This window comes from Callorhinus ursinus, unplaced genomic scaffold (assembly GCF_003265705.2).
Source record: "Callorhinus ursinus isolate GAN/ISIS: 27379988/994484 unplaced genomic scaffold, GSC_fseal_2.0 scaffold6, whole genome shotgun sequence".
NCBI lineage: Eukaryota > Metazoa > Chordata > Mammalia > Carnivora > Otariidae > Callorhinus > Callorhinus ursinus.
This window is the reverse complement of record NW_027397068.1, coordinates 36,029,156-36,135,587: the sequence shown is the minus strand read 5'-3', so window position 1 is coordinate 36,135,587 and position 106,432 is coordinate 36,029,156. Positions and strand designations below refer to the sequence as shown.

At 38.9% G+C, this 106,432-nt stretch overlaps 3 protein-coding genes across 5 annotated transcripts in view; 1 reads left to right on the top strand and 2 right to left on the bottom strand.

The window, feature by feature from the left end:
- NUS1 (NUS1 dehydrodolichyl diphosphate synthase subunit) overlaps positions 1-15,206 on the bottom strand; it is a 34,770-nt gene extending 19,564 nt beyond the window's left edge. Inside the window, exons 1-3 of the mRNA XM_025864803.2 lie at positions 14,664-15,206; positions 1,682-1,807; positions 632-781 (exon numbers count right to left, since the gene is read on the bottom strand). Of these exons, the coding sequence (XP_025720588.1) occupies positions 632-781; positions 1,682-1,807; positions 14,664-15,078 (691 nt within the window). The 5' untranslated portion in view covers positions 15,079-15,206. The remainder of the gene's footprint in view (positions 1-631; positions 782-1,681; positions 1,808-14,663) is intronic.
- An 11,161-nt stretch (positions 15,207-26,367) lies between these two features.
- Positions 26,368-53,475, bottom strand: LOC112815616 (nephrocan-like). The gene is made up of 6 exons (XM_025861660.2): positions 53,380-53,475; positions 49,713-49,748; positions 45,027-45,169; positions 44,182-44,329; positions 34,596-35,497; positions 26,368-26,825 (listed from the first exon to the last, which is right to left on the bottom strand). Exons 4-6 carry the CDS (start codon positions 44,281-44,283, stop codon positions 26,384-26,386), a joined length of 1,446 nt encoding a protein of 481 aa, XP_025717445.2. The 5' UTR covers positions 44,284-44,329; positions 45,027-45,169; positions 49,713-49,748; positions 53,380-53,475; the 3' UTR covers positions 26,368-26,383.
- Positions 53,476-53,870: 395 nt separating this feature from the next.
- Positions 53,871-97,401, top strand: GOPC (golgi associated PDZ and coiled-coil motif containing). 3 transcript variants are annotated; one of them, XR_012378544.1, is made up of 10 exons: positions 53,871-54,399; positions 76,086-76,250; positions 77,788-77,811; positions 80,940-81,115; positions 82,325-82,490; positions 85,014-85,109; positions 86,530-86,694; positions 89,113-89,293; positions 92,758-93,002; positions 97,044-97,401. XR_012378544.1 is itself a non-coding variant. In XM_025864780.2 (9 exons), exons 1-9 carry the CDS (start codon positions 54,112-54,114, stop codon positions 92,886-92,888), a joined length of 1,392 nt encoding a protein of 463 aa, XP_025720565.1. In that variant the 5' UTR covers positions 53,871-54,111; the 3' UTR covers positions 92,889-95,828. The 3 variants fall into 3 exon arrangements, 2 of the variants coding, with proteins under 2 accessions (XP_025720565.1, XP_025720576.1); XM_025864780.2 differs by lacking the exon at positions 97,044-97,401 and having other exon boundaries at positions 92,758-95,828; XM_025864791.2 differs by lacking the exons at positions 77,788-77,811; positions 97,044-97,401 and having other exon boundaries at positions 53,872-54,399; positions 92,758-95,828.
- The last annotated feature ends 9,031 nt before the right edge of the window (positions 97,402-106,432 follow it).

The window sequence follows — 106,432 nt, the reverse complement described above, 5'->3', positions numbered from 1 at the left end:
TAGCAGGAGGGGAAGAATGAAGGGGGGGAAATCAGAGGGGGAGATGAACCATGAGAGACGATGGACTCTGAAGAACAAACTGAGGGTTCTAGAGGGGAGGGGGGTGGGGGGATGGGTTAGCCTGGTGATGGGTATTAAAGAGGGCACGTTCTGCGTGGAGCACTGGTGTTATGCACAAACAATGAATCATGGAACACTACATCCAAAACTAATGATGTAATGTATGGTGATTAACATAACAATAAAATTTCTTTAAAAATTAAGTGAATTGAATTGCTGGACACCCATATGGTGTCTGGATAACTGCAGAACTCACCTTTGGTATAGGAAAATATCCCAGAAGAAGGCTGACAGCAATATATTCAAGAATATTCATCACTGCCCCCCAAATATCCTCTCCTTTACCAGTAAGTTCATACCCTCTCCTTTACCAGTAAGTTCTCATGCGAGTTGACTACAAATTTCATTATCTCAAAACCATTTTCACATGTGGGTCTTTAAGATTTCAGAAACATTACAAGTGTAACAACAAAATCAGGCTTTATCATGCAAACGGAACCTAGATCCTAGGTTCTCCTTAATACCGTACCCTTGTGGGACAAAAGTAAAAACATATATATATAAAACTTACTAAGTAAACTGTCGAACATGTCTAAATCCAAATCTGTGGATCTCTTTTGCTGCTGAGCTACTAATTGGCAAAAGTCCTGAGCAGCTCTCACAATATCTGCTTTTCCATCTTCTGGGGAGAGCACCTTCACTGCCGATTGGCAATTTAAAACTGGAGGAAAAAATAAACAAGTTATTACGTAAAACATCCTGTTCCAGACATATTTCAAAATCCATTTCAAGAAATATTAAGTTCAGACTAAAATAAAAGTATAGTTCTTATAGTAAACAAGAATCATTTAAGTCCCTCAAATTCAATATCAAAACATACCTATCTACACTCCTCTAGAAGGACTCACACATCACAGTTGTGTATATATATTTATATACTGCCTTCCTCTTAGGGAGCTCAGAGACCTTGTATCTCTGAATGAAACCTCTAGAAAATAGGAATTAGAGGCTAGTTTACAATTTTCACTCATCTAAAATGTCATCTACAATCATAGTACAGTTAGCAATAACGAGAGATCTAAATGAAGACTGTAGGAAAAAAAATGTGTTTCAACGGAATAGGTATTGTCCACCTTATCAGATTCTGCTTCTATGGGACCTATCTTATAATTGATAGGATTCTAGGTAACTGACAGCAATGCCAAATTCTTATCTATCGACATGCAAATTCTTTCTTGTCTGGTATAGGTTCAATTATCTTCTCTGTAACCCCATTAAAAACAGCCTCCATTTACATATTCATTTCAATATTCCTGATCTGTGTGTCCATTCTCTGGACTCTCTTTTGAACTGGTTACAAAATCTGCCTGGTTCCTGGTTGTTTATGAGTTAAATAAAATCTTTAATATGTGTTTATTTTTTAATATCTATGAAATTCATAATTTTATCTTTTTCCAAAAATTATCTTTGAACAAGAAGAAAGAAAAGTCTAAATCTGATGATTAAAGAGGGTGACAGTAAAGACCTAGAGGGCAAAATGAATGAATGAGTGACAGAATTTGCCCTGAAACACAAAACACATCTGCATAAGTTAGATAATGAATTTTACACTCATGCTTACCTTGATCATCTTTGTCATTACTATTTGCAAACTCTGGTGAGTATTTCGAACAATCTAAGCCCAAAAGTTCCTGCTGTTGTTTTAAAATTTCATCCATCAATCTGGAATTATTTCTTTTGAAAATACCTTAAAAAGAAAAAAAGCAAGTAAATCCCGACTAGGTTAATTTATCCTCTTCAACAATTAATGGATGTTTGTTGTGAAAACAACACTGCTCCCAGAACTGAACAAATTCCAAATGAAGTAGGGGCTGATTCAATCTAAACTAGAATATAAAAGAAAAACAACAAAACTTTGTTAACACAACAGTCTGGAATCAAGCTAATGTAAAAAAAAAAAAAAGGACAGAGTGACTACTTAAGAGTCAGTATGAATATGATAAAATTAGACCAAGAAAGACATTTTAAGACATCATTTACTTGAAACCTTTATTTACAGATTAAGAAACTGAGACCCAAAGTCCTGAAGAGACTTATCCAAGAATTTAAAAACTGCAGCAGCGATCTAGAGCCCTTATCTTCCTGACTCCCAGTCCAATGAACTTTCCTTGCAGATTCACTTCGTGCATTCAATACTATTACCTTAATTTGATTAGTTTTTTTTTTAAAGATTTTTATTTATTTATTTGAGAGAGAGAGCCTGAGTGCATGTAGGGGGAGGGGCAGAGGGAGAGGGAGAGTCTCAAGCAGACTCTGGGCCTAGCATGGAACCCAATGGGGGCTTGATCCCACAACCCCGAGATCACAACCTGAGCTGAAACGAAGAGTTGGACACCCAACCAACTGCACCACCCAGGTGCCCCTTGATATTTTTTTTTAAGATTTTATTTATTTGACAGAGAGAGAGAGAGAGGGCACAGCAGGGGGAGCAGCAGAGGCAGAGGGAGAAGCAGGCTCCCCACCGAGCAGGGAGCCCAATGTGGGGCTCGATCCCAGGTCCCTGAGATCATGACCTGAGCCGAAGGCAGCTGCTTAACCAACTGAGCCACCCAGGAGCCCCTTGATTCTTTTTAATAAGAGGAACTACTATGAATTATGTAAAAAGTAGAGAGAATATACAAAAGTAACAAAACCAAAATTTAGTAAATTCAAACAAAGCATGGAAAATATGCTACATAAAACTGTGTCTGATCCTTTAACCCTGCACAGAAGAGTTAAAATTTTCAATTGCTATTAGCTCATTGAGAAAGATGAAGAAACTATGTTTAATATAAAACTAATAAAAAGAGCTTTAAAAATAAGTGACAAGTTTTTAGCTGTTTTCAGAGGGGCAGCTTTCTAGTGGCAGCTTTTTTACTTCTATCAAGTGTTCCTACTCTATATACTGTCAGATTTGACTTTAAAGCACTTCAAGGATTAAATGGGAGAGAGAACACAGTAAAGATAAATACAAAATAACACAGAATCTGCTGTATATACATGTCAACTTGGTGGTATTATGTGTAACAGCAGTTCAAAGATAAAAAAAGCAGTCTCCTTTATTTTGTAGGGAAAGGCTTTGTAAAATAAGCAAGACCTGAGCTGAGCTGACTTGAGAAACTTAAAAGAAAATGGAGAGGATACTGTTTTTAAGAAAAAACACTGAATACCCAAAAGACAGACAAATGTTGCTGGTGCAAAGGATTTGAGAAAAGGGGATACACCTAATTTTCATTTCATGTTGTCTACCAAACAGGTAACCAACAATTTCTAAGCAATGTGGGAATGGTGGAAATTTATAACTTTGGGAAAATTAACCTTACAACACTATAGAGAAAGTCAGGCAGGAGAGTACTGTAATAGTCCACTCATAACTTGATGAAGCAATGGAAAGAGTTCATTATAAAAGAACTGAGAGAATGAAGAGCATGACTTAATTGGAGGTGAACACAGAAAATTCCATGGCTTTAATCCTAGCTAACAGAAAATGACTTTTTTTTAAAGTGGGGAAATTCTAGAAGAGACCTGGTTTGAAGGAAAATAAGCTTAGTTTTAGACAGCTGATGACAGAATATTTAGGCAGGGGGTACTGAAAAAGTGATTAAGACACATGCGGGAATGACATTCAAAAGAGGTCATATAAATACCACATGGGTAGAGATCTTAACTATTTTGCTTACCAAGGACCAGCACAGTGCCTGGCATAGAACAGACACTCAACACATAAATGTCTGCTGAAAGAAGACAACAGGTCAGACACTGGCTGCGGGACTTCAAAAGACCTCTTTAGGGTAAATGACATTTCAGCTGGCCAATGAAGAAGTAGGAGAATTCTACAGGGGCGGGGCTGGGAAGGTAACATAACACAAGATAGAGGATGGAGACATAAACATACATTTGGGAGTCATCCTCCTCGAGGTGAAAGCCAAACATACACACAAGAAATGAGAAATAAGATCTCCAAAGGTAAGGAAGCATACATGGGGGAGAGTAGGGGGCTAAGGCTGTGGCTCCTTTATGAAAGCCCACAATCATAAGATCAAAAGCCAGGAAATATAAAAGCGAACATTGTATAGTACCCATATCCAGAGTGAAATTAAACAAAAAAATAGTCCCAAATACAATTTTTAAAGAAAGGTGATTAATATCAGAAGCTATTTGAAAAACAATGTTTAGTATAGTAACACTTGTGCAATAATACAGATATGTAGGATATAAACATCTTCAAGTCAATCATAAAATTCACATGTATGACAAAAGCATATACTACAAAACAACTATATAATACAGACTTGGTAATGTTACAAGATTTCCAATTACTTATACAAATAAAAGATAATTTAGACCACACTTTGATCTATGGAAGGCATATGAATTTTAAAAATAATGCAAAATCTCCACAACACTACTGCCAGGACATATGGAACTTATTAAAATGTTAAACAAATCAATTTCTCATATGAGCTAAGGTTATTCATTTCAATAGTAACCTACCAGTAGGAGCCCTTGCTTTTGTCTATTTACACCGCACTGATCCCTTCCTTTGATACTCTAAAGACCTATGCTTCAGTTCTCACCAATGCACTCATCTTTGCCTTAGCTTCCAGATTCAAGTGGTTACACGTTACAGGAACTCTTGCTCTCTCCAAATCAATGGGTGATATTCTTTATCACCAAAACGGTTACCGCCTCTTCTCAATCTATATCCTTTCCTTTTCAATCTTTCTGAAGTGTTACCATTAATGACGACCCTGCTTCCTTTTCAAAATTCTATCCTTACCCCAGCTTGTCTGAATGCCCTTTCTTGGTTCCACTCCCAACATGCTCCTTGAATGGCCCCTTCTCGCTCTGCACTGAACCCTTCCCCTCTTCCCACCTGCAACTGGAGCTTACTCCTAGAGTTCCTATCTCTGCCCTCTCATTCTGTCCACGTGCTCCTTTCTCTAAGTCTAGTCACCCACAGGATTTTACGACCACTTGGGGCGGGCCAGGACAAGGGTAAGATGAGTGAGACAAAACTTAACGGGGCACCAAAAAAACCCGTAATTAAGATAAACAATAATTTAATGCAATATCTTTAACAACTTAATGCAAAAACATCCAAGATGAACAAAACATTAAAATTTTAAGTAAAAACAGGACCAGCATTTGATGAACAATTCTAGTTCATTCAAATACCTAATTCTACCCAGAAGTTCTGTAAGCATCTGAAAATGAACCAACCTAAAACTTAGCAGCTTATCTTTTAAAGCTAGTTCTCAAACACTTACATCAAGTTTGTTTGTTTTTTTTTTTAATGGAGCAGTACTATACGTGTAAAACTTACATGCACTTAGTGACAAGGCCTGGAAAGGAATAGGTAACATGAGAACCGTGAATGTAAAAGGATGATGGGACAGTAGGTGATTTGAAATCATAACTGCTATTAAACTACCTATATAATTAAAAGAAAAAAAAAGGCATAGCCTTTCTGTTGTTCTATTTTTAATAAAGACATCACTATCTGCCCAGTCACCCAGGCATCTTCTCTACTCTCCAGTATTTTCACTACCACCTCCAATGCCCTATTAATATGCTAAACCCATATACTCGCCTACAGCAATATTTCCCATATCCATTTCCATTTGTTCCTTGCCCCCAACTGGTTTCAAGCGATACTCTTCTTTAAAATATTACAATCACCTTCCAATGGGTTTTCTTGCCCCTTCTAGCATGTATTACTAGACTGGCAACCAGATTAATCTTTGGGTTCATCTTCAATCCTGACATATTCCAATTTTAGTATCTCCAATGGCCCCCCAAATGCTTAATGTATTAAGAACATACTGCTCAGATCAGCATTAAGATTGTGCCTAGGGACGCCTGGGTGGCTCAGTCGGTTAAGCGTCTGCCTTCAGCTCAGGTCATGGCCCCAGGGTCCTGGGATTGAGTCCCGCATCATGCTCCTTGCTCAGAGGGGAGCCTGCTTCTCCCTCTGCCTGTCACTTGCCCTGCTTGTGTGCTTGATCTCTCTCTGACAAATAAATAAAATCTCAAAAAAAAAAAAAAAAGGTTGCAGCCAATTGTTTCCACATTTGGTGGGTGGAAATAATTTATATTTATGGAAAAAAATGAATCTATTTCGCTGTAGTACTCTATTCCCAGCAAATCAGAACTGCCTTATGTTCCCCCCCAAAACATATGATGTGAGTCCAACCTCCATCCTTTATATTACCTTCCCAGCCCCATGCCTAATAAAACTCTTCAGAGGCCAGCCAAAATGTCACTTACCCTCAAGAAGCCCTTCCAAAATCCCCCCAGCCAGATATGCCCCATTCCTCCTCAGACTCACCCTCACTCCCTCCAAACTCCATAATAAACAATATTCTACTTATTATAATTGTAGCTTAATCCCCCTACTGAACTGTAGTCTTACTTATGAACTTGTGTCTTACTCATCTCTTTTTCCCTAAGCCACCTTCCACAGAGCAGGAGTTCAATGTTTATTTAATAAACTGAATTATCAGTGCACAAAGTACCACCTAACAACAAAACCTAAATGGACATGTCACTGAATGGAATTTTTAAGAAGTTTCCAGGAAGCTCTCACAATAAAAGCAGGCACTTCCTTAATGCACACAGGCAGAAATTCTGTTAAAATGGAAGAATACAGAGGCACAGTTACAAGGTATTTTTTATAAAGATGTTCATAAGGTTATTTTAAACACAACCTTTATCTTGGCTGATTTGGATGGAGAAATTAAATATACAAGTATAGCTTGTGAGAAGTGCTAAATACACAAAGCACAGTATCAGCAAAATGATTCCTGATACCTCATAGCTTGCCCCGTCCAGAAATCTTGATTATACACCATACCTATCCTACTTACCTATAAGTGATACTATCCACTTAAAATTTTCTTCAGGATTCAAAGTGTACTCACACATATTTCACAATATACACAAGAAATGCAACAAGATGTAAGATCGCCTTTGACTAAGAAAGGCAATTCCTCTACTAATATCATAGTATGATATTACCAAGTATTTATACTTATGGAGTTCTTTTTTTCATATCATAATTCATCTTGTTTGCCTTCACAGAATCTCAACAAAAGCCAAAATGTTGTAATAAAAGAAACTATCACAAAAGTCATTTTATGTAAAAGGAAGCTGGGACCACATTCATTCAGAAATAACTGACCTAAGGGAAAAACAATTGCAAATACATTTTTGAGAAAATCATACTTTACAGAATCATACAGTAATAAGCTGAAATAATTATTTTATCCCATCTTTGTACAGATGAGGAAACAGACCCAAAAAGGTCAAGCTACTGTCCTTGGTCAAGAGTTTTTAAGACTTTGGCCTGAAATCCAGGTCTCTTGGATTCTACTTGCTCAGTTCAGTAACTATTTCTAACACTGATAAATACACAATGCTAAACCCACTTTACTAACAGACCCATTACATTTTGAATTCCCCGCCCCCAAAGTTGAACTCTATTAAATATATACAACTACCCTTTTTACAAATAAGCAGCATCTTTTGAAAAACTAGGACTAGAGCTCTTTTTTAAAAGACTTTTAAGAAGGTTTCATAGGGCTAACAGTTATTTAAATTCTTTAAGAATGATTTAGGAATCTAAAATAAGTTTTTGCAATAATAATTTAAAGAATTCTGTATTATGTTTTGTTGCTCTACAAGTATAGTTCATGTACTCTTAATTTCCTAAGTATGAACCAAATGTAAATATAGAGAAAAGATATATGAAAGAACTATTTTTAAAAACACACACATGCACATGCCCACACACCCAGGAACAGCTATAATTTCCATAAAAAAATAAAAGATTATGCCAGGAAAACTGGACTTCAGAAAGGTTACTATGTGTTTGGTATTTCTTGATAAACATTAGCTGTGCACTTTGGGGGCCAAATGTAAACTTTTTATAGTCTTAAGAAAGAACTATTTTAAATTCTAGTATTCAAATCTACATACAATGCTCAATGTTTAATCAACAAGCTAAGGTAACGTCCCCTAACCATTCATCCTAAACCGAATGTCCCCAACCTCCTATCATAACACTTCCAGTTTTTAGTATTTCCTAGACTTTGTTTTCCTGAATGTGTAATCCTGGCTTAAATGATCATGCAATTTTTGTATCGTTTTTTTCACTTTTGTAACATGTATCCTTCCTTAGCGCTAATCTCCTGATTATTATAACAATTGCATTATTTAACAAAAAAGTCTTTGCTGATTTTGTTCAGCTCTCAAAATACAAAAATCAATACTTTCAGAACTGAGATTATTACTACTATAGCTATTGCATATTCTCTCAGCATTTAGGTTTTCATCATATTCAAGGAAAAGAAAAATGCCAGTACAACTGGTGAACATAGAAAGTGGAATGAAGAGCATTATATGAGGTCAGACAGAGATGGAGGCAAAAGGGTAATACAAAGGGGTCTGTGGGCCTTAGTAATGAGAAATGAGAAAACATTCCAAGTACTATAGGAAGCTGTTGGAAGGTTTTATTCAGAGTTCGAATGACGTTAACAAAAAAGATCACCTTACTGGTGAGTAAAGAATGGATTATACAGGGGCCAGAATACAAATGAAGACCAATCAGGTGGTTAGAGCAACAATCCAGGTGAAAGATAATAACTCAAACTGGGGGCGCCTGGGTGGCTCAGTTGGTTGAGCGACTGTCTTCGGCTCAGGTCATGATCCTGGAGTCCTGGGATCGAGTCCCGCATCGGGCTCCTTGCTCAGCAGGGAGTCTGCTTCTCCCTCTGACCCTCCCCCCTCTCATGTGCTCTCTCTCTCTCAAATAAATAAAATCGAAAGAAAGAAAGAAAGAACGAAGGAACTCAAACTGGGGTGGCTGCAATGGACAACCAAAACAAGGGTCGAATTTGAAACATATTCTAGAGGAAAGGCCAAGGATGCCTGTTGACACATTACAGGTGGAATATGATGTAAGAGACTCAAAGAGGACATCTAAGTTTTTATTCGAGCAACTGGTTGGAAGGTACTAGTATTTTTTAAGGTAAGAAAAAGAGAGACAGAGGTCTGGGGTGGGGGTAAATTCAAGAGTACTGTTTTGGACATGTTAAGTATCTGAGATGTCGAATAAAAGTGAACCCTGTTAGGCAGTGAGTTAGATATAGAAGTCTGGAATTATGGGAGAGATCAGGACTGGAGATACAAATCTGGGTACGAGCATTTAAAGGATATCTAAAGTGATCAGACTGGAGAAAGGGATCTGGGACAGGGGTCAGCAAACTGCTGCTATGGGAATGCAGCCACACCCACTCATTTATGACTGCTCTTTGGTCTCAATGGCAGAATTGAGTAGTTGTAACAAGGACTTCTAACCCACTAGGCCTAAAATATTTACTAGCTGGCCCTTTAAGAAAAAGTTTGATGACCCTTGACATAGAATGAACAAGAGAATGACAAGGGCATATATATATATATAAGCGGCACAAAACTCTAGGACACTCCAATATTTAGAAATGGAACAAATGAAGAGAAGCCAGAAGGCTCAGAAGGAACAGAGAGCAAGACAGAAAGAAATCCAAGCATACACGATGTCACGGAAGCCAGGAGAGAAGTATTTCAAAGAGAGTGGAATTAAGTATGCTCTATCCACCTATTAGATTATATACTGTATTCAGGACCCTTACTGTAGTCTTTTTGAGATCTCTATTAATTAAAATGACATTTTAGAATTATAGGTTCAATATTTAGTCTACCCTTTCAAGCATGCATACATTAACTGGGTAATACAACCATGACATACATACTTTTTTCAAATTAAGGGAACCAAGTAAGAAGGAGTTTAATTAGACAAGTATTCAATCAGCAAATCTTATCTGCATTCCTTAAACACTGCTTCTTTTAAAATTTATGTGAAATGAATAATGAATTCCATAAAATGAGACTTCTAAAGCACATATTTAATATATCTTCTTTCAAATCTGAAATTAGAATTTTTACCATGGTTATCCCCTCCTTTCTACAGAAACAGACTTCAAGAAACACCTAACAACAAGTATTTTTAAGGACAAGGAATGGGGCATGTGGGGGCTCAGTTGGTTAAGCATCTGCCTTCAGCTCAGGTCAGGATTGGGATCGAGTCCCGCATGGGGCTCCCTGCTCAGCTCCCTCTGCTGCTCCCCCTGCTTGTGCTCTGTCAAATAAATAAAATCTTAAAAAAAAAAAAAAGATAAGGGAAGAGAGAAAAGTGGAATAAACACTAAAACAATCTCTCCTAATTATAAAACATCTAACCAGCTATAGAATGTAATACTTCTTTATAAATGCCCATCCTTCAAAATGGCCTACCTTTTATCCTTTTAAACTAGACACTTCAGTAAGTTACCTAGTGGTTACCCCCTCATTTAATTTCTCTAACAATCCAATTACACTATCAGAGGCAATCTTCAGAGAAGATAACATATACTAATGAAGCAATTATTTAAAATTTAAAAAAACTACCATTAAAATTTTACATGACTAAAACAGTCATAACAAAATAAATCTTACAGGCCACTAAACAATTTTATCTTAAGGGGGAGCCCCAGGATACTTCACAGAACACCAATTACACTGAGCCGAGCGTGCTGTGGCAAGGGAAGACATAGGAGTGAGGGCGGCACTGCATAATGCAACAAGCGGTTGCAGGAGAGAGGTATGAGATGAACAAACCCCATGGGCTTTCGTAGCCTCTGGGTGCACATTTTAAAAATGAGAAGAGTGTATTCACAGACTCTGCTTACCTGACAAAGAAATAGTTCAACACAGAGCAGGAGTTCCACAAAATTAAATCTAGTTGATTAAAAAAGTATGTCCTATGATTCACAGGATTAGCCTTTGTAATAGTGGTATGAAGAAAATTCTACTTGCCTTCAAATATGTTATAAATCATTTCCATTACCTGTAGATAAGTACCACTTTAATCAAGGCTTTAAGATGACCCACCATAATTAGGAATAGTACTAAAAGTGACATTATAGTCACATTCTCTTACCAGTGGAAGTCAGTGTAGCAAAAACGGTTAAGTAGAAAACCTTTGCAATAGTATCTAGTTCAAATTCTAGATCTGCTCCTTACTAGATATGGGTGCTTGGCTTTCAGTGTCTTGATGTGCAAAACTGCTAAGGATTTAATGCACTTCTTTGCCTAGTATCTGGAACATAGTAAGAATTCAACAAAGGCTAACTATTCCTATTAAGTAAAGGTTTATTTTCATACACAGGTCCAGTACTATAGTTAAACAGAAGGGTACTCAAGAAAATGTTGACTTTTGAAATGTCAAAAGTCAACAAAAGCAGAACAAAGCTTTTCAAAGTCAGCAAAACTGGGGATGGAACAGTCAAGAAGGCTACCTAGAGGTTACAGAGCGGACGTTATAAGGATTGATGATAGCCTTTTGCCAGATAACTAACTCTGTGGCACAAAATCAAGAGGACATTCCAGGATGCTAAGGTACATGTGGAATTCTGTACAAGACATGAAGTACACAAAGGTGAAGATTAGGAACAGATCCTCCCTTACAGGAGTTTCCACATGAAGGAAGACAAGCACCCGTTTGTATTGCTCACTGTATCAAGATGCAATCACAATACAACTGGACTTTAACATTTCTTCCAACTCTGTATTTCAATATGAGGAAAACAATAAGTACTTAGTAAAACCATACTTCCCAACAGCATCTGTGTCACTGTGCCAAATACATAACTCAGGCAAACTATGTTCATTTCCTTCATTTCCCTCCATTATTTTAAGGTTCCTGGGTATTCAGGTTGGGAAACAAATAACATGTATAACACCAAACTACACACTGTAGGAGAAGCAAAAAATGAAAAGGATAGATAGCATCTGTGGAGCTTACAACCTAGTAAGATGATTCAGGCCCATATACATGACTACTACTTTAGAAAAGAGAAATACCTTTACAGATGTACAAAGTTCTGAGGCGATCCCAGGACAGAGCAAGATAAGAATGGAAGAGACAAGACAGACTACCTAAGAGGTGATAGTGAGTGAGGATGGACTTACAAGGATTAATGACAGCCTTCTGACTAGTAGACAGCCATTTGTCAGGAAAAGGAGAAGAGACATTCCGATGGGAGGGAACATCAGGTAACCTAAACATGGATACAGCAAAAGGTATATAAAATAGTGAGAAGTAGGTTGAGGAGGCTGGGAGTACACTGGGCAGGCATTTTTAATGTCAGTGTGAGAAATCTGTACCCAAAAAGTAACACTGCAGGATTTCCTAAGCTCGGTCAAAGAAGCCTTGTAAGCCCTGGACTTTGGCTACGTCTTCGGGAACACCCTTGGAGGGAAGTCAGCTACCATCTTACTACCCTGAGGTCACTATTAAATAAGGAAGTCCAAGCCAGCCATATAGAAAGACTATGTGAAGACATGACCAACTTGCCTTCATCCACTCCAGCCATCACAAACCAGGCGTCAGACTTATGCTCAGACTTATGCTCATTGGGGAGTCAGCTTCTCCCTCTCCCTTTGCTCCTCCCCCTGCAAATGCACGCACGCATGCTCTCTCTCTCTCTCTCATTCACTCTCTGCCCCAAATAAATAAAATCTAAAAACCAAACCAAACCTCCATTCTGTTTTCTGTCAATACGTGGTTAGCTTGACTTCTTCCTTTTCATTAACAACCATTTTTCTTGTAGCAAATGTGACACAAGATATTTCTGAACCACATCAGCAACTCACTAACAGGAATTGCTGGAACAAGGAAGTGTGGCAATATTACAATCTGTGTTAGCAGGCACAGTCACCAAGTTAAACTGTTTAGCTATACATCTGCCTTCCCTTCTGGAATGTAAAGGTATTTGCTTGAAAAGAATCACCTGTACATAAGGGATTCACTTATAAGTCAATTCACCACATTGTTTAACGGCTTCAACTAATTTCCATTTCTGTTTCACTTCTTTCTTTCCACAGGCAATATTTCTGTTGCACTGGTTTAAGCAAAGATGGTGTCCCTTCCTAACATTCTCATGATTTTTTTTTTTAAGATTTTATTTATTTCACAGAGAGAGCGAGAGAGGGAACACAAGCAGGGGGAGAGGGAGAGGGAGAAGCAGGCTTCCTGCCAAGCAGGGAGCCTAATGTGGGACTCGATCCCAGGACCCTGGGATCATGACCTGAGCCGAAGGCAGACACTTAATGACTGAGCCACCCAGGCACCCCACAGTCTCATGACTTCTATTGGTCTGCAGACTTCTTTGGGAAGTTCGAGAAAATGTCAGCCCCTATAAACTTTACCCTACAGGTTAAATAGCATTTGATGATGACAGGCTCCTGAGTCACCATATTCCTTGCTAACTGCAAGGAAGGTGACAGGTCAAAGATTAATACCCTCTAAGAGTTACTGTCTGACCTTGACCTACTCTTTCTGACAAATCCCCAGTTAACACCCACCTATTTGACAAAGATTTTTAAGGGAAAAAAATCAAACCATAGCTTCTGTGGAGCATACCAGTAATTTACATTACTGAACAGAGAATAAAACATTAGTTTCCTTTCCTTCATACCAGTACATCTAAATCACTGTTACCACATCTTTGTCTCTAAGAAAATTCCACTGCTTTCAAGATCTGACTGAACCCAAGCCTGACATTTAGAGCCTTTCTCAACCTTACCGCCGATTCCTTATAATTCGACGTCCAGCTGAAAGCACACTCCCTCTGCCTGAACATCTCAGGTTCCTCCATTCGGGATTTCCTTCCCCCATTCTCACAGTGGTTACTTACTCTCAACACTTCTTGTTACTAACCACGTCACTTAGGTATGTGTCTACTCCCCATAAGCCTCAGAATCCATGGAGTTAAATGCAAAATTACAAGGAATGTGCTTAGCACAGTGCTTAAGGTTTGTAGCCACCCAATAAGCGCTGAATTCTTGTACTTAACAAAATTCCCCACGGTGCAATTCATTCCCTCAATCAGCACTTAAAGGAGGGAATTACTCTATCAAGTACTGCGTTAGCCACTAAGGATCAACGACTGCACACTATCCCAGACCTCTGAAGACTAGGTGACTAGTTTCATTTTTGCCTATCCAGTCTCTCACTTACTTTTCGTAGGCCCAGTTCAAATGCTAATTGGCCCCGACCCCTCAGCTTCTGCCTAAATCCTTCACAGCCTGACAAGGACTTAAGAGCAGTTCCTTGAATCTCTCTTAAGAAACACCGTGGTGTAACAAAAGGGCAAATATGTGAAAAAGCACAGATGCTGGCGATCCTCAGGTCCCTTTTCTGTGAAACAAGGGTATACAAATACCATCTGCCTTACTGAGGCACTATAAAGAATAAGACATATTTTTTAGATGCAGACACAGCAAGGACTTAGTAGGTGTTCACTAAATCTTATCTCCCTTCCTTGAAAGCGCTGGCACTGCAATCTGCACTTAAGGGCCTCGGGACCCGGCAATTGGAAGAGCCGGGAACGCCGCGGTGAGCCGCACGCCCGGGATACATCTGCCGGATGTGCGGTCCCCGCGGTCGAAGACGCCCCGGTACCCCTACCCGTGCCGGACCTCACCTTGGTGGTCGTAGACGCTAATGTAGGAGATGCCCACAGCCATACACCACACCACGAGACTCGCGATGTCCGAGAAGCTGGGCTCCTGCTCCTCTTCGGTGACCACCAAGCCCATATGCACTGGCAGCTTCTCCAGGGAACGGCCGTCCGCGCGCCAGCGCAGCCGGGGGTGGGCGGCGGCCCGGCCCGGCCTCCCGCGTGGGTGCCGGTAGTGACGGCGGTTCCCGCCGACAGCCGGGGGCTTGCGGAGCGTGAAGCCGAGCGGCGCTAGGACCGCGGCGGAGGCGGCGCGACAGCAGCGCCGCCAGATCCAGTTCCAGGTGCCGAACCGAACGCGGAGCCAGGAGGTGAGCGTGCGATGCAGACAGAGCAGAGCGTGCAGCACCCGCCACACCAACTCGTACAGCCCCGTCATACTCTCGTGGCGCCCGGGCGCCCTCTCCTCCCTCCCTCCCACACCCGCGGCGCGACGGCTTTTTATCCAGCCCTGCGGCCGGCGCGGGCCATCATCGCTCCATATTCCCCCGCCCCCCACGCCCGAACCCCTTTCTACTGCCAACACCTCACCTCGCCCCCGCCGCCATCTTCCTCCTGCCTCGGCAGCCCCGCCCCCACTAGTACATGGACAGTTCTGATTGGCCGGTGCGGAACTCTGACGCGGCCTCTGGGTCCGAGGATGTGGCCTAACCCGGCGCGGCAAGGGAGGGCGAGCACCTGCGAACTAAGCGGGCCGGAGAACGAGCGCGCCCCCTTGTAGTGTGGAGGGCGAGGTGCAGTCGCCAGCAACCCTTGCCCGCAGGACCTCAGAAAGGTACACGTCTTGGAGGTTGGAATGGGCGATTTCAGGGACTCCGCGTCCCTCGGGGCCCTAGGCGTCTTATACTGTGTCCTTTCATGGCCCCGCCAGAAACGGTTTCTAAGGAGTAGAAGTGGCCCAGATGGATTGGAAATTACAAATGCCAGAAAGAACCTAGGAATAGAAGGTAGCCCGCAGCAAGTGTTGATGCTGAGGATCAACGAGGGTCCCAAAAAGAAGTGTGCAGAGACAGGAGCGTGCCCCTTAGAGAGCTTCTTTGGTCAAGGCTTGTACCTGAGGTCAATTCCTCCCAAAGTGTGAATGAGGATCTCTAGTAATGTTCTAGAGACACAATTTTGCTTGTGTCATTCCCCTCTAAATGGAATCCTTACTGCCTGTCCATTGCTTAATACATAAAAGGGGGTTCCGAGGCCTGGCAATCCAGTCAGTTTATTCTTTTCTTCATTCAGCAAGAGATCACTAACTACCAGTATGTCGGACCCGAGTAACCATCATTTGGTGGAAATTGCCCATGTAGCCACATCATCCCCTTCACACATCCTAATGTTCCAGCCAGTCTGGGCTACAAAGTGTTCCTCCAGGCCAGTTCTGGATTTCACTGCAGCAGTCCTGCCCCATTTCTGCCCATTTTGTTCTCTTCCCTTCTCAATTTCTATTTCCCAAGTAAGTATTCCCCAAGCCCCAACCCATTTCCCAAGCATCATCTCACTTGCCAGATCCTCAAGGAAAATTCCCTTGATCCCCTAGCCAGAAGTTATTTCTTCCTCCTTGTAAATCGCACCACTCCTTGTAAATTTCACAGTCTATTTATAGCACTTTCCATTTTCATATACAGTTTACCCTTGAAAAATGTAGGGGTTTAGGGGTGCCAAAACTCCCATCCCCCAGTCAAAAATCCTAGTATAACTTCTGACTCCCCAAAAACTTAACTACTAACATCCTACTGTTGACCAGAAGTCTTACCAGTAACAAAAACACCTGATTAACACATATTTTGTATTTTATATGTATTATAATTTGTATTCTCCAAAAAGTAAAGTAAGCTAGAAAAAGAAAATGTTATTAAGAAAACCATAAGGAAGAGAAGTACATTTACAGCACTGTACTGTATCAAAAAAAAAAAAATCTATGTAAGAGTGGAACTGCACAGTTCAAACACTGGGGTTGTTCAAGGATTAAATGTACATGCAGGTTGGGGCACCTGGGTGGCTCAGTCGGTTAAGCATCTGCCTTCAGCTCAGTTCACGATCCTTGGATGGAGCCCCATGTCAGACTCCCTGCTCAGCGGGGAGTCTGCTCCTCCTTCTCCCTGTGCCCCTCCCCCCTGCTCATGCTCTCTCTCTAATAAATAAATAAAATCCTAAAAAAATGTACAGGTGGGTGTATATATATATATAATATTATTGCATGTTATATATAATATATATAAAACAATTACATTTGTGTAATGCCTACCTACTCTTTGTTCTCTCAAGCCCCCTTTCCCCCTGGAAAACTTCTGTTAACACCTTGGCTACATACCTTCATGTTTCAATCCTTGTCACTTTTTGGACCAGTCTCATTTTCTAAGACTCACTTTACTTTATTTTAAAACTGGAATCTCACGTCCATCTCAAAGTTCTCCTGCCTTTGGCAGTTCAGCCTGAGGAACCGAAGGCTAAGCGGCAGGCATACCCTTCACACACTTCTACCTCTCTCCGTGTCCTCTGCACTTGCTTCTCTGGTGATGGACATAGAAGAGGGAGATGGGAAAGGCAGTGACCAGGAAAGGCTGCAGCCTTCTTTCTCCCCAGCCATTGCTGTTTATGTGATTCCAGGATGCTCTGTTAAGGAAGCTCCCAGGCACAAGCGTCCTTCTGAAATGCAGCTATGTATTCTGAAGGACATCCCCTTACACACACACACACACACACACACACACACACACACACACACACACTGCTACATTTCTCTGATGTACTCTATGCCCCGGTGTTTGCCACTTCTGACAAGATTAAAGCCATCAATCTCATCTCCCCATGGCCAATTCCCAGGTCTGCAGGCACATGTGGGCTACAAGGTTTGTACTTCCTTGAGTTGCAAACTTAAGCAAAGGGGTTCTGGCCCCATCTCTCTCTGACAGTACCCACCACTGCCCCCAACATGCAGATCCTGGCTCCTCTCCTCAACTGTTGGGTTTTTTCCTCCAAGAGTAACCAGAGGTAGGTTAACAGGACTCCTAGCTTAAAAATGTCCAGCCTCCTGGGCGCCTAGGTGGCTCAGTCAGTTAAGCATCTGACTCTTGATTTCAGCTCAGGTCATGATCTCAGGGTCATAGGATCAAGCCCCGCATCGAGCCCTGCATCGAGCCCCGTACTCTCTCTCAAAAAAAATAAATAAATATTCAACCTCTACAAGGGGGTAGGGAAGGGGCCCCTACTTTTCTGCTTTGGCTTCTTTCAGTGGGCTAGGGATGGGAGTGTCTGGTGGTTGCTCTCAAATTCTGGCTACTTCTCTGTGCTTAGAAGGAGGTAGGTTTCCTGCACTCCAATGTTTATAGCAGCAATGTCCACAATAGCCAAACTGTAGAAAGAGCCCATGCCCATTGACAGATGAATGGATAAAGAAGATGTGGTATATATAATATACAATGGAATATTACTCAGCCATCAAAAATGAAATAAGAGACTCTTAACTACAGGAAACAAACTGAGGCTTGCTGGAGGAGAGGTGGGTGGGGGATGGGGTAACTGGGTGATAAGCCTTAAGGAGGGTATGTAATGTAACGAGCACTGGGTGTTATTACGTAACTGATGAATCCCTGAACTCTACCTCTGAAACTAATAATGCACTATATGTTAATTAATTGAATTTAAATAAAATAAAATTTTTTAAAAAGAAGGTAGGTTTGATGCCTTTTGTTTTCTGCTAGAATTCTGGGATAACAGGAAAACATAATAATATCCTGTTATGTATATCCATTCAATCCAAAGTTTATGCACTTCTCTCTTTTCTAAAGGATTTCTTATTTTGTCATTTTCAAAAAAATGTAGCAAATGTGACACTTCTAGGAATGTTAGGGGTTCATATAAATATCATATAAATTTTGGACTTCTTAAGCATAATTCCCAACACCCAAGTTCTGCCAGGGGCAGAAAAATGCAGAAAGAATTCCACAGCCTCAGAAAGTAAGTCTCCAGCATTATGGGAACATACATACTGTGTGATTCCAGGTGTATGACGTTCTTGATATGTCATATATCAACATCCCTGATATATCTCAGTCTGGTTCTGATGCTTGCTCTCTCTCTTCAAAGCGGTTTTGTTTTGTTCTTTGTTTTTGCCTTTTAGGATGCATTGTAATTTTTACTTGAGGCTTGGACATGATGTACTGGGGGAAGAACTGCTGTGAAGAGTCCTTTAGCAATGTGGTGGTGAGATGCAGAGAATGGGAAGGCTTCTGTAATCCTATGGTCAGGTCTCAGTCCTTCAGTGAGCCTGTGCCTCTGATCTGTGAACTCACAAGTGTTTTCAGTTCCCTAACCCACCCCTCTCTGGCCAGGATGGCTAGACAGGGCTGGGGTCGGGTATTTCTCTTCCCCTGGACCAGATAAAACCCCAGTAATTTAGACTCTGGTGAAATAGTTTCTCTTGAGAGCACACCTTGTTAGGAATAGAATGCTCTGGTCTATTTCAAAGGTTCCTTTCCGCCTTCTGCTGCCAGAAGCATGGGGTGATTTTTGTCTGTAATATTCACTTGAGGAACCTGGTTGATTTCCTGAAGGTAAAACGCACATAAGTGTGGGAGACTTCCCGTGCCTGTCCTCCCCAACTCACCCAGCGTTTTTAATTCTCAGACTTGTCCACTCTGAGCCTCCAGCAATTTATCAATTACAGTTCAGGTTCTTCTGCCATAGCACTGGTTCCTGCTGACGTCTCTGCTCAGGGCTTTCTGCTCCAGTAAACTGTGATTCTCTGCGTTCACCCATCTCTCTGATTTGGGGAACAGCAGTCTGCCTTGTGACCTCACTTCTCTTACAGATCAAAAAAGAGTTGTTGATTTTTGAATTTGTTCAGCTTTTTTATTTGCTGTTACAACAGATAGACAACTTCCAAGCTCCTTATGTGATGGACCATAAACCATTCGTCTACTGCCAGTTTTTTTTTAAAGTTTATTAGAACACAGCCACCCCCATTTATTTATGAATTTTCTATGGCAGAGTTGAGTAGTTGCCACAGAGATTGCAAGACCCATGGAGTCACAAATATGTACTCTCAGGTCATTTACATTAGAAGTTAGCCAATCCAGGTGCGCCTGGGTGGCTCAGTCGGTTAAGCAGCTGCCTTCGGCTCAGGTCATGATCCCAGGGTCCTGGGATGGAGCCCCTCATCGGGCTCCCTGCTCAGCAGAGAGCCTGCTTCTCCTTTTCCCTCTGCCTGCCACTCTGCCTACTTGTACTATCTCTCTGTCAAATAAATAAATTTAAAAAAAAAAGTTAGCCAATCTGGCTTAGATTACAAAATTACTTAAGCAAAAGGAACCTTATTCTGATTGGTTTCTAGAGGCTATAAAGTACTTACATAAGTCAAATCTTCCTAAATTCCCAGGAAAAACAAAAACAAAAAATTATGTACTAGCTTCTTAAAGGAAAAAAAAGCCCCTTTCTCACAGAAATTGCTAGGTCCAAAATCCAAAAAAAGCATCCAAAATCTTTGTAAGAGATCAATCACACTTGTCTGATAGTTTGGGTTTTTGGAAAAGTCTGTAAAATTATTCCCTAGACTTGTCTTCTCATAAAGAGACTAGTTAATCTGAACTTCCTGAGTTCTTGCACTGTGTTATTGATCAGATACATTTACTCCTACATAATGTTTAAAATTAGGAAAAATGTAAAATTATATGTTCAACAATTTAGCACTATATAAATTCTGATGAGCTTTGTATGTCAACATTAATTATGATCTGTAGTATGTCATTTTAAGGAGAATTTCCAAGATCCTTAGTTGACTTTAACAGTTGGAAATAATATTTGATCAGGTTAATTGAGTAATTGGTTTGAGTTACATGGAAAACTTCTAAGGAGCACAGAATATTGAAACATATGTCACCAGGTTATATATCTATCCAGAGAGTAGATATATATCTTATGTGTACAATATATATATATATATATGCACATATACACATATTGTACACACACATATATACACTAAAGTGTATCTTAGTGTATATACATAAATGTGCATAACTTGTACTTCATATATAAAAGATTGACCAGGAGTGCCTGGGTGGCTCAGTCGGTTAAGCGTCTGCCTTCAGCTCAGGTCATGATCTCAGGGTCTTGGGATCAAGCCCCAGGTAGGAATCCCTGCTCAGCAGTGAGTCTGCTTCTCCCTCTGCCCCTCCTCCCGGTCGTGCTCTCTCTCTCTCTTTCAAATAAATAAATAAAATCTTTAAAAAAAAAAAGAAAGATTGACCAATTCGATTATCTAAAGGTTAAATTTTTTTATAAGACAAAAGACATCATAAACCAAGTCAAAAGAAAAATGATCTTGGAGAAAATGTAATATATCTGACAAAATAGAGGTGATATCCCTACTACTTGAAGAAATCTTACAAATTGTTTTTAGAAAAGACAAAGACCTGAATTTTTTAAAATGGGCAAAGTGGATGAATAGGTCATTAACAGAGGAGGAAACAGAAAGGCTAACAAACATATAAAAACGTGCTCGACCTTACAAGCAGTAAAGTGAAAATCAAAACAATGAGATACTGTTTTTTCACTCAGCGGACTGGCAAAAAGTAAAGACCGAGGGTAAATGCTGATGACCATGTAGAAACAGGTACCTACAAACATTGCTGCTGACTTGATACATTTGGAGGAGGTAATTTTTGTAAAATGATCTGGTAGAATAGGTGATAATTAACAATACAGGGTGCCTGGGTAGCTCAGATGGTTAGGCATCTGCCTTCATCTCAGGTCATGATCCCAGCATCCTGGGATCGAGCACTGCATCAGGCTCCTGGCTCAGCGGGGAGCCTGCTTCTCCCTCTCCCTCTGCCTCTCCCTCTGTTCATGCTCTCTCTCTCTCTCTGTATCTCTCAGTCTCAAATAAATAAAATCCTTTAAAAAATTTAAAAAATTTAACAATACACATAGCCTGTAACACAGGGATCCCATTTTGAAATTTCATTACATTTCCAAGTGAACAATTATCATGAGCAACTTTTCATATAATAATGGACATTTATCGTCTATCAGACAGTATTATTTTCAGTGGCATTTGTAAAATCTTAAAAAAAAAAAAGTGGTTGGTAAATTAATCCTAAAGCAGAAATGAGTACTGTAAGCCTGAATAACGATGATCCAACACTGGGTAACAGCTTGTGGGGGGTTTGTGTTGTGGGGAGGGAATAAGTGGGAAGGAACAACTATATATTAGGTATTTTTCTGAAACCAAGATAGATTGGGATAAGAACACTCTAGAGGCAATTGTCAGTGACTGTTTTAAAAGCTGAATAGTGACTAGTAAGTAAAATCCTCTGTATTAGATTCCTAAAAACAGTGTTTTGTGAAAGCCTATAGAGAATATTAGAACAATATTCTACAGAAAGGATACAGAAATCCATCATACTAGCTCTTCCCTGTCAAAAACAGATACCATCTAGAATAAAGGCAATCCTAGACTGCAGAGACAGTGCTAGTAATGTTACTAAATCAAACCGCTAAGATAATCCATTATTATTACTGGGATGATACCAGTTCCACAAAGTTCATTCTCACAAAACTGTGTTTTAGGACACTTTTACCATTTCCCAAGGTTTCCGACTCATAAGCTAGCAAGAATCCAATTTTTAACATTCACTACACCATAATATGATGGAAAACCATTGAATTTCTGGTTGACTTGTAACGATAGTTTTTCATTTATGCGCACATTTGTTTAAGCAAATTTGGCTAAGAGCAAAATATCTAATTGACTAAATGATGAGTGATGTAACTGAGCCATGACCTCTGGCACAGTAGAGCTTTAAAAGGATAATGATTATTCTGTTTTTCAGGGCCGGTGAAATCCATATAGCGTGTATTTAAAAGGCATGAAAGCATTAAATGTCAACCAACTGACCCCCCACACACACACACATATGTTTTTTTTATGTTGAGGAGACGAGAATTTTTGGTTACAGCCTCAATACCAGCGCATTATTTGATGAGGGGACATGAACAACTAGAGAAAAAAAAAGGCTTTTTTTTTTTTAAAGGACCTCTTTAGAGAGAGGAGAATTCTCTGAGCATTGGCCTTAGAGACACCTTTTTCATCTAAAACCAGGACGCCCATGAACCATGAAGTCAGGGAGGAGATTCAGAAATGTGACAAAGTAGAGAATTTGGGAAGACTTGTAAGCCCGTTTGCAAAGGCATTAGCAGAAAGCCTACACATCTAAAGAAGGCAAGTCCAGAGTAGCTGCTATTGCATATATTGCATAACAGAAAGTTATAAAGTCTGTGAGGAAAAACTCTTTAGAGTTTATACGTTCTGAGCATTTCCACGTAGAAACTAAGAATGCTCCTGAATGAGACTATCAGCTCTGATAAAAGTAGTACTTCCGTGTGTGACCCTTTGTGTGTGCCAAAAAGGAGCATCTGTGCCTTCTATTTAGATCATTCACTGCAGTTACTCATTCATTTTGATTATTCTCACTCCCCTCCCCAAGGCTGAGTGCAAGACTAGTCTTTTATCTAAGACCAATCAATCTCTTACAGGGGGCAATTTAAAGGCTTCAACCAGGATTTGTATTAGCAAGGGAGCAGCCATGGGGAGGGTTATGACCAGGCAGTGGTTCAGTTCTGACTTTTGGCAGGTCTAAGCAGGCATGCTTTGAAATGAGAGAGGGAAAGCAGCGAGAGAATAAAAATGCTTTCAGAAGGGACACATGCTATCCACTGTGTAATCCCAGGAGGTGTCATTTACATATCCCGCTCTGTGATTGGCATCTGGGGTATAGAACAGTGAATGTCTCCATTTGGAGAGAGAGGAAGATTTGCAAATTATGGGGCAATTAAGAAAATGTTTTTCTTCCATATGGGTTTAATGCAAAAGAATTAATGCAAGGAGCTAGTACTACAGTCCCCACTTTACAGATGAGGAAATACTGGCACTAAAAGGTAACATAGGAAAAACTAGCCTCGGGAAGTTTATCTCCCCTTTTCCTTATTTACCACCAAGTAATCCCTTTTTGCAGGCATTAAATGGACCCTTGTGCCCAAGATGACGGCCCCTTCTCCAACTCCAATGACACTCAACCTACTCCTGCCTTCTGGGATCACGAAGCATGACCTCATAGTCTATACTTCACGCTTACCTTCTAAGTTTCACCTGCCCTATAGCTCAGTGTTGCCCTCCAGCTGCCTTCTCAGATTAGTAGCTAAATACCTGGTTTTTTAAAAATCTCTGCATAAGTATAGATGTGTGAACACCGGGCCTTAAAGTTTCTTTATCCTTTTCTACCTTGTCCTCCCCAGCCTTTACCTTTTTCTTATTTCTTTTTCTCTTTTTTTTGGTAAGTTTATCATTAAACTTAACCAAGAGCCCAAAACTAAGATAGATAATATAAGTATGTATGTAGATACATACACACATACACACACACATACCGTTATGGACTAAATTGTGTTCCCCAAATTTCTCACGTTAAGCCCTAACCCCCAATGTGATTGTATTTGGAGATAAGAGTTTTAGGGAGGTAATTAACATTAAATGAGGTCATAAGGGTGGGGCCCTAATCCAATAGGACCAGTATCCTCATAAGAAGAAGAGACACCATAGATCTCTCTCACTTCTTCTGCTTTCTAGCCTCTAGAACTGTGAGAAAATACCAGCCTGTGGTATTTTGTTATGGCTGCCAAAGCAGATGAATTCACATATTTTATGGAACATTTTATTATTCTGGACATTGTTTGTGAGTAGTGTCCTAAGTGAATCTTACAGCGAATGCTGTAGGAGGAGTACTGGACAGAAGTTAAAAAATCCAGATGCAGTCAAGTACTACTTCTGCCACTTTCTATGTGTATGAACCCGACCGTGACTTCACCCCTCTGAGACAGCGTTCTCACATCTGTAAAACGATTCTTCCTCAAGGCCCTCATAGCTTGGGAATCCTGACTATTAATACCCAGAAAATGGCAGTGGGTATAAATTATTACATAGCACCAATCATTGGTTTTTCTTAGAATGGTAGGTCTGACACATTACGAGTTGAAACTCACACAATAACAAGAAAAGTCATGTACGAGTTCCCTTATTTCTGTACTTCCATGCTTTATATAGTTGAGATACCTGTCAGTGTGCCAAGGAGTGCTAGCAGCCACAGTAAAAATCGGGCTCTTTTCCAAGGGATGTCCATTTCATAAAGATTTTGGGAGAAGAAAATGTGGATATAAAACAAGTAGTACAAATTCTGCATAAAATTTGAAAACATGACCCTGGAGAGAAAGTTCAAGCTTCTGGTGGGCATATTAACTCATCTGCTCAATTTCTATTATTTACTTTCTTTGCCTTTAGGAGCATTTTGATGGAAAACTTTCTAAAATAAATACTGCAGCAGATAAGTCTTACTGATTAGAAAAGGAGCCAATTTAGATGGGGTTTCAGATTTATATGCTAGTAGATGATATTTATAAGTAGATTGATAGAAAAAAAATCATTCTACAGTCACACCTCTATCCCCAGGCAGGCAACTCTCAAAAGCATGCAGTTCATCAAAAGGAAGGGAGTGTGGGGATTGTGGTCCACTCAAAGAACCCCAAATGGAACTCAGAATACAACTCTTTTCAGGAAGTACGTTGTAGGGACATCCACAGTATATAAGGTGCCAGTTTACACTTCCTTTTTGGTTTCCCCTTGGTCTTGGTCAGACTGTCAAACAAGACCTACTGTCCCTTAGCCAAGGGTGAACGTATGACCCGACTTAGGCCAACTGGCCTCTGCTTCTGAGGACATGAATGTGGAGAAGATAACACTGATAACAGCAGGGGCTCTTTATTCTGCACAGAGAACCTTGAAGAAGCTGAGGGCCTCTCCATTATGTCCTTCTGCCTAGGGCCCTGGAGCAGTTCTGATCCCTGTTCTTTCCAGATTCTTCAGCTTTTCCTTTGATTCTGGGAGCTATTCCCAATCTTTCCAATACTTTCTTTCTTACTTAAGCTGGAATCTGTTTCTATTGCTTAGTCAGAAGCCTGTAGTGTAGGCTTGCAGTCACCAGCTTCATACGCAAGAGTCATCACCTTATGTGATAAAATGAACTACTCTGTTTGCAGGAAGTTAACCAGATGGCAATTTTATTTGGCATCTTTATTTGTGTAGATTTCAGTATAAAACACAAATTACTTTTTAAGTGGAAGGAATCTCATATCTTTTTACCACCGTCCCTTTCCCCTTTCCTCCCCCACCTCAACTTATCTTAACTCTCATTTCATTCTTAAAAAAAAAAAAACTTACAAAAAAGAGTCTTGCATATCTAAATTTATTGAATATTTCTGCTTAAGAGATTGAACACTATAAAACTTTTTCTGGAGCACAGAGCATTTTTAAAGCAGTGAAACTACTCTGTGTGATACTATAATGATAGATACATGTCATCAAACGTTTGTCCAAATCCCCAGAATGTACAGCACCAAGAGTGAACCCTAGTGTAAACCATGGACTTTAGGTGATGATGATGTGTCAATGCAGGTTCTTCAATTGTAATAAATGTCCCACTCTGAAGGGGGATGTAGCAATCGAGGAGGTCATGCATGTGTGGAAGTAGGAGGTAATGGGAAATCTCTATATCTTGCTCTCAATTTTGCTATGAAACTAAAACTGCTCTAAAATGAAGTCTATTAAAAAAAAACCTTTTCTAAACTGTAAACAAAGCTCATACTTAATCTATTTCATAATCATAATAATCATCATCCATGTTGATTCTGGAGTGTTCTTCCGGTTTTGATTTCTTTTTGGTCTCTTTGTTTTTCTCGGTCAGATGTAAGTGATGCTCACATTGTCTCATGATCTTCTTGGAGGACATCCAGCTCTCCCCTTGTCGTTCAGCTGGTGCAGCACATTGTCCTCCCCTCACATCCGTGCCCTTGGCCTTCAGGATCTCCCTCGCTCTTACGAGACTGCAGGTGCAATTCCACGGATTTCCATCCAGATACAGGTGTCTGAGGCGAGGCAACCCCTCCAAGACTTTGAGGTCTAAAGCAGAAATCTTGTTGTTCCTAAGGTTTAAAACCTGAAGCTGCTTTAGATCCTTGAGTTCCATCTCAGCAATATTCTGGATGGCATTGCCTTTTAGGTCCAGCCTGGCTAAGGTCCCTGGAAGCCTGCAAAAGCATGGAAACAGGATGGGAGAGGAAGCCATGACCACCATTCCATATCTACCAACGCAACTCAGAATGAGCAACACCAGCCTTTTCCGTACCATTGTGTCCTGGTAGAAGCTAGAAAACAAGCTCCGTTTTGAAAAATTAAGTCTTATATATGGGTCTTTAACCTTTCTCAGAGGTCTTGTCTTCTAACCCTCTGAGTCTTCTGGTTCCTAGCCATAAGACTCTCTCATTTCTTGTCTTGTCAAACAGGATCATGTAAACAAATCAATAAGAAAAAAGTTGCCAATTTTTACTCGGAAAAGGCCATGAGTCCATAATTTATAGGAGAAGTAAGAGTATGGAATAAAAACATGAAAAAGTGTGGTTCTTGGGGCGCCTGGGTAGCTCAGTCATTAAGCGTCTGCCTTCGGCTCAGATCATGATCCCATGGTCCTGGGATCGAGCCCCGCATCAGGCTCCCCGCTCAGCGGGAAGCCTGCTTCTCCCTCTCCCACTCCCCCTGCTTATGTTCCTGCTCTCGCTTTCTCTCTCTCTGTCAAATAAATAAATAAAATCTTTTAAAAAAAATGCAGAAGCTATAAAAGATCAGTGAATCAACTACATTAAAAATAATAATAAAAAAGGGAATGGCGTATGGCAAAAGACATATGCAAAGTCAAAAGATAAATGATAAACTGGGGAAAATATCTGCACCTTATAACCCAAAGAGCTAATCTCCCTAATACGTAAATGACTCTTAAAAGGTAAGAAGAAAAGGTTTTAAAATGAGACTGAAAAATGGGCAAAAGGCATGAATGGAAGGAAGTCCACATAAACAGGAAAGCAAAGCCCTTAAGTCTTCAACCATACTCAGAATAGAGAAATGAAAAATAAAACCACACAGAGATGCCATTTCTCACCTACCAGATTGGTAAAACACAAAAACAAAAACAAAAACAACTTAATCCTTAGCATTAAGGATTACATTCTGTGGGTAAAGCTGTGAAGAAACAGACATTCTCACACATCACTTGGTGGGACACTAAAATTGCCTAGCCCCTATGGAGGAGAATTTAGCAAAGTCTAATGAAATAACTTGTGCATTTACCCTTCCACCCAGCCATCTCACTTCTAGGAATATACTCTGAAGATATGACTCAACAAATGTAAAACAGCATACCGTGCATTTATTATGGTCTTATTTATAACAGCAAAAGATTGGAAACAACCTAGTACAACAGTAAAAAACTACCATGCAGTCTTAAAAAAGAAAGGGGTTCGTCTCTAAGAATTATCATAAAATGATTTCCAGAAAGTATTGTTAAGGGGAAAAAAGCAAGAAGTGGAATAATATGTATAGTATGTCAGTTTTTGTGTAAGAGGGAAATGAGAATACATGTGCATATATTTGCTTATGCTGGGTAAAAAGTAGAATGATAACCCAGAGGTGAATAAAAATGGTTACTTATAGGAAGTGTGTGCATATGGTTTTAACTTTTGAATCATGTTAATGGTTTACATGTTCACAAAACAAATAAAGTAAAACAGAATCAAGCCCTAAAATTGAACACAAACAGAAACAAACATGTCTAATTAATTAATCAAATGGTAATGTTGGTATATAACCAAATAAAGGAAAGAAAAAGTACTCTGACTGAATATCCTTAATGGATATGTCTAAGCCTTAGAGACTAAGGACAAAAGAATCTGCAAGGAAATTTCTCTCACCACGTTTATTACTCATACTGCTGTTAGAAATAATATTTGAAAACTTTTTAATGAATACTCTAAGGCAAAACAAGTAAGTAAATATATTCATATATTAAGAACCAAGATTTCATTGTAAAAGAAAAGATACAAATATAAAATAAGAAAAACCCTCTAACGTTAAATATGAACTGGAGATAATGTGAATTCATCACTTAAAAAAATATTTTTTCTAGTTGTGCATACTGGAAGAATCTAGAAGTAATATTACACCCTAATGGCAATGCTTCTCCAATAGCCTAAGCTCACTGAGCACCAGATCTTAATTTCAGAATTCCAGTTTCCACTTAAAGCAGCAAGGCTTCTTAGAGAAATGACTGATTCCATGGGTGGGGCAAGGTAAGCTAGAACATCTGAGTCAGAATGCAATAGCATGTTCAAAGATTAATGGGACATCCACCAGGATGGCTGTTATCAAAAATCCAGAAAATAATAAGTGTTGATGAGGATGTGGAGAAATTAGAAGCTTCGTGTGCTGTTGGTGGGAATGTAAAATGGTCCAGGCGCTATGGAAACCGGTATGAGGTGCTTCCTCAAAAAATTAAAAATAGAATTACCACATGATCCAGCAATTCCATTTCTGGGTATATACACAGAAGAATTGAAAGCATGATTGGTCTCAAAGAGGTATTTACATATTAAATAATATTATACATTATTTACATGTTGTACACCCATATTGAATTCACAATAGCTAAAATGTGGAAGCAATCCGAGTGTCCACTGATGGATGAATGGGTAAGCAAGGTACAGTAGGTACACACAGTGGAATACTTAGCCTTAAAAAGGAAGGAAATTCTGGTACGTGCTGGAACATGAATAAACCTTGAGGACCTTATGCTAAGTGAAAAAAGCCTGTCACAAAAAAGACAACTACTATAATTCCACTTACATGACATATCTAGAATAGTCAAATTCATAGAAACAGAAAGTATAAAGGTGGTTGTCAGGGGCTGGGGGAGGAGGAAATGGGAAGTTGTTTAATGAGTATGGAGTTTCAGTTTTGCAAAATGAAAAGTCCCAGAGAGCAATTGCACAACACTATGAAGGTACTTAACAATACTGCATTGTACAGTTAAAAATGGTTAAGTAAATCTTATGTGTATTTTACCGCAATTTTTAAAAAAAGAGAACTAATGGAACCATGTCTCATGAACACAGGGACCAGCTTGGAGAGGCTCTCACTAGACGAATCTGGAACAATTTGGGAATCAAAAGAGACTAGCAACTTCAAATGATCGTAACACACCGAATAAATTAAGATCCCTAGGGTCCATTGTAATACTTGGAAAAAGTGGAAAAGGGAAAGAAAAATCCTCTATAATGTTAAATAGAAAACATAAGAAACAAAACTGAATGATCACAAGTACATAAAAAAATTATGTCTAGACATGGGCTCTAGTTGAGCAATTATGGGTGATTTTTCATTTTTCAGCACACTAAGTTTTCAGCCTTGAATGGGTATTGCTTTATAATCAGGAAAAAACTTTTTTTAACTGGATACCAATTTGGAAAATGTCATGCTAATGCCTATTGATAAAAAGTAAAAAAGAATCACAATTGTGAGCCTGAAAATTTTTCTGCTACTCAACAGCTCCATATTAAGTGCTATTCTGTTTGTGAAGTATAAGAAGGGGGAAAGTTTTATAGGGGAAAAAAAGGCCCTTGAAATACCATTCAGATGCTATTTTCATAGAGTGTGAATGCACTGAATGTACATTCATGCCTTTTAGTAGTCAGTAAAATTTACTGTTGTGGTCCCAGTCATCTGATGATTATCTACTTTATATTTGTATCCTAAGCTATACAGTGCTTATACATATATAAGTATTTGTGCTTTTGAGTATTTTATAGTCTTAGTTATTTAAAGTGACTTCTCCTTAGTTGCAATAAAATTTACCTTAAAATGTAGATTAATTTACCAGGGCAAATCACTTCATACATTTTAACAACTTGATAGTTAAATTGTCGCCAAGACAATGTAATTTTGTGCACATACCAACTGATATAAGGTACATCCTTAAAACTTACACAGAAAAATCTTATGTATAGCATTTGTTTTTTTGTTGTTGTTTTTTGTTGTTTTGTTCTGCAAGGAAAGATGGACTATTTACAGATGGTACGGCAGGAAGCAAGAGTCTATTACCCTTGCAAGTACAAGGGAGAACAACTGAGGAAAGATATGATAAAGTGAACCAGAGAGTCAAGTCTACTAATTAAGACTTGAGTTCTTACTTTGGCCATTCTATTTTCTAGTACGCGACCTCAGGTACGTTATTTAGCTTAAAGCTTCTGATTTTCCACTTTATAGTTGAAAGTGCCCAGGACACAGAAATCACATGATAAATGTTAGCCAATGAAAATGAGAAAGCCAAGTTTCCTTTTAAGCAAATACGATGATCGGTTCTAGGCTACGGAGCCAAAATTTGTAGGTACAAATTTCTTCCTTTTTTTTTTTTCTTTTGTGTTTCGATGGGCGTTATAACCAAAATGACATTGTAAGGGAAATCACCAATATCCCGGTTTTGTGAACTTAAGGCAGTCATTTATGGCTTTGATATAATTTGTCTTTATAAGTCTGATTTATAGAGAAAGGTATCCCTGATTTTAAGACAAACCTGCTTCTAAAAATGCTATTTGTTCTTTGGGTCTGCGGCTTTATTTAGAGTAAAAAGGGGTACACCCCATGTTACCAGTAGATGGCACCTGAGTATAAGTAAGATAAAATGCTCTGCCTGCGTTAGGTTGTAGAAAGCTATTCTGGATTTGAATTATCCAAATTGTGGATAAAGAAAAGATGATGTAACTTACAGTTGTTCACTGAACTGCAGATCGGTGAAATAAGAATGAAACAGCAAAAGTGAGACCCCGGTCTTGGGTGCTCTAAGCTTTTAAGTAGTCTAGTGTATTGTTTATAGCAGAGTACATCTCAGGGGCAGGTGATCATGTGCTGGCTAAAATTCCCTGGCTCTGCAGTTAGACTACTGTGTTTAATTCTGACTCCCCCACTTACTGATGATCTGATTTTAAGAAGTTTCTTGATACCTCCTTGATACCTTAATGTTCTAATCCATAAAATAATAGTTTAAAAATGTGCCTACATTCATAGGATTGTTGGAAGAAGTAATGAGGAATAACACATGAATATAAATTCACTGCTGGGTGAAGTCAGTACTTAATTAAGTCAGTACTTAATACTAGGTATTATTTTCTATCTCTGTTAGTACATTGAGGCAAATGTAGCAGATATTTAAATACAGGTGTACCTAAAACCATCTACTATTATTTCCTTGGTGAAATGTAGAACGGAGAATGGTAGGAAAAAGAAGGGACTTGTGATTTGTGGTAGGATACACAGCAACTAGCAACAAGTTAGGTTAGGTTAGCAACTGGCAAGGGATAGGTTGCCTGTGTTTATAGTTTATTAATAGGAAACTGAGTTTTAAAGTACAATTTTGTGTATGAATAAGACCCATGCAAATAAAAGTGTACTGTTTTGAGCTCATAAATTAAAGTCTTAACAATTAAAAATAAAAAACAGTATTGCGTTTTAATGCTTTATGGGAGGAAAATCACAGAAAAACTTTTCTGGACCATTCCCAGTTTCCAATTCAGAGAAAAGCTGGGAAGTAGGAGGGGGATTTGATGAGGAATTTAAAAATCACTTTCTACAAAGAACGCATTGCTCTCATGGCTGGCCAAGTTCTTTGACAGAACAGACAGTTGTGCTGCTTAATTTAAGCCTCATAGGAAAAGCCCACTCTCATCTCATGTCCCTTGCTCGTTGTTCTTGCCCATTACTTCTCCACCTCGGCTGCACATTAAATTCATCTGGGGAGCTTTTTACAAATACTGATGCCTGAGCACAAATCCTGGAGCGTCCGTTTTAACTGCTTTGAAGAGAGGTCTGGGCATAAGTATGCTTTTTTCAAATTTCTCCAGATAATTGTAATGTGGAGTCAGATTTGAGAATTATGGCTAGCTCAGGCTTGCAATCCTATTATACACTCCATTTGGCAAAAGCATTGTGCTTTCTGTAGTCACTTATTAAAGCACACAAATGCCCTGGCAGGAGTAAATAATTAAGCTACTTTTCACTCATTAAACTTAGCAGGATTACTCAACCAAATGCTTTCTAAAAGCCACCTGAATAGAGAAGTCCACTGCGTTCCCAATTTTGCCAAGGTTCTCGCAGCCCATTGAGAATCCTTGATGATAACAGTCACTCCCCAACCTGTTTTATGAGTTTTTATTCTATACATGATTTTTTTTCTTGGAGTAGGGGTATATAGTGATAGAAAATAAGACTTGAAACATAGTAGAGAAATTACTGAAATAACAAGTATTAGAGTCTTGAAACACTGAAGGCATGTTTTTTGCCTCAAGGCCTTTGTATTGGCTGTTCTGTCTAGAACACTCCCCACACCGCCAAACAGCTTCACAGCTAAATCTCTCACCTCCTTCCAGTTTTTGCTCAAAGCTTACATTTTCATGAGAGTTACCATGTTTACCCTATCTAAAATTGCAACCAGCCACCCCGACTCTCCTGAACCTGGTAATCCTGCCCTTTTTTGTTGTTGCTAACTATAACACCTAACACCATCTCGATGTTAAATACTTACACATTCTGTTTATTATTACCATTTCCCTGTTGGAATTTAAGCTGTATAGAACAAGAAGTTTTATTTTCTATTGCACTGATGTATCCCAAGTGCCTGGTAAAGTACATTAATTGTATGTACATGCTTATGAATTAAAAAATTGATTAATTTCAAATAACCCTCAATATATCTTTTAAAATACTGATTTCCATTATAAAAATCACTTTCTGGTGTTTTGCATTGGGTATACCATACTGTATAATAAAATATCTTTTTTTAACTAGAAAAAATGAACATTTGTATATATCAAAGATAATTTTTCCCTTTCTCATTGATAACAAAATGAAAATAAGTAAATCGAGTGCCATAGGATTCTACAGAAGCCAGAAGTTGATATGTTAATTATGAGCAATTTGATAATGATAACCAACAGAGCAAAGTGCCATCTTTGTCCCATAAAGCACCAAAAGGAAAATGAATCCACTGATAGGCATATATAATTAACATTTTCTAAGAGAATAAAAGGGCTTTATTCTTCTACCATTTTTTAATTTATCTACTTCATACATGTAGAACATGGAATAAGGTTTACCTAAAAAAGGATCAGTTAATGTTAACATGTACATTAGTTATCAATTATGACTGGGTGAGGAAACAGGACAGTGGGTTGGGCACAGAGGGAGGGATATTTGGAAAGAGAAATTAAATGTCAGAGTATGAGGGTGTGTGTTTGTGTCTGTGTGCGTGTGCACGTGTTTATGAGAGAGACAGCCAAAAACACCAGGTGAGACCAACCCAGATGGACTCACATACCCACAGGCAGACACACAGAGAAATAAGCAGAGCTGTGTTTAAGTCCTTTAAAGATTGCAGTGCTGAGAAGCATACGAAGCCTCCAAATACATAATTCAAAATAAATACAAGATCAGATTATACACTTGTGATTTTTGTCATAACTACTATTTCAATGCTTTTAAAAATATAAACATCTTACTACATTTCCCCTTCATTTCTTTTTCGTATCCTTGTTTTGCTAGTGGCTAAGCATGTACTTAAGTCTGCCTGTTGCTGGGTCCCAGGCTACATGCTTAAAAACCAAAACACACTTTTACAAGAAAGATCCCCATATTATGTGTGTTAGCATACTTCACCAAAGCGGCATTGCCTATTTTCAAGCATAGATCTCACCTGTTGGTGTCTTATTTGACAGGCAAGATAAATTAAGTTAGTGCAGGATTTAGTTAGAGGACTGGAGCTTCCAAAACCCTGTCTACAATCTCTACACTTGAGTCCTAGGACAGCCTTGATCAGATCATTTATGTTTGCTCTATTTTTTCTTGCTTGTCTAATGGGCTTCATTGCCCTGATCTTCAGAAAACATTTAAAGTAGTCACCATAAATAATAACTCCCCCTCACCTTAGAGGTATAGACAACAGCAGGTTCTGCTCCAAGGCCAGGTTGGAGAGCTGGGAACACATCTGCAGGGCTCCGGCTTCGAACAAGCTAACAATGTTGTTGTCCAGGAACAAGTGTTTCAAGTCTCGGAGGTCGTGGAAATCTTGTGCTGTAACTCTCTGAATCAGGTTATTGCTAATGTCGAGTTTTTGTAGCCTTGCTGGGAGTCTGAGGGGCAACATTTGAACCTGGTTTTGGGACAACTCAAGAGTAGTTAAATTGGCAAGTATCTGCGCCCCATCGATGGAGGAGAGTGAGTTTTCTGACAGATAAAGATGGGAGAGATGCTCCAAGTGTTTCAGATCTCGAAAACTTACCACTTTGAGCTGGTTTCTCTCCATTTTTAAAGAGAGCAGAGATTTGGGCAGATTAATAGGCATTTTAGTCAGAAAGTTACCACTGAAGCTGAGAAATTGCAAAGACTGGAGAGAAGTGAAGAAACTAGCGGGTATAAGATGGAGTCTGTTATTCTCCATGCTCAGGCGTTTCAGGTGGGGAAGGGCCAGCGGTCCAGCTACGGATTCAATATTGTTGTCATCTAACATCAAACTCTGTAAACTGACAAGAGAGGAGAGTGTGCTGGGAGACAGAGAAGAGATCAGATTGTTTTTAAGTTCAAGGATTTTTAATTTCTTCAGTCCTTCAAAATCGGATCCGTGTAGGACATATATTGAATTGTCATTTAGTTTTAACACTTCAAGACTGGCTGGGAGAATCCTGGGGATTTGTCTTAACTTATTTTTCCAGAGTTCCAAGGTCTTCAAGGTACTCAGAGTTTTGAAAGTGTCATTTTCTACTGACTCTGTTCCACTGGCCAGCAGAATAAAATCTTCTAAAGCCAACATTCGGGTGAAGCTAGACATCTATAGAAAAGGCAGGGATGGGTCACAAAGAGAGAAAAGCAGTAAATTAAGATTATTGTGGGAAAAAAATACACATTATCATTCAATACTAATGATACTTCAGATTTCTCTTCAGGATCTACTTAAAATTATCTCTTGGAAAAGGATGGAAAGTCAGGTCTTGACTTGTTTTTTTTTTTTTTGAGAGACAGAGAGAGACAGAGCAAGCATGAGTGTGGGGGGAGGCAGTGGGAGAAGGAGAGGGAGAAGCAGATTCTCCACTGAGCAGGAAGCCCGACACAGGGCTCAATTTCAGAACCCTGAGACCATGACCTACCTAAGCCGAAGGCAGACACTTAACTGACTGAGCCACCCAGGTGCCCCCATGACTATTGTTTTTTTAACATTTTATTTTTAAGTAATCTCCACACCCAACATAGGGCTCAAATTCACAACCCTGAGATCAAGAGTTGCATGCTCCACTGACTGAGCCAGCCTGATGATTGCTAACAGTGTAAGATATCAAAAATACGTTAAGCTCTTTCACACACTATTGGCGGACATAATATTAGCTAACTTTTGATGCATATTCTCTGATCCAGCAAGTTTATTTCTAGCCAGAAGTACTTACAATTTGCACAATGATTTATACAATAAGATGTTCTTTGTTGGCATCATCTTATAATAGTCCAGAATGGGAACAATCTGGAAATCTTTCACCAAACTATTAGCAGTTGTTAACTCTACAATGTAAAATTACAAGAGATTTTCATTATCTTCCTTTTGCACTGTTTAGATTTTTTTAAGTTATAAATTACATTTAAAAAATTTTAAGCATTAAAAGTAAAAATTTTAAATGTCATAGACACTGCTATCACTAGGATGGGCCTATCAGAGAAACATTTTTCAACTATATTATAGTTCGAAAAACTAGCCTAGCTTCCCTATTCCCTACCCCTCGATTTGCATTCACTGATGAAAAAGATCCATGAAGAAACAAATAGGATACATGTGTCTCCACGTTTGTAAAGCAAAGATTCCATTCGTGCTCCTCCTCTCCTAGATTTTAGAAATGATCAGATCTGATATACTTTCTCTGTGGTTTGCAAGTTCAAGTACTCCTATCATTCCACCTATTTGTTGACCTCCTACCTTGCCATCTATGTCTTCTCACGTTGATGTAATCCTGGTATTTGGTTCTTAAAGTAAGATCATCTCTAGGCAGAAGGAGGAATTGTTCCAGGTTTTCTTCAGCTTGATAAAGATTCACAAAATTTTCAACCTGCTTTAGAATTCAACTGAGTTAAAGTTTTCAAAGCACGGGGCACCTGGATGGCTCAGTTGGTCAAGCGTCTGCCTTCAGCTCAGGTCATGATCCCGGGGTCCTAAGGAGCCTGCATCGGGCTCCCTGCACCACGGGGAGCCTGCTTCTCCCTCTCCCTCTGCCTGATGCTCCCCCTGCTTGTGCTCTCTCTCTCTCAAATAAATAAATAAAATCTTTAAAAAAATTTTTTTCAACACACAATTTAATGTCTTACTATCTACAGTTTTTAAATGTTTGATTTAATTATGCATTTGAGCCCTTTTGTAATACCAGTGCGTGGTTAACCCTCAAGGTGGGTTAATTTTGCATCACATATTTATTATGGGTACTTATGTTCTAGGAGGACATGTGATGTGAATTGTGGTATATGTTAAAGCTTCTAATATGATACTTGTTAGAAGAATCTTATGTTAAAATTTCCATAAACAGATGTTTTTAATCATAATAGTTTTGGCAGTTACCTTGGTTTGTATACTGCTGCTAATATGTGATATTTTCTTAATGATTAATCAGATGTATTAATTAGTCCTAGTCCCAATTATAATAGTAATTTTTTCTTGCACTTGAATATCTACAAGTGCCAAGTGCTTTTTTTATATTGTTAAAAAAGAAAAAAACACAAGCCCCAAATGGAGTCATTTGCCCCCAACCGTGACAGCAAACCAAGACTTAATTACAGTTATAACCTCTCCCAAGAATGTGACCTTTTAACAGTCAATCTGAAATTTCCTGATCAGCATTAGTGACATAATCATCATGATTAAAAACCCCGCCCATCTCTTTTTCCCACAAGGAACTTGACCGGACCTGAAACCATTCTTACTCATTTGTCTATAACTTCCTTGCTCCACCCTCCTGTCTATAAATCCTCCCATTGGGTACAGCTTCTGGGAGCATCTCTCTGCCTGCTAGATGAGATGCTGCCTGATTCATGAATCGTTTATTTATTAGATCTTCAAATGTACTCAGTTGAATTTTGTTTATTAACAATACATTATCACTAATTCTTCTAATAACCCTGCAAGTTTGCTATTATCAAACTTGAGAGACTTGAGAATTTCAACAAGGTCTGTTGGACTCTAAACAGACTGAACTCTGAACTCTAAACCCTTCCTCAACTTACCATTTTCTACTGCATCTGGTCTACAATTAATGTTTTTCAAAAAAGACAAAATCTAGACACAAATCATAGAGATTTAGAAAAGCAGAAATTTTAGAGATTATCTAGTTCAAATCTCCCATTTAAGGGATGAAGAATTTCAGCCCCCCCCCAAAATTAAAAGACCTGCCCAAGACTCTTCTTTAATAGAGTTTTTATTTCTATGTGCCCTTTCTAGGCTTTCTTGCATATAAAGTCAGGAAATACTCTAGACATAGATCTTCACTTCTTAGATTGCTAATCTTCCATAAGAACTCGGTACTATTAATAGTTCCACTTTTATCTGAGTGACCATAAACCCTAAAAGATTGCTGAGTATGCAACAAGTCTCAGGGGTGACATGGACCTGAATGAGCAATTTATTTGGGGACTAGACAAATAAGGTGTAGTATCAGAGCTTCAATTTGTCTTCATTTCTATTCGTCAAGTGTACAGACTAGCCTAAATGGTCAACATAATTCATGTTCTTAACTGAATCCAATGGACAGTTGTTTTCTTTTATTAAGTATAGAGACACTTCTTTTTTTCTTTTTGTCAGTCAATGCAGATTACTTTTGGTTATTATTAATTAAAATGGTTACCATCTTCTTGGGGCTCCAGGCTGGCTCAGTGGGAGAAGCATGGGACTCTTGATCTTGGGGTTTTGAGTTGGAGCCCCACTTAGGCTGTAGAGATTACTTAAAACTAAAATCTCAAGAAAAATGGCTGTCATTTTCTAAGTATTCACTATGGTTATCTTTATAAAATCTTGTGTGTAAGCACGATTATTCCCTTTTCAGAAAGGGAAAGTAAGGCTTAGAAGGTAAAATATCTGGTCCAAGTATGTCTTGCTAGCAAGTGGAAAAGTTGAGCCCCCAACCCACATTTATCTTACCCCAGCACACATATTTTCATTTTAACCTCACTACCATGACTTACATTTAGCAGGAGAATATAAAATTCTGGCACCACAGACAGTGGGGAAGATACTGATTTTGAACTTTTCAGTTGAATTTACAGAGCTGACAAAGGAAAATAATTCTGCTAGACCAGTTTTTCCATTTCCCTGGACTAAGCTGAACTGTGCTCAAAAGATGTAAAAAGAGATGCTTTTGCCCTCGAGCTAACCTTGAGGCAGCTGTTTTTTCAATGTTGCTTAAGAAGCAAGGCAAGTAGGGCCTGGTGTTAATGATTAGGTGTAGGAAGTTTCGCTAAGTATAATTCCTGCCATACATTTTTACAGTTTAGTGAACCTAATATATATGGAGATAAAAGATACAATAAGATACGAAAAGTGAAAAAGAAGCAAGGCAAGTAAAATGAGGTAGAGCAGAGAAGCAAGGCCTGCTGGCTTCCTCATGAAAGGCTTTGTTTCTGGTTTCTTCTGGGTAGCCTCTGCTGCAAGCATTAGAGGGCCACAGACCTTTCTTGGGCTCCTTATAGGTTCAACATCCACAGGATAACTGAAATACCCTCATAGTTACAGCCTCAGACCTGTATGCATCAAGCCAGTAAGGAGTCTGTAAAACAATGTTGGAACTTTTTTTTCTGATCATCAATACTTGTTCTCTGTAAACACTTTTAAAGTCCTGGCAAGTATGGAAAGAATATGAAAATAATCCATAATCCCCCCGCTTGGTGATCAACTCTGTTTAAATATTTCTTACCCAGGAGGAATTTGAAGTAGGTTCTCTCCTTCCACAAAAGATGTAAAGCACAATCATTTTAATTGACTGCTGTCATTGAGACACTCCTATTTGTCCTCTAAATGTAAGAGCCCAAACTGTAAAACTCTTAGAAGAAAATACAGACATAAATTTTCATGACCTTGGGTTTGGTAAAAGCTATCTTGGATACGACACCAAAAGCAAAAGTGACACACACGTAGAATAGTAAATGGGACTTACTGGAAATTAAAAACATCTGTGCTTCAAAGGACACCATTAAGAAAATGAACAACAGCAACAACAAACAACCATAGAATGGGAGAACATTTTCTCAAATAATAGATCTGATAGGAGATTTGTATTTAGAATATATAAAAGACTCTTACAACTCAATAGTGAAAAGACAAAGAACCCAATTTAAAAAAAAAGGGCAAAGGATGGTCATATAGACATTTTCCCCAAAAAAGATATGCAAATGGTCAATTAGCACACAAAAAGAGGCTCAACATCATTAACCGCTAGTGATATGAAAGTCAAACCATAGTGAGATACTAACAGACACTCACTAGGATGGTTATGATCCAAAAAAGGATAAGAAATGTTAGCAGGAATGTGGAGAAACTGGAGCCATCACACATTACTCGAGGGATACAAAACAATGGAGCCACTTTGGAAAACAGTCTGGCAGTTCCTCAAAATGTGAAACATAATTACCATACTACCCAGAGATTCCACTCTTAGGTATATACCCAAGGCAGATGAAAATATACGTCCACACAAAAACTGGTACATGAATGTTCTTCGGAGAATAACAGCCAAAAAGAGGAAACAACTCAAGTGTCCATCATCTAATGAATGGATAAACAAAATGTGGTATATACATACAATGGAATATTATTTAGTCTTTAAAAGGAAGTAAATCCTGAAATATGCCACAAGATGGATGAACCTTGAGGGCATTATATTAAGTGAAAGAAGCCAGTGACAAGAGACCACAGGTTTAGGGATAAAGACTGACTTCAGTTTGGGGCATGTTATTTTGAGATGATATACATATATGAAGAGGTCCAGTAGGCAGCTGGATAAGTCTGAAACATGGGCGAAAGGCATGAATTAGAAACTCAGTTATGGGAGCCATCATTCCTTACATAAAGTGAAGTCACTTAAGGAGACTATACATAGTAAGAAATGGAAAGGCTGAGGACTGCAACTCCCTGGAGAAGCCAAAAAAAAAAGGGGGGGGGCAATGGAAGAAAAGAAACCTACAAAAATGGCAGAAAAGAACTATCAGAGAGGAATCACGAGGACATAAAAGTGTGGTGCCATAGAAGGCAAAAGAGTGAGAATTTCAAGAAATAGGAGTGAGCCAATGTACTAGAGAGAACAGTTTTTTAACTGTATGGAGTAGGTAGAAACCAAACAGTGGTGAATTAGAGAATAAATAGGAGGTGAAGTAGAGACAGTAAGTATAGATTATCCTTTTACAGAGTTTTGCCAATAAAGAGAGGCAGTAGCAGGAATAAACACGGAGTTAAAATTATTTTATTTTATTTTAAAGATTTATTTACTTCTTCTAGAGAGAGAAAAAGAGAATGCAAGTGGTGGGGAGAGGCAGAGGGAGAGAGAAAATCTCAAGCAGACTCCCTGCTGAGTGCGGAGCCTGATGCAAGGCTCTATCCCACGATCCTGAGATCATGACCTGAAATGAAATCAAGAATCAGACACGCAACCAACCGAGCCACCCAGGTGCCCCCAGATAATTTTAATTTTATTGTAATGAAAGGAGCTATTTATAGGCTAGAACAGGGCACTGGTAAGGAAAGAGCAACTGAAAATATGGGTGTGGGGAGAATGATGGAGCAAGCTCCAGGCAGAGGTGGGCAAGATGGACTCCAGGGCATGGGTGGGACGCTGTCTTGAGCAGAACAAGGGAGGTCTCATCCTCTCTGTCTGGAGGAAAGAGTTTGCAGAATCGAATGGAGACAAGTTAGTCCACAGTGAGCGGGAGCTGAGGGAGATCGAGACTAATGGCCTCAGTTTTGTCAGGATTAGTCAATAAAATGGGAGGCTAACCATGGATGAGAATGAGGATAGCAGGGATTGAGAAGACAACCCAAACCGGACTGAAGTTTTGGAAGATGTTGATGGAATGTAGGAAAGCCTGGCCAAGAAGAATTGAAAGGACGGCTGGGTGACACTGAAGACTCAGGTGAGGTCAGAGACCTCAAATTTGCAGTGTTTCTACAAATTTGTGGTTGTTCCAAACCACACATTTATACACACATATGTGTAGAGATGTTGTGTGATCCTCTCCAGTGGCACCTGGCTATCCGGGTAGATGTAGGGTTAGAAGTCTCCGTGAGGTGGCAAAAGAAGTAATGGCAGCTGAAAGCAGAGAAGATAATGACCAGAGAGCGGGAGAATTCGAGATTTCTGAGTGGAGGGGTTTCAGGTATAATGGTTATACTATCACCAAGTAGATGGCTGTGGAGAAGTGCAAACGTAGATGGATACTTTCTCATGAGCTCAGGGAATTCTTATGAGCTAGGACATTGTGCCCTGACAGCACCAAGAAGATGCAGGACTCAGGAGGGAGAGCAAGACCAGAAGCCAGGAGGGGAAGGGGCTGAGGCACAGTGTGAGACAAAGGAAGAAGAAACAAGGAGTGTTACAGCCCAGTGGCATGCACCTCAAACAAGTAGGCGGTTTTACAGATGAATGGATAATAAAGGCCCTCATGTCTTGAGGGCAGGAACTGTGAATTTTTCATCTTTTATCCCTAGTCTCAAACACAGCATTCACAGTCACAAACACAAATTATACAAATAAGTAATAGGAACATTTTTAATTGTGAGATGTATGTATGTATTCATGGGTGTACACATGGTTCGTATGCGGTGTGTGTGCATATATGTATGTGTTCGTATATATGTGTGTGTATACATATGTATATAATTTCTATTGCTATTAATCTGAAGATATTCTAAGGTATACAGGCACCTGATTCTGTAGAACGTACATCATATTCACCAAAGTCAGGTAAAATACGGCCATTTAAAACCTAAGGGTTTTTAAAAGAGATGTATTATTGCTTAGAGCTTTTTATTTCCTTCACAAAACAATCCTGTCTTTCATCAACCTCTCTGCTGAAACTGCCCTTCCAAGAGACAATTAACTAGGTTAAAGTCAGAAAAGTGGCAGTATTACCATTCAGAGAACGTAAACCAATGACAAATGTGCTCATTCAATCACTGAATTTGATGAGAGGTATAATTTCATCTTACTGGCTGCAAGCAACAGTGATGAATCATTACCGGACTTAGCTGATACTTCAGCCCTTGGCATCTCAGGCCCTCAGAACAAATATTTAAGCACCTTGCCCGTTAACCAGCTGTCCTGCTTGAATGCTGAGACCTGACGGGGTCAGACTTGCTCTCTGGCATTAGGCACTAATGGATTACAAGAGGACAATAAACATGTCCACTAGGCAATTTTGCTTATTGAGCCTTGATATCAATACCACGCCACATACTTTAAGCTCTCCGTGTTTAGGCGCACCTATATTCAAATTTCTTAACCAAATGAAAGGGGATGGTGTCTCTATTTGGAAGGAAAGTACATCCACCTGCTGACTCTCTGCACCTGCATCGGAGATGTATTTCCTTATCTTGGGATTTGGATCTAGGAGGGAAGAGCAGTGACTAGTAAAGACAAAATCAGAGAGCCATAGAATTTTCCAGGTAAAAGGAACCCGGGATCACCAATCTAACCCAAACTTCTTACTTCACAAAGGTAAAAAGTGAGGCCCAGAGATGTTTTAACTGTTTGCTTAAGAGGATTATATCTCTGGCTAGGGGGGAAATTAGGATAAGAACCCTTGTCTCTCCATAACTTCCAAAATATCAAAGACCAAAAACAAAATTCCTTTGTATTATAAAATTCAGACAAATCTATAGGACTCTTTGCAGCACTCTGAATAGGTAGGCATAAATAAAAAAGTCAAAATTAAAAGTTCATAGAACAAGTACTGCAATAACACACCAAAACAAAAACACGTATTTCCTCCGTAGATGTTTCCACAAAGCCCCCGATGCCTGGCAGGTATGTAGGGTCTGTTATAAATAATCCTCATATGCTGGGCTTCATCCTGATAGTCTTACAATGCTCTAAGGATCACCTGCTTTCTATGGCACAAACAAAAGTCCTTTTTATCCCCCGAAAGCACTCATCCTTAATCGTGGGGACAGCAAATAGCCATTTGCTCTCAAACTCTCTTTGTTAAGAAAGAGCCACTTCTTTACTTCTACTTTGCAATAACGTAATTACATTTTTTAAAAATAAAAACTGAAATAAAACATCATTAATGATAGATTCTGATGGTTCTTGATTCTGTGTCTAAAAAGAAATATCCAGAGGCATATACCCATCTCAGCAGTAAAGGGCAAGCAGATAGTTAGAGCAACGACCCAAACTTGATAACCACCACTTTTGGGTGTTGATCATTTACAGCTCCACAGTTGCCCCTCACCCTGCCTCAAAAAATAAGATTGTGGCGACTGGACCGTAGAACAGTTACCTGAAGGTGCGGAATTTTGCTGTGGCTAATGTAGAGCTTCTTGGTGGTGGAAGGAAGAGCGGATGGCAGCTCCGTTAGCCTGTAGCATTGCACCGAGTACATGGAATCACAGCTACATCGGCCAGGACAGGTAGGATGGAAACCATAGCTAAGAGAAAGCAAAACAAGGAAAGCATAAAGCAGAAGCATCTTCCAAAAGGGGGCCTCCCAGGCAGCGGGCGAGTGTTTAGGGGATGTGTCACTCTTTATACCATGAAATCTGATAATAGAATCTTATGAATGTGTACTCTGTCAATGTAAGAAGACAGGAAAGAAAAAATTCTCAATTTGCCTGGGTTAAAATGTTAGCAACAATTACAAAGGGCTTAAACATTGATAAGCTACCTTAATATTTGTAGGTGAGCAAAACCCTCGGTTATTTATGGCTTGGGAAGCTAATCAGCAAACACCTCTACTATCTGTAGTTTCCTTGTTTTGTTAAATGTGACACTAGGGAATTAGTGGGAAAAGACAAAGAGCTGTTTTATAGTGGGCTATAAACCTTTGAATTTTCTGTGACCCTGTATTAAAACCATTTTTGTAGACCTGCAACAGGCAGGTGTTTTCTTCTCCTATTAACCAGTATGGGGAAATGGGTAGGTTTTCTCTTTATTATTGTTGTTCCAGTAACATTTTATTGCTAGGTGAAACAATGTGCTACCAAGGAGAGAGGTTTATAGCCACAGATAACTTGTTCGGTTCATCTATCACCCAATCCACCCAACTATCATATTTGGACAATATTTCTGCCATTCAAAAATACTGTTGACTCAGATGAGAATGGAACATCAAAATGGGTCCCTTACCTTCATCTATTTGTCGTAATGGAAGAAAAGGCCTCTAGTTTCTTCAGAGGAACTTGTGTGTTCTGAAGCCCCACTGCGGAGGGAAGCCTTCATTTGTCCCGGGCATGCCTTTGTTGAGACTCTTTGACTTGCTGGGCTCATCCCTGCTGAGGAATTTAAAAGCATTTCAAGCAGAAGATTATATAGAAAAGCTTTCTTCTGCCCGGTGGAAGACCTGAATTTCCCCCACGCTGGTTGGCCTGAGTGGATTGCTCCAAAGAAACCCTTTCTCATATTGAAAAGCTTTTCTGATGTGCTCTTCAACCCCCCTCTCTTTGCTACAGTTTTCATTGTGAAGCCAAAAGTTTTTTTACTCTAATAATCAGTTCATTCTATTTCTAGAGTAAGGATTTCTGTGTGCTTTTCTCAAAAGACTTGTCTGCTCCTCTTTTCTGATTTTTTTTACCTCTGTTTTCTTTTACTATCTGAGATAAGAAATGATAAGAGATTTCTTTTCTATCAATATTCTGATTTTCAACAAACTTGACCATTTATTTCTCTTGTCTGGTGACAGAATTATTGTTTTTAAATTTTAGAATCTTCAAATCGGAAAGTCATGCTCAATAAAAGAAAATTTGGAAAAAAAGAGCAAGGAGGGGAAAAAAAACATCAATGTTAGTCTTGTGCCCCAATCAAACAGTTTTCCAGTTTCTTTTCTCTGCCTAGACTTTGAAAAAACAAAGAGAAATACTCATGGAACACTTTTTTTCCTCTGTGTTGCTAAAAGAGTAAATGCATGGTTACTTAAAAGGAAATACCTACCAAACCCTATGCTGTCATCTACCGTCAGTTGACACCTAATTTTTCTGTTTTGTAGCACAGAGATGAGTTCCATTTCCTATCCTGTTGGTCACTGCAGGATACCCTTTGCTTTGACTGAGCCCTGAAATTACACTGTATTACATTTTTTTCTTCCATGGTATTTCCATAGCTTTCCTGAAATTTTGGCATTATCTTTGTTACTATTTTATGCTATGAACAGTTTTATTTTATCAGGTTGTAAACATACTCATATACAACTATGTATTCTGCCCCTTTTGCTATTATATTTTTCATGTGATTGTATAGTTTCCATAAATATAAATTTAAACGTGTAAGAGTCCATCAAGAGTATTGTCCCAGTTTGATTAACTACTAAGTGTAGGTTGTTTCCTGATTTGAACATGACAAATATAAATAATTTGGATCATTAAAAAGTCGAAAATGATTTGAAGAATAAAAGCTCTATTGGTTCCCCCAGACCATACCTATTTATTTAGAGTGAAGCTGAAAAGTCTTTTATTTCTTTTCAGGTAGAAGGCAAAGTCTTATTGATGGCATAAACTGCAGAGAAAGTAGAGTACAAATGTACAGGCTTGGTGTTTGAAGGACACGCGTGTTTTGTTGCACCTGCTCTGGAGGCGACAGGCCCCTCTGCAGTTATGTTGTGCTAAGAAGTCACAAACACTACCACCACCACTCAGCTCCTGGTGCGCTTTCTGCAGACTTTCGGAGTCTTCCCATGTTAACGAAGGGCTACGGTTGTAAAATTCCCTACATTTAGCTTGTGTTTTTAGGTCTTGAGTTTATGGATCCCTAAGGCTAAGGGTGAGACATACTGTTTTTTTCTCTAAAAAGATTTAACAACACCTTATCTGATCATTATTGCTTGGCTTCTTTGGGCAAGGAGAAACCTAGTAAAGAAACAAGGGTGTCTTTCTCAAGAATGGAAACACAAATGATTCACCTAGCAACTGTTCAAAATATACCCCAGATTCTAGGTTTAATCTTTCAGCACCAGAAAGATTGCCACCTCAAAGAATATGCTTTGCATTTGAATTTGGATTGAATTAGATTCATGTCTTTTGTTTAGATTCTCAAGCCAGGATCCTCCCTGACTTGCTTTCTCATGTTTTTTTTTTTTGTTTGTTTTGTTTTGTTTTTAAAGATTTTATTTATTTATTCATGAGAGACAGAGGGAGAGAGAGGGAGAGAGAGGGAGAGAAGCAGAGGGAGAAGCAGGCTCCCAAGGAGCAGGGAGCCCAATGTGGGACCCGATCCCAGGACTCTGGGATCATGACCTGAGCCCAAGGTAGACACCCAACCATCTGAGCCACCCAGGCGCCCCTACTTTCTCATGTTTTTTTATCTTTATTCCCCCTCCTGACTTCCCTTCATTTGTTCCTTTCTAGAACCCAAGGATTCTCAACCAGGGGCAATTTGGCAATGTCTGGAGGCATTTTCTATGACAATAAAAGGTCATTGTGATTGGGAGAGGGTAGACAGTATCACAGGCATCTAGAGAGTAATGGCCAGGGATGCTACTAAACTAACTCTACAATGTACAGGACAGCCCCACAACAAAGAACTAAGAAGTCCAACATGTCAACAGTGCCTTTGTTAAGAAACCCCACAATAAATAAAAATGTGTATCTCAATGCAATGGATATTGGCCTTCCTTGGTTTATTAAAAGCCAAGGGCTAGTTCCTATAATAGACAGGAAACTGAATTCTAGAGAAGAAACTGACTAACCCAAGTTTTCTGTGATATGGGTTTGTAAGCATTGGCTTGTGATTCCTATTATAAAACTGATCAACCAAGAGCTAAACAGAAGGCTTTAATTTATGAAAATCTCCTTCTGAGATAAAAGAAGATTTAAAGAATCAAAAATTATGAGTATGATTCTTTTTAAACTTGTTTCCTTCTTGGGGTGCCTGGGTGGCTCAGTTAGTTGAGCGTCAGGCTCTTGATTTCATCTCAGATCATGATCTCAGGGTCATGAGATGGAGTCCCACGTTGGCTCTGTCCTCAGCGGGGAGTCTGCTTGGGATTCTCTCTCTCTCCCTCTGTCCCCTACCCTTGCTCTCTCTCTCTCAAATAAATAAATAAATAAATCTTAAAACAAACAAACTTGTTTCCTTCTTGGGAATGCTGCAGAAAGTGTTTAAAGTAAGACAAAAAATAATTTTTCTACTACTTAACCTCTCTAAATCTCAATTTTTTTCTTCTGTAACTGAAGATAAAATGAAGGGAAATAATTTCCATTCTACAGAAAGGAATAGATGAACTAAGTCATGTCAAGTCCATGGGTGAAAAGGAAGTCTCAGTATACAATAGTTGTATAGGTTCGGGTTATTACTTACAAGCAATGAAAAACAATTCTGGCTAATTTAAGCAGAAAAAGGAATTATGGATAATTGGGTAGCACACAGGATTGTGAAAACCTAGGGAACCAGGTTTGGAAATAGCAAGAATGAAAGGAAGCCTATACAGCCAGAATCACAGGCAAAAATCACACTTCCATCTGTCACCAATGAACACGGATGCCCTGGCCTCCACCGCTGAACCAGAAATTGTGTACCACTGCTGGCCCCCACTGCTGCTGAAAAAAGGTGTCACTACTCCCAGTCCCATCTCTCCTCCCTGCCAAGAGGAACTGCCCCAGTCCATGCCTCACTGTCTCCAAGGTAAAAATCCCAGGTGGATTATTCTGGTTAGCTGACCCCAGGTGATATACCTGTGCTCCAGCACTCACAGAGCCGGGACAGTATGCTTGTTAGACAACTTCAGTTCATTATGCGAAGAAGACTCTGTTTACCGTATTCAAGTTACAAAAGGTAGGGAATTCCCTAGACAGAGGAATTCCCTACACAGAGGAGGCTCAACCTCTGTTTGGGCAGCTCCCCCATTTATAGTGATGAATATCCACTATAAAAGTCTTTTCATCTTCACCCCCTCTGCTTACCATGGCCACAAAAGCCAAATGAGTTTTGAGTGAGTTACAATCAACTGGGGCCAAACAGATTCCATTTCCAACAACTCTTGTGACATGGCTTTTATATAATTGTTTCCCTACAGTTCTCTGACTGGTTCGTTTGGAAGACTATAAAAATTCTAAGGAGATGATTTTAGGTATTCTTACACTTTTTAATCTAAGTGCAAAAAAAAGATAACTAATGTTAAACGGTGTTCAGAACAATTTGTTTGGGGCCCCTTGTAGAATTAATCTATAAGAAGCATAAATGACAGGGGCTGATGAGGGGGGAGTCTATGTTTGATCTGTAAAGTCTGACAATCTGAGAAATAAACAGTGACTTGACAGTGGATGAAAGAGGAAGAATCAATGATTAGTAAACTCTGATACCACTGTTGATAAATGGTGGTTTTAGATAATGCTGCATCAAACCTAGAGCTGTGGGAAAGGGTAAATAAAGGATGTAAATCAGGTAACAGGTGGAAAAGCAGTTGTAGTTGGTCTTGAGTAAGGAAAAAAAACGTAGTAATAGAGATTTTGAAAATTGTTTTTTGTTATGTTTTGTCTTTAGTTTTGGGTACACCACACAAAAATGCAGTGGCTCATAAGTTTTAACTATGGAAGAGGTAAAATAACTCTCAAAGTTTAAATTATACTGGGTGCATTATTAGTCAAATCAACCAGACCATTGTTAAATAAACCTTTCTCTTTTGGTTGAGAAAAAATACTTCTTGGATTTTAAAGACAAACATGTATTTTGTACATATTCCTAACTCCTGTGCCAATATAAAAATACATTTAACTATGCTCTCTGGCAGGTATCAAAGGTATGTCTTGAAAAGTGACAGTTTTTAGATTCCTAAGTAGACTATTGTAATATCTTAATTATTAAACTGATTCCACAAATACTTACATCTTTCCGACCATATTGTAGGTTCTGCTTTAGGACCTGGAATTCGAAGAGAAGATACAGTTACCGCTGCAAGGAGCTCACAGTCTAAGGGGCTCCAAAAGACGATGATGAGTGTTGTAGCAAGTGTATGCAGGAAACTAAATGGTGATGGGTGTCTATAGCGCCACACGAGAAGAAAAAAGGAAGGTTTCCTGGAAGAGATGTCTGGTCTGTCTAATCCTAAATCACTGCACCAAAATTCTCAAGTTTTAAGAAGAGGGCAAAGAGTTTTTCAATATGTATATATAAAAGAAATTATCAGAAGGAGAATAAGGCTCAGAAATCACTTTGGGATGCCCAGACTTACTTCTTCACTATGCCTAACTCGAAATTTCATATTGTTAGTAAATGTGAATAAATATAATTTAAATAATACGTATGAACAGGATCTTCCAAGATTTTATCCACATTGCTCAAGTAAAATGTAGTGGATTTTCCTTGGCTTGATTCATCATACAACTGTTTATAGCGACCAACATCGTTTACTTTACCTTTTCATTTTTCCTGGTGGGGTTACTAGAGGCTAAGTGAAATCTGTGAAGCTTAGTACAGGGCCTGGCACACAGTAGAGTTTAATGAATGGTAGTCTCCCTCTCCAGTCCAGAGTGGGTCTTCTATGGCCATTCAATACAGTGCCTTTGCAATCGAAGACGCTCTGATACATGTTTGAACTCTACACTAACCTCACAGCTTAAGTACCCGTAGTCACCCAAGAAATCCTTAGCACCTTCTCTTTTTCCCAGTCTCCTCAGTTCTCGCCCCATTTATTCTTAGAAATACCTTGTGGCAAAACTCCGGAGGGATAAGTTCCTAAAACAAAACTGTCACATTTAAGTTCTATTAGAAATTTTTAATCAGGGCGCCTGGGTGGCTCAGTTGGTTAAGCGACTGCCTTTGGCTCAGGTCATGATCCTGGAGTCCCGGGATCGAGTCCCGCATCGGGCTCCCTGCTGGGCAGGGAGTCTGCTTCTCCCTCTGACCCTCTTCCCTGACCCTCTTCCCTTTCATGCTCTCTATCTCTCATTCTCTCTCTCTCAAATAAATAAATAAAATCCTTAAAAAAGAAAAGAAATTTTTAATCACATAAGCATGATTCATAGAACAGTTACTGGAAGTTTCTGCCAGTGCAATTGCAAATAGAAGTATCAGCATTTTATTATCTCTAAGAAAACAAATTCCACAGGAATTGAGACTACGTACAATTCCAAGTTCTAGAGTAGGTCAAGATAAGGCAATCAAAAATAAATAAATAAATAGATAGATAGATAAATTTATCAAGGGAGGGGGAAGGCAATAAATGTAGGCAAAGCACTCTGACAACAGATGGCAGCACTGGAGTATCAAACCCTGCTTTTCCCTTCCGTATTAGGTTGTGACTTGCAGAAATGCAAATTCCTGGTAGAGGTGGGCCAAAGATAATGTCTACATAGAGGGCACCTCATGAATATTTGAAATAGTCACATAGTACCAAAATAGCAAGCACACAGAGATGTGGCTGCTGCTACATAAGTGGGATCATGAGAAGGGACAACACAAGATAAAAGTATTCTGAGACACAGAGAGTATGATTTGTTGAAGTTGTAAAGGTTGTAAACAGAACTGGAACTGGGTTCTACAATCCTGAAAATGGGGTATTCACCGAGGATCAGAGCACTGGAAGCATAAACACTTAAAATGCATTTCAGCCATACCCACACAGTACAATAGGAAGTTGAATGATATTTTTTTAAAGAAGTTAAATTTATTTCCAAGTATAGTCCATACCAACTAGAGAGTGATAATAGAAAATGAGTATTATAATTACTTTTTGGGTACTATTTCTTACATATTAATAGATTGGTATATGGCTTGTAAGTGGGAATACATTTATTTTTTATTTTTTAGAAAAATTTTTGGATAGGGATACCTGGGTGGCTCAGTTAAGCACTGATTCCCGATTTTGGCTCAGGTCATGATCTCAGGGTCCTGGGATCAAGCCCCACTGGGGTTCTGTGCTGGGGTGGAGCCTGCTTAGGATTCTCTCTCTGCCCCTCCCCACTCTCAAAAAAAAAAAAAAAAGAAAGAAAAGAAAAAGTTTTGGACTGATTTGCCCATTTATTATGCTGGTGACTTATACAAAAAGAAATGGATTCCCTCATCCCTCTATATTCCATGGTTAATAGTTAAGACTTTGGAGAAAAAGACAACTAGATTGAAATCTCACCTCACTCGATTATTAGCTGTATGACTTTACCAAGATACTTAAGCTCTCATCCGTAAAATCATCTATTAAAAAGTGAATAATAGCCACCTCATATGATTTAGTGTGAAAGAGTTAAAGCAAATAGCATAATGCTTTACACATAGTGTTTTGAACAACTGAAAGCTGTTCTTTTTTAAGATTTTATTCATTTATTTGAGAGAGAAAATGTGAGAGAGAGAAAGCATGAGTGGGGGGAGGGTCAGAGGGAGAAGCAGACTCCCCACCGAGCAGGAAGTCCCAGTGAGGGACTGGATCCTGGGACTCCAAGATCACGACCTGAGCCGAAGGCAGACCCTTAACCAGCTGAGCCACCCAGGCACCCCCTGAAAGCTGTTCTTAATGTGATTCCATGTATGTGCTCCCCTCCAATTTTAAATTATTTACTTCAAATTCCTGAAAAATGCATTGCTAACCATAATATGTACAGAGAAAGTGGCTGGGACCTTGGTAGCTGTAGTAATGATGTTCTTGCAAATATTGCAGATGGAAATAGTTAATCTGAAATGGAATGAGAACAGATACATATTTTAGTTTTATATTATTTATTGTGTATTAAAACCTATGTGAAGGTGCCTATTGAAGCTCAAGGGAAAATCTCACAGTTTTGCTTAGCTAAGTTTGCTGAAGCCAAAGGACTTTATTGACCAATGCTAACTAGTGTGCCCTGCAGTACCCAGAGAACAAACCAGAGCTATGATTTCTTATTCCTCAATGTCATTGCGTTGGCGAGGGGTACACAATATAGGCTTTGGTGGTGATTAACTGGAAGAGTCTGTTCCAGATCACAAGAGTCTATGGTGGGCTAGTACAATATTTCCTTAGGCAATGCAAGAGAGACAGTTCTCACCAGCCTACTCTAACGTCTGATTTCTCCTTCCCTAAGACTGGACTACTCTAGAAGTGGAAGGGGGTTGACAGTGAATAGGCTAATTAATGGTAAAGAGCAGTTTGTAAACACTCCAAAGCACTACAAAATTCCAAATAAAAATTGTAGCTATGAGGGTTAGACTCACTAGCCTACGAGCTCTGCTTGAGTTAGGCTCATGTCTTACTTGTGTGTGTCCAATATATGAATCTTCAGAGTTTTTTTTTTATGAAATGTCACTGTGGGAACACTTCAGTTGTTGAAATAAGTACACTTTTAAAACATTTCCTTGGGAAACGTATGACCTGTGGTGCAATATTAAGGAATACCAAGTGCCAAGCCCACTGAAGTTAAGCATTTTACCTTTCTACTGAGTGAAGTAAATTTTAGAAACTAAGGCTTTGAAGTTAAAGAATACAACTAAATGGGACAGCTAATATGTGACAGGGTGTAAAACTTGAACCCAGGTCGGCCTGACTCTTAATCACAAGACAAAAGGTCCCGCATGAATTCAGCAAAACCTGGTCGGCCGCCGTCCTTCAACGCACAGCTCCAGGCAGTTTCCATCCGGCATTTAGGGCCTGGTTTAGCAAGAAGAGCCCGTACGTTCACCCACCTCACCCTCCACAGGCACTGTAATGGAAAGGTAAAACGTGGCCATTGCGCATGCTCACACCGCCCTGCCTCACATTCCCTTCCCTGCCCCTGGACGTCTCCGCAGCAACTGTCCTGGAGGACTTTAGATAGGCTCCCGCCCACTGTGAAGTCAAATGGGCGGAAGCCGTTCATGTCTGCGACGTGGACACCCTTCTCTTCCTCGGGCCTTTCCAACTTGGAAGCAAACACGACGCGTTCCCGTTTCTCGGGGATTCAAGCTGGACTTTGCCAGTTGTCAATATGGCCACTGACGGGCCGGTCCCAAGCAGAGGCTTTTCATAGGCCAAGGTAGCATCCTAGCCCCGCCCATTTCATCCCTCCAGGCTGCGTCCGCCTAAGTCTTCGCTACGCATGCGCAGCGGGGGCGGGCCGGGAGGTGGGACGGCCCGATTCTTCCGTGTGCCACCGCCGCCGCCTTGGCTTCACTGCTCTTGCCAGTCCGGGGCTGCGTTGCCGGCGTTAGCCGCGCGAGGGGAAGGGAAGGGACCGACGGAGCGTGCGTGCGCGGGGGTCCCCGCAGTCCCAGCAGTTCCTCTCGCGCGGGGTGGGCGGGCGGCGGGGGTCAGTAGCAGTCAGGGGAGGCCCTAGACGGCGCCATGTCGGCGGGCGGCCCGTGCCCGGCAGGAGCCGGAGGGGGCCCAGGGGGCGCCTCCTGCGCCGTAGGGGTCTCCCCCGGCGGGGTATCCATGTTCCGATGGCTGGAGGTGCTAGAGAAGGAGTTCGACAAGGCCTTCGTGGATGTGGATCTGCTCCTGGGTGAGATCGATCCGGACCAGGCGGACATCACTTATGAGGGGAGACAGAAGATGACCAGCTTGAGTTCCTGCTTTGCGCAGCTTTGCCATAAAGCCCAGACTGTGTCCCAAATCAACCACAAGCTAGAGGTGAGCTGTGGGCCCTTCGAGAAGGTGGCATTCAACCCCAGTCATCAGAGCCCATTTAACGCACCGGTGAAAAGACCCTAGAAAACTACCCACTGGGGCACCAGGGCTTCAAATGTGACAGGGGAGTGCGTGTGTATATATGTGTAAAGGAAAGGAGTGAGGTGAGGTTGTAGAAAAAGGGGTGTAGATCGACCTGTGGGTGTCCTGGGGTCCTGTCACCCACCTTCCTAGTATCTCTATGAGGAGGAAACAGGAAATGATTATACCAGCCCACTGTACATCTAACATTAACAAACCAAAGACTTGAGCTCAAAGATTCTCTATCCTAAGACTATCTTAGCCCACCTTGCAACATGTGAGTTCTTATATGGATTTTCACATTGATAAACTAGGTTTGTGTATCACCAGACTGATGAGTGTTGATTGTTTTTAACTATTTCAGATCAACGTCTGTTATTGCACACAGACATACTATTCCTTGCATGCATGAACAATTTAGGGGAATTCTATCAGAGCTCTTAGGAAAACTTAGTGGAATAAAACAGAATAGTATCAGTGTTCTTCTCAATTTACAGTTGGTCTTTAAATTACAGGCAGATACCACCAGAATACTCTATACAATTTTTCAAATGACTTGTAACATTGAGGTTTTGTTTGTTCTTTACCCTATTTCCCAAAGTCTGGATTTATTTGTGAAAGTGTGTGGAAGAATGGTCATTTGCTTTAGTCTCTAATCTTGGTTGTGGTTGTGGGTGTGGGTGGAGTGGTGGTGGTTCCAAAAAAGAAAAAAAAAACACCTACCACACTGTGCAGGAAATTAAATTAATGCATTATTACAGTATTTGGAAACATGGGAGATGAATATTACTACATAAAGAGAGCATTTGCTAACTAGATAATTTAAGAGAATGAATCTTTCGTCTTAAAGTAGATAAAAGTAGAATAATCAGTAATGTGCAAAGCTCTTTGAACATTAGGTTTCCTAAGAAGTCATCATTGCTATCGGTTATAATGATTGAGAGTACCCAGTGGATTCAAATCAATATGAATATCAGATATATATCCTCTCTATGATTAGTGGTTAGCATTCTCTCTCTTCCCTGTCATTTAGCCATGAAAAAGGTATAATTCATCTGTGATCAGCATAGATGCAAATCAGAGATTTTGTTGAAAGAACTGTTCATTTCTTCCATCCTTTTTGAAAAGGTTGGGATGGAGGTGCTGATAGGAAGCTAATCACTTCTTCTATGTGTATGAAAATGTTTCTTGATTTCTTGATTAGTAGTTATTTCTAGAAGATAGTTTATTTTTCAGGTGGTGAAAATGCCTTTAAGGGTTTTCAGAAATAGTACTTTAGCTTTAAATAAGAGAGCAAAAGTAGCTTTTGCCACATGAGAACTTTCATATCATTTACAACTGCAAGTATCTACTGAGGATAAACAGCTTTTTTAAAAATGAAACACTATCTACCTGATTTTTTTAAGTGACCAAAGGATACTTTCAACAATGATATTTTGATGTCAGATATAAATTCAAATTTTGGAGAAATGATTATTCTGTGAGTAGGAGGTAGTGCTCTGTCTTTTTCATCTTTATTTTAGATGAGTATTCAGAGCTGTAATAAATTATGTATATTCTTTTTCTCAGAAATTGTAATTACATATTCTGACTCCACATCCTGGCTTAGGAGGTGGAGTTATTTCTCAAAATAAGAAATGCTAGCCTGTCATGATGTGAGCATGTTTCTTCAACATGCTCAAAACCCTTGACTTAAAAGATCTTAGAAAATGGGGAGGGGACATTTTGTTTTTGTGTTTTTTCACTTACATTTGACTTATCTGTTTGTGGGGTTAATCTTTCTACATTTAGCAGGTGTTACGGTCTTCGTGGAATTGGTTCTGTACTGCTGAGGAGAGAGGTTCATTGTCAGTAGTGCCTTTCGAGGTAGATCTGCTGTTGGATTATTTGCAGAATTTCAGAGGTTGCTTCATATACTGGTATCAGTCCCTGAGATCTTGAAGTCTTAGAAAAGATTTTCATACTTTCTAGCCCTGTTTTATTTCTTAATAAGTGGATTGAATTAGTTCTATTGTTTTAAGGACATGGACATTAAGATACAACATTTGAGACCATTTGTGGTTTGATATAACAGGTGTGCACTGAATATCAGTGGTTTTAGAGATTAATACCTTAAACCATATTACCATAATAAAATATTTTTATAATCAAAACACAGATACCTCCAGTATGGCTAACTCATATTTAAATTGGCCTTGAGTATCTTTGCAGATTGCTCCTTCTTCTGCCCAGTTATTGTGTCTTTAGGTAACACCATGTTTAACATTAACATGGTAGTTAGAACAATTTTAGCTGCAAAAAAATCATAGGTTACATTTTAAAATAAAATATAAATGACATCTATGTGACTCCTGCTTGCCATAAGTTATATTTGGGGAGAGGACTATTTATAAGGGGAAGGGGAGGGCAAAGAATATCAGAATATATTGAGGTAGTGCCATTTCAAATTACTCACATCTCTCTTACTTACCCTCCCCACCTGCTTGAGAATCCCTGCTTTGGTAAGCTACTTGGTGACAGCTGTGCTGGAGTCACAGGTACTGACTGGGACAGTAGTAAGCGTACTAGTAATAATAGTATTAGTGTGTTGGAGTAGAACAAAGATTGAGAACCAGTACTTTATAAAAACCCATCTCTCTACCTGGAAATGCAGTTTTCTACCTCTATACCCCTTCTTTAAAATAACAGCAAAACAATACGTCTGTCACATCCTCCTTTCTGTCAACAATTGCTGAATCAGTATATCTTTTTAAAGCGATGTACAGCCATCAGTGGAGAAACTTTTAACTTTGGTCTAGAGACATGTTTATAATGATCTAATGACGTACTATTCTTTTACTGCTTTAAAGCTGTCCTGTTTTTAAACAAGCAGTGAGGCCATTTTGTAGCATTGAACTTGAAGGCTAATATTGATTCAGTAGGTATTTATTGAGCACTAATTATGGTGCCAGGTGCTGTATTGGATATTTGGGATACAATGGAGAGCAAAAATGGACACAGTCATTTCTGTTACAAAGCTTGGATTCTATTGGATAGTTAATTGGAATAATTATCACCTAAGTGTGAAATTCCAACTTTGATGAGTATTATGAAAGGTACCTAGAATAATGAGAGCCTGTTCTGGGGGATCAGGAAGGCTCCTTTTGTAAGTGACCATTGAGTTAAGACGTAAAGGATAAGTAGGAATTAATTAGGCCACAAGAAATAGGAATATGATTCAGTATTCCAGTAGAGAGAACAGATTATGGAACGCACCTGTGAAGGGCAAGTGCATAATGCACTTGAAGAACTGAAAAAAAGTTGGTATGTGTTACAAGAGCAAAGGGCCTAAGAAATGAGATGCAAAATAAGTTTGAACAGGTGGGTAGGAACCATATCTACTTGATTTTATTGGCCATGCAGTAGATTTGGGGGGGCTGTATCATAGCAGTGGGAAATGTTTTAAACTAGATGGTAACCTCAGGTATGAGATTAGATTAGCTCACTCAAGCTAGGGTAAGGAGAGAGTTTGGGATAGTGCACAGAATGAACGCAGGAAATCATTTAGGAGGTCCTTATTCTGATCCATATGAGAGGTTAGTGAGGGTAGGATGGTGCAGGGTGGGTAGTGAGATGGAGGTAAGTGTTCAGAACAGGAGACGCTTGAGAGGTGAAAATAAACAGCCTAGAAATGGATTGGAATGGAGGGTTGAGGGAATTTAGGATGACTCCAAATGTCAGTTGGCTGGATAAGTAGATAGATGTGAGTTATTACTAAAAATAACTGTATTGCTAACCTTATTGATCAGTTACTAATGGCCAGACTCTGTGTGTTTTGCATATATTGATTCATCTAATTCTCATGATAGTTCTTTGTGATAGGTTTAGTATTATTATTTCCGTTTTACTCAGGATTAAGTAAGGGGCCCAAGGCTCCAGAGCTAGAGAAACCAGGTTCTCCAAAACACACATTTATGCTTGCTTGGTGGGAGGTAGCAGGAGGTGGAGAGAAAAGCAGGCAGAAAGAGTAAATGTGGGTGGATAGGTAGCAGGAAGGAAGAGTATGGGTTTCCAGGGAGGTATTGTTATAAAAATTAAACATACTTATAAGCCAATGAGATGCATCTAGTTGAGAGGAAAGCTGAATATTCTAGCGAAAGAGAGGGATAATTAGTATTCGTAAGGTTTCTGAACGAAGAGGAGATCCAAGATACATGTAGGGAGAACGGCCTTATGTTGAAAGGACAGCTGTTGTACTTTGAGGCAGAGGGAGACCGTGTTGAGGGAGGGGAAAACAGTGAGAGCAGAAGGTGGGAGGTTGAGAGTTTTTGTCTGATGGTTTCTTTATTCTCTGTAAAATTGGAGCCTGGGACAACTGCTGAAAGTGGGTGAGAGTAATAAGAGCTTGGAGAGAGTAAAAAGTTTTGAAATAGTTAGGGAAGAGTGGGAGAGCCAGCTGGCCAGAGAAATAGAAGGACTGCCAGGCAAGGTTGGGGACTTCCTTGGAGCTAGTTATCATAAATTCATGGTACAACATGTCTGCCCTGTTGTGTGACTTGCTCCGACAGTGCTTACATGGTTAGTAACAGGCACAGTGATGACAGTAATGATCCAGTGCTGTAGCAAGGGGTTTGCTATGTAGGCAAGAGTGTTACTGAAATGAAAATGGTAATGAGGATGAAGAAAAGGAGATAATCTTCCATTAAAGAAGTAGAAACAGGATTTGATAATTATGTACGTGCAGAGGGTGAGGAGCACAGGTTGGATGCCACCACAGTTCTGTTTGATAAATGCATTAGTTGATAGCTATTTAATAGTCTCCCCCAAAATTCATGTCTACCCAGAACCTCAGAATGTGACCTTATTTGGAAATAGAGTCTTTGCAGATGTATTTCGTATAAGGGTGGAGATAAGATCATAGCAGCTTAGACTGGACCCTAAATCCAATGAGATTGTCCTGATAAGAGACACTCAGGACACACAGAGACACTGAGAAGAATGCTGTCTGCAGAAAGAATCTGAGATTGGGATGACATGTCAGCAAGCTGAGAAATGCCAAGGATTGCTGTCGACCACCAAACACTGGGAGACAGGCATGGTACAGTTTCTCCTTCAGGGTATCCAGAAGGAACCGATCCTTGATTTTGAGCTCCTGGCATCCTGAATTGTAAGAGAATATATATTTGTTCTTTTAAGCCACCAACTTTGTGGTTATTTGGTATGATAGCCCTAGGAGACTTAGACCATTTACAGAAGTAAGGAATCCAGGAGAAGGAACAGGTCTGGCAGGAAAGATAATGAAATGAGTTTAGGAGATTGTGCATAGTTAAGGTCCTTATCCTTTCTTGCATATTCCTAACATAGTCTCCTAGTTGCTTCTTACCTGCTCCAAACCATCCTTTCATTGTCAACATTATTCTAAAACGTTTCATTTGAACAGTTCATATCAAAAAAGGGGCAACTCTGATTCTGGTCGCTCTTCTTTTTATACTTCCCTTTTTACTCATTGGCTAACATTCAGACTCTAGCATGGTGATCATTGCCCACCCAGTGCGTCTGTCCTCACCCCTTGTCACCCCTTCGTGGCTGCTTTTGCCTCTCAATAAAACTGGTCTCTGTGCAGTTGTCTAAATAGGCCTTGCTCTTGCGAGGCGTTGCTACTTTAACATAGGCTTTTGTGTATAATGCCTTCTCTGCCCCGTTGTCTACAGTATCACACACCCACTCGTCTTTCAAGATACCACTTACATCACCATCTCTGAAGGCTGTCCTCACCCCATTTATCTCTCCTCTCTATAGGCAGAGGCTGTCAACACCTTTAACTCACTTGGACTGTTAAATTGGTTACGTTGTACTATAATTAATGGTTGCCACAGCTCTTTACCTCTAGAAGGTAAGATCTTTGAGGGTCAGGACGATGGCTTATGTGAAATAATCTCTATATCAAATGCTTCGTAAAAGCTGACTTTGGGTGGGAACATTTTCTCTTTGTGAACTCATTTTGGTTTCTTTTTTTTTTTTTTTAAGATTTTTATTTATTTGACAGAGACACAGTGAGAGAGGGAACACAAGCAGGGGGAGTGGGAGAGGGAGAAGCAGGCTTCCTGCGGAGCAGGGAGCCTGACACGGGGCTTGATCCCAGGACCCTGGGATCATGACCTGAGCCAAAGGCAGACGCTTAATGACTGAGCCACCCAGGTGCCCCCCCATTTTGGTTTCTAAGAATCGGTTGGTGGTTTTTTTCCCTGTAGTGCTTTCAAAACCTTAATGAGTAATGAGTAATTCCTTTGAGTATTGATATCCGGTTGACTTACATGTGGATTTCAGAATTGGTGTTTTGCTGGCCCTTTTTTAAAATTGGAAATTTGAAACTCACACATTAAATACCAACCTTTCTGACCTATATACATCCCTTTCTCCCTTGTGAGGGGTTTTCATTTCCCAGACCTTTCCGTACACGGTATATTAGCTGATCTCCATTCAGTACTCAGGTGAATTTCTCCTCTCTGACTGACCCTTTCACTTCTTTTTTTTTTTTTAATTTAAATTCCAGTTAGTCGACATACAATGTAATATTCGTTTCAGGTGTACAATATAGTGATTCAACACTTGCATACATCACCCAGACTTTTACTTCCTTTTTTTTCCCCACTTTTTAATAAAAAAATTTTATTTTATTGTGTTATGTTAGCCACCATACAATACACATTAGTTTTTGATGTAGTGATCCACGATTCATTGTTTTCATATAATACCCAGTGCTCCATGCAGTACGTGCCCTCCTTAATACCCATCACCGGGCTAACCCATCCCCCCACCCCCCCTCCCCTCTAGAACCCTCAGTTTGTTTCTCAGAGTGCATAGTGTCTCATGGTTCATCTCTCCCTCCAATTCCACCCCCCCCTGTCATTTTTCCCTTCCTTCTCCTAATGTCCTCCAGGCTATTCCTTATGTTCCACAGATAAGTGAAACCATATGATAATTGACTTTCTCTGCTTGACCTATTTCACTTAGCATAATCTCCTCCAGTCCCATCCATGTTGATGTAAAAGTTGGGTATTCACCCTTCCTGATGGCTGAGTAATATTCCATTGTATATATTGACCACATCTTCTTTATCCATTCATCTGTTGAAGGGCATCTTGGCTCTTTCCACAGTTTGGCTATTGCGGACATTGCGGCTATGAACTTTGGGGTGCATATGGCCCTTCTTTTCACTATATCAGTGTCTTTGGGATAAATACCCAGTAGTGCAATTGCTGGGTCATAGGGTAGCTCTATTTTTAATTTTTTGAGGCACCTCCACACTGTTTTCCAAAGTGGCTATAACCAACTCACGTTCCCACCAACAGTGTGAGAGGGTTCCCCTTTCTCTACAACCTCTCCAACATTTGTTGTTTCTTGCCTTGTCAATTTTTGGTATTCTAACTGGTGTAAGGTGGTATCTCAATTCTTTAACACCGTACACAAAAATAAACTCAAAATGGATGAAAGACCTCAATATGAGACAGGAATCCATCAAAGTTCTAGAGGAGAACATAGGCAGTAACCTCTTTGACATCGGCCGCAGCAACTTCTTTCAAGATACATTTCCAAAGGCTAGTGAAACAAAAGCAAAAATGAACTTTTGGGACTTCATCAAGATGAAAAGCTTCTGCACAGCAAAGGAAACAGTCAACAAAACAAAGAGGCAACCCACAGAATGGGAGAAGATATTTGCAAATGACGCTGCAGATAAAGGGCTGGTATCCAAGATCTATAAAGAACTTCTCAAACTCAACACCCAAAAAACAAATAATCAAGTCAGAAAACGGGCAGAAGATATGAACAGACACTTCTCCAGAGAAGACATACAAATGGCTAACAGACACATGAAAAAGTGTTCATCATCATTACCCATCAGGGAAATTAAAATCCACTTGTTTTTGAATTGGTACATCACACATGCCTCTATAATAGTGTTTATGACACTCCCCATCATAATTAGAAATGTCATTTTATCTCTTTACCAGACAGTGAAGTTCTGAAGGGCAGAATCCATGTCTCATTCATCTTTTTGTCTCCAGATCCTGGCATACAGCATATACTCAAGAGCTGTTTATTTGAGTGAAGAAATTACTTGAAACACTTATAGTGTTCTGCCATGAATCTTCCCAAGATTACCAGTAATAATTTTGTAATACAGGTTTCATGAGAGCTGGGCTGGTGTCTGTCTGATTATATCCATAGTGCCTAACACAATGTCCACCACACTGTTGAATGACTAAATCTGCGGGTTCATTTATTCCCCTGGTATGCAGTTCACAAGGATATGATTTGTGAGTTAGTATTTCATGGTATTCTACTTTAAGAAAAATTTGGAACTGTGACTAAAATAACATTAAACATCACTATATGAGAGTATTGTGTATGGATTTAATGTGCTTGTGACATTTCTAAAATATTGGGTGAGTTGATTCTCCTCACCCTTCCTCCAGTTTGATCATAGAGCAACTGAGTTCTTTAACATTACAGTGGAAACAAGAAACATGTTATTTGGGACTTCATTTTGTGGTTAACATCAGAGTAATTTAACTTCCACAACACATCACGGATTTATATACTTGCTTCTATTTCAGATCTCTCCCCCCAATCTTAGTTTATTCACTTTGTCTCCTATATTACACACAGCTGCCTTTTTTAAAACATAAATTTGATCATGTCTTTCTGCTTAAAATTCCTCAATAATATTATAAATAAAATTCAAACTTCTTATTATGGCTGACAAGCTCTGTATGATCTGACCTGTGGATATGTCTTCAATGACATATCTTACTATTTTATTTTGTATGGTCCAGCCACATAGGCCTCTCTTCAGACTCTAAGACAACAGTTCTCAAACATTTTGGTCTCAGGACCCGTTTACACTGTACAAATTAAGAGGCCCCCAAAGAGGGTTTTTTATTTATTTTTTTAATGTGAGTTATATCTATTTGTGTTTACAGTATTAGAAATTAAAACTGAGAAAAGCTTATTTATTGCATCAGTTAAAAATAGCAACAGTAAGCCTATCAGATGTTAATATAAATATCATTTTGAACGAGAAAATAACTTTTAAAAAAGTAGCATTTTACATTTAAAAATGATTGTTAAATATCTGGCTTACTAGAAGATAGCTGGATTCTTATATCTGCTTCTGCATTCAAACAGTTGTGATTCAAGGTTTGGGTTATAGCCTAGGAAGAAAGTTTGACCTCACAGAAATAAGTAGTTGGATAAGGGAGAAGTATTTAATAACCTTTTCAGATGGTTGTGGATATTTTTCTTTGATATTAAAAGGTAATTTCTTGGGGTTCCTGGGTGGCTCAGTTGGTTAAGAGTTGATTAACTCTTTGATTTTGGCTCAGATCTCGATCTTAGGGTCCTGAGATCCAGCGATGAGTTGGGCTCTGCGCTCAGTGGGGAGTCTGTTTGAGATTCTCTCCCTCTGCACCTCTTGCTCATGCATACTCTCTCACAAAATAAATAAATGAAATTTTTTTTTTAAAGGTAATTTCTTAAAGGTTAGTTACAGTATGGAGTCTAAAACTCTTACCAGTGAAGTTTTCATCCCCTATTACAGTAAAATAATGTGTAGTCATTGAAGGAATCCTTGACTGAGTCATGATGTTGACATTATGGATTGGTCATTTTGAAAATACTGGTTTGCTGAGTTATGCAGATTTTCTAAATGTGGGCACATCTCATTATACAATATTTTAAAAATCCCATTTGGGGGCGCCTGGGTGGCTCAGTCAGTTAGGCGTCTGCCTTCGGCTCAGGTTATGAACCCAGGGTTGTGGGGTCGAACCCCACATTGGGTTCTCTGCTTAGCAGGGAGCCTGCTTCTCCCTCTCCCTGCTGCTCCCTCTGCTTGTACTCTGTCAAATAAATAAATAAAATCTTTAAAAAAAATTAAAATAAAAATCACATTTGTTACTATTACCAGTCTCAGAAAAATCTTTAAGTGTTTAGAAGCTGTTAAGATCATGGTGATGGATTCAGTTTTTCCAAAATTCTAATTTTCATTTGAAAACACAAATTTTTATCATTGGCAGTAAATGCTGCCAGTTGTTTGCCTTGAAGGAACAGATTGACTTAATTATTCTCAAGATTATGTCTACCAAATACATTAACCTTAATAACTGTATTTGCTCTTCTTTCAAGTAAAAATGATGTTCCATGAAAAAAAAAAGTTTGGTTTTGCAACTCAAGCAATTGCATAAGTGCTTTTTCTTGAGACAACATGGTTTGATATGCAGCATATACGCTTTATGCACACTTCCCATTTCATCACACAGAATATTAATAAAGTTGTACTCGAGACTTGAGATTTTAAGAATTAATAATTTTTTCTGCTGCATCATGGGCATTCTTAAATGAACTTTTTTTTTAAACCGCAAGCACATAGTGGTGAAGAGTACACTGCATTGACTTGTACTAAAATGCTATTATCATTTACTCATCATTGCTTTTGCACCTGTAGTACAAATGTCAGCATGGTGAAAAAAGCAACTGTTTTAATATTATTAAAATAGTTTTGACCTTGTGGATGCCCTGGAAAGGTCCCACAGACCTGTGAGAACTGCTGCTCTGATAGTAATGGGAACACTTCCCAGAAGAACCATACTCTCCCACCCCACTAATTCCCTTCTTTTTGTTTCTTTCATACAGCGTATGCTTTGTAATTATATATTATATTACTAGCTTGTAATGACCTTGGACAAGTTACCTAACCTCGCCGTATTCCAGTTTCCTTCTCTGTACAAAAAATTGCGTCTCTTGAGGTTTAGCATGAGGATTAAGACAATTGAAATATGCATATATTCAAAACAGTGCCTGGCACATGTGCCATTCATTTTCTTTATGTGCTGCCTCCCGCACAAGGCCACCATAAGCTTTGCAGGGCAGGACCCACCTATGTGTCATCTACCAGTGTATCCCCAGAACCCAACCAAGTGCTTGGCATATGGTTGGGGGTTGATAAATACTTTTTGAATGAATGTATTTTAAAAATAAAAATAAGTTTGCTTGTCCTAAGCTGCAGAGCAGTTTGGGGAGAAATGATGACAGATGAAGTTAGTGGTCCTTATGCTTGGATCGAGAGGAAATCGGAGTGAATAGGTGTTTTCTCACATAACTTTTGTAAGCCAAATGAACGGACTGTTTCAGCAGCCAACTTGTAGTAAAGAGAAATATTATTTCCTATCTCAGGGGGCGGCAGAGGTTTTTATATTTGACCTGTGGATATATTTTCTGTTTGGTCAGAGTCTTTGTTTTCAAATAGGACTTCTTGGCTTTCTGTAAACTTGGGTAGTCGGAGCAATGCTGACCACTTCAGGCCTATCGGAAAAGAGAAGATAGAGGTGTGTGTTAACTCAAATTAGCTCTAAGATTTTGTTCTGATATGTGGAAGGAGTAGAAGAAAAACCAGGGAATGGATCAAAATACTTTTGTTAGTTACATTATCCCCTTGACTTTTGTCACAGGAGAAAAGGCCACGTGAAGAATATGGTTCTGTTCTTCTGCTGTCGTTCAGGATCCTTTATACAACAATTCCTGTGATGCTTTCTTTTAAAAGTTTAGTTCCAGGAAAGAAAGAGTCTCACCAGATAAAATGGCATTGCTTCTTTTAATGAGACAAGGAGAATTATATAATGTAAAGGTTCTCCTAGTTATGGGAAACTAGTATTAAATTTAATACACAATATACAGTATTAGGATGGTATTTTTATAGTAATATCTTGCCATCTCTATATGTTTGTTTTTTATATTTATCTTTTTTTTTAAAGATTTTATTTATTTATTTGACAGAGAGACACAGCGAGAAAGGGAACACAAGCAGGGGGAGTAGGAGAGGGAGAAGCAGGCTTCCTGCGGAGCAGGGAACCCAATGTGGGGCTCGATCCCAGGACTCTGGGATCATGACCTGAGCCGAAGGCAGATGCTTAACGACTGAGCCACCCAGGCGCCCCTTTTTTATATTTATCTTATGAACTTTAAAGCCTTTTGGGAAGTAGGTGGGTGTAGATGATTAATTTTAAGTATTGGTATTAAATAGTATAATTGCTAGAGATTTAAATTCTAATCTATTTCCATCCTAAACTGCATTGTCAAACATAAAAAAAAAATACATTTAAAAAGCACACTTGTTTCCTTTTAGTGATTACCTTGTGTACACTTTATTTATTATTAACATATAATGTATTATTTGTTTCAGGGGTACAGGTCAGTGATTCATCAGTCTTACACAGTTCACAGCGCTCACCATAGCACATACCCTCCCCAATGTCCATCACCCAGCCACCCCATCCCTCCCACCCACCTCCACTCCAGCAGCCCTCAGTTTGTTTCCTGAGATTAAGTCTCTTATGGTTTGTCTCCCTCTCTGGTTTCGTCTTGTTTCATTTTTCCCTCCCTTCCCCTATGTACACATACTTAAAAACAGAAGGTGCAGAAACATTTATAGGTAAATGTGAGATTATATTTACTTCTTTATCAGCAGCTTCCTGTGCTGCTGTTCATTACAGTTAAACTGCTATTTGGAGTCAGCTATTTTCATTGTAATTCTTAAACAGCTTGGGGAATGTGTGCTTTTGTGTGCATGCATGTCTGTTCCTGCTTTTGTGTGCATACACACGAGTCCCCGTGTGTGGGGGGTGTGGGGGGTGGGAGTTGCTGGCTAGATGGAGAATGTTCTGAGTTTCTTGCTTCAAGCCCTGTTTTCCTGAGATTTGGGGATGTGATCTCATCTGGAGCTCCTGGGCTGCTTCAGCACCATTTCTCTTACTGCCAGGATTACACAGAATGTCAGGAGGTCTGTGTTTTAATGCCATTTGTAATTTGGGACAACTCACCTAATCTTTTTGGGCCTCAGTTTCTTCCTGTGCAAAATAAAGATATTTTACCAGATTTGTTTAGGTTCTTAGGTTGGACCCTCTAAAATATGTTACTAAAAGAGCTGAATGACATGCTGAAACTAATGACTGATCTAGGTCCAAGTTCCCTGCCATACAATATGATGTTTGCTAGTTTCTTGTCTTAGTTTGATCCTCTCCTAAACTAGAGGTTTTTGAGGGGTGCTTAAGGTAAACTAATTGGCATTTTTATCCACAAGACTGTTAAATAAAAACTAGCGTATGTTTAGAAAGAAAAAAATACAACTGTTGCGTATTTTTAGAAGATAACATGGACAGAGGATTAAGGTCTAGACAACATGGAAAAATAGGAAACTGAAAATAAAAAATTCCTTTGATTTTGGTGTCACACAGTGGAATCCAGTAGTGACAGATTATTTTAGAAAGGAATTATCTTGTTGGAAAAGTTTGGATGTTTGAAAGAGTGTGAGATGAGAAATAGAAAAGTAACAGCTCCATTAAATACAAATAAATGGTGATGATAACGTTCTAATGTTATTTAGATAGACTGATTCTCTTTTTCTTTTTTGGGAATACTTCATTCCTACTTTGCGAAATACACCTCGATTTTCATCTCTCTCCACACTCCATTCCAGCTGGACCACATGCTGAGAATTACTGCTTTAGAAAATCTCACCAGTGATATAATGGCTTGGGTGTAGTGAAGGCCATGGTCCTAAATAAGGCCCAGAGACCTCCTGGAATGAGATCATTTTATCCTTACTGTCTAGGGAAAGAATGTCTTGATAGTCAGTTTTATTTTATTTTTCCTATAAATGAATCTTCAAGATCAATTGTAGGAAAGTGAAAAGATTGTTTCCCAAATTAAGACTGTATTTAACATAGTTTTTAACTCCGATTTTGCCTTTTTTTTTTTTAAGATTTTATTTATTTATTCATAAGAGACAGAGAGAGAGGCAGAGGGAGAAGCAGGCTCCCCGCCGAGCAGGGAGCCCGATGTGGGACTCAATCCTAGGACCCTGGGATCATGACCTGAGCCGAAGGCAGACGCCCAACCATCTGAGCCACCCAGGCGCCCTCGATTTTGCTTTTTAAAGCATTTTTGGGATATCGCTTAAAAAATTTAAGTAAGAGTTGAAGGTTGAAATCAGCTGTTTCCTTTAAACTTTCACTCTTTACTGGTTCTAGTGTTCCCAAAGTAAGACAGTCAGGTGAAAAATACTCAGGCTTTTTTATGGTCAGGCTGATTTTGAGTCTGTTACTTATTAGCTATGTGATTTTGAGCAAATCATTTAAACTCTGACTTCCCGTTTCCTTAACTATTAAGAAAAAAGTTGGAGAGTAGGAATTACAGATAATGTATGGTGTGTATAAGCCTGCCATATGGTATATAGATGCTTGCTTTGTGGTAGCTCTGAATATTGTTAGTAAGTTAAACATATGTATTGTAACTATAGAAACACATTTTTTTCTCCTTATGGCCAGCTGCTTGATAACACTTCCACTGCCTTGCCCTGCGAGTAATTGGGTTCAAAGTGCTGTTTTGCTGCTGAGCAGTTGGGTAGCTCTGGATATAAAAACAATTTTGGTTTCATTGTGTAAATAGTAATTGTCATCATCAATAGTCTTTATGTTCTCTAAGATCTCTTTAAATTCTAACATTTGGTGATATTAGGAAGGTAACCATTAAATAAAATATGGAAATTTCTAATCTTGACATAAAATTTATCAATGTGTTCTTAGCAGCTAAAATGCTTACATCATGGACAAGAAACGAGTTACTTAAATATTACTAAATTTAGAGTAAATTTGAAATGCTTGTTTGAAAAATAAAATTGGGCTTTGAATTTTATTTTACTTTATTTTCTGGGTAGATACAGTGTACTTTATTGATACACATGACAAAGTGGGGCTCCCTAAGCCCCCCTCCTTCTTCAGAAGGTCTAGGATGAAACTTGCTAAGGTCAAGAGATTCTCATTGTACTAGGGGATGATTTGGAGCAAGGACCCTTCCAGCAGCTGAGGGCTTCTGTGTCTTCCTCTTGTGCTCTCTCACTGGGGCTGGTGGTCCAGGGGGCTCTTACTTTATTAGAGGCCATGTGGACCATAAGATTACCACCTGGTTGCTGTAGCCAAATTCATTGTCATACCAGAAAATGAGCTTGAACGCAGTGGTCATTGAGGGCAATGCCAGTCCCAGCAGTGAAGGTGGAAGAGTGGGTGCCATTGTTAAAGTTGCAGGAGACAACCTGGTCCTCAGTGGAGCCCAGGATACCCTTGAGGGGGTCCTCCAATGCCTGCTTCACCATCTTCTTGATATCATCCATATGGGGCAGCTTTCTTTAGGCAGCAGGTCAGATCGATTACTGACACGTTAGGGGTGAGGACATGGAAAGCCAAACCGGTGAGCTTCCCATTCAGCTCCTGGATAACCTTGCCTCCATCCTTGACTGTAGAAGCAGGGATGATGTTCCGGGCAGCCCCTCAGCCATCACTCCGCAGCTTCTCAGAGGGGCCATCCACGGTCTTCTTGGTGGTATTGACGGCATGGACTGTGTCATTAGTCTTTTCATGTTGCCCAAGTTGTCATGAATAATCTTGGACAGGGGGTCAAGCAGTTGGTGGTACAGGAGGCATTGCTGACAGTCTTGAGGGAGTTGTCATACTTCTTGTGGTTCATGCCCATCACAAACATGGGCCATCATCAGAGCGGGCAGAGGTAATGACCCTCTTGGCCCCACCCTTCAAGTAAGCCCCAGCCTTCTCTGTGGTAGTAAAGACACCAGTGGATTCTACAACATTCTCAGCATCAGCATCACCCTATTTGATGCTGGAGGGATTTCCCTCCTGGAAGATGGAGGTGGGCTTTCCAGTGATGACAAGTTTTCTGTTCTCAGCCTTGACCGTGCCATTGATTTTGCCATGGTTGAAGTCATACTGGAACATATAGGTAGTTGAGGTTAGTGAAGGGGTCGTTGATGGCAACAATGTCAATTTTGCCAGATTTAAGAGCAGTCCTGGTAACCAGGTGCCCAAGATGGCCAAATCCAAATCGCGCCGGCACTGCACAAGAAGATGCAGTTGTCTGTTGAACGAGGAGGAGCAGAGAGCCTAGGCTTCGAATTTTAATATCTGCATCTTCTCTTTGTAAAGGACTTATACTTATTTTTTAAGTTGGGCAATTTCTTGAGAAATTACTTGACTTAATGAAGAGTCTGTTTGTAATAGGCCACATTGAAAAGACCTGTGTACTACCCTGTTTTCCTTGCCCTTTTAAAATTATAATCATTTCTGACTTAAATATTAGTCTGCCAAATTAATTAATGAACACCACTTATGCCTCTTTAACTTCTTTCTTGACTCTAGGAATTTTACTCAGTTATTAATAACTCATGAGATTTTTGGTTTGGGACCACCAGACACTATATGCCTATTGAAACACATAGTATACCCCTTGTCACAAAGATTTAATTAAGTAAATCTAATTAAACCTTAAAAAAAAATTTTTTTTAATTTTTAAGTTCTCTCTACACCTAGCATGGGGCTTAAACTCATACAACCACAGGATCAAGAGTCACATGCTCTACTGAGTGAGCCAGCCAGACACCCCTAATTAGACCTTTAGATCTAATTTCCAGTTATAGATCTACGTAGAGGAATATATTCCAGATCTGAGGAGAGGAATGTATTAGACAACATTATAAAGAAATAATAAGACAAATGCAGAATGAAAGTCACTGTAATGAAAAAAGAGGTTAAGAGTTGTGATAGATTAAATGGCTTATTTTAAACTATTTCTGGGTGTAGGTTCACTTTAGTATAAGCTTCATACTGCTCAAAAAGAATGTATAGTATTCAAATATTTGTTTTCCTTTTGTGATTACTTTGTTTCAAAGACTATAAAAACCTATAAGGTTTTGAGTTTTGGGGGGGTTTTTTTGACTAAGAAGGACTTTCCAGACAAAGCTTTTTTTTTTTTAAGATTTTATTTATTTATTTGAGATAGAGTGTGAGAGAGAGAGCACGAGGTGGGGGGAAGAGGGAATAGGAGAAGCAGACTCCCCGCCGAGCAGGGAGCCCAATGTGGGGCTTGATCCCAGGACACTGAGATCATGACCTGAGCCGAAGGCAGACATTTAACCGACTAAGCCACCCAGGCGCCCCAAGACTTATTTGTACTTTAAAGGAGCAATCTTCAAGTTGTATTGAACATTGTCTAGTAAAAGGTGATTTTAAATGTTTATAGTTTTTTTGGTAGGCATATTTTTTGTTACATGGAAGAAAATCTATAACACATTTATCATACATGTAAATTTTTTTTTTCTTTTCTAAGTTTTTCAGTTAGGAAGTGTTTGTGAAAGATCCTGTGTGAAAACTGTTACCCTTTTAGAAGGCAATGGAAATGAAGTTCTGCTTTAATATCTTGCATATGTTTATTATTTAAAGAACAGAGTCGACTACTAGCATAATTATTTCTTTTAGCATTTATTTATTTTATTTTTTTAAAGATTTTATTTATTTGGCAGAGAGAAGCACAGCGAGAGGGGATACACAAGCAGGGGGAGTGGGAGAGGGAGAAGCAGGCTAAATCTTTTAGCATTTAAATCTTTTTTTAAAAAACTGAAGTATAGTTGACACAATGTTACATTAGTTTCAGGTGTACAACATAATGATTCAACAACTCTATATGCTCTGCTCTGCCCAGCATAAGTGTAGCTACCCTCTGTCACCATACAGTGCTATTATAATACCATTGACTGTATTCCCTGTGCTGTACCTTTCATCCTGTGACTTAACTCATTCTGTAAGTGAAGGCCTGTACCTTTCATTCTCCTTCACCCTTTTTTGCCCATTCCCCTACTCGTGTGTGTGTGTGTGTGTGTGTGTGTGTGTGTGTGTGTGTGTGTGTTTGGAGGGAGGGGGAGAGAGAGTGTGCTTGCAAGAATAAGAAGAAAATAGATAATCCTGTAGAAAAATAGGCAAGAGACTTGATAGGCACTTCACAAAACAATATCCAGATGGCCAATAAACATGAAAAAAGTGATTAACCTTATTAGTAATCAAGAATTAGTAAATAAGATTACTAAATAATTAGTAATTAATTACTAATTAATTACTAAGATTAGTAATCAAGAAGATTTAATTAAAATCATGATGGAATTCCACTGTATTCCTACCAGAATAGGTAAAAGTAAAAAGATTGACAATGCCAAGTGAAGGCAAGGATGTGAAGCTGAGTTTTCATAAATGGTGGGCATGTTAGTTGCACAATCACTTGGAAAACTGGCCTTATTTACCAGGGTTTAATGTATTCATACACTGTAAACCAGCAATTTCCCTTCTAGATATATAGTCAACAGAACTGTATTCCATATGTACCAAAAGACAGGTTCATACCAATATCAATTTAATAGTCAGAAACTGGAAAACAGCATAAATATCCATCAGAAAGAATGCAAATGATAAATTTTGGTATATTCATTTGTAGTAGTGAAAATGAATGAGCTGCAGCTATACAAAACATGAATGAATCTCATAAACATAATCTTAAGACAAAGGCCAGGCACAAGTGATTCTATTTATGTAATATTCAAAAACAGGCAAAACTAGCTGTGATGTCAGAATTCAGGGTATTACTCTAATGGTTATGTCTGTGGATAAAAGTGGAGGTAATGATTGGGAAGGAGCCACAAGGAGAGTCCTCGAGTGCTAGTACTGTCCTGTTTCTTTATCTAAGTGGTAGTTAAACAGATAAGTTAATTTTCTGGAATTCATTATGTGTGTACTTCTCTGATGTAAGTTATACATGAATAAAAATATTATAAAAGGGATGAGGAAGTTCTTCTGGTATGGAGTGATCTCTAAGAAGTAACACAAGCAAGATGCAACAGTGTTTATATTATGAAACATTTTGGTTTCTATTTATAGCATGCCACCTCTTTTCTTCTACCTCTGGTTGTTACCCAAGCCCCAGCCCTTGGCCATCTGTTTTCCCTCTAATTCAGTCTTAGGATATAAATTCCTATCTCTGTGCTCCTTGCGCCAACCCTAGTCCCAATTTATCACTTGTTTTTTTTATTTTCAACATTCCGTGGGCTAGTTCCTGTTGATTATGTCATGGCTGACACAAAAATCAAACATGTCTAAAACGTAATTCATCTGTCTTCCTCCCTCATGTCTACATAAGCTACCATCCTGATCTTACTATTTCCTTCAGTGGCTTCACTATCCTCTAAGCTTGAAATATTTGTCATTGTTGATCTGATTCTCCACTGGACATCCAGTCTGTGTTGCCAGCAATTTCCTTTCAGCATTGTGAAATGCTTTATTTCCATTTACAAAGTTACCATTATAACATCATTTGGAAAAGCTACAATAGGGTGTTGCTAATGCCCCTATCTTCACCTTTCCTGCAAATAACATGTCGCTAAAATGTCAATTGAAGAAAATGTTTCAAAGTTATACAGTGATGATGGTTGCATAACTATGAATATACTAAAAACTCCTTAAGGTGTGCATTTTATGGTACAGGAATTATATCTCAGTAAAGCGTCATTAAAACAAAACCGAAAACATCATTGAGAGCATGCAGTGTTCCAGTGGGATTGGATTTCAGTTTTGGTCTTTCATCCAGAGCTAGTCATTTATCCAGTTTCGCTTTCCTCTCCAGTCTGGGGCATTCTGTCAATAGAGAACTTCTCTGGGTAGTCTAAACTGCTTGATAATAACATATTCATACTCCAGTAAGTGCTTTCATGTATAAGATTAATAATCTTAGGAGAATAGTCAAAGCCATGGATATTATCCCTGTTTTAAAATTGGGGAAACCAGCAAAGACAGTGATTTATCTGGAAGTACAGGGCTAGTCTTAGAATTCATTTCAACTTAAAGATATTTATTGAACATCTTTTATGTACTAAGTACCGATTGGTGGAGGTGGTAGAGATATATTTCAGTTCTTTGGTCTCTGTACCCAGAGAATACCTAAGTTGCTTCAGGTTTCTCTCTGCTTCTGCTAGTCTTCTTTCCATCTCTGGACTGCTTTACTACTTCTTTTTTTTTTTAATTAAAGATTTTATTTATAGACAGAGAGAACACAAGCAGGGGGAGTGGGAGAGGGAGAAGCAGGCTTCCCGTGGAGCAGGAGCCTGATGCGGGGCTCGATCCCAGGACCCTGGGATCATGACTTGAGCCGAAGGCAGACGCTTAGTGACTGAGCCACCCAGGCGCCCCTGCTTTACTACTTCTATTTTGTCCTTGTCATTTAACTTCAAAACACTTCTGAATTCTCTCTCCCTCGCTAACCCTCTTTAAACCTTCCTTTGCTTTGAATTCCTTGGGATGACCAATTCTAGATAAATCTGTAACTTGCCACATTTTTCTTTAGTTGGCTTGCATTTATATCACCTCAGTTGATAAGAAAGCTTTTCCAAGACATAAATAATTATCATCTATAATTTTAAACATATTTTCCACAATTCTTTTCTCACTGAGTTGGCAGTTCTGAGCCCCTTGATGCTTAGTACAGTTATGTTGAATTAAATAGAAAACTCAGGCCTTTTTTTTTTTTAAAGATTTTGTTTATTTGACACAGAGAGAGAGTGAGAGAGAGAGAGAGAGCACAAGCAGGGTGAGCAGCAGGCAGAGGGAGAGGGAGAAGCAGGCTCTCCGCTGAGCAGGGAGCCCGATACGGGACTTGATCCCAGGACCCTGGGATCATGACCTGAGCCTAAGGCAGCCGCTTAACTGACTGAGCCACCCAGGTGCCCTTTTCTTTTTTTTTTTTTTAATTTAATTTTGTTACGTTAATCACTATACATTACATCATTAGTTTTTGATGTCGTGCTCCATGATTCATTGTTTGCATATAACACCCAGGGCTCCATTCAATACATTCCCTCTTTAATCCCCATCACCAGGCTTGAACTTTAATCTCTTGGTCAGTTGGGAAGACCAGACCCACAAGAAACACATCCTGTGCACAACTGTAAAGCACATTAATTGTGAAAATAAAAACTTCAGCTTGAATGGATAAATGGTTCCGAGGAGTTCTGCTATAGCAGAACTGTAGCTTACAGTTAACTGATAATTTAGGCCCATTGTGACCTCAGTGGCTCCTACCTTAGCACCTAAAATAATTACTTGATAATGGGTTGGTTGATATGGGCTAGTATTCTCTGGGGTGGCCACTTGCTTCTCCTTTAATATACCATTAATGTTAGTGGATCACTGTGGCACACATGTTATCTCTAAGGATGATGAACCATCCCATACGTTTATATTTTCATAAACTTTGTAGGTAAAGGTGAAACAGTGAAAAGCTTTCTTCAAGTAAGCAAAGTAAAATGGAAATAGCATTCTGTGTTATTAGGAGATACTGTTTATGGGGGTGCCTGGCTGGCTCAGTTGGAAGGGCATGGGACTCTTGATCTCAGGATTTTGAGTGTGAGCTCCACATTGGGTGTAGAGATTATAAACAAACAAACAAACAAACTTTATTTTAAAAGAAGATACTCTTTCTGGTAGAGTTGGTTCTCTTGCCACTCAAATATCTTACATGTGCTATTGAATTTATGACTGTTTAGTTGGATATCTTATAACTCAGTTCATCTATTCATTCTGGTGTTCATCTTTTCATTTTAAAGGTAGTCTTTGTATGTCATCTTTGAATAATTATTAGAGTCAAAATAAAATTAGCTTACTTGATGTTTTTCATTGTTGTTGTTTTATAAGGCTCAGTTGGTGGATCTGAAATCTGAACTGACAGAGACCCAGGCAGAGAAAGTTGTGTTGGAGAAAGAAGTCCACGATCAGCTTTTACAGCTGCACTCTATCCAGCTTCAGCTCCATGCTAAAACTGGTCAGAGTGTTGACTCTGGTACCATTAAGGCAAAACTGGTAAGTAGTTCAGAAAGTAACATATACTTACATGTATTTTAGAGGGTGAAGAGGACAGTTTTTAATGAGGCTTTGAATATAGAAGGTAATATGTGCTCTTTGTGGGAAATTTAGAAAATGCAGAAAATGTAAAGATCTTTATGATCATCCACAGTCTCATCCCCTAGGGGTGAGAAGTGATAATACCAGTAGGCAGTTGATACTTAGAATAGGATTTTTTTCCTATTCGAAGGTATCTGTAAATATATTTAAAAGGTATTTGTGATTATAACATGTAAACTTTTTTTTTTTTTTGCCCTATTGGATCAGTTAGGATTAAGTTTAGCTGCATATAACAGAAATCCAAATAACACTGGGATTATTCTTGATTAGTACAAATTATTTTCTCCCAAGTCCCGAGATAGGTAGTCCGGAGCTGATACGATAGCCCTATAGATAACTAGGTATATCCAGGTGCTTTTTGTTGTTGTGTTCTGCCATTTTTAGCTCATGGTTTCCGTCCTTAGGATTTCTTCATTGCAGGCAGGAAGAAGAAAGAATCTAAGAAAAGGGCAAAAGGCTGCATTAGCCTTCTTTAAAGAACTTTTCATGAAATCCTCCTCAGCGAGTTTTGCCCATCCAGTTAGCCATCTCATTGGCAATCCCAGCTTTCATTTCAGCCTTTTATTTGGTGACATGGCCACCTCCAGTCAAACTGGAGTTCTGTTAATAAGGAAGAAGGGGAAAATGGAATTAGGTGCCAGCCAGGAATACATTTTTTTGTGGCTCTTATAATAGCATTTTTCCTGCCACTGAACATTCTGTGGTGTTTGTATAATACTCATTATGTACATTTTCCATAGGTAACCTTTGCCCTCTTAATACAGGTTGTTTAAGTAGAAAATTTTTTTAAGTTTCATTTCAGCTTAATCTCCTATGTATTTATTGTGCACTCTGTGCCAGACACTTCGCTGACCATAGGGGACACAGCAATAAGACAGATACAGCTTGGGAGAGGCAGGAGATGAAATGATGATGATAGTCATACATTTTTAAGTTTTACTTGATTTCAGTTAATTTCATTTGATTGGTTTCTAATACTGATGTTAGAATTTATTTAATTGAATATTAATTCTCCTTAAACCTTTTAATTTCAGAAATTCTGTGAATCTAAGTGTTAGTAACCTTGTTCAGTTTAACTGAAATGAGTCAGATTTCTTGAGGCTTCTTTGGGATGTTTGATGTTAACATTGAGAAACAGTGTACTTTTTCACTAGAAAAGAATTTACTTGAAGTTTTAACATTAGATCTGAAACAGGGTGCTGTAGTGGAAAGGCACCGAACCAGGTAAGTTGACCAGTTTTGGTGAAACAGAAAGTTTTAATCTAACACTACGTAGTTACTGTTGCTTATGGATTTGCAAATATATTTGTTCTAATGAACTTTACCCAAATGATATTCAGCATACGGGAATTTTCCTTATAATGATTATACCACTAGATAAATTCATTTGTTTGATTTTTTTTCTAATTATCAAACTTTTTTCTTATATCTTAAGTCTGTCCCCTCTGTGGAGGAGTTGGTAAGTATGTTATTTCTGTTTTGCTTTAATATGTCATGCCGAAGTGTTTTTAGTGTCTTACTTGTGTATTACATGTTGTTACTTTGTATTTGGAAATGATGTTCGTGATGATAGTTTTTAATCTGCCAGTACCTGAAAAGTTCAGTTGATGGCCCATTGCTTTCTTCTCACTACATGTTGTTAAAGATTTTTCTTTTGTTTGTGATTTGTAACCATTATTTGCAGAACCCATCAATTATTGACAACTTCTGAGCCTTGTAATTTGCTCAAACCTCTACTTCAAAAGAGCAATTGGTTTTCCCACTTGAGTGTTTGGAAGATGCATTAAGCAGACCTAGCTTTTTCCTCTTTTTCTATTTGAGTTTATCCCGAGAGAAAGAATGTGCATGTTGGTTTCTTATTCATCCGCTGCATGTATTATAACTTCTTAGTAGCAGTCTTGGAATAATTGTGTGACCTTTGAAACAAATGAATTTTGAAACACTTTACCAGAATTTATTTTAGAAAATAACAATATATAAATTCTTAATAATCAGGTTCCAGTTTGTCTTATGGCTTTATTTCGTTTGAAAATATGCTGTTTGGCTCTTCTGAATACAAAATGAGCTTCTTGCTTATTACCTATTAAACAGGTTAACTAAAGATACATATTTTTTCTTTAAAACTAGAAGTGATTAATTTCAGTTTTCTTAGTCCTTTTTGTGCTTGCTTATTTTCAGGCCGGAGGGTTTGTCAGATTCATTAGGGGTTTGAATCATGAAAGCAAAATGGTGACTTAATATGTATCTCTTCACATTTCATAAACATTGTATAAATAGCTCATCACAGTAATTGTAAGTAGATAATTCTCAACATAAAGTTTATTTAGTCCATAAACCAAAGAATACTTGGTCTTCTGGGAACTCTTTTTCTGAAAAACAGCATCTGAAAAACACATCCAAACTGTGGGGTTTTTTTGGAACTGATACTTGCCTTTTAGGAAATAGGTTCTGAAATAAATTATGATTTTAATAATTCCAAAGTTGTTGAAAAAGGAGGATTCTAAATTATTAGTTCTTAAAATTCTTGAAAAACAATATCTGGAAATTATGGTCTAATGGTTATATTTTTTTACAGAAGTTGAAAAAGCCTGCTAATTAATCTTCCTCTGTTTATAATAACAAATATTTTTAATCAAAGAGGTGATAAATATATCTACCACTTGGTAATTACTCATTTTAGCTTGTATTTTTTTGTGTGTGTTTAAGTGGTACTCACTGCCTTGTATTTGAATATATCATATATTGATGTTTAGCTGTATCATTTATTGATATACTGTTGTCAAAACAGTAGACCAAAGCAGATGGTTAAATTAGAACCAAAATATATTCCCAATTGTTAGAAGTTTGTTTAAATTTGTTTCTCAGCTTTTTAATATCCGGAATAAAAAGGGAAATAATTACAATAATCAGTACCCATACAATAGAAACAGTATCACTTACAGTTTGCTCAAGAGAAACGTTTTTTTCTGGTACTCAGCTAAATCTTTATTTAAGTCTCACAAAGTGGACATGAACAGTGTCTTCCACATCTCGTCAACAAATACAGCCACATTTTCACAAGATTTATAGATTCTGTGTTATCAGTGAGTCAGTAAAAGCAGTTCTGTAAAGCAGTGAAAACACTTCTGCTCAGGACAAGTGGAAGTTTACAGTGTTTGGATAGTTTTCTTGATCCAAAAATAACACTTAAAATATCTATCAGGGCCCTTACTTAACTCTCAGGAGAGTTTTGTTTAGCCACAGAGTTTGTGTGTGTTTGCATTTGACTGCCTTTAGGCAAGATTTTGTACCTTCCATTTTCCACTCTACTTTGTCTTGTACCGGCCTATCTGTTCTGTGCTTGGGTCCTGAAGGCATTCACATTCGTCACCCCTGATTTATAGGAATAGACAGACTGTACTGTATACTTTTAAGGTAAATTGAACATTATTTCTCATGTGTAAGCTTGTGATAAAAATTGGATGGCAAAGATCTTGAGGTTTTATACTCTGGCTAACACCTGTAATTCACATATATGGACTATCTACCAAGTGGAGCATAGGATGGCATCCTTTTATGAGAGCTAAAAATGGATGCCCATTCTACCTCATAGAAGGCAGATGAGGCCCTGTTTTCCTCTGCAAACATTCATTTTAACTTCACTCACTTTGACATATGGACAGATAGATGAATCAGATCCCCAAATTCAGTGATAATCTACACCAAAGATATGCTTAAGTAGAGAAAATTTTTTTAATGTGTCAATATTTCAATGCATTTATTACCGGCATTGTTCCATGACCATCAAACATTCTTTAAAAAATTAGAGTATCTGTTCTAATTTAAACAGTGTAAGCTTATAGTCCTCTAAGGTAAATTAGCTATAGAATCTGTATATGTAACGGAAGGATTTTGACTTGTTTATAGAATTGTTGCATTAGGGATACCTGGGTGGCTGTGTCGTTAAGCGGCTGCCTTCAGCTCATGTCATGATCCCAGAGTCCTGGGATCGAGTCCCGCATCAGGCTCCTTGCTCAGCAGGGAGCTTGCTTCTCCCTCTGCCTGCCACTCTCCCTGCTTTTGCTCTCTCTCTAATAAATAAATAAAATCTTTAAAAAATAAAATAATTAAAAAAAACAAAAAAGAATTGTTGGATTAAAGTTAATTAAATCTTCGGGTACAACCACCAGAGTGATTATTTTCATTTTAGTCTAGTTTCTTGAGTCATTTTTGGAAAGTATATAGAGAGCAGATGCATTCATTGAAACCACTCCTATTAGTATATGATGACATGAGCTTAGAGAAGACTAATTCTCTTAGTATCCTCGGTGTCAGAGTACCCCAAAGCATAGAATTATCTTATGTGGAAGTAGTCCCAACACCTTCTGGTACTAGTTAAAAAGAACTGGGTCCAAATCTTTGCTTGTGTGTTCCATTTTATGGAGATGAAGTGGTAACTCTTATCATATGCTTTCATTGTTGGTAGTGTAGACTGTGTGCGCTTTTATGTATTTTGGGGAACATGGTCTGTTGCCAAAAAGCCTTAAAAGTATTTTCATTACATTGTGTGTGTGTGTGTGTGTGTGTGTGTGTGTTTCATTAAAATAGGAGAGAGAGCTTGAAGCAAACAAAAAAGAAAAAATGAAAGAAGCTCAACTTGAAGCTGAAGTGAAGTTGTTGAGAAAAGAGAATGAAGCCCTTCGTAGACATATAGCTGTTCTCCAGGCTGAAGTTTATGGGGCAAGACTGGCTGCCAAGTACTTGGATAAGGAACTAGCAGGAAGGTGTGTAAAACATGAGTACGTTGTACTCTTAGGTAACAAATTGGATATTTAATGAGGTTGACTCTTAATCTCTTGTGGTAAATGAAACATTAATCTTTAAGAGTTATTTTACAGTTGGTTATAGCTTGCTGTTGTTAACTTAATATTGATAGCATTATATAGTGCAGATTTATTTAGCCATACTACATAAGTATTTCTGGTTTATACACATACACACACACTGATAGGAACTTATTTTGAAACGCTAATACCTCTAGATCTGCACTTTTCAGCCATTTCCTGCCTTGAAACCATAAAAGTTGATGTTCACATGTACAGCATGACTTCTGTAAGGAATTCTTTCTGTGATCCTTGAAAAGTAATCTTTCTTGAACCTCCAGACACATTGGAATGACAGTGACTTTATCATAATAGTACAAAGTTCTGCTTGCATTAATTTTTTACAGTTAATTATTCCAGACTTTGGTGATTTATTATTTTTGGTAAATACTTTTTTACTCATTGTTTTGACATCACATTAAGAACTGATGTGGAGAGGGTGCCTGGGTGGCTCAGTCGTTAAGCATCTGCCTTCGGCTCAGGTCATGATCCCAGGGTTCTGGGATCAAGCCCTACATCGGGCTCCCTGCTCCACAGGAAGCCTGCTTCTCCCTCTCCCACTTCCCCTGCTTGTGTTCCTGCTCTCGCTGTCTCTGTCTCTGTCAAATAAATAAAAATCTTAAAAAAAAAAATGTGGAGCAAATAAAAATAATTTATATCATGTTGAAGTGCACATTTTCTAGTAACTTTTGCCATATTTGAAATAATCATTTTATAAAAAACTATCATTAAAAGAAATGTTTTTGTACTAGACTCTTGTAAAGACCTAGTATTCAGTAGTATCTAAGTTTGTTGACCTACCCTGATTGTGTGCAAGACATGAAACACATTCATTGACATTAGTCTCAAAAGTTGTTTTTAGATGTATTTGAATTAAGTATATGATTAGAAAAGGTCTCATTCATTCTTTTAAAAAAAAAAAGTTCTCTCTTGAGGACATCTGTTCTTTTCAGACTTTGGTATTTTACAAATCTGAGAGACCTCAGGAGGTTCCTGAAGGTACTAGTTTTATTACTAAGAGGTTTATGCAGAAGCTACTGTGTTCAGTAATTTTTCTGAATCTGTAATAAAAATTATAATAACTGAATTTACTTTTTCCTCAATATAAAGGGTCCAACAAATACAATTACTAGGACGAGATATGAAGGGACCAGCTCATGATAAGCTTTGGAACCAGTTGGAAGCTGAAATACATTTGCATCGTCACAAAACTGTGATCAGAGCCTGTAGAGGACGTAATGACCTGAAGCGACCAATGCAAGCCCCTCCAGGCCACGTATGTTTGCTTCGTTACTGTTTCTTACTCCACCTCTTCCTTTTTCCTGTAGTCAGAGTCCTTTCAGTGTTTTTTATTCTAGTGGTATTTAAAACCATTATTTAAAAAGGGAAAGTGGAATTAAACGTATTTAGAACAGATACATAAAGTTCTTGGTTGACTTACCCTGAAATGCCCTGAAAGTGATATTTCTGAAAACTGAACTATTGCTACCAAATACATATTGCTCATACTTTGGCTCATATTTCAGAATTCTCCTGGATCATGATTAGGCATGTTTAAAAAAATTGTTTTAAGCTTAGCAGAGAACATGTGGTCATATGAATAAATTGGCAAGTATTTTGGGGGTAGTTCTTAAAGGAAATTTTTGGTAACTAGATTCAACTGTAGTTTCTGAATGAACGTTTCCACCTGTTTGGTCTTGAATTAAGGTGGAATTTGAGACCCATGTCCATCTGTCTGCGTCTGTAGCCACCATTGTACAAGAGCTTTTCTATCTGGATAAATCTTTATTAAATTTCATTACTACAGCTGTCTGATAATATAAGCCTTTCCATAATAAAAGCGTGTCTGACTCCTACCCGGTGGCTTACATATCTTAGTACCAGATAAACCATGGCCTTAAACAAGTTCAAGTATTTGTTGCCTCTGCAAATTGTATTGTAGAAGAATTGATATGTACATGAAGTTGGTGGGAGAAGAGTGGGGATTGCAGTAAGCACTTATGCCATTGTCTTCTCTAGGACACTGGGGACCATTGGGGACCATTAAATTCCAAGCAGTGGCTAGATGGCAAAAGTTATTTCATGCTACCTAAAGGAGTGTGAACTTTAACCTGATAATCATGGGATTTTTTAATAAAATGGTGGACTCAAGATTTAACATGACTTTGACAAATTAATTTGGTATAGTGAAGAGGATATACCAGGAGAGGGCCTAACTGGAGTCAAGAAGATACATGACAAAGATACTGTAATAACTTGGGGAGAAAGTGATGAATGTAGGGGAAGTATATTTGAGAGGAAGGGTAGATTTGAGAGAATTAGAATCAAGAAGAGTTGGGGGCACCTGGTTGGCTCAGTCAGTAGAGCATGTGACTTTCAATCTCAGGGTCCTGAATTCAAGCCCCACGTTGGGCCTGGAGCCTACTTAAAAAAAAAAAAGAAGAATCAAGAAAACTCGGTGATTAACTGCTTTTGGGTATGTGGGTAAATGAGAAGGAAGAGTGTAGGTTTTTGGTGTGGGCTGTTGAGTGAGATGATGGCATTCATTGATAAAGCAAATAGAGGAAAAGGAAGATTGTGGGGAAATATGAGATTTGTTTTAGACGTGTATTTGAGGTGCCATTGGGACAAACAAAATATATCCAGTTGGATATATGACTCTGGAATTGAGGAGAAGTCTGAGTTGAAGAAATATTAGGTAAATTATCTATCTGTTGTAACCCAACAACGGAATTGATTAAATAACCCAGAGAAGTATATAGAAAATAAAAAGAAGAGGAGGCCAAGGATGGAGAGAAACTTCTATGGAGTGAGGGAAAGAAATGGATCACCAAAGGAGGGAGTCTGAAATGGAGCTGTCAGATACAGTCCTTCTAGTAAGGTAGTGTAATAGAAGCCAAGGAAAAGAGGGTTTCAGGAAGGAGGTAGTGAACAGTATCAACTTTCTGCAAGGTTTAAATAGGGTAGTGACTAAAAAGTGTCCATTGGATAGAGCCATGTTGGTTGCCAGTGACTGTAGAGAAGACAGTTTTAATAGAGCAGGTGGGGGCAAAACCCTAATTATGGTGACTGGAATAATGAATGTGGGAGACAAGGAACTAGATATCGTAGGGATTAACTTTGTGTAAAGGTTAAGGAAAGATGAGGGAGGGTGGAAGCTAAAGAAGACAGTAGATAATTGAAGGGTTTTTATTTTGTTTTATGTTTTCACATGGTCATTATTTAAAGCTGGAAGAGGCTTAGAATTTGTTTATATGCTGGACAGGGGGAGGAGCTTAGCAGAGAAGGAAAGAGTAAAGGTACCAGAGAAAGAATAATTTATGGACCAAAGTCCTTTATTTAAGAGGTAGATTCCAGAGCTCAACAGAATGAAAAGTAATTAATGATCCAGTTAGCAGTTTGTTTTTTTAATTCTACAAATTAGTTAAAATGATGTATATCTTTATGATATTTTCTAGTGAAAATAAACATTTTACTACTTTTATTTCTTGAAGATATTTGCTTGCAGGTTAATTCCTGGCAATAGTTTCCTTTGTAATGTCCTACAGTTTAAAAGGAGATGAATTAATATTAAAGAAACTGACAAAAGCATGAGAAAATCATCTGTTTCGCTATATTAACAAAACTATTTTCGTTTTTCCATTTTATCTGTTAATTATTTTCTTAACACTTTACTGTGTATCCATTCCAGGAAATCAATGAAGATTTCTAAAAGTGAGTTATATAGCATGGGTTTACTCTATTTGATACATCATTTAAGTAGTACTAATTTTTCTTCTTTTTTTTCCTCCCCATTAAGGATCAAGACTCTTTAAAGAAAAGCCAGGGTGTTGGTCCAATTAGAAAAGTTCTTCTCCTTAAGGAAGATCATGAAGGCCTTGGCATTTCAATTACAGTAAGAAGTAGTGCTTCCAGGCTCCTCTTCTGTAATTAACTAGTATAATCGTGCTCCTCTGTTGGACATCTTTGGGAAACAAAGTATTCTGGATATGTTCTCTAAATAACTAAATTTATTCCCCTGGGTGTAAACTTTTTTTTGTATGTAAATCTTCCTAATGACTGTTAAGTATTACTTTAGTAAAATTATTACTTTATTAAGCATAATTTAGCATTTTCATTATGACTTGGGTTATAGTTTTGTACAATATGCTGTGATTGCCTCTAGGACCTTGAGAATGGATATGACTGTTTTCTTTATGTTCAATGGCTCCAGATTGTATTGTGCTTTTCTCTAGAGTATGTGCTTTTCTCGTGTTCTCATTTCTTTGTTGTCAGATCTCACTGGCTGTTGAGTCCAAATACTCTTCCTTTCTAAATTTGATGCCTTTACAAACAGTTGTCTTGGGCAACATTTCTGAGAGCAGCATATTATAAAATACATATATTTGGAGTCATTTTGCTGTCCTTACAGTGCTTTTTTCCAGAGGAATGAATAAGATGGCTTTACTCTGTGTTTCATTTGGTAATACATGGATACTGCATAAGTGCATTTGCTTTTTGGTATTGTTTAATGTAGAAATTTTTTTTATCATAAGAAGTTTACCTGATAGGTATTTATTGAATACCTACCTACCTTTTTAAATGCACTGCCTAAATTTTAGAAGAGCATAAATTTTAGAAGAAATAATACATACACACACACACACACACACACACAAATAATACGTTTATATACACATACATACACAAATAATACATATATATACACACACACAAATAATACGTCTATATACACAAATAATACGTCTATATACACATACACACAAATAATATATATATACACATACACACATATAATTATAACACAAGCTAAAAGGTGAAAGGTACCAAGTAACTGCATTTTATCAATTCTGTGTTGCATGTTTTTTCGCATTTTAATATCTCTGAAATTGAGATTCTTCTTACACTCTTTCAGTGATTTTTGTAGTACATAAAATAATGGTAAGTCTTATAGTGATTTAGATTTGATAAAATCTAATAGTGCTGTGGACTATTAATACCTAAAATATTTTTATTTATGTTTAAAAGAGTTTAGCCAATTGTAGTTTTTTGATTTTTTTTTTTTTTTTGGCTTTGGCATGTGTTTTAGAAAGCAGATGCACATGTATGTTATTGTTTTATTCAGAGATAACTCTTCATTTGATACTCGTAATATATTTACCATTACCTAAGTAGCAAATAATATTTTACTCAGCATTTATACAAGATAGATGCTTATTGAAATGTATTTTTAAGAAGATATTTTATTAGAAAAGTCTGACTGTAAAAGAGTAAACTAATTGACTGCCTTTTTTTTTTTTTTCTTTTTTGGTTAGGGTGGGAAAGAACATGGTGTTCCAATCCTCATTTCTGAGATCCACCCAGGGCAACCTGCTGCTAGATGTGGAGGACTGCACGTTGGAGATGCTATTCTGGCTGTTAATGGCGTTAACCTAAGGGACACAAAGCATAAAGAAGCTGTAACCATTCTTTCCCAGCAGGTAAGTTCCCTTTATGTAATTAAAATTGGATCTTCTTGAAGCTACTGAATATTTTATACTTCCAGTACTTGAGGCTTCTCAAGTAGTAAAGTGTTTATATATAGATACTAGTTCCCTTTGATTTGGGCCTTTTATAGAAGATACTCAGCCAGATTTACTGAAGAAGATTTTATTTGCTTTTTCCCACAGCTGTATAACTTCGAGCAAGTTACTTAAATCCTCTGCTCTGCTACAGCACCCTTATTGGAGAGCTGTAAGGATTAAGTATGTTGATTCATAGGAAGTGCTCCGAACAGGACCTTGTACTTAGAAAGCAAAACGTCATTAATGACTAGAACACTATACAAATAGAAGGCATTATAGAAAACAATGTTAGAAGCAGATGGGTTTTACAGACATAAATGTTAGAATTGAAAGGGTCCTTAGAAATCATTTAGCCCAACCCTCTTATTTAAAATGAGTAAACTAAGGTTCTTAGGGATTTGCTCTAGGTTGCAAAGAAAATAAATTACAGAGTTGGGATTCATACCCACAAGTCTTATTTGTTACCAAGTTTACTTAAGATGGGTTTTTTGTTTTGTTTTCTTTTTTTCTTTCAAGAAGAAGTTTGAAGAAATTAAATGTTGATAGTACATTGAGATGTTTGTTGGGTCCTCAGTGTAGAATTGAATCTCAAAGTTGAAAGTGAATTTATAGCTTATTGGTTCAACTCTACTTTGTATAAATCTCTACAATATCACTAATTAAATATTTATATTGGGGGTAACTTGTTGATAAAGTAGTCCATTCTATTGTTGTACATTGCTGATTTTTAGGAAGGTCTTCTTCATATTAAGCCTAAAATCTGTCTCCATGACTGTCACCCACAAACCTAATTCTTTAATCTAGAACTTCATGGAAGACTACCGCATCATCTGTCTCCCCCAAATGGTACTTGTAAGCATTATCTGCTAAGAGAGATCTCAGAATGCAACCCTAATCTCTTTCAGTTAGTGTTTTCTCAATCCAAGTTGGCCATGTTCAGTAGCACAGGAGTGAGTTGAATGGCAGCTGTGGTAAAGGAAATACAGGCAGTCACAAACTTTTAAGGAAATGCTAAGCATGTGTTAAAATTCTGAAACACAACCTTAAACTGCCGGGAAAGCAGAGCACCAGAGAGACTGACTTAGTGAGTGGCAGTAAAAAATGGCATGCTTTCTTTGGAGCAAAGGCAGGCCATAATTTTCAGAGTTGCAAATACCAGACTTGTGTGTAGTGATTGTATTCTCTTATTAAATGACTTGGAATGTTTCTTAAACATAAAATAACCTGTAACTTTTTACTGAACATAAGTTTTATTAAAGAAGAGCAGTACAAGGGCATCTGGCTGGCTCAGTAGGTTAAGCGTCTGCCTTCGGCTCAGGTCATGATCCACAGGGTTGTGAGATCCAGCCCCACATCATGCTCTGCACTCAACGGGGAGTCTGCTTGAGATTCTCTCCCTCCCTCTCCCTCCGTACTTCCCCTTGCTTGCACTTTTCTTTCTCTCTAAAATAAATAAATCTTAAAAAAAATAGCAGTACAGATATTAACATTTATTTATAATAAGTATTTTTAAAAATTTATTTAAGTAATCTCTATCCCCAACATGGGGCTCGAATTTACAACCCTGAGATCAAGCGTCAAGTGCTCTTCTGACTGAGCCAGCCAGGCGCCCCAAATATTATACGTTTAGTCTAGTAGAAAGAGCAAGGACTTTGGAGTCAAATTTCAGTTTTTCTATTTTACTTGCTCATCATATTGGAAAAATTATCTGCTCTTTCCAGAACTCATTCAGGTTTCTCATTCATGTAAAAGAGACTGTACAGGATTGAAGGATATAGTTTCATACAATAAATAAAATAACTATTATAATAATTACTATTAACACTGTGGTACTCAGTGAAAGTTAAGTAAAGGCTCAAGACGTATTCAGTAAGAAACAAGAAATCATTGTGTAGAGGTTTCTTGAATTGGTCAAGGAAAAGTTTATGTGATGCCCTTAAGTGCAACTTTAATATCTGACTACTTAGATGGATTTGCTATGTCAAGTACAAAATGGCAGAATGACTTTTAAACTAAACATTTGTTCTAAAATTTTTTAAGTTGAGTAGTTAAGCATTGATTTTTAGTTTAGGTCTGTTAGCAAAAATACTGTGACTAGTACAAAGAGCTATTGTAATATTAAAAGGAAATTACTTAGGATTCATGGGGTTGATCTGGACGTGATGGCCTCTGTGCTTTTCTATTTTTTGAGATTCTAGAATTTCATTATCTCTTGTCTTGAAAGGAGCTACATTTGAGGTCTGACTGCTTCTCATGCCTATCAAGGAATTTGGAAACCCTTTTTTGAGTATAATTACAGTAACTTGACTTCCTCATTTTCTTTCTTCATTTTAGAGAGGAGAAATTGAATTTGAAGTAGTTTATGTGGCTCCTGAAGTGGATTCTGATGATGAAAATGTAGAGTATGAAGATGAGAGTGGACATCGCTACCGTTTGTACCTTGATGAGTTAGAGGGAGGGAGTAATCCTGGTGCTAGTTGCAAAGACACAAGCGGGGAAATCAAAGTGTTGCAAGGTAAAAATTACTCTAAAAGTTATTGTTAATGTATTTATTATTAATAAACTTTTAAAATAGAAAATTTTAGATTTCTTCAGTAACACTTTTAATGATGGGGAAATCATCATTAACAGATCAAATAGCTCTCCTTTGCTTGTAGTTTCATTGCATACTGGTCACTATGCCAAAATGTTATTTACATATAAGTTCTCTTAGGTTCATTTTGGATTTTAAGACAAGTGTATTACCAGTTACTGAACTACAAATGATCCTTGAAAAATAAAAAATAAAAATTCAAGTTTTCCAGATTCTGAAATAGACTGATAAAAATGCCTTTTAGAGTAGATACATCTTACTGTCAGCTTGCTGTTAATGCAGATTCTTCTGTCATAATACAATGATTTGTAGACTAATAAGAATATGTTATTAGACCATTGTCTTGCGATTATTATTAGAATCAGGATATGTGATCTTGAGAATTTTTGGTTTAGTTCCTTTGCTATTATTTACACATATTATAAAGAGAAATTCTAGCCCTTTCTTTTACATAGAGCAGTCGTTCTTAAATTGTGATCTGTGAATCTCGGGGTGGGTCCCTGAGACCCTTCTAGGGAATTCATGAGATAAAAACTGTTCATAATAGGGGCACCTCGGTGGCTCATTCTGTTGAGCCTCTGCCTTCAGCTCTGGTCACGATCTCGGTGTCCTTGGATTGAGCCCTGCGTCTTCGGGTTCCCTGCTCATCAGGATGTCTGCTTCTCCCTCCCCTCCTCCCCCCACCAATGTGCATGTGCGCACACATGCTCTCTTTCTGTCTCTCTCTCAAATAAATAAATAGGGCGCCTGGGTGGCTCAGTTGGTTAGGCGACTGCCTTCGGCTCAGGTCATGATCTAGGAGTCCCTGGATCAAGTCCCACATGGGGCTCCCTGCTCAGCGGAGAGTCTGCTTCTCCCTCTGACCCTCCCCCCTCTCATGTACTCTCTCTCTCTCTCTCTCTCTCATTCTCTCTGTCTCAAATAAAAAAAAAAATCTTCAAATAAATAAATAAAACGCCCCCCATAAAAGGTTCATAATAATGGTAAAACATTATTTGTGGTTTTTTTCCTGAGTTGATATTTGCACTGATGGTGCAAAAGCAGTGGGGGTAAATACCTGTTTGCCTTAGTACAAATCAAGGCAGTGGTACTACTACTAAAGTAATCATTGTTTCTTTCTTGCCATCTACTCAGAGTTAAGAAAAAGAAAGAGAGAAGAAAATGCCAGTTTCATGAAATAGTAAAACTTCATTTTATTAAATCTCGACCCTTGAATATATGTCTTTTTTGTGCCGTGTGTTATGAGATGGGAAGTATGCATAAAGCACTGAGTCTGCATGCTGGTCTCAAAGAAAAGCACCTAAGTGATTAAGTAGCTAGCTGAACTGGCCATTTTTTTCATGGAAGACAATTTTGACTTGAAGAATGACTGACAAATTATGGTTGTTCAGACAGTTTGGCAGCCATTTTCTTTAAAAGGAACAAAATGAGTCCATCACTTCAGGGAAACAACTGACAGTATTTATTGCCAATGATAAAATTTCGGCTTTCAAGTGACAATTAGAATTTTGTAAAACCTGTATCAATCACCATGAGCTTGACAGCTTTCCAACATTAAACTTGTATAATAAGATTGGTGGTGATGTTAATAAATGTGTTTTTTTGATATAGTAAAAATGAAACATGTCGGCTTGTAGAATTGCTACATAACTCAGTGATCTAATATTTTTCAAATGACCAGTGTATGATGTTACAAAATCCTGCATGGGTAAAAGAGCCATTCAAACAGCAAGATAGACAAGTGGATTTTAACGTAACAGTGTGAACAGTTCATGGGTATGGTTTCAAATTCTCTGGTTTCCAATTTTGGTAAAGTATCAAAGAAGAATATTGACAGTTATCCGAAAAGCCTATTAAAACTACTCTTCCCTCTTCCAACTATGTATCTGTGTAAGGGTGAACTTTTTTATATACTTGTAATAGATTGAGCAGAGGCAAATAAGAAAATCCAGCTATCTTCTATAAAGCCAGACTTTATTTATTTATTTTTTTTTTAAAGATTTTATTTATTTACTTGACACAGAGGGAGAGAGAGAGCATAAGCAGACGGAGCAGGCTCCCCTGCTCAGCAGGGAGCCTGATGCGGGCCTCAATCCCAGGACCCCAGGACCCCAGGCCATGATCTGAGCCGAAGGCAGACGCCTAACCAACTGAGCCACCCCGGCGCCCCTAAAGCCAGACTTTAAGGATATTTGCAAAATTGAAAATAATGCTCCTCTTCTGACTAAATTTTTGGAAAATGGAATTATTTCCACTGAGACAAATATGTTGTTTATGTTAACATTTATTAGGCTTATTTTCATTTTTAACAAAGTCATAATTTTTTTAGATTTCTCAGAAGTTTTAATTACTAATATGGTAAACATCAGTAACTTACATAACATTAGTAAACCACATGAACAAAACTCTTTGGAATCTGCAGTGTGAAGGCATCCTGAAAACCAAAAATGAGAAATTTCTGGCACAGAGTTATATAGTGAACTAATGAACTAATGTTCTTGTGGTAAGCCTGGATTTTATGAATTATCTACATGTAGACAGCAATAGCAATCGTGTTCTCCCCATGCATCTTGAACAAAACTATTTTGGCAGTACGTCAGAACTTTACATACACCGTTGGGCTGCTTTCCCTATGATTTCATTGTCTTTCACCCTTTCAACTATTTTCTGTCCGGATTAGAAGGCTTCTTCCTTTCCTTTTTTGCAGCTGAGGCTAAAAGACTTCTCTGTCACCTCTGTAAATTGCAGAACACTTAAAATGTGACTCATAAAACCAAAATGTATGCTCTTATGATTTATTACTATTGACTCAAATCACAAAAAATGTATCCATTGGTTATTGTTTAGCACACGTCCATACTTCATAGCTCACTAAATAGATGACATAATCAACTCTGATTTTATTGGCAAGCCTAGTGTCTATTTTTTAGATTAACCAAAATTTGTTTTAAATTGTATCTGGACATTGTCTTGCCAACAACTTAGATTTTTAGCAGGAAGCTAGCATGTGCCTCAGTTCACTGCAGTTAAATAATCTGAAAGCGAAATGTAGAAGAAACATATAGTTGGCTGTTCATTATATATTTGTGTAAGTAGAATTAACTGAATTTTATGATTGTATTCTAAGTTTCATGGAAGTCTGGCAAGAAATTATATATAATTTTTTGATAGATCCAACAGAATATGAAAAAATCTGTACAGTGTTTGATATCTGGCAGAAGAAGGAAGAATCCCTTTGTCAGAAATTACTAACTTGATTAATTTAGGGCCCCATTATTTGCCTAATTACTATTATTAATTATAGTGGACATTCCTTTGTCTTTGCTCAATCAAGTTATAAGACTTTTTTTTGAATTAGAAATTATCTGCCTTTTTTTCTCTTTCAGGGTTTAATAAGAAGGCAGTAGCTGATGGACATGAAAATGGAGACCTAGGAACTTCAAATGAAACTCCTGTAGAAGACAGTGCTTCTAAACTAGATGATCTGCACAGTCTGTATCACAAAAAATCGTACTAAATTGACTGTATCTCCAGACAAGATTGTTGATCAGACTCTTCTGAGTTTGGGGCACTAGGGAAATGGTGACAAAGACTATACAAGATCAAGGGAGGCTTGTAGCCTAAATGAAAGGCGGGTACCTCAGGGCTTCATGTGAACAATTCTAAATGCATAAAACTCTCTGTTTTCTGTGGTATACCATAATTAGCTATTGCATGTAAAGCAACTTTGATTTTTGTAAAACTGTAAAGCACCAAAGCATGTGTTTCCCAAAGGGATATTACTAGGCTCTTAAGTACCAAATGAAGCACGACTGTTTTATTTGTCTCCTTTTCCATTTAGTAGAAGGACCGTGCTAACCGGAATTTTATAAGAAATAGCCTTTAAATACAAGAGAATAAATGAATTCATATTATATATATTCCAGAATGTTAAGTGTGGTATTTCAGAGACAGATCCTAATTCAATGAATTGCAGAAATGTAGGCTTGGCTTAATTTTTTTAACTAAAAGAATGGTTTTAGTTTTTTAATTTATTTTGCAGCTTGATATCTAAATCAGTTCTTAATGATCATTTATTGTAATGAGTTTGCCTTTCAGCTTTATTCAATGCAGTACAAAATAGTTTTCTTTAAGCAATCCTTTATCAATCAATGCTGCACTAGAAATACTTTCTCAAAAGTTATTGTACATTGTACTTCTTGGTTTTTAAAAGAAATGCAGATGAGTATAAAATATCTGTCCTCAATTATGTTGATCTGTGTGCATGGTATTGGAGCATTACATTATTAATGTTTAGACTCCAGTAGTTTTTTTCTGGGATCCACAAAAGACAGTTTTATACATTTTGAGTTGTTCATAAAGTTTGTCTTGTTGTGATAGTCTTGGTACTTAACGATACATTTTTCTGGCAGTAATAGCTCAAATTTATTTGTCAGTGAATTACATTGCATCTACACAGCAGTTTTCTCTCAAAGTAACTTATTTGCCAATCATTTAAAAAGCTGAGGCCCTGGTGGGCAAGATAAGGTGAAGACATTTTGATGCAGTAATTGTTTGGGTTGGCTTTTCATCTCAGTGTTTGCTTGACTAAAGTGCTCTCATATGCAAACTACAGATTTGTTAATTCTCTTATCCCAGGATTAAGCATGGAGGGCCTGCTCTCTTATTTACTGCTTTGCAGGCCATTGGTACCCTGCTTGGGGAAAGTGAAAACATTGCATTTAAAGAGGTGATAGTTTTGCCAATATCACTGATTTTTTTTAAAGGATATACATTTAAGGGGCTATTAAGTGGGGGACAAGCCTACAAGGCTTTTAGAATATTACCAGTATCTTCATGTATAATATTCGGATGTTACGTGATACAGAACACATTTTTTTTTTTGTCTTTCCTAGATGCACTATATATTTGTTCATAGGTAAATCTATACAGTGTATATACTTTATTTGGTGGTTTTGTTATTTATAAATTTTATGTTTTAACTATTGCTCATTTATGGTTTGTTTTGGATGGTTTTGTTCATTTGTATATCACCATGTTAGTTTGTAATAGAAATGCACTTCATAGTGTATATTGTTACTGATATTAAAATACCTTGTAGCGTAACGCTGCCTCCCAGCAAAAGCTAGTATTTAATTGTACAACCAAATAAGCAAGCTACATGTTACTGTTTGCTCCTGACAGGCTAGGCCTCTTAAAAGAAAGTTTTTTCCTTATGCATTCCCCCTACACCAAATACATACCCCAGGCATGACATGAGATCTGCAAGCTGGAGTTGAGCCAGTATATTCATTTAGCCAAAAAAATTTCCATTGCGGTGTATCTGAAAACATTTTTGCTGTGACTTGAAACCATGTTCTTGTTTTTTTTTAAAACGCAGCCTGGGATGGGATGACCATGGCGGGGTTTTTTGTTTTGTGTTTTTCCAGAGAATATCCTTTATCTACTAGACAGAATCCTTAGGAGATACTAGCTAAAACTTTTTGATTTTCGAGAACAATCTAAAAAAGTCCATGAAGGGTATTTTAAGAGCCTTGAATTGGCATTTCTCTGGAGATGCTGTGTAATATGGATCATATGGGATGGTTATGGCATAAACTCCTTTTAAGGGCTGAAGAGCAAAAGAAAAAACTTCCCAGGTAGTTTAAGATTGCTTAAGTCAGTTCCGCTTTCATTCCTGCTTCACCCTGGTTTGCGAAGTCTGCATGAGAACCCTGTTGCTCAGATGCTACTGTGAGCTTCCTGGCAGGTGTTTAGAAAGTACCTAGTTAAAAGTTCATTTTAGAATGGTCTCTGGGGGATGAGCTAAGAATTAGAGTCTGAATGAGAAGCAGTTTTTATATTTTCAGATTTACAGGGAAGAAATTCCTAGCACCTAAGTTTCTAGGACAAAACCAAATAGAAAAGGAGAGAACTGTTGCAAAGCCATTACAGTTAAAAAGGAAAAAGAAAAATCTACAAATGCACACACAGAGGAGCGGAGAAAAAATGTTCCACAGTGTGAGGGTTGTGTGTAGGTGTGTGTGTGTGTGTGTGTGTATTTACAGTTTAGCCTCTAAAATTCTCTTCTACGTTATCTGTTAGGAATATGATGGAGCAGCAACATTTGGGTTATGAAGCTTGTTAAAACAGGTTTAAGAGAAGTGAAAGGTTGTGAGTCTTGGTAATTATAACTGAATAGTTGTCAAAAGGTAACACAGCTTGTGCTTGGTGCTGGTTTTACTCCCCACACAGTGGACTTACTTTGTTTTCATGTTAAGAAACAAAATTCATTGATTCATGTGTAAGTCACACATTATTTGACATCTTTATTATGTATTCCACTATTCCACTTATTCAGTCTTCCATGTAGGGTCGGCCTCAGATCTATAGGATTTATGACAAATGTATTATATCTAGTTGAGTTTAATATTTTTTTATTAGCCTGTAAATAAAGATGGCATCTTCTACATTAAAATGGTATTGATCTCATTTTTAAAAAAAACATTTCAAGTTTCTTTTTTTTTTTTTTTTTAAGGTTTTACTTATTTATTTGACAGAGAGCGAGAGAGGGAACACAAGCTGGGGGAGTGGGAGAGGGAGAAGCAGGCTTCCTGCTGAGCCAGGAGCCCGATGCGGGGCTGGATCCCAGGATGCTGGGATCATGACCTGAGCCAAAGGCAGACGCTTAACGACTGAGCCACCCAGGCACCGCAAACATTTAAGTTTCTTTCCCATTAAATATTTTGGTTTATTTCTAGTAGCTTCTATCATTTGTACTAACCAGCCATCAGGTCCATGCAAAGGCTGAAACCTAGTTACTATAATGCAACTTTTTTTTTTTTTTTTTGGTAGGAATTAACTGTGTGATCATAGGAAATGTTTACTCTGGGTTAAAAACATGGTGGTTGGAAGGAACTGTCAGAGCAACTGTGGGACCAGCGTTTTGTTGAAACTTAGCAGACGGCAAAGACTCTAGTCTCCTTGGGTTAGTTTTGTGTTACAGATTTTGATAGTCAATGTTCTCTAAGCGGATAACATTGAAACAAATTAAAAAACCGATCCTGTTAGATATTGTGTAAGAGGACATTCTTCCATTTTATCATCTGAGCCCAGAGTTGAGAATTTTCCAAAATAGGTGTAAAATAATTTTTAGCAACATCTGTAAACATTGTTCTGTTTCTTTGCTTCAGAAGTTTTACATATGGTCACTTACAGTTAGCCTAAGGACTAGATGTAAAATGTGTAGGAATGCCTTTGCTTTGCTAAGGATATTTGAGGTCAATCAGCAAGATAAACTTATAAATGGTATTTTACTCTTAGTATTGATGAATACAAATCATATTTCAGAAGACTACTTGAGTTATGAACATTTAGAAACACTTATTTTTTGTCATTGATTAACCTTGATTTAGTCCTCATACAATATGCTGTCTGTAGGTCAGCTTAAGCTCCCAGCTCAGCAAGCAGTTTAGAAAAGTCTTTTCCCCAGAATTCATCTGCATAAAAAAAAAAATTCATCTGCATAGGATGTTGTTCGATCTATGAAATTTAAAAGATTATTTACATTTTCATTTTTAATCAGTGTTCTATTTTAGGTGGTTTTGTAACTTTTTTTTTTTTAACTAAAAGTATTGCAAGTTACCATGCGCTGTTGGTGCTAAATATTTGTCTGATACTAAATCTTTTTCAGGTGTATTTTGAGAGCGGTAGCCCCTGTGGCGGTGGCCAGGAGACTGCGTCTCGCAGATGTCCCACAGGTGCAGCACAGTGACTCCGGGCTTGGCAGCTGCTGCACTCTGAAACCCATCCCGGCTTCTCCAGCTGCTGCCCCCAGTGACTGATCAGGACCTTGCCTTGGGTTGAGGACTCCTGACGGTCTTGCCAGACTTCCATAGGATTACTTTCTAATCTCAGTGGCTTCCTCCTGCAGCTGAGCTCCTACCTGCATCGGGGGCTGGTTGCTTCCGGCTTCCCACTAAACCCAGCTTCCTCTCTTACTGCCTCACCAGCATTGCTCCTAATAAATCTGTTACACAGCAGATCCCTTCTTGGTCTTGGTGTCTGCTTCTTGGAGGACCCAGGCTAACACAAGTGGACCAGGAGTGAGATGTGAGGAAACAGGTTCATAGATGAGGAACCGGCTCATCTCCCACCCAGAGGCTGAAGAGGAGGACCTTCTGATCGGTAAGTGGTTGGCATGAGGTCACGGCTCAGTTTACTATGTATTTCATAAATGGTGTACCTGAACCTGTTCTCCTTAGAAAGGCCCACCTGCAAAGTTCATCTCTGGCTAGTATCCAGCAATTTGGATTTCAGGAGTGTCCCCCCTCTCCCATTCCCTAACTGATAGGGGTGGTTTACTGTGCCTGAAGCCTTTGTACAAACAGTAAGATTTATGTTAAACACTTGCTTTCCTTCTGGAAATCTGGACTTTTGATACATGCCAGGCCGAGTGCCTCAGTGACTGAGGCCCAATAAAAACCCTGGAGTGCAGGCTTGCCCAGGCTCAGGCGGACTTCCCCAGTGGACAGTATTTCATGTGTTACACATCATTGCTGGAGGAATTCAGCTCATCCTCTGTGGTTTAATTAGAAGATGACTCTTGGAGCTTGTGCCAGATTTCCTCTGGACTTTGTTCATGTGCCTTTCCCCTTTGCTGATTTTGCCTGGTGTTCTTTCTCTGTAATATCATAGTTGTGAGTGCAGCTCTATGCTTAGTCCTGTGGGTCCCTCTAGCACCCCCTCAGACAGTTACTGTCCCCATCTCCTCTCTTGGCTGCCAGGCCAGTAACTAGGCTCAAATTCTAGCACAGCCTGGCTGTGAATGTGCTGGGCCTGGTAAGGGAGAAAAGAGATGAGACCTCACAAGTGTAAGAATTAGCTAGCATATACTGCCAGGTGCCAAGTGCTACTAGGATTGGATTTGAGAGGGCTTGATCAAGGACTAAACTCCCTCGTTAAAATGAAGAATTCAGATTGGAAAAAATAATCCACACTGAAAACATAAGGACACCGAAAATCTGAAAGTGAAATGATAAAGAAGATACACTGGGCATATATTCCCCAAAGGCTAGCCAAGATAATTATTCCTGTCAGAGAAACTAGGCTTCAAGGGGGAAAAAAAAGCATTACAGGGATAGAGAAAGCTACTTCAGTTCTTAAAGAATCAACTCAGTACAAAATTAAGATAATTCTAACCTCGTATATATTAATTTAAAATAGCCTCAAATTATATAAAGCAAAAATTAACAGAACCACAAAAAAATTCTAAAAAGCCATCACAGGATTGGGAGGTTGCAACAAAACTTTCAAAGAATTTGGGAAGGAAGGAAGATTTGAACAGCAAAAGTAACAACATTGTAAAAGACCTCTGGCTCATAAGTAGGAAGATAGATGAATGGAAGCATAAGAAGGAAAATTAGAGCGACAAAATAGAAAATACACAAACTTGGAGGCTTTGCTTTGGATTGGTAAAATTTGCAGTTTGTCAAAGTGCCAGCAGGGGGCAGCAGATTCTCCAAATATGATATTCTGCCTATTAGAACTGGAAGGTTTTATGGATTGTCAAAATACTTTTTTATTGGGAGGATGAATAAACTGAGAACTAGAAAATTATATTCCTTGTCCAGGGTTACACAGCTAGTAGGTGTCAGCCAGGACTCGAATCCCTCTCTTGATTCTACTTCAATAGGCCACAAAGGGAGAAAGGGAAATACGGATGAAACTGTCAGCTTTTCAGTCTTTCTCCCCAACTTATATACTTTTTTAATGGTGTAAGGTTTTATGGAGCCTAGGGTTGATTAAGTTTTGATTTTTAAAAATGATAGTTGAGCTGGATTTGAATTTCACTAGGAATAGATTTTTTGCAGTTGGGTGACTGTTGACATTCCATGGCAGAGCCGCAGACTCTTGAGACGGGAACGTTCCCTCCCTTGCCCTTCATGTTCACAGGGTTCCCGTAGTCTTCAGGGAGCCAGGTTGCAGCAGGATACTTGTGACATTTGGGAAAGTGTCAGTCTCACCATCAGTAAGGACATTTTTATCTCTGCCGAGCGCTTTAACAAATGCGTTATCTACTTCTGAAAGCAGCAAAATTGAACCAAAAAAAAAAAAAATCAACTAATTTTCAGGGGAAAAAAGACAACAGTTGTTGTCTTTTTGAACTGCTGGCCAAACTAATAATGAAAAAAGAGAGTAGAGGCAAATGTACAAAATAAGGGAGAAATAACCATAAAAACAGGAAATGAATGGGTGATAAAAAAACTATTCAATTTTATATGAATAAATTTGAAAACTTTTCAAAGATAATGTAATTTACCAAAACTGAATTAAGTTTTGGGGTGCCTGCGTGGCTCAGTCGGTTAAGTGTCTGCCTTTGGTTCAGGTCATGATCCCAGGGTCCTGGGATCAAGTCCCACATCAGGCTTCCTGCTCTGGGGGAGCCTACTTCTTCTTCCTCTGCCACTCCTCCTGCTTGTGCACTCTCTGTCAAATAAATAAAATGCTAAAAAAAAACTGAATGAAGTTTTAAAATCTAAACAGAGTTCCATGGAAAAAACCGTCAGTGCTGCCTCCTCCCAAAATTACCACAAATATATGGTGTCATAGGCAATGCTACTGAACGTTTAAAGAGATTATTTCAATGCCTAGCAAGAAAAGAACCTAAAAGAAGAAAATGAAATTGTTTTTGTCAAGCTAATAAACCTGATGAAGATTGACACAAAGAAAATGACAAGACCTGTCTCATGAAAGAACATTAATGCAAAAATCCTAAATAAAATGTTATTGATGTGAATTCAGCAGCAGTTTAATGGACTCACACACCATAACTGTTTAATATTAGGACATCCAATGATATAATTAATCATATGGCTGGGTCTAGAAAGGGATCCTAGGCAAGAAAATCATTTGCTTTTTTTTTTTTTCCCTTTTAAGATTTATTTGAGAGAGAGCGCACCGCGGAGGGGCAGAGGGAGAGAGAAACTTAAGAGACTCCCCGCTGAGTGTGGAGCCCAGTGCTGGGCTCGATCCCACGACCCTGAGATCACGACCTGAGCCGAAACCAAGAGTCGGAAGCTTAACCGACTGTGCCACCCAGGCGCCCCAAAAATCATTTGCTTCTAGTTCCACAGATGCTGAAAACTAATTGGTGAAAATCCAACACTAATTCTTGGTGAGGAAAAAAAGGAATGAACAGATGCTTTCTTAATATACACCTCAACGTAATCTATTGCTGCCCCTAAGCCAGCATCATGCTGAGTAGGGAGATACTAGAAGCATTTAATAATGGTAAGGGAGGTATTGCCAATGGAATTAAGTGTACATATAAATTTGATAAAGGAGGTTGCAACAGCACTATTGGCCTACATGATCACATTCCCAGAAAAACTAGGAGAATCAACTAAAAACTACTAGAAACAAGGAAATTTAGTAAAGGAATAGGATATAAACAAAGAAGAAGAAAAAATACGTTTTAATATTTAAAAATATTTTTAATGAAAAAATATGTCTGTAATAGCTAATACCAACATGGTGCCCACCATGGGTCAGGCACTGTTCTAAGGGTTTTACATGTATTAACCCTTGTAATCTTCACCGCAACCCCATGAAGTATATCCTACCACAGTCTCCACTTAGAAATAAGGAAATGGAGTCAGAGATAAAATAACACTTTCTTGATCACACAACGATAGCAGAATCTGAACACAGGCAGTCCAGTTCCAGAATGTATACTTTTTTCCACCAAGGCCATACCAGCTCTTCATCTATAAAAGGAGGGAGATGGTACCATTTCTGATGTCAACAACAAGAAAACACCTAATCATAAATTAAACAAAAGTGCAGTACTTACACAAAAACCATTTAAAATGCCCTAAAGGGATGCAAAAGAAGGCTTGAACAAATGGAAAGGGTTATACTACGTTTTGTATGTATAGCCAATGCATAACCACGTACGACCCAAAGTTCCATCAGACAACGATTGGGAGCTGAGGCACACGGACATGCCAGGTTAGATCGCTGTGGAAGAACGGGGACACGCAAGGGGATGGCCTGGGGTATTAAGGGAGAATTCTTTACACTTGAGAGATTTGAACAAGTTTATAGGCCAGGAGGAAAATACCATTTGAGAGGGAGAGGTGAGGACACGGGAAAAGAGAATCGTTGGGGCAAAATCTGAGATGAGGGAGAAGCCAATGGGGATTGGGTCACCGGTGAAGGTTTTGAGCCCCTTTCCCGCTGACCCAGGACGGGAGATGAAAAGGACTGGCGTGGATGCGGTTTTCTGTAGGAAGAGGGCTGGACAGGCAGGTACAGGGTCTGATTTTAAGGACCATGAAGGAAAGGAGTGTAGCAAGGCCTCAGAGTACAGGAAGGTGGGAGGAGTGGCACTGCTTTGGAACAGTTGCTGAGGGGCAGTTATCAAAGATCAGCTTGATAAGGTTGAGGAGTAATGGGCCCCAGGTAAGTGGGGAAACTAGGAGTTGGTAAGAGCCCCGGTGCAAATAGTTACACGGTGTTCTCCTGCTGCCGTGGTGAGCAGCAGGTGGTATGCTGCGGGGGACTTCTGTCGTCGGGGCCTCAAGGTTTGGGGTTCCTGGAAAGACAGCGGCATGAAAATGCTGAGACAAAACAGTTCACATGCTGGATGGAAAGAAATTCAACTTAAAAAGTTTAACAACCAGAGGAAAATGGTGATTATCTGGGCATCCAATATCTTCAGGAGGTCAACGCACAGGTAGGGTGAAAGGTGAGAAATCCAAAGAACAGGAGGTTTGGAGCAGACAGAATTAGTAAGCTCTCTGAGCTGGAGTTCTTGCCGAAGGAGTGTGGACAGAAGCGTGGACATCTGTGCAGGGAGTTTCAGTAGAGTGGAGGTTACTAGAGGAGACATCAAAAAACCATGCTGGACACTGAATTCTCCAGTGCGATCACAGGGAAAGGATGAAGACCTTGAGCCAGGCAGAAGTCCTCAGCGAATGGAGAACGTGGTTTGGGGGACATTAGGTGCTACAGCGAGAAGAAAAGGTGGCAGAGCTAGGGGGCAGAAGTATCCCAGAGGGAGAGGATTTTGCAAGCGGGAGAGAGAGTGAGAATGGATGGGAAGTGGGTGTCGGGAGGAAGATGTGCCTTGCCCCCTGGCCACAGCCAGTGCAGCTGTTGAAGAGAAAAGGCCACCTCCGCTGGAAAAGGACTCCAAGGGAAGTGGTGCTGGAGGACAGTTTTAGTTTTTTGTTTTTTTTTTTAATTTACTTGAGAGAACGAGAGGGAGAAGCAGACACCCTGCTGTGCAGGGAGCCAGACGCGGGGCTCGATCCCAGGACCCCGGGACCATGACCAGAGCTGAAGGCAGACCCTTAACTGACTGAGCCACCCCTGGAGGACAGTTTCAGACTTCAGATTGGCTGGAAAGATAGGAGTTAGTATTTATTGATCACCTACTGTATGCAAAAGACAGATATAAATTCATCTTCACGGCAGCCCTCGTATAATCATTTCCACTTTAAGGATTAAGAAGTGGGTTTAGAAATCACCAATGTTAAAGGATAAACTGAGGCATTTTAAAAAATGTTTTTATTTGAGCATTTATAGATTCTAACGTGGTGCTGCCAAACCAGGAATGGTGAGGAGCACTCCACCAAAGAGGCCCAGGGAAAGACTTCGAGAACATGGGGGAGCAAAGAAAGGAAATTATCAGATTGGCTATAGCTTTAATCCTAGTTGGCTGTTCGTCATTGGTTGTCCTTAGCATTTGATTTCGAAACCTTGTGGCCCTTACAGGTTTAGACTTGGGCTTGCTTCTGTCAGCCACCAGGGCATTAGAGCCACCTCAGGCCAGTGGCCTACTTGTTTAATTGATTGAGCACCAGTAATGAGCTTGAAATCATGTAGTTAAAAAGATTAAATCCCAGGTTAAACCCGAGTTCTATATGGTTCTAAATGCTTTGCTATTTGTAATAAATACGCTATCTCCTGCCTGCTGGGGAGGCATCATTCCAGCAAGATGAGACGCAAACCTGTCTATAAGTTCCTAGGGATGTTAGGTACAATAAAATCAGAATTCTTTAAAAGGCCCCGCTAATCTCAAGAAATACAGGGAAATACCCAGGTATCAGAATTAAAGAAGACACTTTAAAACAGAGTGACCAGCACTGGAACCGAGGCTCTGAGCATCCTGGGGCTGGTGGGAGGCTATTGGTTACTCAGATGGTGGGTATGTACCTTGAAAAGATAGAGACGAGATTTGGGGTTTGGCATGATGGGGTTGGAACAGTGAAAGGATGAACCTAAAAAAAAAAATCTGCCCAATAAAACAGACAACAAAGGATGAATGGCCCTGGATGACCAGCGAAGTCTCCCCCGAGAAATGAAAACCTGGGGCCTGTGCCTCACACACAGGTTTGGGTCTACATTTTCAGCACAGTCTAGGAACCACCGACCCAAAAGTTAAACTAAAAACTGGTACAGGGCTGATAGATTCCTGGTGTTAGTATTGCCAGATTCAGCAAATAACAATATAGGACATGAATAGTTTTTAGTATACATATGTCCCAAATATTACACAGAACATTCTTAAACTAAAAAAGTTATTTGTTGTTTATCTGAAATTCAAATTGAACTGGATATCCTATATTTTGTCTGGCAACCCTACCTGGTGTACCTGACAGATATAAACGCAAAACCACTGAGAAAGGACATTATCCTGAGGTTTTTCACAGGGAGGGAAAAGCCCTGCTAAGGAAGGGCTCACAATAAAACATATGAAACCATATAAAGACACAAACCATCATGAACAAGAGTCAGGAGAAACAACAAACAGGACAGAACCTCAAGAACTCGGCCAATTCATTCACTGAGCAAATACTTATGGAGCACTGTTCAAGGTGCTGGGGATCTGCAGGGAACAAAACAGGATGGGGTCTAGCAGGAGAGCCAGAAAACAGTAAGAAGCGGCGCCGTGTGGGACAGTGATCAATGTTACGAAGAAAAGGAAAGCAGAAACGGAGAGAGAATATTTTGGGAAGAACGCTCTTTTTCAGACAGGGAGAGGAAGGAAGACCTCCTGGAGATTCTGAGTGTAGACCTGAAGGAAGTGAAAGCACGAGCCCTACAGATCTGGGGGAGGAACTTTCTAGGAAGAGAGAGCAGCCAGCCCAAAGGTTTCAGGATGGGTGTGTCCCCGGCAGGTTCAAGCGACAGCCCAGAGGCTTATGTGGCTGGAGTGGGGTGAACAGAGGCCTGAGGGGTGACACCATGATGGAGGGGGGCAGATCACTGATTTGCCCCCGTCTAGTACAGGAGCCAGCAGCCCCAGGTGGCTGTTTACTTTTTTAAATAAAGTTCAGTAAAATAAAAAATGTACTCCTCAGGCAGTCCAGCCACATTCCAGCGCTTGACAGCCGCGTGTAAGTAACAAGTGCTGCGCTGAGCAACTCAGACAATGTCGCTCTCCCGGCAGAGGTTCGACTGAACCGCGCTGCCAGAGCCTTAGAAGTCACGGCACAGCGGCTCCTGCTCCAAGTGAGATGAAGAGAACAGGACGATCAGAAAGAGAATATAAAATGATTAAAAGAAGGAATCAAAGCCCAAGAAGATACCGAGACAGTGTAAAAAAGGGCAGATTTGAAAAAGAACCCACAGACCCAGACATTTTTTAAAAATTGAAATGAAAACCTCAGTGGTTCCATTAAGCAGATGCGATAGAAGACGGAATTAGTAAACTGGGGTATGATACAGAATCTTATACAGTGTTTCACGTGGGCCCGGCAACGCTCGAGAAGCTTCCACTAATCTTCACACCAGGCATTGGCAGGTGGATAGTATTGTTCCTCCCCACAGAACAAGCAAGGAAATGAGCGCAAAGAGGTGACGGCTTCTCCTCCGGGCAATCTCAAGTCTGTGCACCCAACCACTGTGCCATATTGTCTCTCGGGAGTTTAGCCAGAACTCAGCACAGGAAGATAAAGAGATGATAAATAAGAGGAACTAAGAGGAATGGAAATGGAAGGAGGAGGTCCAATGAACATGCACTAGGAATTCCAGGAGTGAAAAAAGAAAACAGCAGAGGCAAGTAGTGCACAACAGGATGGCTGAGAATCTGTCACGGTGGAGAAAGAGCAATCCTAGTGTTCAAGACGCAGGAGTTTGGTCCCAAGTGACGAATACAAATGAACTCACAGAATTCACAGTCCAACACAGTAGTAAAATAAAATAGCTGCACACCACAGGCAGAGCAGACATCTTTACCAGCCTTTAGGTGAATTTATTCCTAGAAGGGGGAGAGCCGGGAGAGAGACCTGTGGTGGGAGAGGAGCCATCTGGGCTGGTGGTGCACAGTGGTGTGGGTGCAGGCAGAGTGCTGGGGAGGGGGGGCTGGGCGGGGCTGGGCTGCTCTGTTTGGGGCAAGGACCACTAGCACGACTGTACTCAGCCCTAGCCTCGATTCGCGGACTCAACTGTTCCAAGGTCCCAGCAAGCTTGGGCACGCTCTCTCAAGGAAGTACAGGGTGAACGTTGCTCTCAGAAGCTTAGCAACTATTTAGTGCATGAATGAATGAGAGAACGGCATTTTGAGAAAAGTGAGACCAACCCAGTACCTGCACTGGGACTGCCAAACTGATGTATTTCTAAAAGGCCTCGCGGGCATGTAGTTATGAAAGGCTATTCATGGTGACTCTAGTTATGTCTATAACAACTGATTTCATTTTCTGCTAAGATTCGAAAGCAAATGTAATAAACAGATCATATCCTTTCTAGATGTTCTCTAGGCTAATTATAAATATTAATAAAATTTTAAATAGGAACAAAACCCAGAGCAGTTTCAGCAGCTTCTGTGGCCAGTGTAGTCTTGCTTGTCAGAGATGTGTTGCAGCCACAACTGTGAAAAGTGACAGAATGCAAAGCCTCCCAATAGAATTTGATAACATAGAAGATACCAGACAATTAGAATGATCTCATTCTCACCTTATCACATGTGCTAATGTTGCAAAACACTGAAAAAGGCATAGTATTTTCCGCTCTTATCCTCTAATTTGGGCTTGGCAGTGTAGGGTTTTATCAAACCTTTCCACTCAACCACCG

Bases quoted from the DNA above. Each gene is read 5' to 3' on its own strand.
- LOC112815616 (XM_025861660.2), bottom strand. From the start codon at position 44,283: ATGTACTCGGTGCAATGCTACAGGCTAACGGAGCTGCCATCCGCTCTT. The intron at 35,498-44,181 runs GTAACTGTTCTA...CCTTTTCTATAG, and splicing joins GCAAAATTCCGCACCTTCAG to ATGTCTAGCTTCACCCGAAT. The intron at 26,826-34,595 runs GTGAGGGGGAGT...ATGCTTTTGCAG, and splicing joins CTGTTGTCTATACCTCTAAG to GCTTCCAGGGACCTTAGCCA.
- GOPC (XM_025864780.2), top strand. From the start codon at position 54,112: ATGTCGGCGGGCGGCCCGTGCCCGGCAGGAGCCGGAGGGGGCCCAGGG. The intron at 77,812-80,939 runs GTAAGTATGTTA...TCATTAAAATAG, and splicing joins TCCCCTCTGTGGAGGAGTTG to GAGAGAGAGCTTGAAGCAAA. The intron at 82,491-85,013 runs GTATGTTTGCTT...CTCCCCATTAAG, and splicing joins TGCAAGCCCCTCCAGGCCAC to GATCAAGACTCTTTAAAGAA.